General features: G+C 45.2%; 11 protein-coding genes and 1 long non-coding RNA gene across 16 annotated transcripts in view; 6 read left to right on the top strand and 6 right to left on the bottom strand.

Annotated features, from left to right (window-relative positions):
- Positions 1-4,492, top strand: part of LOC137886434 (Kv channel-interacting protein 4-like) — a 5,486-nt gene extending 994 nt beyond the window's left edge. Inside the window, exons 3-11 of the mRNA XM_068728880.1 lie at positions 1,740-1,770; positions 2,104-2,202; positions 2,319-2,443; positions 2,555-2,624; positions 2,931-3,001; positions 3,147-3,254; positions 3,477-3,581; positions 3,882-3,944; positions 4,041-4,492. Of these exons, the coding sequence (XP_068584981.1) occupies positions 1,740-1,770; positions 2,104-2,202; positions 2,319-2,443; positions 2,555-2,624; positions 2,931-3,001; positions 3,147-3,254; positions 3,477-3,581; positions 3,882-3,944; positions 4,041-4,088 (720 nt within the window). The 3' untranslated portion in view covers positions 4,089-4,492. The remainder of the gene's footprint in view (positions 1-1,739; positions 1,771-2,103; positions 2,203-2,318; positions 2,444-2,554; positions 2,625-2,930; positions 3,002-3,146; positions 3,255-3,476; positions 3,582-3,881; positions 3,945-4,040) is intronic.
- Positions 4,493-5,351: 859 nt separating this feature from the next.
- jupa (junction plakoglobin a) lies at positions 5,352-20,463 on the bottom strand. The gene is made up of 16 exons (XM_068729043.1): positions 20,289-20,463; positions 11,774-11,823; positions 11,224-11,388; positions 10,872-11,119; positions 10,519-10,757; positions 10,050-10,251; positions 9,576-9,720; positions 9,211-9,314; positions 8,766-9,104; positions 8,374-8,526; positions 8,126-8,245; positions 7,892-8,042; positions 7,183-7,304; positions 7,036-7,075; positions 6,616-6,754; positions 5,352-6,415 (listed from the first exon to the last, which is right to left on the bottom strand). Exons 2-16 carry the CDS (start codon positions 11,784-11,786, stop codon positions 6,409-6,411), a joined length of 2,187 nt encoding a protein of 728 aa, XP_068585144.1. The 5' UTR covers positions 11,787-11,823; positions 20,289-20,463; the 3' UTR covers positions 5,352-6,408.
- Positions 20,464-24,221: 3,758 nt separating this feature from the next.
- On the top strand, positions 24,222-30,892 carry LOC137886546 (uncharacterized). The gene is made up of 3 exons (XR_011104981.1): positions 24,222-24,414; positions 26,045-26,176; positions 30,751-30,892. It is a non-coding gene; the product is annotated as an uncharacterized lncRNA (long non-coding RNA).
- Positions 30,893-34,333: 3,441 nt separating this feature from the next.
- On the top strand, positions 34,334-44,896 carry hap1 (huntingtin associated protein 1). 5 transcript variants are annotated; one of them, XM_068729039.1, is made up of 15 exons: positions 34,357-35,114; positions 39,333-39,409; positions 39,615-39,731; positions 39,832-39,926; positions 40,144-40,252; positions 40,347-40,425; positions 40,509-40,639; positions 40,725-40,799; positions 40,975-41,186; positions 41,325-41,543; positions 41,683-42,104; positions 42,200-42,388; positions 42,567-42,669; positions 42,843-42,901; positions 43,383-43,473. In XM_068729039.1, exons 1-14 carry the CDS (start codon positions 34,934-34,936, stop codon positions 42,880-42,882), a joined length of 2,049 nt encoding a protein of 682 aa, XP_068585140.1. In that variant the 5' UTR covers positions 34,357-34,933; the 3' UTR covers positions 42,883-42,901; positions 43,383-43,473. The 5 variants fall into 5 exon arrangements, with proteins under 5 accessions (XP_068585142.1, XP_068585143.1, XP_068585140.1 ...); XM_068729041.1 differs by lacking the exon at positions 42,567-42,669 and having other exon boundaries at positions 34,334-35,114; positions 43,383-43,513; XM_068729037.1 differs by lacking the exon at positions 42,843-42,901 and having other exon boundaries at positions 34,378-35,114; positions 43,383-44,896.
- Positions 44,897-44,953: 57 nt separating this feature from the next.
- LOC137886547 (gastrin/cholecystokinin-like peptide) lies at positions 44,954-45,646 on the bottom strand. The gene is made up of 3 exons (XM_068729044.1): positions 45,602-45,646; positions 45,265-45,510; positions 44,954-45,133 (listed from the first exon to the last, which is right to left on the bottom strand). The coding sequence occupies exons 2-3, from the start codon at positions 45,506-45,508 to the stop codon at positions 45,057-45,059; spliced, it is 321 nt and encodes a 106-aa protein (XP_068585145.1). The 5' UTR covers positions 45,509-45,510; positions 45,602-45,646; the 3' UTR covers positions 44,954-45,056.
- A 2,971-nt stretch (positions 45,647-48,617) lies between these two features.
- Positions 48,618-52,697, top strand: LOC137886505 (keratin, type I cytoskeletal 19-like). The gene is made up of 9 exons (XM_068728987.1): positions 48,618-49,069; positions 49,856-49,981; positions 50,269-50,351; positions 50,555-50,711; positions 50,821-50,982; positions 51,078-51,203; positions 51,710-51,954; positions 52,040-52,080; positions 52,198-52,697. Exons 1-9 carry the CDS (start codon positions 48,710-48,712, stop codon positions 52,302-52,304), a joined length of 1,407 nt encoding a protein of 468 aa, XP_068585088.1. The 5' UTR covers positions 48,618-48,709; the 3' UTR covers positions 52,305-52,697.
- A 4,539-nt stretch (positions 52,698-57,236) lies between these two features.
- Positions 57,237-59,509, top strand: LOC137886506 (keratin, type I cytoskeletal 13-like). The gene is made up of 7 exons (XM_068728988.1): positions 57,237-57,739; positions 57,952-58,034; positions 58,157-58,313; positions 58,438-58,599; positions 58,724-58,849; positions 58,966-59,183; positions 59,300-59,509. Exons 1-7 carry the CDS (start codon positions 57,293-57,295, stop codon positions 59,403-59,405), a joined length of 1,299 nt encoding a protein of 432 aa, XP_068585089.1. The 5' UTR covers positions 57,237-57,292; the 3' UTR covers positions 59,406-59,509.
- Positions 59,510-60,899: 1,390 nt separating this feature from the next.
- krt98 (keratin 98) lies at positions 60,900-64,020 on the bottom strand. The gene is made up of 8 exons (XM_068728989.1): positions 63,588-64,020; positions 63,206-63,288; positions 62,909-63,065; positions 62,236-62,397; positions 61,983-62,108; positions 61,329-61,549; positions 61,168-61,178; positions 60,900-61,048 (listed from the first exon to the last, which is right to left on the bottom strand). Exons 1-8 carry the CDS (start codon positions 63,924-63,926, stop codon positions 60,951-60,953), a joined length of 1,197 nt encoding a protein of 398 aa, XP_068585090.1. The 5' UTR covers positions 63,927-64,020; the 3' UTR covers positions 60,900-60,950.
- Positions 64,021-74,052: 10,032 nt separating this feature from the next.
- On the top strand, positions 74,053-77,192 carry krt94 (keratin 94). The gene is made up of 8 exons (XM_068729065.1): positions 74,053-74,592; positions 74,898-74,980; positions 75,100-75,256; positions 75,345-75,506; positions 75,669-75,794; positions 76,436-76,656; positions 76,783-76,790; positions 76,897-77,192. The coding sequence occupies exons 1-8, from the start codon at positions 74,140-74,142 to the stop codon at positions 76,944-76,946; spliced, it is 1,260 nt and encodes a 419-aa protein (XP_068585166.1). The 5' UTR covers positions 74,053-74,139; the 3' UTR covers positions 76,947-77,192.
- Positions 77,193-82,349: 5,157 nt separating this feature from the next.
- On the bottom strand, positions 82,350-88,849 carry LOC137886563 (stromal membrane-associated protein 1-like). Its single transcript, XM_068729064.1, has 10 exons — positions 88,583-88,849; positions 87,964-88,097; positions 87,298-87,383; positions 87,139-87,214; positions 86,946-87,008; positions 86,763-86,838; positions 85,371-85,498; positions 84,547-84,760; positions 83,528-83,865; positions 82,350-83,033 (listed from the first exon to the last, which is right to left on the bottom strand). Exons 1-10 carry the CDS (start codon positions 88,698-88,700, stop codon positions 82,899-82,901), a joined length of 1,368 nt encoding a protein of 455 aa, XP_068585165.1. The 5' UTR covers positions 88,701-88,849; the 3' UTR covers positions 82,350-82,898.
- Positions 88,850-89,059: 210 nt separating this feature from the next.
- LOC137886495 (centromere protein K-like) lies at positions 89,060-92,659 on the bottom strand. Its single transcript, XM_068728973.1, has 10 exons — positions 92,590-92,659; positions 92,237-92,332; positions 92,058-92,114; positions 91,280-91,343; positions 90,971-91,017; positions 90,794-90,876; positions 90,577-90,675; positions 90,239-90,374; positions 90,099-90,152; positions 89,060-89,729 (listed from the first exon to the last, which is right to left on the bottom strand). The coding sequence occupies exons 1-10, from the start codon at positions 92,590-92,592 to the stop codon at positions 89,574-89,576; spliced, it is 795 nt and encodes a 264-aa protein (XP_068585074.1). The 5' UTR covers positions 92,593-92,659; the 3' UTR covers positions 89,060-89,573.
- A 4,950-nt stretch (positions 92,660-97,609) lies between these two features.
- LOC137886504 (transcription factor LBX1-like) lies at positions 97,610-100,161 on the bottom strand. The gene is made up of 2 exons (XM_068728986.1): positions 99,517-100,161; positions 97,610-98,994 (listed from the first exon to the last, which is right to left on the bottom strand). The coding sequence occupies exons 1-2, from the start codon at positions 99,842-99,844 to the stop codon at positions 98,507-98,509; spliced, it is 816 nt and encodes a 271-aa protein (XP_068585087.1). The 5' UTR covers positions 99,845-100,161; the 3' UTR covers positions 97,610-98,506.
- Between the last annotated feature and the right edge of the window lie 33,161 nt (positions 100,162-133,322).

Genomic DNA, 133,322 nt, shown 5'->3' with positions numbered 1-133,322 from the left:
GGATTATGATCAGCTTAGAGGCTGCTGCTCGGTCAACACTCTGTCCTAAACGTGAACCGGCTGAAGCTGCCGAGTAAACTCAGAAACCGACCGGTGAACGAGAAGTTTAGCTTGAGATCAGTTCATTGTCTTCATGAGCATTTATACGCTCTTTACTATTTCACTTATTCTCTGCTCACAGATGCTCACTTGAAGAAAAATGAACTTTTGATAAGAAAGTTAAAGTCTTTCATTTGTCCATGTAGACGATGAGGTGCAGTTCATCTCCAGGGAAGAGTTCACGGATCTGCTGTTGACATTGATTCACAGGATTAAAGTCAGAACTGAGGAAAGATCTCAGTCTGCTGAGTCAGCGTTATTCATCAGTCCAGCCCTGACACTCAATGATCTGTTGAAAGGCTACTCACTGCTGAACATCAAGCATGTTGCATTTGTTCATATCGTAGCACCATCAAACTCAATCATTGCTACTGGCTCACAGTGAGCGCATGTCTGCATAACGCTTCAGCTTCAGCTTCAGCCTCTCCAGCAGAACGCTCCGCTCTGGTTCTGTTCTGAGTCACATCAAACAGCTGCTCTGAGAAAGCATTTCAATAACTTAGAAAATACATTTAAAAATATCTGCTCTGTTACGTCAAACAACATCAGCTGGAGACAGAAAACAGCAGGAAGTCTTTTGTCGTCAATCTTCCTGCAAAATGAATCATCAGTTTAACACAAACTCATTTCATTCATGGCTTTATCTTCCTCAGGGTTGAATGTGTGACTTTCTCTGTGTTTCAACCTGCGCTGCTGTACGTTTGACTGTCATTCAATCGTTCTGTGTCTGCTCACTTATTGTCGTCACTTTGGGATGATGCTGTGCTTCACGCGCTTCCATTAGCAGATCCAGTCCACAGGTTTCCTCTGTGGACCGCAGTGGGACTGGAGGTGCGTCATCTCTTCTACTGCTCCACCTGTACTCACCTGCAGTGCTCATATCTGCTTCCTGCCTGTTTTTTTCATCCGCTCTCTGACTCTTCAGGCTCTTCGTCGGTTGAGTGTAATCTGTAGTTCAACACTTCCCTCTAGTGGCAGCGAGGACTCACGGAGGTCAGGAGAAGCTGAAGCAGCAGTTGTTCTGTGTGAGCGTCCGTCAGCAGAGTCGCTCTACAGCGTCTCTTTGTCCTTGGCTCAATATAAAGTCCTGTTGACTGACTTAGGACGAGAGAGACTACGAGACGCCTTCAGCAATCGAAAGCAAGAGAGACCTTTGAACAGAACACAGAGGATGTAGGAGCAGACCAAGCTTCAGAGCAGAAGCTTGGATACGTATGACGATTGTGTTTAACTGTGCAGGCGTGTCAACCTTCTGGTGCTCCTCCAGGAGGAGAAGAGGAGGGAGGAGCTGGGACGGGAACAAGGAAGGCATGCAACAATCATCTCAATGAAGATGACTGTAATCCATTAGATCAGATCATTGATTGATTCACATGAAGCTTTGCAGCAAGTCATCAGATGGTACACTTAGAGAGAAGTACTCCGGTTATAAAGAATGAGGAAGGACAACAAACAGTAGAAGAAGACAGCAAAGGCTGGAGCTCAAGGTCATCGTGAGTGCATGTTGACATGTTGAATGTTCTCTATGCAACATTCAAACATTCATATAGCATTAATATAGGAGTGTTGTCTACCTGAGCAGAGAATGAAGTCACTTTTTTGTGTTGTAATCTGACCTTCTCTGTGCTTTGTTGACACAGCCGGGCTCGCCGTGCGTGCCTTTCAGTGCACGTGTGTGCATGTGAGCGTGCATGTGAGCGTGCCCTACTTGCTAGCTAATGGTCTGATAGCCTGCTAGCCTATGTGACTCCTAAGGGTAAAGCCCACCTTCTGGTCCCTCTCAGGTGAACACTGTTAGCTCTCTTAGCGCTGTTAGCGTATTCGTATTTCAGCCTCCAGTCACTCGCTGGATGCTCTCCAGACAGCTTTGATCCAACGGGTCACTCTGGTTCAAGTGATTCAAAGTATCTGCGTTTTGGCCGGTGGTTTATCATCCAACATGGTGTTCCCAATGTGGGCCTCTCTGTCGGCCTCTAATCTCTGCTGTGATTGGTTGTTTTCCAGGTAATCCTCCATCCAAACCCAATAAGAAGACCGTAAAGCAGCGGCTCCTCAAACTTCTCCCCTGCTGTCGCTCTGGCTCCAGCTCTTCAGTCGCTCAAAGCAAGTGTCAGGACACACAGTGCATCTTCACTCAGATCCCCTTCCTGTGTTTGAGTCACAGGGAAAGTGAAACCATGGCGTCACGCTTACATTCCTCTCTGCACCCCTTCATGCAGGTAGTGTAACCGATGACGGCGAACTGTCAGCGGTGCGTTACCGACCGGAGGGACTCGACCGCCTCATGCAGAAGACCAACTTCAGCAAGAAAGAGCTGCAGGTCCTCTACCGGGGATTCAAGAACGTCAGTCAGAGACTCTTATTCTGTGTTTTCAATGACCGTCTGTATGAATATGGAATCTGCGTCTGTGTGTGTTTTTTATGGATAGAAGTTTGTGTTTTTTAACTTCTACAGGAGTGTCCCAGTGGCGTGGTGAACGAAGAGACTTTCAAAAGCATCTACTCCCAGTTCTTCCCTCATGGAGGTCAGTCACATCCTCATCTTCATCGGTGGAGAGTTTGTTTCTTGAAGCTCATTATCTGCGTTCTTCTTAGCTTAGACTGACAATCTGTGGGCTCAACAAAGGGTCAACACAACAACATTATTTTCAGAAATCATTTCAAAGCCTGTATATTACTCTCTGTCTAACAATCTGTCCTTCAGGGATTTCAAAGGATTACAATAGGATGATATAAAAGCACAAGCTTGAAGATGATCTCTGAACATAATTTCACAAACTCACAACCTGTCTGACTCTTCTTTGAGTCGCTTTATCTTCTCTTTCCTCCAGATTCAAGTATGTACGCACACTTCCTCTTTGAAGCCTTTGACGCCCGCAACAACGGCTCGGTCAGCTTCGAGGTGACGTTTCCATCCCTTCACTCTCTGTCCTCTCTGTCTCTAGACGCGTTTCTCTTGCTTTCATCTTTACCTGTCTTCATCCTGCTCCTGATGTCACGATGACTTCCTGTTCTTAGTCTTATGTGTTCTTCTTCTTCTTCTCTAGGACTTTGTTATAAGTCTGTCGATCATCTTGAGAGGCTCCATCACTGATAAACTCAACTGGGCCTTTAATCTGTACGACCTCAACAAAGACGGCTGCATCACCAGAGAGGTACTTTACTCTCTGTCTCTGTCTGTCTCTCTCTCTGTCTGTCTGTCTGTCTGTCTCTGTCTCTCTCTCTGTCTCTCTGTGTCTCTGTGTCTCTCTCTCTGTTTCTCTCTCTCTCTCTCTCTCTCTCTTTCTCTCTCTGTCTGTCTCTGTCTCTCTCTCTGTCATGTCATCAGATCTTGGTGGTGCTTGATTTGATTCTTGTCCTTCCTGCCGTCTGTCCAGGAGATGACGGACATCATGCACTCCATCTACGACATGATGGGGAAGTACACCTACCCCTGCATGAGGGACAACGCTCCCAACGAGCATGTGGACAGCTTCTTCCAGGTAGAACACTCAAAGCCTCAAAGCGATACGCTCCACGTCCCACAACACCGAACTCAGAGTGAGTCAAAGGGTTTGTTCCAAACACTAGATGGGTCCCTGGAGGTATGATGTTTGTTACAGTGTGTACCGTTAGATATCTCACCAGAACTACTCAACTAGATTCGTTCACATTGATCTCATCTCATGTGGAACAAAATGTTTCGTGTGCAATTTTTAATGCAAGTTAATGGACAGTCCTGCTCATTTAGAGGACAGGACACGATCTGTGAAACATCTGTGCTTGTGTGTTCCATTCTCCAGAAAATGGACAAGAACAACGATGGAGTGGTCACCATCGAGGAGTTCTTGGAGACGTGCCAAAAGGTGTTCTGCAACCGTTTCAAATGCACATTTAATGATCGACAGAATAACCTCTTCCACCTGCAGCCTCCTCAGTAACTTGACTTTGTCTCCGTCCAGGATGAAAGCATCATGCAGTCCATGCACATGTTTGACAGCGTGATCTAAAGCGTGGTGGACGCAGACATTAGATGTTTCCTTCCTGTCTGGAGCGGACGGTGTTTCTGACCCGACCACAGAGGAGCAGAGCGCTAACGGCATCGTCCTGAGGATGTCCACCCCGAAACCACCTCTACTCATTTTATTCAGATTGTACAGGGACACGTCAAAAGATGTGCTCCGATGAAGGACGGCTCTACTGAAGGGATGAAGATGGAACCCGAGCAATGATCCTAAAGTAACACGTTATCAACCCGGTCCTCACGGAGCCACCACTCACATTCACTGTATCACTGGGTGTTGTGTCTGCATGATGCGTCTGTTCTGACCGGCCTGATAGGCTTCATTTTACTGCTGATATGTTTTCTATATGGACGTGAGGAAGATGAATAAAACACAGATGCTATGCAAAAGTGAGAATATTACATCCACTAATGGACTTCTTTGTGTTACAGGAGAGAGAGAGAGAGAGAGAGAGAGAGAGAGAGAGAGAGAGAGAGAGAGAGAGAGAGAGAGAGAGAGAGAGAGAGAGAGAGAGAGAGAGAGAGAGAGAGAGAGAGAGAGAGAGACTTTTAGACAAAGTAGAATCAGTGCAGGTGAACCGACCTTCCTCTCAACTTCTGATTTTTAATATTTACACATTCCATTCATCTCCAACAATATATTTCAGTGGAGGAGAAGCTGCATGTTCACCAAGTCGGGCTCCAGTAGAACAGTTTGATTCTTCAGATCAGGAAGGTGGACTGAAGCAGCTGCTTCAGAGACAGGCTGATGTGACCCTGAAGGACACAAACGGTCCAGCAGGTGTCGCTCTTGTGCTTTGAGTCGTTGGGCGATGGAGGCGAGGACTTCCACTCAGGTGAGCGGTGTCCTGAGTTTGAGGTTTTTATCTGAGTGACCGCCACGTTTGGTGAACTGTGTTATAGTGAACAGCTTAGCCGTGTGACATTTATGGACTATAGTTCTGGATTTGTGCGTGTTGAAGACCGTGAACTAATAAATTAAAGGAGTCATTTCACGAGACAGCAGCAGCGGCAGCAGCAGCAGCAGCAGTGCTCCAGTCCGTCTATGCAGTCCCTTAATGCGTGCTGCACTCATTTAAAATAAGTACTTTATGAACTATTATACACTATAAAGACAGAATACAACTGAAGTATGAGGAGTAATGCTGGATGGTAGAATACCAGAGGAACAGCAGATCAGACCCACAACATGTGAACAATGTTATAATAATAATAATAATAATAAATCATTTCAAACACGGACACCATGTTGGGTTTAATATATCCTTTATTTTTATTAAACAAAATTTCAGTAAAAACTCTTATTAAGTAGAAAGACAAATTTCCCCGTCAGTAGTTTGCTCCAGCTGTAGGACCGCCCCCAACTACACATCATCATCACACCTGACTAATGAAGCAGTCTGCTGAAAACAAACCACTGGATCCATGATGTTGATTGCACATACAATCTGTTCTCCAAATGATATTCATAACAAAAGACATCGTCGTTGATATCGTGGTGGTGAATCTTTCTCTGTGAATAACGTAGAAAAAGATGAGCCACAAACAAGCATCGTGTTCACCTGCAGGTGACTACATTGGGGGGGGGGGGGGGGGGGGGGCTACACTGCTCTCTCAGGGGTCTGAGACCTCCATCTATAGTTAGTGCTGCGAGACTCAACTCTTCACCGACTCTCAGCGGTCGTGTCACAGCGGAAGGAAGTCGACAGAATACGTGGCGTCAGAACAACGCGGTGGACAGCAGTGACCTACAGAGGCCTTCAGGAAGAAACGGAGCGGTGAGCCGGTGAGCCGGTGAGCCGAGCACCGAGCACGTCGAGCCTCTGGCAGTGATTTCAACTATTACTCGCATTGTTTTTTTCCTTTTTCTTTATAAAAAAAAAAAAAAAAGACAGAAAGAAAGAAAAGAAAAGGAAGCTACACGATTATCATCACAAAATAAAATCTCTTTGGCATAGAATACCCACCCAAAAGCATAAACACACACACACACTCACACTCACACACACACACATTTGCGCGCATACACACACACACACACACACACACACACACACACACACACACTTTTAAAAGGTTCTCTAACAGAAACCTACAAGCATCGTCAAAGTTATAATCAGCAAAATTATGCTTTAAAACAAAGTTGAGCCCTGTTAAGATTACGAGTCCCGTACTCAGTGATAATTGCATATATTACAGGAGGCTGAGAGCAGAGGGAATAGTCTCTACCGACGCCTTCATTCTCTTCTTTGTCCCAGTACGATCCACGTCAGCTCCACCGCTTCCCTTCCCACATCCACGTCTCCTCAGGGTCTGTATGAAGAGGAGGGGGAGTCAGATTAACGTTACTATGCTGTAGTACAGAAACAACCTGCTCTCTGACTCGAGCTTCTTACTACGAGCGATGAACACAACCGCAACATATTCATATTCAAAGTTCAAACGTTTCACTTTCACTTCACAAGAGTGATGAATATTCATCTCATTAAAAGGTAGTCCATAAGGTGTCTTACAGATATTCATAGGGCGGTCTGTCGTAGGCCATGCTGCCTGGGAAGTCCTCCTGCATCATGACTCCCTCCATGCCGTCCATGGGCATGTCAGCTGCATAGCCTCCCTGCATGGCGTAGCCTGGGAAGCCAGCATCCAGCTCTGCAGGAGGTGACAATGTTTGACTGGTTACACGCTGGACTAACGGATCGCATGACGTTCAGCTTAGTCTTAGCCTAACTCGGCCACTGCTGCCGTCATGACAGTCAAACTAAAGTCAAGCTATACACATTATGATTATAGTAAATGGAATCTGTCGGCCGCAGCGGGGAGTCAACCTGTGAGCAGATCACAGTATTGTAACGCGGCGGTTGCTGCCTGCGGCGGACTGATCCGGTGCTGAGGAATGTGCTGATGTGCACATTTTAGACATAGTTACTCACCATCTGGATAGGGTCCTTCTAGGGGGAGGCTGTTGTGGGCCTGCAGAGTTCAGGAGAGGGCACAGGTCAAACGAAGTCAACGCTTAAAATACAGACGGTGTGTTTATTGGTCCTTAAAGTGTTGTTAAAGATTATATAATCACTCACCAACTCCCAGGAAGTGGGGTCGTTTTTGAACAGAGAGTGCGTCAGCTCCACAGAGACCCGCTTCTTGTAGTCCGAGTTCTTATCCTCGGAGATGCGGAAGAGCACAGCTGCAGCGTACGTAGCTGAGGGGAGGAGGAATCGGGACACATTCAGGCCTTCCTCTCTTTAGAACTATGATAGGTTACAGTGTGGCTGCATCGAACAAGAAACAATTCTGACTCTAATGCACCAGAAGTTACCGGCTTTAAACAAATCAACAGAGAAATCTGGATTTTAGTGCTTAAAACTTTAGGTTTTGTACAGGTTAAGCTAAGCTAACCAGCTACTGGCATTAGCTTCATAGTTATCATAGAAAAGAGAGGCGACACTCTCCTCTTCTAACTCCTGGCAAGAAACTAACAATAGAATAATAGAACAGTAAGATACAATGAGTTCAAATAACAATAAATACCTTGATCAAAACTGTACTTGAAGCTACTTATGCACCATCTTGATTATCTTTCAGTTACAGTTTAAACTCTAATACTGTACCCTCTTTAATAGGTTCTTACTATATGAAAGAGTAAAAGTACACCGTCTCACTAAATGGACATGGTTATGTCGAGGGAAGTACCTGGAAGCTGCACTTACAGTAAGTACAGCACTTCCCACCTATGACTAAAGGCTACATTACGGTAAGCTAACGGCGGCGCATTATCCGGCGTCCTACCGATGCCCTCGTTGTTGGAGTGCAGCAGGTCCATCAGCGGAGCCGACGCTCCCTCGCTGTCGATGAGCTCCGCTGACTGCTTGTCCAGCGCCAGCTCGCACAGGACGCCGGCGGCCACGCGCTTCACGTTGTCCACTGGAGAGTAGAGGAGCTGGAGAGAGACGGAAACTAACGTAAGGACAGGATTCAATCATCAAGTCATGGACGTGAGAGAGCTGCAGCTTCCTCTGCTACCTGAACAAACAGAGGGACGGTCTGCAGGTTGGCGATCTCGGCTCTGTTGGTGGGATCTCTTGCCAGGATGTGCAGAGCCCCCGTGGAGCCCTCCACGATCTCCTCCATCCTCACTCCGTCCTGAAGAGCACGACGAAGAGAAGAAATGTCACGCTGGCACGCAGAAATCCATAAATAATTCACAACTGCTAATTTCCACAATCCTTAAAACCCACAGGTACTTAAAATCGGTAACGGCAAGCACGCACCTGGTACGTCTGCTGGGAGGATGAACCGTGTTTCTGGGCGTCCTGGTGGGCTTTGAGCAGCAGGTTGACCAGACGCGGGATCGCTCCAGCGTCCCTCAGAGGGGCCTGGTTCTCTGGGCACAGGGCCAGGTTGCGGATCAGACCAACCACAGCCTTGAGGCAGAAGAGAGGAAACAGATAATGTCATGATGCTGTTCACTGTTACCTGAAACAAGACTGACAAACAACTTCTGAACCTACGGGCTCAGACAAGGCTCAGAACTACCCTGTGGTTACACATCAGTCTTTGCAAACCAGTGATGAAATGAAGTTAATCATTGAATTCATTTTAAAATCGTATTGAGCCTCATGTGAGCCCATCCCGTCCCCCGTCCCCCGTCCCCCGTCTCTACCTTGATGACGGGCCAGTAGTAGGGTTGGTTGAGCAGCTTGACGATGGCGGGGATGCCGTAGTGTCTCCTCACGGCATTCTGCGCCACCTCAGCCTGCTGGTGGCGCGACGTCAGGTGGCGCAGAGCGCAAACGGCAGGTTCGGTCACGTCCTCCTTCTCGCTGGCGCGCAGTATGGCGTGGATCAGCGCCTCCACGCCGTTGCCCTGGGTCACCAGAGTTTTATTGTGGGCATTGTTGCACGTGAGATTCGACAGGATGCCGGTGGCGCAAGTGAGCATGTTGAGGTCATCCGAACTGAGCAGGCCCACCAGCACCTGCAGGAGGCTGTCCATACCCTCCTGGAACCCGGAAGAGAAAGAGAGAGAGAGATTTCAGAACAGCTCCTCATGAGGAATGAACAGATTTTCGAGAAGAGGAGAAGAAAAAACGAGTTTGGACGCAGACCTGCTTGGTGGCAGCGTCAGACAGGTTCCTGAGAGTCCACAGAGAGTTCTGCATCAGACGCTGGCTGGAGCCCGTCAGGTGTTTACCCAGAGCCTGCATCCCACCTGCAGAGAGAAGTCAGATCACTCAGCATCTCAGTAATGGTGCTGTCAGGTAGCGCCGGGGATGACAAGAAGCCAATAGCCACAGGCTCAGGCCGACACACCTGTAGGACTACCTTACACACACACACACACACACACACACACACACACACACACACACACACACACACACACACACACACACACACACACACACACACACACACACACACACACACACACACACACACACACACACACACACACACACACACAACATACCGGCCTCTACAATGGCGAGTTTGTTGCTGGGGCACACTGAGAGGACTTTGAGCACACGGCTTGTGGTCCACAGCAGCTTCTCATAGCTGTAGGTTCTCATGATGTGAACAAGACCCTCGGGACCCCCGTTGGAAAGGATGATCAGCTGTGAAAGAGACGGACTGTGTGAGGACACAAAGCGCTGATGGCGTGAACATTATTGAACACCATGGATCTCTTTGTGAAGGAGTCCGTTAACGGTTTACAAAGCTGTGACATGTCCCGACAGAACAAGCCCAGTTCATTCTCAATCATTCTACCACTCAACAAACAACCACACCCACGGCCTCACTGCGCCAGCACCTGAACAGCTCTGTTCACACGCCACACCCAAAACACAGCGCATGTAAACACAAGCACGACACTCTCACAGTACAGCACCGGTGTGAAGCGTAGCAGCCATTGAGTTACACGTACTGACGACTGCACACAAACCTTGCTCTCCTGGTTGCCATAAGACAGCAGCTGCAGACAGTCTGTGGTGATGGCCAGGAACTTGGGGTTGCTCTTCTTCAGCAGGGGAACCATCTTCTGCAGGCCGTCAGCCAGACGGACGGCCATCTTAGCTCCTTCCTGGTGCAGCAGCAGGTTGTGGAGCGTGGTGATGGCGTAGAAGAGCACGGACTCCATGGGAGAGCTGTGGGAGAGAAACCGGTTAAGGGCGGATCACAAACTAACGGCACAAACGGCTGCCTTACGTTAACGGAAAATGTCCTCACTGTTAGATTCAAATAGCACTTGAAATGTCCCGAGTGACTCTGAGTCGGATTCGACTCGGGACTTGAAATGACATTGACTAAAAGGTGTTTTATAAGACAGGTACAACAACAAGGATCAAAGTGACAGAAGTGAACAACGTCGTGTCTCTCCTCCTCCTCCTCCTCCTCCTCCTCCTCCATCGTACCTGAGCATGCGGACCAAAGCGGGGATGCCTCCAGACTTGAAGATGGAGAGCAGGCCCTCTCTCTGGTGGGACAGGTTGTGGAGGATGCTGGCCGTGGCGCGCGCCGTCTCCATGTCGCTCGTGTTCTGCATCGCCCGCACCACCGCCGCCACCATCTGAGGGGACTGCATCAGCGCACGCCGCGACGCCTCCTTCTTGGTCAGCTGGTTGACGATCTGCGCTGCCTTGCCGACCACCACCTGATGAGAGAAGAAGAGTTCATCGTGCATATTATAGCATGTTCAACAGTAATACATTCAGGTCAATACAATGATCTCATAAGACCTCATATGACATGATTCTGCGTTCCTCACCTGGTCCTCGTCGTTGAGCAGCTTGGTGAGCTCGGGCACGGCGCGCGTGGCCAGCTCCGCGTCGTCCTGGTAGTTGATCAGGTGGACGATGGCGGTCTTGAGCATCTGGGAGGGCTCCGCCAGCCGCTGGACGTTGGTCATCTGGGACGGGTCCAACTGGGTCGACACGAACGTGGTGGTTGTCTCCAGCGTCTCGGGGAACATGGCGGCCCTCACCCGCTGGGCTCTGGTGGAGTGGGCGTCCAGGTCTACAGAGAGAGGACGACGACGACGACGATGATGTCACACGTAATGAAGGCCAGGCCTACAGTGTTTGCACATTGGCCGGTTGGGCCGGCGCTCGTCGTCTTACCGGGATGTTCCGTTGTGACGGTGGTGGTCCTGGTGTAGTGCTTGGAGGTGAAGTCGCCGTCGTCGTCTCTGACTGTGGTGGCTCCGGACTGGATGCCAGAGTCGGTGCTGTACATCGTCTCCTGCCACTTCTCCACCTTCACCATGCCGCTGTCGATGTCACCCACTGCCACGCACAGAGAGAGGCATTATGGGACGCCACAAACGTGAAGTGGACCAGTGTTTTACCTCTACGCCCCGTGAAAAAAGGAACCCTTTTACAGAAGTAACCTTTAGTTGTTGAACATATGGCAACATAAATACATGAAAACAACTGTAGGAAGTAGGAAAGGTGACGATCATATAAACAGTCTCTGAACTTGAAAATGCAGAAGCTAAAACACACAGAGTAGAACAAGTAGCCTCTTGGCTAACTCTGGTGTATTTACAGTGATGATGTATTAATGTGCACTGTCCCTACCGAATACACAAAAACATAAACATCACTATATTTGTAACGAGAGTAAATAGAATATGATGGTGAAATACATATTGAATTGTGAATGACTTACTTTGCATTGCCATCCTTGCCTCCTGTTATCACACCAACGATGGAGCAAACCTAAAAACACACAAAACAAAGTCAAGATCTCCAACAGGTCTTCTGCTGGGATGATGGCGATAAACTTCACAACGTGAATTCATATTCCAGGGGAGGCGTCCGCTCCCTCCCTCAACACTGCCATACAGTTATTAATATGCAGCCAGAGTACGACGGTCCACAAGATGACCCCCACCCCTCACCCCTGAAAATGACAACGCAGAGCAGCAGCAGAGGCTCATGGGGGGGGGGGGGGGGTAAAGAGACAGCTGTAAGTCAGGAATGCTAGCCCGCACAAGTGACCTTTCACCCTGGGCCTCCGCCCATACCGCCGTGGGAGCAGCCTGCTGCTGACGCATGGCAATCAGAAACCTGCTCGACAGGTTTCACCACTGTGTGTGTGTGTGTGTGTGTGTGTGTGTGTGTGTGTGTGTGTGTGTGTGTGTGTGTGTGTGTGTACACACACTTCTTGTCACACACTACACCTCTTAGAAAACGCCAGCTACTTGACTTTTTCTTATTTCAACCACTAAGAGCTGCTCGCCTTCTGGGTCTCATGGAGATGTTTTTAGTGATCGTCACCTCGTGTTCTATCAGGGCTCCAGATTAACTGAAGCACTACTTGCTACTACTTGTTACTACTTGTTACTACACCTCCTACATTAGGATCAAAATGAACCATCTCATTCACTGAGCTATTCTCAACCCTCACAGCAGACATCTCACTGTACCTCATAGTGAAACACGTTCACGCTGGTTACTGTACTTGTTGGGTTCTACGTCACAGAAATCGCTAACAATAATTCATGAAGATGAAGCCAACATGCATCACTTCCTGTCAAAACAATAATACGTCTCAAATACTAAATTGAATATCCATGAAACGCTGCTAACTGTAACTGTATGCTCTGGCCAGGTTTCTCTTGAACACAATAACCTGATCTCATATTCTAATGTGCAAGACTACAATCCAGTCCATCCTTCAACACTTCCTTATGTTATGAAACCTCTCACTGTCAGACAGATGTTCTCCATCTCTGCAGCTCAGAACACCCACCACACAAACCCTCACTGACAAATCTGCACACGACCGACATGTGAGCGACACAATGGCTGCACTGTTGGTCAGAAGTGTTCTCAGATGTTTGACCGTCACTGACGGGCTTCTCTGCAGGAGTGCTTTAGTGTGTGTGTGTGTGTGTGTGTGTGTGTGTGTGTGTGTGTGTGTGTGTGTGTGTGTGTGTGTGTGTGTGTGTGTGTGTGTGTGTGTGTGTGTGTGTGTGTGTGTGTGTGTGTGTTTTCTTCATTAATCTGTCCTCAGCTCTCTCTCTCTGGTACTTTTTAATGGGCTGGTAGACTCACATGCAAGTCCCCACTTGTTTCTTTCTGCACCTGCATGTGCTCACGGCGCGTTCACCTGAACCTGATGTTCCTGTAAGAAGGTCCCAACACGCCCCCCCCCCCCCACCCCACCGTCACACGGGAGCAGGAGCTCAGCGAGTTTCAGCCGTAGTCGGTCTGGCACAAGATCCTGCAGGACCGGTGCCCTGAGGGCCGTCTGTGCTTGCAGCTACATGCTGCACCGCCTCACGGGACAGAAACTATGCTCACGAATCCCTGCGTATGCAAACGATGTGTTCCTCCCGTTAACTGAAGGTGTGGCCTCTGTGTTTAAACCAGGGCTGCTCAGTCAAGATGGCGACTCCTGACTATCTACCCACTGATCAGTATGGCATGAAATCTGACAGATTTAAAAGTTCTGTCTATAACCAAAGTCTTGGAAAAAACGAATTCAAAAGCATTTGATTGATCAGCTGCTGGAGGCAGAGACACAGCGGACATAAAACAAAGCCTGTTTGGACTTTTCCTTTACAGCGCGTCCCCACATAACTTCCCTGCTCTCTGTAAATCAGGGACCGTGTTTGTGTAGTCTTTGTGTTGCTGGGCGAGGCAGCGGGTTCAGCCAACTGTTGCAATGCTGCGACACGCCCCGCGTATCTCCTAGGTTACCAAAGCCCTGCTCGGGCCCAGTACAGCGGGGGCTTTATCCACCGACCCATCTGACGTTTGAAGCTACGCTCGCTGATAAGTGCGGCTCCCTTCTTGGCTGTTCTCATTAAATCTGTTGACTGTGGGCCAAGCCAAGAGAACCTAAGAGAACCATAGATTTAAAACATGTCGCAAAGCAAAACAACACAACATGAAACTTTTATTTTCTCTATATTACGGCGATGGTAACACCGAGTGTCGAGGCTTATCGGCTGGCCCCTCCCCCGTCCTTCATTGCCGAGTAAAAGCCGTTGGTTGCATTGTGTACTCCTGACTGGACTTTGCTCTCTTCCAGTTAATGAGTGATGCATCCTTTCGCTCTCAGTGTGGTAAGGCACACCATCGTCTGTACCGCCACCCACACCGACAGAACACGGAGGCCATCGCTTCCCGCCATCTTGAGAAGCGACAGCCTCTAGCGGATGACTTCATTTAGGCGTCGTAAAAAACCCGCACGGTTAAAAACAAGCACTGCGTATCAGTGAAGGAGCTGCAGCAGAGCAGCAGAGATGGATGCTGTTCAGCACAGCGATGGTGAAACGCCGGTGTGACATTCCACACCAGCCTAGTGAATCTTGAGCTGAAAACATTGTTCACTCTTCTAAAGTAGTCCAAGCTCCTCAGTGACTCACTCATACATGGCTGAAACTAACAGACATAAAGGGTATGGCTGCTGAGACAATAGATTAATACCCCCCCCCCCCCACACACACACACACACATATTTGACAGGGAGTGTCTCCCCAGCAGTGACAGTGCACCAGGGTGTGGCAGCACAGTGTGTGGGTGAATGAGTGAACTGGGTGAGGCTGAATACACCTTATCGCTAAAGGGGCTAAACTGACACTTTATTCTCGGCTTTAAATCATCGCCTTAATTAAGACGGTATGTGACAAACTCGGTATCAAACCCAAACACATTCCAGTGCTCCAGATTCTTGACTTGGCTGCTAAGCTCCTCTTTGTATCACAGCAGGAATGAATCAGGTCAGGGAAGAGGCCCGGGGGGCTGGAGATGCACTCTGGTCGTATTCCAGAGAGCCTCCTGACGTACACTTCAGAGTTTGCAGTGACTTGTTGTTCGGCCTCGTGTCCGCTTGGCATGCAGCGACGTAAATAACGCGACACCAACATGTGCCGTGTGCTCTTTGGGGCTTTTAATGCGCCTGCTGGAGAAGATGAAGCTCGCCAAATTAGTGTTAAGTCAAAGTTTGACATTTTTGGAAACGCGATTATTCGCCTTCTTGCCAAGAGTTAGGTGAGACACCGCCTCCATGTCTGTCAATTCAGTATGGAACTAGACAAGCAGCCAGCTAGCTTAGCTTAGCTTAGCATAAAGACTTGAAACAGGAGGTAGCCTGGCTCTGTCCCAAGATGACAAGATACAATCACCTCTGTTTTTACACTAAACTAAACGAACACGTCTATCTTCTGTTCATGTTAGTTGCAAAGTCTCCTGGTTGTCAGAACATTGCAGCGTTGTCGTAGAAACCTGCTGCTCTGTGATTCCTAACGAGCTCGCTAATGTCATGTTTAGACTGAAATGCAAATAAAGCAGATTATGTTCCCACACATCTGTAAATCTTGCTGCACCATCTGCACAGATCAACTGTTTGACACACGCACCCTTTCACATGCATGTCCCCTGACATGCGACTCCTCTTCACTACAGCCCATCTCCCAGAAGCCTTTAACACATCACCCTGCACACACACACACACACACACACACACACACACACACACACACACACACACAGTAAATGGCCAGCAGAGCCAGCTGAGCAGACAGTTGACATTGTGCTCTTCTCCACAGAGTCGGGGTTCAGCTGTCCCAATGGGATACAGCTCAACCCCCCCCCCCCCCCCCACCGACCTTCCTGGTCCACGTCCACACACACACACACACACACACACACACACACACACACACACACACACACACACACACACACACACACACACACACACACACACACACACACACACACACACACACACACACACACACACAGTAATGGAGGCAGCCGGGGCTAACGGGATAGTTGTTTGTTATAAATCAATACGAGAGGAAGTGAAGCGGAGCGCAGCTAATGGATTTATTGTGGTGGGGGACAGGAAGTGGTGGTCAACATTGTCTGACTCACCAACTGCTGGGCCGTCTGGACAGAGATGCCAGTTGATGCACTTTCACAACTGTTTCTTCACACTTTTAGACGCAAAACTATGGCGACAAACCCGCTGCGGGCCGCTAACGCGTCAAGTTCAGGGAGAACAGGGCTTCATGCTCACATTTTGGAGCCAGAGCATCTTGTTGATTGACTATCAGGCAGATGATAAAATCCAGACCATAGCAACGCCAGCACCCCAAGAGCCCCGGAGGAAAGAACAGACAATGAGACACTGCTGCCGAGCACTGGAGCAACACACAAACCGACTCTGTCTAAATGCTCACTCCCCTCCTTCTTCTTCAGCTCAACTGGAAACATTCCCAACAACACAGTCAACCACAGTCAGCGTGCCAATGAAGGAAATAAGCAGCAGAATGGATCAGGGCCTTAGATCTGTCAGTCGATTCACTGCAGCCACTGTAATGAGTTGAATTAAGCCGGTGGATGCAGCGCGGTGGCTGGAAACTGCCCGTTCGCTCCCTGTGGGATCTCGCCGTGAATCAAGAGGAAATGTGAGCCATCTCAGAGGAGGTGCCTCAGAGCAGAGCGGGATCAGATTACACAAAGCTGACGAAGGAGGAGGGAATGAGGACAAAAGGGGAGGACCCCTGTGTGACAATAAACCCTCATTTGAAAAGGCCCACAGAGTTCAGCACACTGTGGGAGACAGACAGAATGTCCACAGATCGTCTCCCATAATCATCAAGATATGGATTTCATTTCACCTCCTAGAAAGTTAAATCCAGTATTTGAACACCTGAAGCCCGGCTGCTTTTAGCGCCATGATTCTGTCTTTGGACCGCAGTGAGCAGGATGTGCTCCTCTCCGTGTTGTTTAGTCGGCGGGAGGAAGGAAGAGGATGAACTACGTCTCCGATGCGGCACAGAGAGCCTCTGTGGTACTGTGTTTGAGGCAGAGGGGACAACCGGGTTTCGAGTGTCCCCACTGAGGACACATCAAGACAGCTCTGTGTTCACCGGCTGCATCTAAAGCCTGTTTAAAGGCCTGACGGGGAGGGTTCGCTTTTTTCTTCAACTGCCACGCATCGGTGTGCGGCTGAGCACTGAGGCGATGTGACAGATGATTAATTTTTCAGGGAGATTAGAGGCATGAGGGAGGGGGAGGGGGAGGGGGGGGGGGGGGGGGGCAAAAGTCTAGAGGGACCTTCAAGAATAAAAAGGCTCCGCTGGAACCGGTTCAAGTTCAGTTTGTTCTCTTTTAAGAAAACAAAACAAAAAAGAAAAGAACATCAAATCTGAATATTTTAAGAGTGAAAAATAGCATTATAAAAAATGCAGTGACTTCTTCTGAAAACAGTCCTGGCGTTTGCTTTATTAACCGCCAAAAAGTGAACATTTAAAGGAACAAAGAAGACATGGAGGAGGAGGAGGAACGGCCTGATTGTCTTCAGTTAGTCCAGTGTTAGTCCAGTGTTAGTCCAGTGTTAGTCCAGTGTTAGTCCAGTGTTAGTCCAGTGTTTGTACAGTGTTTGTACAGGCCCAGGGTTGCACAACTTTATCGACACAGGAGAGAAAACTATCAACAACAACAAAAAAAAGAGTTCTGAGCTTTTCACGCAACAGCGATCGACCATATGCACAAATAACTTCCCCGTGAGACGTTGACGTTCTTCATGTTGCACATCCAACAACTTTCTGTGTCGACCACACCCTGGCTGTCATCACATTCCTCAATCTCTCACAGCAGCGTGATTAAGGGACGAGGAGGAGGAGGAGGAGGAGGAGGAGGAGGACACCACAGGACTCATCACAGTCACTATTCTGAGAAGTAGAACTCAGCCAATGCATCCAACTGTGAAAACTTTGTCTTTTGAGTCAGCGCTGCAACCTAGTCTCCTCCCTCCCTGCTCGGATACGCAGTTAGTAACGATCGAAGGTAATGTATTCGTGAAGAGGACAGCAGGGTTCAGCTATTTCCAGCGTGCCGTTGGACTGATGCGTGGACGTGTCTTTGATAGGCGTCGACGTGAAACCTGGCAGACATTCATGCATATATCTCCAGAGTGGGAGGAACAGCCATTAGGCCGTTGACATTTTAAGTAAGGGACATTTTTCTGTCCTTGGTTTTATCCAACCAAGAGCTGTTGGAGGTAAATTATTCATTCCAGTGACGGCGGTGGTTCGGGTTCAGCCGGGCAGTGCCGGCCTTGCTCAGCATTAAACCATTGTGCTCCGCTGGAAGCTTCTGGTTTGATTTCTCATCATGAAATGATTTAATTACCGTATTTACCCTAAACAGATGGACTCAACACTTTAGTCCCTTCTCTGGAAACCCAGTTGCACCTGCCTGGTTCACCTGCATCGGTTAAAAAGAGAAGTTCTTTGGTCAGAGATGAGCGTCACAGTGAAGCGCTGCGGGTCTACGGGGTTCAGCGACGGCGTTGTCTAATGGAGACTTCCCTCTACAGCCTGTGGAAGTCGACCCCGTGGAGGTTTCGATGCGGTCGCGCCACAAAGACCCCTTTCTTAGCCGATGGAAAACTTTATCTCTCTGCCCCCTTTTTCTCCATGGGAACAGTAAAACACAGCGGCGGGGCGCCGTGCAAACAGAGCGGGTCACAAGACGAGAGGCTGAAACCGAGGCCCTGAAAGTACTCAGGACAAACGAGGAGACGAGGCAAGAAGGGGAATCCTTCATGCTAAACAAAGAGGTTAGGAGGTTAGGATGTATGACATATACAGTAATTCCCTTTGCAAAGTGTAGACCTATTTATACACTGGAGGATCTCCTGGCCTCTTGCTCTGCTAATGTAGGACAGTATCAGGGAATTAAGCAAAGGGGGGGGGGGGGGGGATTATCACCGTGCCACCACAGCTGTAGCTGAAATCTACAGTAAGTCGCCGTCGTCCCCCTGTCCCCGTCCCCCCACCCTCTTTCTCCCCCCCCCCCCAGGCCAGACAGGAGCAGCTCTCCAGCCAGGGTGCCGTCTGCTGCGGCGCTGCTTGATGACACAGACGCAGGGCGAGCTCAGTGGAGGCGAGACGGGCAGAACGCAGCACCATGCTGTCCCATCCAGCCCGACACACATTCACCCGTCTACCAACAAGTAGGACGCAAAAAGTCGCTCAGCGCTATTCTGAGTCACCGCAAATGACATAATCGCAGAAGAAGAAAGCTGACAAGACAAAAAGGTCATTTAAAAACCTGCCCTGATTTACTCGCTCACTTCAGTGGAAATGTAATAAGAGGAGTGTGAGCTCTGAGGACAATCGGCGGGACAGAAAAGCTGCCGTCCTGTGAAGTCTGGAGCATGTTCAAACTAAGGTTATGACCTCATGGAAGACTCGGCAACACCTGGAGACATCACCGCTGGCATGAACGGCATTGTGGGAGTGGACGGGCGCTATAGAAACAGCACAACAACACATTTTAGGGAGATGATTTATTAGTCAATGTCACACCCACACATAATTTATAATTATCAGCAAATCTGCTGCTCAACTTCTTGATCATCGGTTAATTAAAAAGATTTCACAAAACTGTGTCGTTGACCTCATCAAACATATTCTGCTGAGGACCAAATAATAAAAACCTGAACACTTGATAAGAGATTGGCTCATTTGAGGCAGCTTCACTTAAATGATTAATCGACTATAGCTGCTATTTAACTTCCTGTGGACAATCGATGAATCGCCTCCGCTCTACTCGGCTTCATAATTAACGAGTTAACCGGAAGATAAACGCGGTGTTGTTATCTGATCGTCTCTGATACACTGAAGCCTCTCACTGTCCACACGAAGCTGTTTTCATGGTTAAAGTCTCGTTCTCGTCACCTGCCCCTCTCCCACGCACACACACACACACACATATATATACACTCGGTCACCACCAATGACACTATTGACAAGTGACGTCAAGTCGGTCGATCGATACCGGGGCCAGAAGTATCGACGTGACTCGTCAGAACGGGCTCTTTGACACTTTGAACGGCAACAATGTATTCAACAAGAAAGGAAACTTTCGGGGCCTGTGGAGCTCGCGCTTCACTCCGAAACAGCAGCTCGAGGCATGCGGAAATGAATTTCAACTACGAGGCTGGATTCACACCCAGGTAAGCAGCGATGAAACATGAACATACATGAACAAACATGAGCATACATGAACATACATGAACATACACGCTGATATTAAACAGAGCAGGACAGAGACCAGTGTGCGCAGAAACACTGAGAAAAAAAAAATAACACGTCGGTGACAAAGACACGGATCAGAGTGGAGAAAGTGAACAAACACTCAGAGAGTCTTACCTGTCGAAACACAACGACGCGTGTTAGATTACTCCAGACAGCGCTGTTCTCTCGTGGAGGAACCGTTCTCTGTTGTTCTCTGTTGTTCTCCTCACTTCACTTCACTTTCTCCGCCGCTGCTGCTGCCGCTGCTGTTGCTGCTGCTGCTGCTGGCCGACTCTCTGAACGAACCCGGAGTAAAAGAAGCGTCACCTCAGCCCAGACTCCGCCTTCCTGCCCCGGACCCCACCCTGCCTCCGCTCCGCGCGCTGCTCCCAGCGGCGCCGCGTCGCTTATTGTCCGTCAAAATAAATGAAGTTTACTTCTTAATAAACTGCCTTTGGCAACATTGATTCATGTTGGTATAATGTAGTGAATAAATACAAAAAGAAGAGCATCTCAAAGGACCATACTAACAGGTTTATCATATTACTACAGGAGTGGAAATATCATTTAACACTTATTGTCATGTCCTAAATGTGTTTATAGGCTAAATGTACATGATTGTACACAATGTGGGCCATTGAAACTCTATAGAAACTCTATAGAAACTCTATAGATACAACGTGAGTGCAGACCTTTGACTAACAGGACCTATATTGTCTAACTACAGTAGAAGAAGAAGTGTAAAGTATAGAACATGTTGAGTGGCTCGAGCAGCTCATATTACTGTTATTATGCTCTTGTTTTCATTCGGTTTTTTGTTACAGACTACAACGACGCCGTGTGCAAGCAGCCGATTCGTGCACCTGTATGACGACGTGACCACACCTTGATTACAACACGAAACCAGACGACAGCGTGAGTCACTGCAGCCGGGAAACCATCCGCCGTCACAGGCTCACGCTGCTTACTGAGAAAGTGATGGTTTGTGTGAATGTGTTCTTCCGCGCCTGAGTTTCTTTGGAAGTGTTTGTGGGGAGAGAAAGGGAGACGTAACACGAGATGTTTATTACATGGACATAGAGCATACTTATTTGTATTTAGCATGTTAAGCTTTTCTGTTACATAGAGTAATTATTATAAATACATTTAATAACTTTACCAGTTGCTTCTGTACAATTGGATTGTAAAATCACAAAAATAATCAGCAGTCCAAAACCTGGAAATATTTAGTTTACTGTTTTGGAAAAGTAAATATCAACATTTGGACACACTGCAGTAAAATGATTCAATACAATGTGTATTAATATGACTGATTTAAATTTCTGTAAATATGATACTAATACTCAAGTAATCAACTAATCTTTATCAGCTCTAAAAGCTTGTGACTGCCTAAAGCATTTGGTGAAAACACGCCTGTGCGAGTCAGAGTATATTCATATTATAAAGACGTGTGAGGAAACCACAATATGTGGGAACTAGTTTTCCGTTGAATGCATATTCAAAGTTTCAGAGAGATTTTAAGCATCAACTTGTCCTTTTGATCTGCAGGAGGCTGAGTGTGAAATGTGCCTGAGCACCACTGTGACCACGTCAGTGCACAGAACAAACACATTCATATTAATAATGTGATTGAGAAACACTACACGCTGCTAAAGATCAGTTTCACTGCTGATTGTGAAGGTGGGGGGGATGAAGTCTCTCCACCTATAGACACTGACGGTGCAGTGACACGCGTCTCGCTCTGTGACACACGCAGACTGGATGATGGACGATGGACGCAGATAGGTCAGGCTGTATAGTATACGTCCTGCCGCCGGGCGTGTTGTCATGGCGCTCTCCTTTGTGGCCATTGTGACGGTCATCATCTGTGCCTCGCAGAATGAAAGGGACAGAGAGAAGGGACAGGGACAGGCAGCAGGGACAGGCCACCGCTGGTTATATAGGCCGTTCTATTTGTCCGGGTGAATGTGTGGACCGACGGCCCTCTCTTTAAAAATAGCTTCAGGCCCAATCGACATTCTTGGGTTATCACGAGCGTCTTGAGGGGCTTCATGCGCATTGGGTCGCTCGTTGATCTGGACGGTGGCGTGACCAGCTTCATGCTCTCAGAGCTGTGACTCGCCCCTCATATGTTGCATGTCTTTGACTTGTTTTGGATTTCTCCGACATCCCTGGACAGGGCAGCAGGGACATGAATGGAGCCATTGTTCTGAACACAGCGGCCTCTTTATTTTTTTAAATCAGCCAGGAGTTAAAAGAGTGAGATCCATGCTGACTCTGCCAAAGACACCTGGCCTTTTGGTTTCAAGCCCTAATTCAATATTAAGCTTTTGATGTGCGTTTATTTTATGATGCAGAAATATTCACTGAGAATAAGTTAGAGGCTGCTTCCTTACACACTCATGAGCTAATGCATAGGAAGCTCTCCTGCTGTTGTCTTTCTGTCTCTGTAATCTGTCACATCAAAGATGTATTTACACACTCACACAGTTTTCTGAGTATCCTGTGGGCGGGCCTGGGTCCGGTGTTGCCCAGCAAACAGACCATGAATCTCTCCAGACGCGTGGATCTGTCTTCTACTGCAGGACACGCCGATATGATGTCCCCGCTTTACAATACTCGCCTGTTCCTCTCTCTCCGGTCCTCTGCGTCTCACCCCGCAGGAAATGGCCCCATTGTCCTCGGGACAGGAAGTGGCCTGGAGCAGACCACTGGCTCGCTGGACTGATGGAGACTCTGGTAAATTATTAATCATGCCTTATGCAGATACTGTAGCGCCGGCTGACCACGGAGGAATGTTTCGGAACAATGGACAGTGGAGCTGCATTTGACCACCTGTACCGGGAGAGCTGCTCTGCTGCTCTGAGTGTAAAGACATGTTAGATGTGTGCAGAAAGGAAGCGAGGACATGAAGCAGCACAGACAACGTGAGTCCAAGAGTCGCAGGATTTGCCAAAACTGGACGCTGAGCTGAGCTTGACAGAAAAGTTTTAATCAGTTGTCAAAACAAACTCCACTCAACGTTCACTTACTCGCTTCTTCTGGAGCTTTTGACCTGATCCCACAGTCTTCAGGAGTCAGAAGAAACACTTCAAGGACTTGTTATCCATGCTGGTTTACAAGATGAGCTATTAGCAAATAATTAGCAAACAAAAAGGTCCTCTGTCAAATGCAGAGAAGCATTTCAGTCTGTGGTAGAGCTGTTTGTTACTCCATGAGACAGATATATCAACCTAACTGTAAATGTGTATTAATGGAGGATTTAATGAAGACACCCACACAAAAAACATATGATTGAGCAGGAGATCTTAGAACCAGATGTTAGTGAGTCTGTTCATTCAGACATTTTACCACTAGAGGTAGACAGAGACCCACACAATCACAACGTGGTCTCAATCCCACTTCCTCGCTCACTCACAGACTTTGATGAGCGTTCCTGCAGAGTCCCTGAGGGTTCAGGGTTCAGGGCTATGGGGGGGGGGGGGGGGGGGGGGGACATTGGGATGGGGCCAAAGACGCCCGGAGACATTTGTTGGGGTCGGATCAGATGTGTGTCAGTGTCTGTGTGTGAACGTCTGAGGGTGCTGCAGCATGTCTGAGCAACATTCTCAGGGTTAAAATAGCTCAGCTATCGGTCACATGTTGGAAGATAAACTAAGAGAGGCGGCTGGAAATAACCACACATGTTCATTCAACGGAATATCAATCAGACAGACGTCCAGCCTGGACAGCTTGTTGGTGGAGGAGGTTGATCCATGTGAGTCTATCATAAACACGTCTATCTGTTGCAGGTATTGCATCTTCTCAATGTTGGCTAATCTTTGTTTACTCATTAGCAGAGCAGCCCTTCCTCTGCGCAGAGTGTCTATGTATTAATACTGCATCACCTGTCACACACCACACTATAAATATAAGCAGCGTGTGAAATACTCTGCATGTCACCAGCTGTTGATAAAGAGCCTTTCTTAATGTCCCCATGAGTCCATCAGCCCACAGAAGAAAGATGAGCAGAACACCTGAACACTAGACCGTCTCTGTGGTCCAGTCCCCCAAAGACAACTCTATTTACCATACATGATTTACCTCCGGCACAATTTAATGCGGTGGTTGGTTTCATAGAAGAACTACATGTCCCATGATGCCTCGCTTTCAAGATGACCAAACGGAACACGGAGCGGACCAGACAGCTGAGTTTCGAGTTCGCTGAGGGAAACTTTAAACACCGACCGCGACCTTGACCGGACACCGGCGAAATGAGCACGTGAGTCGAATCCGTTCCCGTTTCACCTGCTCCTGTGACGTCACAGACCGTTCCATTGTACACCTGTTTGGAGCGAGTTTCTCAAACGGTACTTGGGAACTTTCCATAACGGAGCAGGGAGGGAGGGACTACAGCTGAAATGGTTCTGTTGGCTGTTTTTAACACTGAGGCGTCTTTATGTTTACACGTTTAAATTCATTTGTGACGCTTCGGTCCGACAGGAAGAAGCTGTTTGAAGCTCAGCTACATATCTTTATTTATGACTATTTATCTGTGATATCTGAGAATCAGTGGGCAGCGCTCAGCCCTGTGTGATGTGTGTTTTAAATACAGTTTTTGTTACATTACAGCAATCTGTTAAACACAGTTACTTTTGTCAGTAACAGTTACTTTGATTAGTAACCGTTACTTAGACCGGGAACCGTTACGTAGACCGGTAACCGTTACGTTGACCGGTAACCGTTACTTTGATTAGTAACTATTACTTTGATTAACTGTTTGACTAGCTGTTGATTAGTAACAGTTACTTTTATCAGTAACAGTTACTTTGACCGGTAACAGTTAGTCAGTAAACTTGTTTAGTTTGTTTAGTTTGTTTAGTTATTTGAGCGTAGAGGCGCTTCACTTAAAGAACAGACATCGGCATCGTTGAGGGATTTAAGCTCCTCGCTTTTTTGGCAAAATCTTGTGTGATGTAAGTGAATATTTTGGGCTGTAATAACCCATGATATCATGACCGTATCAGATTACATGATGGATACCAGAGGAGAGGAGTCTCAGACTACAATGCCCTTCTTTGGTCAACATGAAATCCTGAAATAAGACTAAACAATCAGACCAGAACCTATCAACGGTTCAGGTTTTAAAAGAATTTAAATTGCCCTTCATTCAACTTCTAGTTGTTATGTTTTCAGAGCATATGAGGAGAAATAGAGCGTCATAAATAGTCTTTGTTTTGTCACCATACTGTTGTTATCTGAAGCAGTACAGTGTTGTGTATAATCAGTGAGCTTCATGGTGAACAGTACACACCACTGATGTTATCTGAAGGTAAATATGTTCTCATTACTCCCTCAGGATGTAAACTAAACTCGTCATGGAGATTAATCCTGGATAAGGATAAACATTCACGTCTAAGTCCGGTGAACACAGACATCATGATGTATTTTAATGTTACAGTTAAACAGAAGAAACACACATTCATGAAGAGGGTAAGACGTCTTCATGTCTTTGCAGCAGGACAGACTAATTATAGTGAGTAATGAATCACTGTTTACTGTAAATCATTGACCAGGAGTGCTGGGAAACAGACCTGCTGTGATAAAGGCTGAACTATAGGCTCATATCTGGTGTGGTTAGTACAGTAGAAACAGTAGAAATGACTTTAACTGTGAGGAGGTGGGTCCTGCTGACCCGCTGCAGCGGTCCAGTGACACAGTGACACAGCGCCGGCTCACAGAGCTCGGTCTGCCGGTTGTTTCTCAGACTCACACCGTGATGAACCAGCAGGCCTGTTCTCTGTACGTCCCTCCTCCTCCTCCTCCTCCTCCTCCACCTCTCTCTCTCCCCCCCCCCCCCCTTCTGCCCCACCTCCACGCCCCGCCTCACTGCTTCTCCGTCCCTCTGACAGGACACACCCGGGACAGGACAGAAGCCGGCCGGTCCAGCAGCCCAGGAAGCGCTTCGTTTGATGGACGCGCTCTACAAGGAGACAGTACGCACACAGAACCCCGTATGCTCAGCCAACTGCTGCCGGATCGCTGTAAGTCTGCTCCAGCTCTTTGACACGTTCTGTGGCTTGCTGGCATGTTATTAGCATGTAGCTCATGTCATGTGTGTCTGTGGCTCAGTGCGTGTCTTCCTCCACTCGTGTCGACACGTTCACGGTTGAACACGTTGCCCTGGTGCTGTCACTCCACAGCTGACGGTTTGTTTCATTTGATCCGGTACCGGAGGAGTAGAGGAACACGGTGCTGTGAACGGTATGCTGGGTAAATACACATTTTGTTCCCATTAGTAGTTCAGAGTTAATCATCTTGCAGCCCTCCCTCAGAAGAGGGAACATGTGTCTCAAACACACCTGACTGTAACACAGCTGAGCTCCGCTTCAGTCTAGTGTAACCTTCAGCGAGTCAGTGTTGTGTGTCTGTTACACATTCTACTCCGGGGTTTGGCTTCTCTTAACTCAAGTGGTGCTGAGGTCAGATACAAAGTTTACGAGACAACCAGGTGTTCTTTTTTTAAGATAATACACTTATTTGAGGTGGATTCATAAAGGGATCTCGATTTCCCTAAATCGTCTGAGATCATCTGTTGTTTTAGCGACATGATAAAACTGATAAGACTCCTTCAAGTCAAACTCCTCCTCGCCGTCAGACTGAGGACACATCCGGGCTTTTGGTTCTGATGGAAATCTGCAGAATGGACTCATGATGATGTGTTTTTAAGGACATGTCAGTCAGTAATAATCTTTAACTCTGAGTCAGTGTGCTTCTTCCTGCCCACATCTCAAAGTTGTGATCCGGGTCGGATGTGTTGGACCACAGTTGTGCGCGTCCCTCACCTCTCCTGTCCAGTGAACAGAGCAGACTGTCCTTTGGAGAGGGAGTAATTGGTATTTGGGTTTTTGTGACCACTTTCGCTTCATGTGGAGATGCTGTCCAGATTTAGCTCTCCAGTTGTCAGGGTGACATTCTTGCTCACGTTGAGGTCCTCTGTACTCCGGCCTGTTGTCCGCTTCCCATGATCCTTCACTCCCGTTTGTCTGTTTTATGTCTGATAGCGTCTCGCTGTTTAACCGTCTTTCTCATTGGTTCTCATCTGAACACCGAACTCTCTCCTCGGCCTGTAATTACACCATTAATCACATACACACTCATATTATTCTAACCTTTAGAGTTTTCACTGTTTTCTATGATTCTGTAGACTAGATAGTTAATCGATGAATTCAAACGCATGATAAACAGATCAATCAGTATTTAAAGTAATAACTAGTTGCTTCTCTTATTCTAAGCAGTCCTTTCCAGCTCTCTTAGCTGCAAACTTCAATATTTGTTTTGCGTCCGGCATCATTTCCTGTGTTTTGTCACGATGCAGGCTCTGTGTTTGCATTGTGCTGACCTCATACATATGAACAGATGTCATTAATAATACAACAGGTATCACAATATATCTGTGTTGTTTGAAAGTGATCCGTCTGTAAGTGCTGCTGCGTATTACAGTATAAATATTTTAACTCCGTTTCTCAGGTGTTCCCTCGCTCACCTTTATGAACGATATCACAGGGTGAATAGTGAACTTGCCCCTTTGTGAAAACTTGGCGTAGAACGTATGAGTGGTTAATGGTTAGCCAAACAACCCTGGTAATCCACCGCGGTGCAGGAGTCTGCTGCCGCTCACGCTAACGAATGAATGATGTCATTCACGGGGTTGTGACCGTTTCTGTATTTCAATGTTCTTGTAAATCTTATCAGATTTAAATAAAGCAAACTGAAGGTGTTAAAGGATTTTACTACACTGTAAACACAACATTTTATTTCTCAGAAATATTGTGTCTTACCGGTAATTTGGTCAAATAATGCATTGTGTGATGATCACTGCTAAAACAAGGTTTAATAAACATCTAAAGTTTTCAGATCTAGTCAGTTTGACACACAAAGCTCTGAATTCTGCATCTTTTGCCTCGACATTGAAGTAGAATGAAGGATCGCTGTGACGGTCGAGTCTTTGTGTGAGCGTCACAGAGACGTCTCTCTCGTTAAACATCCGTTTGCTCCATAAACGTCTTGTGATGCGTGAGCGAGAGCCAGCGGGCTGCAGGTGTTGTGAACAGCTTGTGGACATGCACCGATGCACGTCCGCTTATCTCTGGACTGTAGCATGCTGATGCACTGTGGGCTCATCTTATCCTCTCTGCTGATTAGGGTCGAATATTTGATCCGCTGTGATGTTTGAAGTCGGGTGACTTAAGAACGTTATGCTAGCTTTGTAATGTCACACGGCATTGTAGGAGGTAGTTCATGTTGAAGCGTGGAGCCTCTTAGCAAAGCCCCGAAAACTGCAACGCTCCACACATGTGAGCGTCCCTCTGGTGTCCTGAAGCCTGGGTGCTGGGTGCATGCTGGAGTTGAGTGAGTTGCTAGTGTGCCGTCCAGTTCCCCCGTGTCTCCTTCAGCCCCTCCGCTGTGGGTGTCCTCTCTCTCCCTCCCCCTCTCCCTCCCGTCTCTCTCTCACCCCTGTGTGCCTCTGCTCATGTTCACTCCCTCCTGGAAGAGCATTGTCAGCACAGAGCAGCAGCGTAGAGCTTCAGACTTAAAGCCGGTAACTAGAGCAACAGCCTTCCCAACAGTTAGTCGTTAGTTAGTCACTCTATTGGGTCTGGTTAACGTTCACTGGTGGCCTTATCCTGTTTGTGAACACAGAGGTCGGTGCACCGATCTTCTCTGCAGCTCCATGATGCTGTGTGTGCATGCTACTCAGCTGACTGTCTTCTCTCTGGCATCCTGCCCAGGGAGAGATGGCTAATAAGCGTGTCCCCTGGAGCTTGGACAGGCTTGTTTTTAGTACATAACTTGTGAAATAAGATATTTTTGCACCCACAGTTTATGTTAAATGAAAGTTGTTTTGCGGTGGGTGTGGTGTAAGCCACACATACTGCACATCCACAGCCAGAAATAATGGGTGATGTGGGTGAGTAGCTGAAGTGTGTGCAGGTGGTGGGACTCCTCCGACGTCCATGAGAGAGAGAGAGAGAGAGAGAGAGAGAGAGAGAGAGAGAGAGAGAGAGACGATTGATGAGGAAGTGTTGGCCACAAACCAAAAGCACTCAGCTGATTGGATGAACTGTGCGGTGGAGAGCAGAGGAGGGGAGGAGACGAGCGAAGGAGAAAGAGAAACGAAGAGCTCCTCGTGGTGGTGGTGGTGGTGGTGGTGCTGGTGCTGGGGGAGTCTATTCAAGTCAAGTGTAATGAGACGGGCGTGTTCAGGTGTGTCACACGGCAGCGTGTCACGTGACACACGCTGGCGCTGTGCTCAGGCCGGTAGCTGTTGCTTTAACTGGGCCTGACCCTCTGCCCTCCAGCCGGCCCGTTCTATTGACTGCAATAACTGAGTCGACGTGTCAAGTGTCCTTTTGTTAGCAGCCTGGATGGAGCATGAAGTCTGAATGAGTGTATTATCTCTATAAAGGTCTGTATGATTCAGTGTATGTTACCGAAATCACTGTCATAAACACACCTCCTCCATACACACACACCATTATTGTACCTAGTATAGGAGGATGAAGCGCTACCCAGCGCCCTGCTGTATGTATGTATGTATGTATATATATGTATATATATATATATATATGTATATATATATATATATATATATATATATATATATATATATATATATATATACGTATATATATATATATACGTATATATATATATATATATATATATATATATATACATATATATATATATATATATATATATATATATATATATATATATATATATATATATATATATATATATACATACACTCATTAGGCTTACTTAGTTAAACCTAATGCCCTCTAATGAAACAGTCCGTCAAAGAATCCTACCTTCATGCAGGATATCGTCATTTTTTACAACATATGAGATTGTTGTTTTTTGTGTGTGTATGTCATCGGGTGATATTTTAAAGTCTTGGCACACACACACACACACACACACACACACACACACACACACACACACACACACACACTGTATTCAACAAGACTCCCTCTAGCTGTAGCTGCTGGCGTTCTGTTCTGTGTGTAGTTCATAGAGCCTCATGCTGTGTGTGTGTGTGTGTGTGTGTGTGTGTGTGTGTGTGTGTGTGTGTGTGTGTGTGTGTGTGTGTGTGAACCTGATCTGTGTGTAGCTTCAGGCAGAGGTAACTCTATCTCTGTGACCCTTACACACGGACAGAGGGACCGGCTCTTTGATCAAACAAAAGGTTTGATGCTGAGAGAGTTCAGAAGAATGAATGAGTCTCAGTTACTCACATGATCAGATGTTATCTAATCTGTTTCATGATGATGAACATATTTAATTATGACGATGCTTTATTCTCTAGTTACTGTTCTATATCACAGATGTATAGTATTTAGTATAATAGAAATAATAGAAAGGTTTAAAAATATAGTGTGACCCACAGATGACCTTATTATGAAGTAACAAGTGTTCTATTAATAACATCAGTGTCTCATATTAAAGACATATCAGCACTCCTTTGATGTTTCTACTCTCTTCCTCTTTGTGTCTCTCTCTCTCTCTCTCTCTCTCTCTCTCTCTCTCTCTATCTTCACCTTCTCAGCCAGTCAGAGCCTGATGTCCTGGAAGCCTGCGTCGTCTCCCTGAGACACCAGGAGGCCTCAGTCCCACAGCGAGACACCCAGCTCCGGGTTCACCCTGAACCCTCCGGCCCCAGTCAAGCTGTCCCACCCCGCCTCCTCTCCCTCCTCCTCCTCTTCTCCTCCTCCCGCTCCTCCTTCTCCTCCCTCCTGGTCCCCACGGGCCCACCTGGCCTCCCATTCAGCTTTCTCCCTCCATGAGGAGGGGCGGGGGGAGGCACCGGGGGGCCTGGATGTGGACCCCCAGCCTCTTCATCTTGATTCAGCCGAAGACCTAAGAGACCTGGGAACACGATGCCACGACGTGTCAACGTTAACAGGTGAGTCACAGAGGAGCAATATCAAGATAAAAACTTCTCTCACTTTGAACAGTGTGATCTTAAATGAACGATGCAGGTTCATAGATGTGTCACTAGAGGGCAGTGTGCCGTCGTAGGTGACGTTTCAGCTGTTAAAGCGCTGCTTCTTCTCTGTGTCTTTGCTTTTCTGTCCTCATTCATGAACCCACACACTCACACATCTGTATTCAAACACCCTCAGACCTCTGTTCAGACCTGCCCGAGTTGGAGATCGTGAGCCTGCTGTCAGAGGGTCGGCCCAGCTACACCCTTCGAGCCGACAGCGTGTTCGGATACGACAATGACGACTGGCTGCACACCCCTCTGCTGTCGCCGGCGGTCGTTTTGGGACTCTCTCACGAGCAGATTGAGGAGACTCTCAAGTACTTCTGTGAGTGCGTCTTTTATGTACACTTTACACACCGTGCAGTGATGATGTCACCAGTGGTAGGCTCCACTTCACAGCCACGACTCTGAACGTCTGTTAGATGACGCTACGCTGCGCTTTCTGTTCTCCATCTCTACAAACTGTGTCCCGTGTCACTGATCTATTCTACTCTCACTCACTGTTCAACCGTTGTCCTCCGGCAAGTCACATGACACGATAACAAACAGGAAGTGAAAAATACCGACGTTACCTTTTTACGTCTGACGAGGAGGAACATGAAATTCGCTGTCTTTAGTTGCTTGTTAACTTGTTTGCTTGATCATATAATGATGTCTTTTTATTCAGAGAATGAACCTGTGTGTGTGTGTGTGTGTGTGTGTGTGTGTGTGTGTGTGTGTGTGTGTGTGTGTTTGAAATGACCTGAGTGTGTGCAGCCTGATCTGCCCTCTCCTCCACACACACACCAAGCTGATTAACCTGCCGTCTCTTGGCTTCCTGAGCAGTTTCCACTGGAGCGCCGTACAGACGGTGAATCCCAGCGGCCAGCAGCCCAGAGAGGCTTTACTTCCGGGTGTGTCGGTGGTCTGGACCGGTGGGTGACGGGACGTTGCTTTTGTACGGCAGCTGTGCTCAGATGGAGAGAGCCTCACTTCAGAACAGTTTGACATTCAAGACGCAAAGCCAGTAAATCAGCGGCTCAGTCAGCGGCACGACGTTCAAACACACGTGAAAGTGTAAATATCTGCCGTGTTTACTCTGCAATGATATCTGAAAAGATGAAGAAACTCTGCGGTGAGGCTTTGTGACTCGTTAATCTACTGTACATCTGATCACTAAACGTCCACCACTGCTTTGACATTTACCTTTTTTTAAATTAGTCAAACATACGACTCACCAGTTTCTCAGGAAAGATCTGCTGGACTGAATGAACTTTACTCCTGATGACCTTTAACGGTGATAGGATCTCACCAGATTGTACGGCTTTGTCCTCCATAACCCTAGATAGGCTGGACCCAGCTGTTGTTCAGGACCGGGACAGACCGGGACAGACTAACCTGCTCCATGGAGCAGCAAGCAGCTTGTGAACACGGTGGAGCATTAGAAGAGGCAGATGGAGACGACTCCAAATGAAGACTAGTGTTCTCTGTGTCTGCTGGATGTGAACTTAGGCAAATGGTTGCTAAATAATGCGTCATATCAACTTTACAAGATGATAGTTAAACACTGTTGTGTTTGCAACTTGTTGCATTGCAAAGGTTTCATGTTCATCTCTTACAGAATTAGATTTTTTTTATGCTTTATCTGAACGACATCTCTACAACTTCAGTGGTTGCTTTAAGGCTCTCCAGCAGATTTGTTTCTCGTCTCACGTAGCGTCCATCCATTATCTTTAACCGCTTATCCTGTTCAGGGTCACCGGGGGGGCTTGAGCCGATCCCAGCTGACACTGAGCGAAAGGACAGGACGGGTCACCGGACTAGCACAGCGCTGACGCATAGAGACAGCCTTTGGACTGTGGGAGGAAGGACGCCGGAGAACCCGGAGAGAACCCACGCTGCCACGGGGAGAACATGCAAACTCCGTCTGGCCCGGGAATCGAACCCGAACCCCTGAGAGGAGATGGTGCTACAACACCGTACAGCCTCACGTAGCATGAAGCACTGTTATAAAAGCTGTTATGATTGTGGTTATGAAGTGATTAAACCACATTTCATTGGAAGAAGCAACCAGAAGCACAAGGAAGCATTTGACTAAATGTTTAACTCACATTACCGACGTGCAAAAACAACTGATCCACTTCAGAAAGGGCGTTGGGGAAATCCCCAGGAATCCAGTGGGACGTGTGGTGCAGCAGAGGGAGGTCACTGGTCTGGTTAAACTATAAACCTGCTGCAGCATGAGTTGCTCCTGCAGTGGAGCATCTCTGATCTTGAATCAGTGTTGTTGTGCAGCGCTGTGGGTCGTTCAGGGTGTTTCCTTGGCCACACCTGTGATATCGGCTCTGTTTGCAGGGACTTGTACCGGTGATGTGGTGCTTGTTGTGTTACAGCTGTGTTACAGCAGTGGGCTGAGCTGAATTCATTTATGAGATTTTATTCTAACTGTTCTTAATTGCCTGTGTTGTGTCAGATCCACGGATCTGTTCTGTTTATAGTTAAGGTTATTCTCTCGATGATCAGGTGATCTGATGTCTGCAGAAGGTCGAATCAAAGCAGATTGTAGGTTTTATTACTGGGAGGTGACTCAAGACCTCGTCAAATATTTGCTTGTTATTATGGGCGAGGTACTTCCTCATAACCCATGTCCCCTCGCAGCATGGTTAGTTGTGTTTCTGTAGCACTGGTCTGTAGAGGGTGGTCCACTTCAACCGTACACGCTTCATTTAGATGTGTCCTGCATGCTGACTTTGACCTGGAGAGAGCCGGTTTGCGGGTTGAAAAATGTATGAGTCGGTTAATATTTGATTGTAGAAACGCTGCTGTGTCTTGGGTAGCAACTGCTGCCGGTGAGCGTGAGCGTAGACCTGGAGTACAGGGACTGTGGATCGTTGGAGAATGAATTGTAAATTCCTATTTTGGATTTTGATTGCTATGAAAATAAAGTGGATACAAGGTGGAAAGTTATCTTTGTGGTTTAACAGCGCTTTACTCAGGATGACATTTATCAAATTATTTATTACTCATAAAAGCGTCAAATCTAATCTCTAAGTATTACACGTATCATAGTTTTATTACAGGGAGAAATACATATTAATATATGATATGTTTCCCTTTAAACCCTGACAGTCTCAGACTCTCTCCCCTCTGTTGCTCCCATCAGACCCCTGTGAAGTGGGTGTGGCTCTGTCTGCACCAGTGTGACGCTGAGCCCTCCGCTCTCACATATGAGTACAGAACAAGAGCAGCCATTGGCGGGGGCGGAACCTACCATCTCCCTCAATTCCAGAGGGGTGGGTGGTCTTCATGCTGCATCCTTTTAAACTGCACCAGCGTCCCCGTCCTGAGTGATTTCCTCCATCATAGTTGAGAACGCTTCTCTTTTTGTGCTCGGACACGGTCAGTGGGAGAGATATCGGCTTTTGTGGCTCGTGGTTTAGATGTGTCTTCCTCCTTCATCCCTCCTCCTCTTCCTCCCCTCTCTTCTTACCCGGTAGTCCAACGTGGCCAGGTGAACGGAGGCAGGCGTGACGACAGATGGCTCTTACAGTCTGAGGGATTATATATTAACGCGGAGCAGCTCAGATTCTCTTGCACACTCAGGTGTACACACACACTCACACAGGCCGACGGCTGTTGTTCCACCAGACACACACGGGCCAGCAGAATGAAGCCGGAGACCCAGTAGAATCAGGAGAAGAAGAAGAAGAAGAAGAAGAAGAAGAAGAAGAAGAAGAAGAAGGACAGTTTTTCTCCGGTCACCATGGAGGTGTGGAGCTCCTCTGCATCCGAGGAGGAGGAGGAAGAGAAGAGCACCTCCAGTCTTCATCTGATGGATGATGAAGTGAAGGAGGAGAAGAAATGCCTCAACAGCAATAACAATAATAATAATAATAACAACAACAACAAGAACAAGGAAAGCCTTTGCCGGGAGGTGACACAAGGTGAGATGAGCGTGATCCATGAGTCCACGTTTAGAAGAGACAGTTAACAAAAACCATATGTGAAGCATGAAGTATAAAGCGTCACGTTAATGATTACTCTGTCCTGCAAATATTGCCGTCTGTGTGTTTTGTTGCACGTTGCCTCTTCAAGGTCTTTGTAATCTAACTGCTTAAATACCTCATAGTGCACTTTGTGTACCGCAGGGTGCAGTGATGTCATTGCATCACGAATGATGAATACCGTTCAACCGAGTGCTGCTGGATTATGAAGCATCTTGTCATAAAACTCCTTTACTTCAACCCGATTGTGCCTCCAGACGTGTCGAGTTGTGTAAATGTATTTAGTTTCCTCATAGTGGTGTGAAGGTCACTGAGTGTGTGTGTGTGTGTGTGTGTGTGTGTGTGTGTGTGTGTGTGTGTGTGTGTGTGTGTGTGTGTGTGTGTGTGTGTGTGTGTGTGTGTGTGTGTACGCTGCAGCAGAGTAATCAAGCCCTGTGTTCATGTCAGCAGTTGTCATTGTGAGTTTGTGTTTTGTTATTTGGAGGTCAGAGACATGGAATGAGGGAATAGTTCTCTAATGTTACGGGTTCTTATTCTCTGACGCGCTTTGAATCACAGAGAGGAATTTAACCTTTTGAAGAAGAATGAAATCGGTGGAGTGAGGTTGAAGAAATGACCTGAATGCTCTGAACTCATCCGTTTCATGTTTTTGAAATGGATGTTTGTGTTTACTGTGAACACAACTGGGCTGGTTGAACATCTTAAGATTGAAGAAGGTGATATTCTGCTTCAACAGAGCAGTTAAAGCCTCCTCTGTTCCTCCTCTGTTCCTCCTCTGTTCCTCTTCTGTTCCTCCTCTGTTCCTCTTCTGTTCCTCCTCTGTTCCTCCTCTGTTACTCCTCTGTTCCTCCTCTGTTCCTCCTCTGTTCCTCCTCTGTTCCTCCTCTGCTCCTCCTCTGTTCCTCCTCTGTTCCTCTTCTGTTCCTCTTCTGTTCCTCCTCTGTTCCTCCTCTGTTCCTCCTCTGTTCCTCCTCTGCTCCTCCTCTGTTCCTCCTCTGTTTCTCCTTTGTTCCGGCCAGTCTTTGTCTAAATGTGGCACCGACACCAATGCTGCGACACGGAAACACACTCAAACTGCCGCATCTCTTTCCTCTCTGTTATGCAGTAGGATGAATACATTTGATATATTTTATATCTGCTTTAGCTGTTTGTTGTTGGACACGTCGTTGTTTTGTCATTTCTATATTGTCGGGATCTTTTAGGCTAAAGTCCAGCTGTAGTTTTTAACCTCTTAGTGATGGATCTGATAATGTTATTTAAAACTCCCATATTCTTTATAGTGAGATTAATGCTACCAATGATAAATACGTAGGACTGTTCACTCTTCAACGTCTCTGAAATGTCCAGACGGATTAACACCAGGAAGCTCTGTGAGACACATTTGAGCTCGGGCCAAATCTCGTCAAGTCTGCACCTTCAGAACAGCAGAGATCAAACATTTGTGGAGCTCATCCAGGCCCGTCTGACCCCCACAACATAACGGACGTCATACGAGTAAGTCTGCAAGCTTCACCCATCAGCTCCAGGGTTAGCAAGCAAGCAGCGTTCAGGTCGGCTGCCTGGGTTTAGCTCCACACAAACCCTGAAACCTCCAGCTGGCACAGCAGCACATCTTACCTGGGTCTGCTCTACGTCGGGTCCGTCGGGTCCGTCGGGTCCGTCGGGTCGAGCTGAAATGTAGCCGATATTTCTGCCGGTGAGACTTTGTGGGTGTAGAGTTTAGGCGCTTGCTGAAGAATGCATTAATTCAAGAGCAAATAAGCCATTAAATGAACTTTACTTTAACATTCTGGAGGAGCACTGATGTGAAATAATGAATGCACTGCAGATATAATTTGAATGACTGTGTAGTGACTGGCTCTTGTTGTGTTCATGTGCTTGTGTGTGTGTCTGTACAGGACAGCGTCTGAAACCCGCTGACAGTCCTGCTGCAGACTTAGCTTGTAGCTCAAGGGTTGCAATCCATTTTAAGTACATTAGGATTTGAGGAAGTTGAACTATTATGGGATTAAGCTTTTGTTAATTTGTAGAATGTATTTTGGTAGTGACATGATTAAGGTAATTGTGCGTAGTTCAGGCTGTAGTTTATTAACGTGAGTCTTTAGTGGACCCCCTGATTCAAAGTCTCTTAGTGAGCAGCATGTTGTCATCAGACACAGACACGTTTTCAGGGATTTGAAGGTGCATGTGAGTCCTGTGCTATTACACCTTTTGATGTAGGTTTTGATTTCATGCATTAAGAGTCCAGCTTTAAAGTTCTTTCTTGACCTCTTGACAGAACAGCAGTGACCTCTCACCTCGAGGTCCATTCAGTAGTTGCTCTGGAGGACCGGTGTTCCCTGCTTGCCTCCAATACTCTCGCTAAGTGTGAAGTCGACCGATGAACAGTTGTCTAAAGAATCGAATGCATCATGTATGCAGACTGACGTCATCTATCCTTATCTATTGTGAGATAACAGCAACTTTGTCAGCAGATGGAGTTTGCCCATTTGTTTTGGAATGGAGAATGTAGACATGTTCATTCTGAGGACTTCTTGTCCACGTTGACTTAAAGATTAGAAATGAATCTATATAGCTATTAATAATTACTGTTGCTCTTCTTTTCTAATGCTCAGTTGTTCAAGTTTCATTCTTCTATTAGAGGTTCAGTGTTGAAGTACGTTGAAGTAAATGAAGAGAGTTTCTGATATGATTTGTCCGTTTGGTCGTCTTTGTTCCATGTTCCATATTCTACTTTTGCCGGTGTGTCTTTGACGCGTGAATGTCTTCTGACGTTTGTCTGATGAGTTCGGATGCTTTCACTGTCACACGTGTGAAACTTGTGTTGGTTTTTGCGTTTCTCTTCGATCTACTCAGTGAGATGTAAAACGACGTCCTCCATCTTACAGTAGGTCACCTCAGACTGCAGACATGAGTTATTGAGTTATGCTGTAGTCGTGGTCGGCGCAGTACTTTAGCCCAGGTCCAGCTTCTCTCCATTAGGCCGATTAGACTCTGACACAGCTACCCAATCCCTGTGTTTCCAGGCCAAATTCAAGGACCGCAATCTAATCACTCTGCTGTCTGGCAACCTGCCGTCTCTTCAGTCCACAAAGTGAGATTACAACGCCGGTTTAGTTTTAGAGGTATCTGCAGCGTCATCCATCCTTAATAAACAGACGAGTCAGATGTTGAATGATGGTGTTCACCTAAAGGAGTTCTGCTTCAAAAGCACTAAACCTTCAGCAGCAGGCAGCGTTACAGAAGAATCAGAAGGACAAACGATGATACGTTGACAGTGTTTGGCTCACAACCAGAACACTAATTACTTCAATTAAGAAGCTTCAAGTGACTGGCTGACCTCACACAGCGCTTCGCCCGTAATGACTCTGCAGTGGACACAAACAAAGCGTTCCTCAGGACGTAGTTTCAGGTCAGCAGTCAGTCGCTGTTATCTCTTCCACGCCGAACGTGTCCCGCTGGTCCCAACACGCCGGCGCTTTCTGCCGATGAGCTATATTGGTATCCAGGGGAACGAGGTCTTTAAAGCGTCTAATCCGGGCTGAAAGGGATCAAGCTAAGAGGATCAGTATCTGGCTGACCGCGTGGAGATGTTGTGGTCTGTAGCTGTGGAGGCTTCAAGAAGAAACAATCGTACTTTGAGGATCGTCGTCAGTCTTTCTGTGTCAGTTACAGGTTCATATTTAATATTAAAAACGTGGGACCAGGGTGTGTTTGTGTGAGCAGCCTCAAAAGTAGCTTGATTCCATAGGAAAAACGCAGACCTGGCAACACTGAAGAACCCCTTGAATGGTACATGGACTGTACTTTAACACCACGTCATCATTCACCCATTCACACACTGATGGGAGGGGCTAAAATTAACTAAAATTCACACACACCTGCGGGAGCAATTTGGGGTTAGGTGTCTCGCCCGAGGACACATCGATGTGGATCGAACCGCCGATCCTCTGATTGAAGGACGACGCCGCTCTACCGCTGATCCACAGTCGCCTAGTATTTTCTATTGTTTAAAAGTGTAACTAGAGGAAGTGATCAGCCAGAATAACTGCTCATAACCTTTATCTCATGATGCATATTCAGCAGGACTTTGTTGTTCCACTGTGTGCTTCCTGCAGCTCTGTCTCTTCATTCATCCCTCTCTCCCTCCTCCCTCAGTGCTGTGTTCAGACCGAGTGGGCCAGGTCACCAAGACATATCATGACATCAAGGCAGTCACCCACCTGCTGGAGGAGGTGAGACACACACAGCAGATGAGCGGGATTATAGAGGATTAAAGTGTTCTGTTTGCCAGTGCGATCAGAAAAAAGTACATTTGGTTAAAAAACACACCTGCAGCTGTGATTGTACAATATCTGCCATATTGTTACAATATATAGATGTACTGTATCTTGCATTATTCCGTAGAATAAGTGCAGACTTTATGCCTTTACTTTGCAGAAAGAGCGGGATCTGGAGTTAGCGGCGCGAATCGGTCAATCCCTCCTGAAGCAGAACCAAGAAATAACCGCCCGCAATGAAATGCTGGACGAACAGCTTGAGATCGCAAAGGAGGAGGTACAAACAAAGCCGACGTCACGAGTGTGTCGCTGAAACGCAGGGTGTGTGTTACGCTGTCTCGTGTATACAGTCGAGTGATGTTCACCTTGTTTTCTAGATCGCTCAACTACGCCACGAGCTCTCGATGCGAGACGACCTCCTTCAGTTCTACGCCAGCACCGAGGAGATCGAGAACGCTGAATCACAATCACCGTGGGTTTACACACACACACACACACACACACACACACACACACACACACACACACACACACACAGAAGACAGAGGTTGAGGAACCACACAGCTGGACATATTTTGATTCATATAGTATTCAAGTATCACTGGTTCTGCAGGCTCAGTTCTTTTTCTCTTGGTGAGATAAACACATGAAGACGTCTAATGCAGACGACGTATCGCTTCTTGTTGTAGAATCAAAAGGAACGAATCGTGCAGTTCACTCAGCAACTTCGTCCACTACGACTTCCTGCAGCAGAAGCTGAAGGGTTTAGAGGACGAGAACCGCAAACTGCGATTAGAGGTATGTCATTTAAACGACAATAATAGGTGGTTTTTTGAATTGCCTGCAGCGTTAACAGTATGACATTTTGACATGGTGTGCTTTGTTTCTGCAGGCCAGTGATCTCACAACGGAGACGACCAACTACGAGGAGCAGGAGCAGGAGCTGATGATGGTGTGTGTGGAAGAGCTCTGTGAGTGGTTCAGTCTTGTTTCAGTACATGACAGTAACCCAGAGACGGTCGGTACTTGTTCTTACCGGACTCGTGTATTTCAGCGTCCGTTAACCGGCGGGTCGTCGACCTGTCAGAGGAGCTGGCGCGGAAGGTGGAGGACACTCTGCGACAGCAGGAGGAGATCAGCTCGCTGCTCGCGCAGATCGTTGACCTGCAGGCCCGTTGCAAAGGGGTGAGAGAACGGTTCCACGTTCTCTACGGATGGACGCTCCACGAGCGTCAAAACTCGTCTAACTGTCTCCTCCCTGTCCCTCCAGATCACCCATGAGAACGAGGAGCTGAACCAACACCTGGGTGTCTCCCGTGAGAGCCAGCTCAAGCTGCAATCAGAGGCAAGACGCTTACAAAAGTAGATTCAGGATCCCTTCACATTTTCCCAGAAACCCCTTCTCTGCGCCGCCACACACACCTGTTTATATGTGTCTTTGTCGGTCTTCAGCTCTGAATGAGACAACGTGTTCTTCTCGTGCTACAGTTTGACAGATATGTCTCCTTTTTGTCGTGCAGCTCAAGGACCTGCGGGACAAGTACTCTCAGTGTGAGGACATGCTCCGCGAGGCCCGAGAGGACATCAAGAACTTGCGTAATAAGAGCCTTCCCAACAGCACGGTGCAGCGCTACACCGCGCTGGCCTCCGTCCTCCCCATGGACTCACTCGCTGCCGAGATAGAGGGCACCTTCCGCAAAGGCCTGGACACCCCGGCCCCCTCCGAGTACAGGTGAGTCTGCGGTTCACTTTGTGTTCTCATGCAGGACTGCTTTAAGAGGTTTCTGCGGACGCTTCGGTGCTTTCTCTTCCCACTGTGACGCTGTTGTAACCCGTTGTAACCCACTCACCCTCCTCTTCCTCTCTGCAGGAACCACCCGTGGCGCGTGTTTGAAACAGTGAAGGTGGTGAACAAGGCCGTGAGGCTGCGGTCTCGGTGCCACTCCCCGGGGCTGCCGGGATCCAGCCCGGTGTCGGCCCACTCCAGTTGCACCAGCACCCCCCGAACCAGCTACTATGGCTCAGACAATGCTAGCCTCACTCTGGAAGACAAGCCCAGCTTCAGCAATGCTCAGAAAGAAGACAGCAGGTGTGTGTTTGAGTGTGCGCTCATGCTGTACGTGCACTATAATCTATTTTTGATCATTTCACATGCATTGTATTTTCTTATAGAAACCTTCTTGATTACAAGTTTAAATGTGAGTTTGTAATGATGAACCCACTCAAAGGTCCAGTATTGAAGCAGCTAAAACAAGCGTCACATCTGTCCACCACAGACTGAGTGGGCCGAAGCGTCTGGGCCAGCCAGGCACACCAGGAGGCCAGGACCTTGAAGCCGCCTTGCGCAGCCTGTCGGCCCGCCAGCAGAACCACTCCTCTGAGCGGCCTTTCTTCGATGTGGAGCGCGAGCGTAAGCTCCACGCCTTGGCGGCGGACTGCGAAGAGGCCGAGGGCTCCAGCGGCTTCCTGACGCCAAATGACAGCCTGGTCTCCAGCCTGGTCTCCAGCCTGGTCTCCAGCCTGGTCTCCAGCCCGGCGGCGTCGACCGGCACCAACTACTCCAACGGCAGCTCACGGCCCTCCTGCGGCTCCTCGGGAGGATCCAGGTCCTACCTGCCCGACCGCCTGCAGATTGTCAAACCTCTGGAAGGTAAAAGTCTCTTCTCAAATAATTCATAGTAATATCTAACCGTATTATTAGTACAACGTTCTTCAACCTCGGCTCCCTCTGGCTCTCGCCGTCAGGCTCGGTGACTCTGCATCAGTGGCAGCAGTTGGCCAAACCGAACCTGGGAGGCATCCTGCATCCGCGCCCGGGCGTCCTGACTAAAGACTTCAGGGAGCTCGAGGTCGACATGCAGCACGTCTACAGTCTGAACGACCTGGAGGAGGACGAGCCGGACCTGTCGCAGCTCTCTGCAGCACATGGCATGGGTAGGACACACTCACGCTGGCTTCATTATTCTCTTCACCTCATTAAATCTCCCATGCTCCCTGCTTTCTCTCCTGCTTTATATTGTTCATATTACTTCAGTTTCCAGCTTCGTTAGCTCTTGTAGTTCCTCATTGAACTGTAGTTTAATGTCCATTTCCTCCCTCCATGACCTCGCAGTCTCTCCACCTGGTCCCAATCTCCCTCAGACCTCTCCCACACATCCCATTTCCACCTGCCAAGTCCTGCACCCCTCCTGTCTCATCCCATCCTTGTCCACTAGGTAAGAACACACATACCGATGACTCTTCTCTGTTGCATGCTGTTTTGTGTTCTTTCTTATTGTTGTGAGCAGGGAACGCCTGGTTCATTAATGCACAACCTTTTTATTGCAGATGTCCTGTCTTCTTCGTGCTTCTTCTCTCCTCTTAATCGTCTGCTCTTTACTCCTCACAGCGGCAGAAAGCGTCTGTCGAGGCTCTTCCTCCAACTCTAAAAGACGCCTTCGGGGCAAAGTAAGAGTCGAGGCTTATGGATCCACTCTGAATACTGGATTTCATTATTAATGACGGAGGCACAGGACCAATGTTTGTTCACCTGAATAACACCAGGGCTAACAATAACAGAGAGGTTTTTGTTTGAGGTTGTAGGATGTTAAACAACAGAAAACATCTGAATGGATCATCATGCTTCTGTCGCCTCCTAACAACACTAACCTGTCTGTACTTATTCTGGGCTTGTTATGTTTTCACCTCTCTTGACCTTTCAAGGTTTTCATCTCGGCAAACCACCGGATCCTGTTTCATCACCGCTGCCGCACTAACATCGTGTTCATCCATCTTACAGCAATGAAATGCAGACACTAACAACAACTCACACTGTTCACATTCTATTGTTTCTTCATTATTTGGGAATGAGCTTGCATGTTTGTGTGAGAAGAAACAGCTTTGTTTTTTATCTATTGTGTTTTTAACCGTTGTGTGTTTCTGTTCGCAGCCTTCGCTCTTTCGGGCGGCCATCTTGTCGGAGCTGTGAGCTCGTGAGCGCTTCATCTCCATCCCGCCAGCGGCCCTCTGGCCAAGGAGGCCGGACCACCGGCACCACCGCACATGTAACCACTTCACCGCTGGGACTCCTGCAGCTGCTGCAAGAGCGCGGCATCTCAGCCTCTCCTCATCCACACCACCACCTGCACCACAACCACAGTAACACACCTTCACCCTCCACGGCAAAAGAGGAACGTGAGGACTCCCCACTGGACAAACAGGGACGAAGGCACTTCAGTTTGAACTTGGTGGAGAAGCTTCAAGGTCTGGGCTTGCACAGAGTGGCGGCCTGGGGGATGACGGAGAAGCAGTCGGTCGTCCTCTGAAAGATGAGGACTGTTCATCGCTTCCTGCTCCATCATCCACCGTAGGGACCTCCTGCTCCATCATGTGATCCCCTCTGTGCAGGTCAGCGCCCACAGCTGTGGTGTCTCGAAAACACGAGCCACAGAATGCACTAGAGCCATACTTTAAGCTGTCGGTAGTGACCAGTAATATTATTTTCAATGAATGTGTGTACAGTAGGCGTGTGTGTGTGTGTGTGACATCTTCATCTCAGGAAAATCAACTGATTATCACCAGTTTCTTTGACTTCTTTTTACACAAAAGAAGAAACATTTTTATATCGTGATTGTAATTTTTCACGTTTTCCCGCCGCTGGTTTAAAAAAAACAAAGAACTCATCATCAGTTTCCAACGTTGAACATCACATATGTGTATATAAATAACAAAGTTGTCTTTTGTAAAATTAAGAAGGACGACATGCAGTAAATGATTGTCATTTGAAACCACAAACTGAACCGCTGCTGTCATCAAATGGACTGAAACACACTCCGTCTTCCTGCTGATTAGCTGCTCCATTGAGATTAGCATGTTGTATATAAGATTGTCAAATATGCAGAGTCAAATACTTAGACGTTGATCAATTAGCGTTGCTCCGACTGAAGTGAAAAGTGTTGATGATGCTGACGTCCTGCAGCCGTCTGCTTCCACGTTGCTCACGTTGTCATGGCAGCTGCACAGGTACAGAGTCACCTGTTGGACATTTCTGAACTTTATCCTGTTTGCCATGCTGCATCAAAAGAAGGTGATTTTTATAAGCAATATGTACATTCACTGCACTGTGTTCACTGAAGATCTGGCTTGTAACAAAATCTGCTGAATTTCACGTCATCATGAATTCTTTTAATTGCCGGGAGGTAAATTAAATCACAATAGTTTCATTCAAAATGAGTTCATGTGGTCAAGAATCCTTATTTAAAGAGGAGTGGTCCTGATTATTTAAACAGCATGTTGCTTTGTGATCAATTGAAGGCATAGGATACTGTGGATTAAAAAGGGAAGAACTCATGAACAGCTTTTAAATCAGCCTCTGTGTCTCTGCTCTGTGTTAGCTCACAGCTGTGTGTGTCGGTGTGTGTTTGAATTGTACCGCCTGTGAATAAAACTCTGCGTCTCCATCCAGCACAGTGTGATGCGTCTCCTGTTTACCTCGCGGTGAAGACAGAGAGGACTATCGTGATAGTTCTGCACAACGCTTTTATTTGTGAAGCTGCAGTGACAGTAGAACATGGACTTCATGTAACGGGTGAACAGAAAGCAGTGACGTCTGGGCTCTCGGGTCTCATTCTGCGTCCCGGCGTCCAAAGTCCACCCAGCCCTGGTAGTCCCGATCCGACATGCACTCGGAGTTCATCATGCCTGTGAACAAACCATTCCTGCGTGAACCACACACGAGGGTTCAGTACACCTGAGCGCCTCGGACCTCTGCCCACTCACTCCATCGTGTCACGACAATCAAGAGAACTTTCACACCCGCAACCGCATCATACCTGAGATCGCTTGCATTATTTGCTTGGTCATAATCTCCCGTTCGTCCTCCGATAGGTGTGCCCGTCTCTCCATCCGTGCTGAGGGAGCCTGGGGCGCCGGCTCCTGTCTGCCCGCCGAGCCTCTCGCCGGCTCCCTGTTGACCAGAAGCCGCTGCAGGAGACGCGTCTCTTCAGGTGTTCCGGCTGCAGACGGTGGCAGCAGAGCAACCAGCAGAGCAAACACCACAATAACCTTCCTCGACATGTCTGAGTCAGAGAAGAAACAAAAAGCAGTTACATTTACTCAAAGTGACAAAATGATTCCATCTACAGGTGGATGAACGGAGTTACCTGTTACCTGTGAAAACGGTGTGAAATATGTGCTCGACAGAATGCAACAAGTGGGACGCGTCTGGTGCTCACCGAGCAGATCGGCTCCTTTTATACCAACTAGTCTGCTGTCGGTGAATACGGCTCGATAACGGCGCTCGCTGATTGATCGGGAGACGGACGCATTGGGAGGATGTGCGTAAAGGAAGCCATTGACCACGACGTCCACAAATCCATTATTATGCTTTTCACTTACCTGGGGAGGCCCGCTTGGCTCTGCAGTAACAATAAAACGAGTCAATGCGTTTACATAAGAAATCCAATATTCTCCAACACAGAGGATCTGATGTTAGCGCGCAGCCACTGAACACAGGGTCCCTGGTGTTCTCCATTGGCTTCTTCTTATATTTCACTTTAAACATCAGCAGTTACTGTTATTCTAACTATTCACACATTGGAACGAAAGATGGACAAATGCATTATCTCCTGTTTCCGTATATAATATGCATATGAATTCATATTATACCCTGTGTGGGCTGTAGACACAGCTTTCATCTGAAGAAGAGCTGGGTGATGAATCTCAAAGTGTTTATGTTTTAATGATCGTTTGGAGGTGATCGTTGCCTTCAGGGTCTCGTTGTGGCCTGGACTTTCCAGATGACGTCACTCTACCCTTTTAGTGAGTCCCTACAGAGCGTGGTTGACACACCGTATAGATTTTCTACAAGTGGCTCAGTTGTCGTGCATTAGTTGCCACTGACAGCATGTATAACACAACATCAACACAGCGTTAGAGTAGGTTCTACCAGGCAGTGAACGCATCACCTGTCAGATGGATTTACTCGCATTGAGTGATTATGTGCTACGTTCTGATTCATAAGCAGAAGTGACGGCAACATAAGTGAAAGCTGAGGATGTGCATACGTGTGTTGATCTGCAGACACAACCTCAGGATGTAAATGTAGCCTTACAGTCAACTAAACTCTGTCAGTTATTGGAACAATGTCTGTGAGCTTTGTTTGACCTCCGTCTTCATCTCTGATAATCTTGAGGTGGAAAGACATCCACCGATCTTATATCTGGTATTTGTGCTCTCGATGCACAGACACACACACACACACACACACACACACACACACACACACACACACACACACACACACACACACACACCCATCACTGCCATCTGATAAACATCCCAGACAGCACACACCGTGGACAGCTTCAGACTCCACGTTATCAGGCTGGGCTGCAGCAGATGCTCATCACTGGTGAAAGGTCACGGTGAGTCCATTACCCAGCGTGTGAACACATTCATGGTTGTGTAACAGTGTCAGTTAGACCACAACTTCTTAATCCTCAGTGCTGCTTTAAGCTGCTGATCTCTCTGGCCTGATTTCTGATTTCAGCTTCGGTCCCGATCAAGTCCCGTAAAGTCCATAATAACATAATATATTAAAAAGAAAGACATCATCATACAGATCATACAGATTCATAATTAAAAGTAACCCGACTAATAACAATTCTATTGACTTCATCTAAGTTTCACATTAAAACAATAAGTTAGCCGTGGGAAGTTTTGGATTGTCTGTATCTGTAATGGAGGAAGTGGTCTTTAAGAATGGACGTTAGTAAAAGTGGTGTGCAAACTGTCAACTGCTGCTTTCCTCTGAAGGGTGTGGTGCAGCAGATTGAGTCACTTTTTATGTTCTTATGTCAATCACTTTAATTATCATGGCATGTTAGATAAGCCTTATGAACAAAGTGCGACAGTATTATGTGTGTGTGTGTGTGTGTGTGTGTGTGTGTGTGTGTGTGTGTGTTTGTGTTTGTGTTTGTGGATTTTGGGCGTTGAGTTCATGCTTGGAAAGATGGAATTCATAACAATCATCCACCTATTATCTTGTTTCTCCACTCCCTTCTTAGGAAGCTTCTTAGGAAAAGAAAGAGAGATGGCTCTGGTCCAGATGGTGCAGAGAGAAGGTGGCTGTTATGAAACATGTTGAGCTCCGCGGGGCTCTTGGTGAAGGTGCTCTTGGTGAAGGGGCTCTTGGTGAAGGTGCTCTTGGTGAAGGGGCTCTTGATGAAGGTGCTCTTGGTGAAGAGGCTCTTGGTGAAGGTGCTCTTGGTGAAGGGGCTCTTGGTGAAGGTGTTCTTGGTGAAGGGGCTCTTGGTGAAGGTGTTCTTGGTGAAGGGGCTCTTGGTGAAGGTGTTCTTGGTGAAGGTGTTCTTGGTGAAGGTGTTCTTGGTGAAGGGGCTCTTGGTGAAGGGGCTCTTGGTGAAGGTGTTCTTGGTGAAGGTGCTCTTGGTGAAGGGGCTCTTGGTGAAGGTGTTCTTGGTGAAGGTGTTCTTGGTGAAGGTGCTCTTGGTGAAGGGGCTCTTGGTGAAGGTGTTCTTGGTGAAGGTGCTCTTGGTGAAGGTGCTCTTGGTGAAGGGGCTCTTGGTGAAGGTGCTCTTGGTGAAGGGGCTCTTGGTGAAGGGGCTCTTGGTGAAGGTGTTCTTGGTGAAGGGGCTCTTGGTGAAGGTGCTCTTGGTGAAGGGGCTCTTGGTGAAGGTGTTCTTGGTGAAGGGGCTCTTGGTGAAGGTGCTCTTGGTGAAGGGGCTCTTGGTGAAGGTGTTCTTGGTGAAGGTGTTCTTGGTGAAGGGGCTCTTGGTGAAGGTGTTCTTGGTGAAGGGGCTCTTGGTGAAGGGGCTCTTGGTGAAGGGGCTCTTGGTGAAGGTGTTCTTGGTGAAGGTGTTCTTGGTGAAGGGGCTCTTGGTGAAGGTGTTCTTGGTGAGCGTGCCCTCGATGAACGTGCCCTCGGTGAATGGGTTTAGTATAACTGACATTGAAAGAGAAAACATTATCTTCATGCCTTGCTGGATATCAGTCTGGTTATTAGTTACACATCTTTTAAGATGCCTAACTTGATTTTCAACCTGTCTATCACATTGTGAAAATGCTAGTGAACACACCTATTAGGGCTAAACATATGATCTGCATACCACACATAGTTGTGGCAGGGGACCAGTCTGTCTCCTTCCCTCAGAGTCCTATAAAAATGTCCACTTGTCTCAGGCAGAGGTACTCCTCAGAGACTCTCCAGCTCATCACCAGGCTCATCACCTCCAGGCGACCTCACCTCCACCTCTCATCATGTCCGGCACTGCCACCCGCCGAAGCAGCAGCTTCAGCTCCCGCAGCTCCCGCAGCTTCAGCTCCCACAGCCTCAGCTCCCGCAGCCTCAGCTCTCGCCGCATCTCCAGCGGCAGCGCTGTCAGCGGGAGCAGAGAGATGCAGCTCGTCGGAGGAGGCCAGACCAAAATCTCCATCGCCGGTCCCTCCTGGAACCGCGCGCCCAGCGTGTACGGGGGCGCGGGAGGTCTCGGGACCCGCGTCTCGGAGTCAGTCTTCTCCTTCGGGTCAGTGACCCCGTACGGCGAGACTGCCGTGATCAACAACGAGAAGCTGACCATGCAGAACCTCAACGACCGCTTGGCCACCTACCTGCAGAAGGTAAGACTTGATGCGGGTTACTGCAATCCCCTTTCATAGATCTGTACTGTGATTATTAATGTTGTTTCTGGTTCACCTGCACGTGCAAATACATTTAATGGGGGTTAATGGACTGACGATGCACAACACATTATGGTCTGTCCAAACACACACACACACACACACACACACACACACACACACACACACACACACACACACACACACACACACACACGCTCTTATGGACAAGTTAGGTACGTCATCATCCTGGACTCTCATGTTGGTGTGAGCTACAGAGACATTTTAATATTATTTTTAGAGCATGCATGATTTTAAAATCATGCTCTGACACTAATGAAGGTTCTTTGACTGATGACATTTTAAGTTGTCTCTTTAATGTGACATTTTGTATGTGTTTTAAGTTATTTGTGTTTTTATTTGGTAAAACTTTTACTTTTAAAAGAGGTTAAAATTCTCAGCGGGATTATTCTGGTTATAAAAAGGTTAAATAAATAAAAGGCTGTGAACTGCGTGTTTCACATTTTAGAAGCAAACTTTATACTTCTTTTATTTGACAGGCAGATTATTAAAAAGCTATAATACATTAAAATGCATCAGTGAGTAATAATACACTAGTGACACGAGCTTTCTTCTGCATAAAAAGTACACGAGAAGTACACTTTATACCTTTGATACTTTAAGTACATTCTGCTGATTATACTTACTTTAATAAGTAAATCATGAAGTAAAGGATTTACTCGTCCTGACGATATGTCACGACGTGTCACGATGTCGTGTGTGCAGACGCGCTCGCTGGAGGCGGCCAACGGAGCGCTGGAGCTGCAGATCAGAGAGTTCTACGAGAAGAGAACTTCTGTCTCCCGAGACTTCACCGGCTACTTCTCCACCATCACTGAACTACGAGCTCAGGTACCGCCTACGTTCTACAGAAACGATGTAGCAAACATCACTGTTCCACAACGCCATGACACACAGCAAGAGCATGAGTGTGGTGTCCAGACACGGATGGATTACCAAAGCAATGTCCGCACATCTTCAGAGACACATACACACTTGTAACTCAAAACCACTGAAACATATATAGTATATATATATATACGGTGTTATGCTTTAGTGTCTACTGTGTCAAAATGACACGTCGTGTTCTGATGTGTATGAATGAAATAGACACACGTTTTCATTTTCTTCCCATTTAGATCATGCAGCAATATTCAGAGAATCAACGAATCATCCTGCAGGTTGACAACGCTCACCTGGCTGCAGACGACTTAAAAATAAAGTAGGTTCACCCTCCACAATAAAATCCACCCTCTAATAAGTTCATTTGTACGTCACATACATTTGAAGAGCGTTTTGTCAGTTTAAGTCTGGAGCTTTTTGAAAAAAGTTAAAGTATTTGATGTATTTGTTTATTCTATGGTTGGTTATTCTCTGGGTAGAGACACTGTATGTGAAACAACGACACGTGGTTTTGTTCTTCAGGTATGAGATGGAGATGAACATGTGTATGATGGCGGAGGCCGACGTGTTGCGTGTCCGAGGGGTCAGGGACGAACTGACGCTCGCCATCAGTGACCTGGAGATGCAGATAGAAGGTCTGAAAGAGGAGCTGGTGTTCATGAAGAACAACCAACAGGAGGTGAGAGCCGCCTGACTTTTAATGAGGACTTGTCATGTGCAACGGCGCCATCTGTTGGTCGACTCACACGCCTGTAGAGGGCCAGGAGGTAAACAGGTCCATGTTGCAGGAGCTGCGTCAGCTGAGGATCCAGCAGACCGGCACGGTTCATGTAGAGGTGGAAAGCGCGAAGTCTGTCGATCTGACTGTGGTCCTGCAGGAGGTGAGGGATCAGTATGAAGCTGTGGTGGTGAAGAACAAGCAGGAGCTCGAGAAATGGTTCCAATCTAAGGTGAGACGCCGGAGCAACATGCCTGAAATGAATGACGATGAAAAGATCATGATGTCATGGGATTTATTATATTTTTTATGTGTGTAAAACAAAAGGTGGAGACTCTCCAGACGCAAATTGTGACATCTTCACAAGAGGTGAAGACATTCTACGCAGAGCTGTCAGAGCTGAAGAGGACCTACCAGAGTTTGGAGATAAGTCATCAAGGCCACTTCACAGAGGTGGGCCATAGCTGACACACTTTCACTGTCACGGTCATCTGATCGCTCTCTGTCCTAAAACAACACTCACTGTCCATATTCACATTGTTTGTATTCCTCCTGTTCATAATGAGCATTTCAAGATCCTCTCCTAACTCTCTTCCAATGTAAGTGACGGAGTGCTGTGCAGAAGCTAATGTGTACCTGAAGCAGTCTGGGTCAGTGGGGATTCAGACTGAAATCAGGTCCAGCTGGAGTAATAGATTACATGTTTAAAGGCTCATCAGACTCCACAACGCTGCACAATGGACCGTAATAGTCACAGACAGGATTTTAACAAACTATTTTATCTTTCGACAGGAGGACAGCGAAGTAAACGGTAGAAATGCTGCGTTCATGTTCTTGGGTAATCGACCAGGAATGTGCGCTTACATGTGTTTGACTGGAAAGTGCTTTCATGAAGTATTGAGTATTAATAGTGCAGATACATCACGACACTGTAGCCATAGTCCCCGTGTGTTCTGCAGTTTCAGTGCCTGAACCAGAACATGGAGGAAGTGAAGGGTCGATTCGGCGCTCAGCTCAGCCAGCTGCAGCTGATCATCAACACGCTGGAGGCCGACCTGCAGCAGCTGAGAGTCTCCATGGAGCAGCAGCAGGCTGAGTACGTCCTGCTGCTGGACATCAAGGTGAGGCTGGAGATGGAGATCGCCGAGTACAGGAGGCTGCTGGACGGAGAGCTGCATGAGAGGGCGCAGTATGAACTAAAGCAGTGAGTGTTTCCTCTCTGTAAAGTCAAAGGCCAACAGATGAATCCATGGAACGTGTTTTGAAATGATGGTCCCCTCTCTGCACAGGGCCGTGGTCATCACCGAGGTTGTGGAAGTGAAAGAGGAAGGTACGAATCCCAGTCGTGAACGAAACCCACTTAGTGATCTCGTAGCGGTGACATCGACTCAGGCCTGTGGTTGACTGTAGTCTCACGATGCATGATGTTTGTTCTCCACCTCTGCAGAGTACAAACCCCACATCGAGAAGAGAACGAAGATCATCGTGGAAAAGATCGTTGACGGAAAGGTGGTCTCCGCCGATGTTGACGTCCAAGTGGAGGACATTCAGTAGCACCTTCGTTCACTTCTGCCGCCGCAAAACCTTTTACTTACTCAGACAATACTCTAATGAATGAGTCACTACAGTCAGCGGTTATTCGTGTTTTTAGGGGATACTTTGCCTTATTTCCTTTTCTTTTTCTTGCAATGATAGAGCAAAGTTGCAGCGAGTGATGAGCTTTCCTTCATAGAAGCTTACTCCGTTGTGAGAAAGCAAAGCTGAAGGTGTGCTTTCCTGATCACTAACATGTGTTTAGACACAGAAACGTTGATTATAGTTTGATTATGGGGCTTTCATTGGCTAACAATCTACTTTTTGTATGATATCCAAATAACAAAGGAGTTGTAAAAGTTTCAGGCCATGTAAAGAAAATGATAAAAAGTCAATCATGTTTTAATGTCCGAGCTCAGGATTGGCGTCTCTTGTATTTTCTCTGCGCAGACAATCGAACATCACAACAATACACCAAAATAAAACCGAATCATTGATTCTAAGTGAACGTGTTTAGGGTGTAGTTCCACTCCTGGCCACCAGGTGTCACCTTTGTCTTTCCCTCTAAAGGTGAAGTCCTTTCTCAACCTTAGTAAATTGCACAATCTTGTTTTTCTGAAGTTGAAACAGATCGTTGCTGCACAAGACACATTTAGAAACGCGATTATTACATCACAATAAATAATATTCCACAAATAGCACGAAATCACGGCACAATATTGATGCCATGTTGTACAATATAGGAACAATAATCATGTATTAATACGAGTTTAACAGAACCCTGCAGAGTAGAAAAGTGCAGATGTGGTTCTGTGAGGTCACGTGACTCACCGAAGGCTTCTTCTTCTGGGTGGAGCTGAATGAAGCAGAGACTTCCACACATCAGTTGCTCACCTGTCAGTGGAGCTAATCTGGTGGTTAAAATGACTCAGGATTAACTAATTCATCCCTTTCACTGCTTTTGTGCTGCATTGTATGGACGCATTAATTGCTTATTGTCAAAGGTATTATTATGTGTAATTAGTGGCACCGGTGTATGATCGCGTTGTTTCTGCAGCTCTGCAAGTTTAGGCAAAGAAAGCTGGATTCAGTTACTGTCTACTGTCTAGACTAAACTAAATCATTAAAAACATAAGCACTCTGAGCCACATAAAACTCCCATCAAACGTACAAACAGAAAGTCCCGTTGAAAATGGAAATCCTGACGATAAATTCCTTCTCCTGTTGTCAAACGTTTAAATATGAAAATAAAAAGTTGTCTTACGGGGGGAGCGTGTTCCCTGCACATCCTTTCTGCTGGTGTACTGACTCCATTCACAGAAATGGGGATACTTCATGATACTTCATGATACTTCATGATACTTCATGATACTTTGTGATACTTCGTGATACTTCATGATACTTCATGATACTTCATGATACTTCATGATACTTCATGATACTTCGTGATACTTCGTGATACTTCATGATACTTCATGATACTTTGTGATACTTCATGATACTTCATGATACTTCATGATACTTCATGATACTTTGTGATACTTTGTGATACTTCATGATACTTCATGATACTTCATGATACTTTGTGATACTTCATGATACTTCATGATACTTCATGATACTTTGTGATACTTTGTGATACTTCATGATACTTCATGATACTTTGTGATACTTTGTGATACTTTGTGATACTTCATGATACTTTGTGATACTTCGTGATACTTCATGATACTTTGTGATACTTCATGATACTTCATGATACTTCGTGATACTTCGTGATACTTCATGATACTTTGTGATACTTTGTGATACTTCGTGATACTTCATGATACTTCATGATACTTCGTAATACTTCATGGTCCTGTGCACCACATGAGGAAGAATTTCCCTCAGCTAAATTAAATTATCTTTAATATGATCAAAAACAAGGAAGTGCCTGATGTTGTGCACACGGGCTCTTTGTTCAGTTTAGTTGACTGACAGCATCACAGAGACAGTAAAAAGTCACTTTTATTTCTATTAAAGTTCTTCTTAGTTCTGAGTGCTGTTGTACATTTCCAGAGCTCTCGTCTGAACATCGGGGGTGTTGCATGAAGTCATGCTGTGAAGGGTGCGGTTGATACTGGCAGCTCATCGCAGGATGCAACAGAAACCAGTCTGCGCCTGAAATAAAGCAAACATAAGAGGAGCATTGTTAAGAGACACACGAGGTGAGTCATCGCGGCGTTCAGATATATCGTTTAATGTTGGCTCATATGTGAGAGTTACACATGCAGGTAGAAGCACTGCAGGCTGTTCCTGATTCCAGCGTAAACAAGCTGCAGGTATTTGAGTCAGAGACAGACTTCGTACTCACACTTGAATGGGTCTTCTGCATTGTGAGAAGTCGTTCCCGTTCACATGGAGAGCGGATGGGGTGTGTGACCTACTAAACGTGTCAAAGAGACTTATTGTTGTGTGTTTTTGGCAGAAGCTCCGCAGGTCGAAGTGCAATAACTCCCACACCTGCATTGTAAAGCAGATTGTCACGTGTTAGATAAGTATAGTCTGCAGTGAGGTTTGAATACGGTTTAATTAATATCTTCTGAAAGTCAGAAAATTCCTTTCAGTGAAAGCAGAAGACACCAGTTTCTCAACCGTAATGCACACCTCATTTGTACTTTGCTTCACACGACAGCCACAGTCACACCTTGCCACACCGCCGCACATACCATCGCCGTTAATCACTCAGCCCACATAAACAGCGAGTCTGTTTCTCACGGAACCTTGTATTACAGTTATTACAGCTCCGTGGAGCAGCGGGTGATCTTCAGATGTCTCTACCTCGAGACCACTGCTGCCTAAAAATGAGTTTTATATGATTTTACTGTTTTCAAATTGTCAATATGTATTCCTGAGTGAGTAAGAAAGAGCAACAATTGCTTATACTGACTGGACATCTAAGTAAAAGGTGGTGAAGTTTCCCTTTAAGGCACAGCAGAGCGTTTTAGCTGAATGCCGTCGTTGGCATGCTAACATCCTCACAGTGACAACGTTAGCAGGCTGATGTTCAGCAGGTAGTGTGTGTTGTTAACCATGTTCATCATGTTAGTTCAGAGAGGCAACATGCTGCTGGTATTTGGTCTTACACCAAAGTAGCAGTGCATGAGATGTCTCTGACAGTGAGTGATGTCTGCTGCCTGAGGAGAAATGTCTGTCTGACGACAACCAGTTACTAATGAAATGTCTTCTATCAGAATCAGAATCAGCTCTGTTGTTCATGTACGCTGAAGGAATTTGACTCTGGTTTTTCGTCGCTCTCTACGTGCATAGTTCATAGTTCATAGTTCATAGTTTATAGTTTATAGTTTATAGTTTATAATTTATAGTTTATAGTTTATAGTTTATAGTTTATAGTTCATAGTTCATAGTTTATAGTTTATAGTTTATAGTTTATAGTTCATAGTTGCAATGTGTGTCAATATTCTTCATTCTCACAACCTTCATCAACCTACAGAATGCAGAGCTGTTGATTGTGTCACTGATCTACAGTAAACTTTACATAAACTAGCTCAACCAGTAGGCTGTAAAGAGAGGCTGTTAAACCACTGCCACACCCGATGTTATTCTATCACAAGGATGTCTGATCGCACACATACAGTATAACAATGTGCACAGACTCTGTCCAGTTGCAGTGTATGATGTGAACGCACATTTCAGCCGTCACTTAGTTCTGGGATTCATATTTAGGAAGTGAGACGGGAACAAATAACGTTCACCACTTTGAATGGCTCCGGTACATTTACTTAAAAATATATATAGAGAAAGAAATAGTGCCGGCATCTGCAAATGTAGCAGTGAAAGCCTTGATGAAGAGCAGAAGTTGGTGTGTCGGTGTGAAAATGCAGTCTCCAGAGATTAAATTATCCTCTCTCATATTCCAGGGTTTAAACTCTCTGAGTTGGACATTATTTATAGCCGTTTAGCAAATGCATGAGATGAGTTTGCAAACCTCAAAATGAAAAGCAGCAGTGAAATGAAGCAGCTGGTTTGTATCACTCCAGGCTGTAGACGTGATTTATTAGGTAGAAGTGAAACAACTCTTGAAGCAAAATGTTCGAAATGAAACATCCAGAATTCATATATTTGTGTAAATGCTTGTAAAGACTTGAATGAAATGCTGTGATGAAATGGAGAGAAGCACACAGAAGAAGAACTTGTTCTTGTTTGGACACGATGAACATGCAGCACAATGCCAAGAAAAATAGTACGGTCAGGTGTTAACTTCCTCCCTGGACGTCATTAAAAACTGCTTCAAACTGGCAACCCTGCAGGCTGTTGATGAGCAAAACATAGACGACTTCATGAAGTTTAAGATTCACTGAAACTATGAATAACAAGAGAAGATAACGCCGATAGAAAAGACAAAGAGGTCTGCAGGTAGAAAGTCAAGTTAAAAACACACCGATCCATTTTACAATGCTTATAATTTTAGTGCTTGTTACCATGGTAACATAACAGGTTTGCCCGGCGGTCTTGCTCAACAATCAAGACACAAAGTGAAGTCATATCACCTGAAAAACTGCCAGATTTGACTGAATAACTAACCGGAGGCTGACAGTTACGTGAGTTTTCTTTGTAGCAGTAAAAGATGAAGGTTCTCCAGGACATCCTGTCTTCATGCTCATCAATGTGGTGCATGAAGGCAGGATGGATGGAACAATGAAGCCATTGTGTGGAAGGTCTGCAGGTAGCTGTGAGGTTTTATTGAATTCATTCAATGTTGTAACAAAAATAGGATTAAGTTTAATCCCTCTTTCTCCTTCTGATAGCCAACCAGACATGAACCTGAAGGGTGTGTGTGACGGGTGGGGCAGAGCAACCATTTCAGGGAACGCTCCTCCCTTCATTCCTGCACCTCCCCTCCCACAGCAGCAGCCTTGTACAGTATAAAAGGGGGATGGAGGGAGAGCTCTGCATCTTAGTCCATCTCGTTCTCTCCCAGGCAGACCTCCTCAGCACTCTTCACAATGTCGAGTTACAGATCATCTAGAACCTCTGGTGGAAGCTTCATTAGAAGCTCTTCACGACAGCCTTCTTATGCCTCCAGCGTGCATGGCGGTGCAGGTGGAACAAAAATCTCTGTTTCCTCTAGTTTTGGCAGTGCAGGTGGTTTTGGCAGTGGAGGTGGTTATGGCAGTGGAAGTGGTTACAGCAGTGGAAGTAGTTATGGCATGGGAGGGGGAGGCGGAGGGGGAGGCTTCGGAGGCATGGACCTCCATGTCGGGGCCAACGAGAAGGCCACCATGCAGAACCTGAACGACCGTCTGTCCTCCTACCTGGAGAAGGTGCGCAGCCTTGAGAACGCCAACGGAGAGTTGGAGATCAAGATCCGCCAGTTCTTGGAGAGCAAGAGCTCCCCCTCCTCTCGTGACTACTCTGCTTACATGGCCACCATTGCAGACCTGCAAGGAAAGGTATGTCACCAGACCTCTGGTTCCTGAGTGAGAAACCAAAGCATGCAACGCTGTAATGTATCATGCAATGCAACTACTGGAGGAATATGTTGAAAATGATGCTTTGGAGGTTGAGTGGAGACTGTTACTATTTAACATAAGTCATGTTATATAATGTTTACAGAGTCTCACAGCACTAATCATGTCAAATTAAATCTTGCTTCATCACGCAGATCCAGAATGCCACCTGTAACAATGGAGGCATCTATCTGTCCATTGACAATGCAAAACTGGCAGCAGACGACTTCAGAACCAAGTAAGTGTCAGATATGAGAGACAGAAAGTGTCTAAAACAAAGTAAACTGAAAATCACTCTGAACCAGTACATGGAAGATGTATTCACTGATCTCAAATGTGTGATCTCCTGCTGCCACACAGGTTTGAGAATGAGCTAGCCATGCGTCAATCAGTAGAGGCAGACATCGCCGGTCTCAAGAGACTGTTGGATGAGCTGACGCTGGCCCGATCAGACCTGGAGATGCAGATAGAAGGCCTCAGGGAGGAGCTGATCTTCCTCAAAAAGAACCACGAGGAGGTGGGTAGCAAATGCTTGACAGCGGTCAATCTGAGTTGGTTTGCATTTGATTTGCCGTCTCGAATGCGTCTCGAAAACACCTCAGCACGCATCCACCTTTCAACAAACTCCTCTCATTTAACAGGAATTGGCAGCCATGGGAAGCCAGATGGGTGGACAGATCAATGTGGAGGTGGACGCAAAACAACAGCCAAACCTGAGCGCCATTATGGAGGAGATGCGAGCGCAATATGAGGGTGAAGCCGACAAGAAGCGAAAAGAGCTTGAAGTCTGGTTTCAAACACAGGTAAGACCAAAACCCTGGTGCTGCTATTAATTGCCTAAGTATCGTCTCATTGACTGTTTAAACGGACACAGATGTAACATATGTATTTATGTATGACGCTGATGTTCTCCAATGTCTACTCCAGTCAGAGATTCTGAACAAAGAGGTGGCAGTCAAGACAGAAACCCTCCAAACATCCAAGTCAGAAATCAATGAGCTCCGTCGCTCACTGCAGGGCCTGGAGATCGAGCTACAGTCCCAACTCAGCATGGTAACAGACAACGATCCGGGGCAAATCTTACACACAGTTTAATGCAACCGCAGTAGTCTTCAGTTGATTCACTCCTTCACTTCTCCATTTCTCTTCTCTTCACCTTCCTCCTCCAGAAAGCGTCCCTGGAAGGCACTTTGGCTGAGACAGAGGGACGGTATTCCATGCAGCTCCAGAGCCTCCAGATGCAGGTGACCAGCCTGGAGGAACAGCTGATGCAGCTGCGCTGTGACATGGAACGACAGGGCCAAGAATACCAAATGCTGCTCGACATCAAGACGCGGCTGGAGATGGAGATCGCAGAATACAGGAGGCTGCTGGACGGAGAGGGCAGGTAATTTGACTGCAAAGAACAATTTAGTCCTTTCATTGTGAACTAATAAGTAACTCTGTAAATTGAAGCAATGTACTGATATTAAATGCAAGAACTGTATTTCTCCTCCTCCACAGCGTCAGCAGTTCAAGCAGTTCAAGGACCTCCTCCAGCAAGGTGACAGTGATAACAGAGGAACTGCGGGATGGAGTGGTGGTGTCCTCCTCTAAGAGCTCAGGCTAATGTGTCTCTCGTCACCTGACGACCACAAGCAACAAATTAATTACTCAAGTACTTCCTTCACAGACATGCAAATGCAATAAAAGGCTGTGGTTTGCTAACTATCATTTGTCTTGTTTGACTCATTTGTGTCTCAATTCCAAATAAAGTCGATAGTGTCACGGTTTTGAGACGAAACAAAGGTCTTGTGAAATTACATATTTCATCTTCAAGAGTTACTTCAGGTATTTGAAAGGTCTAAGATAAGATCATTTTGACCGAGATGTGTGAAAAACGTGTCCAATGAAATCACAATAGCTTGAGGTATAGCAGTGTCGGCCATTTTGTGTCCTGGATCTAAAGGGATGGAGAGATTCGGGCTGTGAATATAAAGGTGAGGCTAATTCTGAGCAAAGAGTATTGATGCCCCTCCCCCTCTCAACAACTTTAAGTTCAGGACTTTAGCCTCAGAAGTCATACCTCACAACAATAGAGTGCTGGGTTTTAATTTAGATTACAGACCGCAATGTACAGTGTAACACTCTGGAGTTATGGTGTAACTACAGCACACACCAATGCATAGGTAGGTCCTGAGGAGCAACATGTGAGTGAAATGGGTCACAATCTGGGATTTTACAAAGGTGTGCTGTAGTTAGACCTATTCTAACTATGAATACTTATACCTATTCTGACTGGACACTATTACAGGAGGTTCAAAATCTACATGTAAATTGACACATGCTGTGGAATAATGGTGTTGTTTACCTTTTAATAATATTGTTGACATGTATCTCTTTAGTTATTTTAATCCATAAAACTGTTGCTGCCATCATAGTTAGATCCATTTATTTAATTTTGAGTTAAATGTAAGGATACTAAACGCTTTAATAAAATAATACTTTTTGTTGATTAACATCAATATAAGAATTGTTGTGTTGAAGTGAGGTCCGGTCATTGTTATGCTTCACACCTACCAGGTGCCTCCAGAGGTGCAGAATGTTGAAGTCACGTTGCTGTGTAGTAAAGCTCATAAAGATTCAATTAAGTGGGTTAACGGGTCAATGAGGTGTGCAAAGTTGTCTGTACGTTTCTACATGATGCTCATAGCGGTTGGATATGCTAACGGCAGCTAGCAGCTAGCATGCTAGCGGAGCGGACACGTGTTAGCTGCTCTAGTCGCTACTGGTGACTCAAAGAATTGGGGAGGAAAACCAGCCCACAGCCCCCCAGGAACTATGTTTAAAATGTTCAGCAGCCAGATTAAGCATTTATGGATCAAAACCAAGTCAACAATCACGGTCATTGAATAGCCCTGTGTCTGCTTGATGGTCATCCTCCAGACATCACAGCCTGATTAATCACCCCGAGGTGATGTACAGCTGCATTGCTTTTCTTGCTGTTACTGTTTTGTACGTCGGTACGCGTTTGTGGATGTGTGTGAGCAGCACTGCAATAATAGAGAGCTGTGATACGGAACCTCAAACATACATACACAACATAAAAACACACACAAGAACGTTGAATTCAACTGCATGATCTTTATTGATCTTTGATCGTCCTTTCAGTTCATCACTCGATCTCATCCACGTCCACATCGATGGTCTTGCTGGTTCCGACCACCTTACCGTCCACGACCGTCTCCACCACTGTGATGACTTTAGTGACGACTGAGGAAAAGAAGAATACAACAGTCAGGAGCAGATCACATGTCTTCAACCCAGTTCAAAGTTCAGCAGCATGTTAATGGTGAAAGAGAAATGACATGCATCAGAACAGAAATGCGTACCTTGTCTTGAGCTGGTGATGGAGAGAAAAAGAAAACATCAGTTTAGAACATGTCTGCTGCATATTGTCATATAATCAAACTGGATCTGGATATCTCGTTTTCTATGTAACCTAACCCCTCCTCCGTCTAGTCGGTGCTTCTCTCTCTTCATCCCGTCTCACCTCTCATCCTCCCCGTCCAGCAGCCTCCTGTACTCTGCGATCTCCATCTCCAGCCGGGTCTTGAGGTCCAGCAGCATGTCGTACTCCTGCTTGTTGCTGGCGATGTTGGCGTGGAGCTGGGACAGCTGAGCCTCCAGGCTTGTGACCATGTTCTGGAGGGCCGAGAGCTGTGCGGCGTAACGCGTCTGGGTCTCTGCCAGGGTGCCTTCCAGAGACGCTTTCTGTTGGGTGAGTAGGCAGTCAGTGATTCAGATTCAGAAATGCTGCTTGATGCTGGTTACAACTTGCTGCAAGGCTTGTTGGCGTGAGTGAGTAACCAGCATGTTGTGGCTCTGTGTTCTTCATAATGACCCGTACCTCCTGTTTCAATGACTGTTCTTACTTGTTTTTAAATCTCCTTTTCTTTTGCCTTATGTTTTGATGCTTTTGATGCTTTTATGTGAAGCACTTTGAATTACCTTGTTGTTGAAATGTGCTAGACAAATAAACTTGCCTTACTGCCTTATTGTTACCAGCTACTGGATAGCTTATAGCTTAGCATTAAGACTGGAGTTGGTGAAACAGCTAGCTTATCTCAGTCCAAAAGTAACACAATCTGCACAACTTTATTGGTAAAGCTCTCAAATTCACGACATATTGTGTTTGTTGACGCACCATGCTCAGATGGGACTGCAGCTCAATCTGGAGCCTCTGGAGGGTGCTCTTCAGGTCCTTGATCTCTGTGCGGGACGTCACCAGAACCTCCGTGTGTGTGATCACGTCCTGCTCCACTGATGCGATCTAGGCACATCAAAAGAAACAGCATTCTTTGTTTTACCCAACAGTTACAGTAGATTACTGCCACATAATCAGGATGGATGACCTCAATGTAACTCTTTAAAGGTCACTGCAGCAGCTGCATGTTCACCTTGGTCTGGTACCACGCCTCCAGTTCCTTGCGATTCTTGCTGATGGCGCTCTCGTAGTGTTCCCTGATCTCTGACATGACGTCGTTCAGGTCTGGAGAGGGAGGAGCGTCCACGGCCACATTGACCTGTCCGCTCATCTGACTCCTCAGCTGAATCAGCTCCTGCAGGGGTCAAAGGTCAGTCAGCTGGTGGAATAACTCAAATGAGGGAATTTGGTTTTTATCATGGCAACAAGAGCATCCAATACATTTTCTTTGTGAGCTGTGTTGCATGCATGTTTTTTGGTTCTTTTATCTAATTGTGAGAGACAAACAGCAGCAATGAGCTCATGGAGGGAGAGAAGAATACGAGGAAGTGTGCAGAGGGAAGAGGGCAGACCTGTTTGTACAAACAATAACCAAATGTGGAATTTCCTTTGTGTTTTCAAAGGTAGCACAAAGGTCATGTGTGCAGAGCTTTGCTTAGACCACAGTGAATAGCTGCTGGAAAGATGGATGATGATGATGAGTTTAATCAATCACCAGTGTAGCAGCACACTCTCAGGTTCTGTACAGACAGAGTGGGTGTTGGCCTGTGTGCAGGAATGTATCAGCGGTGTGGACTGATGGTGAAACTGTCATCAGCAAACCTGGGATTGGTTAAAAACCTGCTCCATGGTCTGTGCACGCTCACCTCTTCGTGGTTCCTCTTGAGCATGATGAGCTCGTCCTTCAGGGCCTCATACTGGCTCTCCAGGTCCATTTTGGCCAGGTTCATTTCGTCCAGCACCCTCTTCAGTCCGGCGATGTCTGCCTCCACGGCCATCCTCATGGCCAGCTCGTTCTCATACCTGAGGAGGGTGTGGAGGGGGGGGGGGAACCGGTCAGATGGGTTTTAGTGGGTAGTTAAGATTAGAAGTTGTCAGTGAGACTTCACTTCACGCGTTGATGTGATGTGGCATTGCAGAGAAGGGAAGGGGAAACCACTCACTTCATTTTGAAATCATCAGCAGCCAGCTTGGCGTTGTCGATGTCCAGGATCGTCTTGGCATTGAGCCTGGAGGCAATACGGATCTGAGGAAAACAGAGAAGCAGGGAAACGAGTCAGAAAGGGTCCAAGCGAGCTCACGTCTCACTCAGATTCACAACAGAACGTTGTTGATATGATGCCACAGTTAAATATCGACATTTAATAAAATCAGACTAGTTTTAAGCTTAATTAAGTGAGATGGCCCACTTCCACACGCTGCTAATGATGCGTTTCCTGGTTCTCTAACTCAAAGGTCAGCTGTCTCATTCAGTACATACTGACACAGAAAGATGAGAAGGGAAGATAACAGAAAAAACACACATGTCTGTCTGCTGCTCCTCACCTTGTCCTTCAGGTCCTCGATGATGGCGAAGTAGCTGGTGTAGTCGTGGCAGATGACCGTCCTGCTCTGGTACCAATTCCTGATCTGCTGGTCCAGGCGGTCGTTCTCCTTCTCCAGGGTGCGCACCTTCTCCAGGTAGGAGGACAGACGGTCGTTCAGGTTCTGCATGGTGGCCTTCTCGTTGGCCCCGACGTGGAGGTCCAGGCCGTCGGACAGGTTGAAGCCTCCGGAGGATGATCCGTAGTTCTGCTGGGATGAGGAGATGCGGGTGCCACGGCCGCCTGCTCCGCCGTAGACGCTCATGGTCCTCTGACCGTAGGATCTGCTGCTGAAAGACATGCTGGGAGAGAGCTGGAGCTGGAGCTGGATCTGGATCTGGATCTGGTTCAGGTAGGATCACTGGAGTTGATCTGCAGTTGAAAGCATCACCTTGGTCTCCTTGGTTATATAGCTGCCTCACGCAGCAAAGTGGGAAGGGCTAGGAGGAGTAGATGAATAGGAAGAATGTGGCTGGTGGGCAACCCCCCTACTCCTCTTTGCATTCTCCTTATCAGCAGGGTGTGGCGATCGGTGGGTAGGGGTTCATCGGCTTCTTTTCAGGTCAAACCTGTGGTTCCACATTTCACCGTTCCTCGAAGAAAAGGGCATTCCTCAAATACTACGTTGTTCCTTTTTGTGGTGTCTTCCAGCCTTCCCTGTCAGGTTGCTTGAAAGCAGGTTGAGCTGCACAGACATCCTTTAAAATGATGTATTCTTAGAGAAGAAAAAGTTATGGTTCACTATCTTGTAAAATATTCACTCATAGCAGTGACAGAAATGACACATGCCAGCGACAATTTCACCTCAGTGAAACTTGGGCCCAAAGGCTGAGGCAGTTCTAGTCAAAGTTATTTTTGTGTCCAAGACTTACAAGAAGCCACTTACATTAGGAGAGAGGAAAGATAAAGGAAAGGTAGCAGGACACACGGTCATGTATCCATATGTGTAACATAAACATATTAATCATACAGTGAAGAAAAACTGAGCCAAGAGTATTCCTCTGGGACTCTTAATGTGCTGAATTACTCACTATTCTCAATTTTGGGGTTTATTTCTTCTGAGTATTTTATTTATTGATGTTTAAGTACAAAGCTTTACAATAAATAATACTGCAAGCCACAGTTCTGTGTGCTTCATATACAGTAAACCAGAACACCAGAACATACTGCACAGTACTTCAGGAATATGATTTTATATGACAAAGTCTTCAACACAACAAGTACATACTGCTTAATTATGTTCATATACAGTTAGTTGTTTTTACTTGCGTTTAGTAATTCAGGATACTTTGGTGCAGCAGACACACACACACACACACACACACACACACACACACACACACAGTCCCATGAACACACACACACACACACACACACACACACACACACACACACACACACACACAGTCCCATGAACACACACACACACACACAGACAATCTCATTTTCCCTCACAGAGACGATAATTAAAAACATTCTAGAGGTTGAAAGTAATTTACTCAGTACGGTACTTAAGAATTTTGAGGTACTTGTGGTTTACTCAAGTATTTCTACTTCTGCTGCCTCATACTTACTCCAGTACATTTTCCGGTGATATTTATGATTCTGATAATGAGTACTTTTACCATTTGTACTTTAAGTGTAGTTTGATGCTGATACTTTTGTACTTTTACTCGGGTAACATTTTGGTTGCAGGACCTTTACTTGTAACAGAGTAATTCACATTTACTGTAGTATTTCTACTTTTAATGAATAGAAAGATCTGAAGAAGACTGAATAAATGTAGTTTTCTTGAGACTCCGGCCTGACAGGTGACTGATGAGATAAACGTGTTTCTCTGGTGAAGCTGTTCTCCACCATCACCGGCCTTCATCACGTCGATCGTCACATTTGGAACAACAACGTGTATCGATGACGACCGAACTAACAAGTGCAGCAGCTCTTTTTATTGGTTTATAATGATCAGCCGACACACAACAGGAGCTCAGACACATGCCAGTCGAACATGAAAATGATCATCTTGATTGTTCTTTTTTTCTGCTTGTCTGTCATCAGCAGAGCTGCCTGACGGCTTCCTGTTGCACATCGTCAGCTCTTCAGTCAGCAGACAGACTGATAAGCAGGGCGAGGCCTGCAAAGGGGACGGCTGAAGGTTTGATTGCAGGTGATGACAGACGCTGTGTCTCCTAAAGCGTCGTACGATGTTGAAGATAGTATTAGAGGCACATTTCACGTCAGCTGGTAAAATGATTAATGTGGGACGACGACGCCCGTTTCAAGTCTTTGACTTTGACTCACATTGAAGACCGAATTGTCCTTATTTAAGGAGCAAAATCAACTATTTGTCATTAAAAGAGTCACATTTGAGAGTGTGATGCTCGTAACGTGATGATGACGCCTCATCTAATAGGTCTTCTTCACGGCAGACATCTTGACTGGTCGTAGCAGGTGTAGTTAATCGGCGATGGCTCCGTTCCACTTCAGCGTCTCGGTCTGACAGCGCGCATGATTCCGTGGATTAATGTTATCGTTCCTGTCGTGACACGTCAAACTGCCTCCTGAGAAATCACACTTACCTTGTAATACTAAGCATTGACGCGTGTCGACAGAGGTTCTTTTCCACCCAAGGCTAAATCTGATTTCATATGAACAACTATTGCATAAATAATGTAATGTTGATTCTTTTGACTTTTAATATGTTTCTAGCAGCCGTGCAGGGTTAACAGGCTTGCTTGCATGCTTCAATGACATCTTAATCCTTTTAAACCTTTTTCCTCCAATCGTTGAAGAAAAGATCTTTTGTTCTTTCTAACAATGGAGACCAGAACACGTTGCTCTGCCTGCTTTTCTGTGCTGCACCGACACCCTAAAGGTAAAACTACACATTCTGTCTTTAAGATGATTGGCGTTGATTAGAGGCAGGTTTAGGTCCTCCATGTGCTCATGCTTGTGCAAAAGTGACCTTGTAGTGAAAGAGTCAGTTGAGATATCAAATGCTATAAGAGAGAGAGAGAGAGAGAGAGAGAGAGAGAGAGAGAGAGAGAGAGAGAGAGAGACAGAGAGAGAGACAGAGACAGAGACAGAGAGACAGAGAGACAGAGACACAGAGAGAGAGAGAGAGACAGAGAGAGACAGAGAGACAGAGACACAGAGAGAGAGAGACAGAGACAGAGACAGAGAGAGAGAGAGAGACAGCGAGAGACAGAGACAGAGAGAGACAGAGAGAGAGACAGAGAGAGACAGAGACAGAGAGAGAGAGAGAGAGAGAGAGAGAGAGAGAGAGAGAGAGACAGAGACAGAGAGACAGAGACAGAGAGAGACAGAGGGAGAGAGACAGAGACAGAGAGAGACAGAGAGAGAGACAGAGACAGAGACAGAGAGAGAGAGAATTTAAAATGAAATAATCACACATTAATCTCAGGACAGAGACGTTGCTCTGATCACTGGAACCGATCCTGAAGCAGCAGCTCACCTCCTCCCATCAGCTGTCCACACCCACTGTGGGCAGAGAGATCAAAGTGGACACAGACTCATGTGATACTAAGAATGTGTTGTCTTTCTCTCTCTGCTCACTCCCATCACTCCAGATTCCTTCACACGGACACGTTGCCGTCATGTGTGTTCATGCATGTGTGACTGTGTGTAACACGGAGAGACGATGTCGACGAGCCTTTGTGTGGGAACGTTCAGTTAAACTTCTTATGACTGACATATGTCCACACTATTACTGCATTCATGACTCGTACGGGAGTCATTGCAAACAACAGTGTTGTGTTCTGAGTCTCATGCACCGTGACGATCTGATGGGAAACATGTTGGTTTCAGCTCTCACTTTTCCAACGTTTCACACCTCCATGTGGTGTGGCGTGGATGATTCCTGCTCTGACTACGTGCTCCATCGCCACAGTACCTAGTTTCTTCCACTAGATGGTGCTCTTGAGCCGTGACTCTCTGCTCCACAGCTCAGACGTCTGTAGTCTCAGGGTGCGGCTCTGTGATACTCTGTGATACTCTGCTTCAGACGGTGAACTGAGAGACGCATCAACCCCCAAACACCTTATGACCTTATCTTTTTCTCTTGTCTGACTGATGAGCTTTTCTGTAAGTTTCATTGTTATATCTTGCAGTTTATTACACCATACTATGATACTTTTCTTATATATGTATATATGTATTTCTTCTAAGTTGATGTCCTATTGGAATGAACCGGGGCAGGTCTGTTGACACAACACACTTGTGTTTACCCAAGCTGTGGTGGTTGAATGAAAGAGTCCATGCACAGCTGATAATTCAATGTGCAGATGAATGTTTAACTTTGTCTGCAGCAACTGGTCCCACATAGATAGGAGGAACACACACACCCACACCCACACACACACACACACACACACACACACACACACACACACACACACACACACACACACACACACACACACACACACACACACACACACACACATCAGCACATATCCCTGCGGATGTTCAGTCAATGATTCAGTCCAGGACCTTTGTCAGAAATGTTGCATGTTGGGATGAGATTGCACACTGCGTGCTGAATCAGTGAGCAGGATTTGGTAATGCCTGTGGAGGGGTGTGGTACCTCAGAGGAGGCTCCAAGGCGCCGCGTTGCTCCATTACAGACTCACATCTGTGACTCCTCACTTAGTTACTAACTCAGCACAGAGCTGTTCTTGCTGCCATTTGTGCCACCTCTATATCTATATATTATATATATATATATATATATATATATATATATATATATATATATATATATCACCTTTATGTTTCTCTGTAAGCAGGACATTTCAAAAGATTCTGAATAGATTTCTACATCAGGCAAGAAAGAACTGATTCACTTTTCAAACAGGGTGAACATGGCTTCTCACTTCAGGTCAAATAACTGGAACTGAGTCACAGAACACAGAGAGCGGTAAACCCTCGAGCATTGGCTCAGGCCAACAGGTCCCAGAGGTCGGTCCTGGTTAACTGCTGCGACAATCTTTCCATATTGTGGTGCAGTGGGCTGCTCAGTGGCTACTGCACAGATACGGCGCTGTTCAAGAAAACAAACACGGCTCTCCAGAGGAAGAATCTATTAGAAGCTATTGATTCATTTTTTTTCTTTTCTTTAATTTTATACCTATGTGTGCAGTGCTGCTTTGAGCTAAATGCTAGCGTCAGCATGCTAACATGCTCACGACAACAACGCAAGCAGGCTGACGTGATGCAGGTATACAACGTTTACCGTACTCATTACCTTAGTTTTTAGTACTTAATACATAGTACAGTTCTGCTGTGTTTGGTCATAAAACAAAGTATTGGGCAGATTTCACCTTTTTCATTTTGTTTCTACTGCTTGAGTGCAGATGTTTAGGGGAAAACAAACGCATTGCAGTTCATTTTAGAGGTGTAACTCAGATTTAGTGCAGAAGAAGCAAACCTGTTTCGTCTGAGCAGTGCAGTTTGTCCAGACCGTGTTGTAATAATCAGCTGAGATCAACAAAACGCTGCACGGGCATAACTCACATTATATTCTATCTACAGCGATAAGAATGTGTCCTGTAGGTGACAATTCAACATGTGGAATCAACAGCTGCATACCTCACAACCTCAACCTCATTGTGCTATAACAAAGAACAAAGGTGCACTAGTTTGTCATGCTGACTTGATGTGATGTGCCAAGTTTTCAAAAAGGAAGTGGAAGATATGGGAACGACAGCCAGCTCTCATTCCCACTGCCATGAAACTGATGCGAGGACACTTTAGTCCTCGCTTAGGTGCAGGAATCCAAACCATCCGGACTTCAAGACAAAAGACGAGATGAGAAGTGACACGTACACTCCGCCATCCTCGTAGTTGCTATGCTGCAAACAAACAGCGGATGATTTTAATGTTGTTTTGAGACTATGGTAACTTAAAGGTGACGTGCTGAAGTTAAAGACGGTCGACTCTCTTTGTCTTTGCATTGAATAGAAACCGTCTCTCTGTTCTTTACGGCTTGAAGAAGGAAACGTAGTTCAGAACATCGTGGATCAAGTCTTTAGAACCTGAGTCTATTTCAAACCTCAGCGCCACAATGACTGAACAGATTTATAATATATAGACACAAGCATTTCTCTTTGACATTTGCTACACACCTTGTTAATACAGTAGAGTGCACTGTAACTGTTACATTACATCATGACATACACATCACACAGGAGTGAACGAGCTGCACCATGAAAGGAAAATGCAGAAGGACTCTGAAGTCTCCCTTTCTAAAGTTCACATTTGATTTTACTGAGGAATCTTATCTTCAGTTTGACTCAATCAGTTTGAGTAAGCAGTGGACTTAAAGAGTAGTGGGTGGAGTAGTATTTATACTGAGTCATACAGTGTATTACTCAAGGACAAGTGGAGACGATCTAAGATTTACACAAAGTTAGAAGAAAGGCTCTGAAGGAGTGATAGGATTCAACGTGGATCAGTGGTTAGACATTAGATCACGAGTGTGTATTTTAGGCCTCTCTGTTACTGGAAGTTGTGCGGGTCCTTTGCTTTGAGTACATATTCAGACTCACAGACTTTGTCCTCTAACCTGCCGAGAACCTAAAGAGTAGTTTAATCTGGGTTTGAGGATCACACGAGAAGCTGCAAACACTCATTACAAGTCTTACTCATTCAGCATAGTAATTACAGTATGATGGTTGCATTGATACTAAAATACAAAGACAAAGTGGTGGAGTTTCCTGTAGGATTGTTGAGGTGATTTCAGTCAACCGTGTGCATGAACCATGACGCTGGTTTTTAGTGCGTGTGGTCTCCAGCCCATGAGGACATGAACTCTTCTGTTTTGCTCATTAGTCTTCGTCCTGCTGTACACAAAGCTGCGTTCCAGAAGACAACCCAACCAGCAAGGTGTTTCCTGTACCTGCCTGTTTGTGCCACGACTGACACTTGTTAAGCTGAAAGAAGGTTTCAGCACAAACAGGTTGCATGGAACAGTTAATTCATTTACTGAGCATGTCGTCGACTACAAACCGTAAACTGTAAACATGTAAACCGTAAACTTTAAACATGTAAACTGTAAACTTTAAACATGTAAACTGTAAACATGTAAACTGTAAACAGGTAAACTGTAAACTGTAAACATGTAAACTGTAAACAGGTAAACTGTAAACATGTAAACTGTAAACAGATAAACTGTAAACATGTAAACTGTAAACTGTAAACATGTAAACTGTAAACATGTAAACATGTAAACTGTAAACAGGTAAACTGTAAACATGTAAACAGTAAACTGTAAACATGTAAACTGTAAACTGTAAACTGTAAACATGTAAACTGTAAACAGGTAAACTGTAAACATGTAAACAGTAAACTGTAAACTGTAAACATGTAAACTGTAAACATGTAAACAGTAAACTGTAAACATGTAAACTGTAAACTGTAAACTGTAAACATGTAAACTGTAAACTGTAAACTGTAAACAGGTAAACTGTAAACATGTAAACAGGTAAACTGTAAACATGTAAACTGTAAACTGTAAACATGTAAACTGTAAACAGGTAAACTGTAAACATGTAAACAGGTAAACTGTAAACATGTAAACTGTAAACAGGTAAACTGTAAACATGTAAACAGGTAAACTGTAAACATGTAAACTGTAAACTGTAAACATGTAAACTGTAAACAGGTAAACTGTAAACATGTAAACTGTAAACTGTAAACTGTAAACAGGTAAACTGTAAACATGTAAACTGTAAACATGTAAACATTGCAGTGTCTCAGTCTTAGCTCTTTCTCCACCAGGAGACAGCTGCAGCACCTCCAGGGTTTTGTGTATCTATCCCCACTGATCTCCTGGTGGGAGTGTTTTGTTCTTGTTCTCAGTGAGGGTCTTAGTTTAAATGAGTCACTTTTCTCTCCGTTTTCATAATGTGGGTGCTGACAGGCCCACTGATATTATACATAACAGTGATTATGGTCTACACAAATACACTTGATGTGACTTGTTTTAGCTCCTATAAGGCAAGAGAAACCTGGAACCCACATATTGAACATCTTGGTCTTTGACCTCATACCCTTTAATAGAATGAAATTCCTCAAACCACAAGAGGCTTCTACCATGATTTATTTCATCTTATAAATTCCTTCCCTTAAAAAAGACATTTGGCAGAGAAAACTATATACAGAAGTCTAAAAGAGTGAGACTAACACGGACAGGAATGAACTGTGATTTGTGTGAGTCAGCCACACACTACCATGCTGGGAGATGATCATATCTCTCTCATGAGTGTTCACTAAATGTGAAGCTACAGAGCCAGTGACCGGTTAGCTTAGCTAAGCTTAGCACAAGGAGCACAATTACATTCAGTTCACAGTAACGACCTGAACTCCAGGGCCTCTACGATGATTTTACTGTTTGGTTGTTTTTATACTAAGTTTTTGTGCGCATAGTGTTGATTAGAACTGAACTTTAGAGGTGTTGGGTGGATTTTCTTTACCTTCTGACAGAGACAGGTTAGCAGCTTTCCTCTGATCCAGTCTTCATGCTACGATCTGCAACACGTGTAAAAACAACATTGTCAAACTGACGGCGTAGAAGTGGTCAGATGCTGTATCTGTGTATCTTAAGTACCTGTGAACTAGATCCCCATTTCTGTAGGTAGATTACAGGGGTTTGGGGACCAAACAGGGACTGAGAGGGACTACCCACCAGAGAACTGTAGACTACATACCTTCAGAGCGTTTGTGTAGGAATGCTGACGTGACGTAAAAACCGCTCAGCGCAGCTTGCACACATCTTAAAACAGCCGTTACAAAAGTACTTTTTGCAATTTTAGTTTGAAGCTGCAGTCGTCTTTGGCTCAGTGAAGGTGCTTTAAGCTTCTGCAGCCTTTATGCAGCTTATGAAGCAGGAGCTCAAACAGGGTTTTTAAAATGGCGGTGCTGCATTGGCTCATGCGTTAGAACAATCTCTGTACACTCATGGATCTTCTTGTGCTGGGAGAGAACCTTGACAGTTCCTACAAAAGGAGGATTCTTAGAACTAAGCTTTTAGAACTATGAAAAAGTTCCTCCAGTCAGAAAGTGGCTTACGTAATGCAGTAATGTATACACACAGTTCAGAAGAAGCATGACTCACTCCTGCCTTTGAGGGGTGAGAGGTGAGCCCTCATCCCTCCAGCTGACACCAGATGGTACGCTACAAGAGCAAGGAAATTAGCCAGAGCCCAACTCTGAGATGAGGAGGACACGCATACACACACACACACACACACACACACACACACACACACACACACACACACACACACACATGCATGCATGCACACTCAGCAAGCCACACTTTTGCCCAAAAACACGAACACAGAAACCTTTGAGGCGCTCTGTCTCATCCCTCACACAGCCCATGACAGAGGCCAAAACAAACAAAATGTACTTTGTGCACACACACACACACACACACACACACACACACACACACACACACACACACACACACACACACACAGGATACAGGACTGAGGGGGGATGTTGTGTGTGATATGGTGAACAATGGAGTCTGACTAATTCCCTTAAATGGGTTAGACTGAAAATATGGAAAACAACTCTGTTTTGTGGTTCAAGGCTACACAATCTTCATGCTGCTGTCAATCACTAACAACTGACGTAACTACAGGCTCATTGTAGCTGGTTGACCTCAATGACATTCAGATCAAAGTAGCAATTAATGAAATATCAAAGTAATCTATCTCTTACAATTCTCTTTTGCATCTAAACGAGAAACTGTTTAAAACATCTAATTGTTCACACAGTAACAGGATGTTGCTATAAATGATTAATTACTGCAAATGATCATATTGCAAACAAGTGATTCCTAAAAGGAATCTAGTATATGTACTTGTTAAAAACACACGACTGTGAGATTAAATGTTTCATTTGGATTACTGTAACCCAGCCTTGTCATCATGGGTCACGCTGGTGAAAGAGATTATTTGCATTCAGCTTATAGAAATGTTGACTCATGGTGGAACACTATTTGCATGGAGATACACATTAGTGTTGAGATCAAGACCAGACGAGGCTGCAGGTATATACTGTATGGAAGCGAATGTCCAACTAATGAACACACACTCAGAGAGGTCCCCACGGACCAACAGAGCGTCACACACTAACGCAGAAACACACACACCGACACACACACCGACACACACCGACACACACCCACACACACACACACACACACATTCCATAACAGTTTCCTCACAGGAGTGGAAAGAAACCGAACCCTGGTCCTTAAAGGAAAACAAATGGAGGTTCTGCCAAGCCCCTGGCTGAACAGTAGAGGAAAAGTCCCTCCTACCCTCTCCACCTCCCTCTTCCCAGCCAGACCCGCCCCTGGTCCAGCACTATATCAAGAGCCTGCCTCCCTTTACCAAACTCCACAGTCCTGCTACAGTCCACAGCTGTATAACGGTCCTCTCTCCTCGTGTTCTCTCTTGACCAGCAGACAGTCAGCCATCATGTATTACAACCACAGCATCAGCGGCGGCCCCCAAATGATCACCAGGCAGAGCCGCAGCTACACATCGAGCGCTGCTCCCCACAAGGCTCACAGCGTGTCGGGATTCAGCTTCAGAGGAAACCCACGTATCTCCTCTTCCAGCGTGCGCACCGTCTCCTCCGGGTATGGCGGCGGCATGGGTGGAGGCATGGGTGGAGGCATGGGTGGAGGCATGGGCGGCGGGTTCGACCTGTCCAACGCACTGGACCAGACCTCCGTGCACCTGAACGAGAAGGCCACCATGCAGAACCTGAATGACCGTCTGGCCAGCTACCTGGACAAGGTCCGTTCTCTGGAGGCGGCCAACTCCAAGCTGGAGGTGCAGATCAGAGAGTACTACGAGCAGAAGGGGCCTGCAGCAGAGAGGGACTACAGCAACTACTGGGCCATCATCAATGACCTGAAGGACAAGGTATGGTGTGTTCCTGCCTCAGCAGCTTAAAATCCAGACAAGGCACATGTTTGCTGTGCTGTTAATGATTATCAAGGTAGGGTTTTAAAAGGGTTATGTGAAGTCAAGAGTGCAGGCAATATGACTCAGTGTTGTAGTTGTGGGACTTCACAAGGTGATGTAGCTGAGGAGCACTGCATGGGACGTTAACTGATGTATTAGTGTGTAATTCATAGCAAACCAGTCTATGCTGCTGCATGTAACTATGAACTATTCATTTGAGACTTTTGAACTTTGACATCTCTCATTGTTCTTCTTCTCCAAAGATTGCCGCCGCCACCATCGGCAATGCCAACATCCTGCTCCAGATTGACAACTCCAAACTGGCTGCTGATGACTTCAGAACCAAGTAAGCAGGAACCTTCACACAACCGAGGCCCCATCTCCATCATGTTAATGTCACACTGAGAGGGCTTCGGGGTTATAGTCGTCTCACATCTTTGTTCTCTGCTCTCATAAACTAATCAGATTCGAGCATGAGCTGATGATGCGCCAGTCGGTTGAGGCCGACATCGCAAACCTGCGACGTCTGCTGGACCAGACCACCCTGACCAAGGCCGACCTGGAGATGCAGATCGAGGGCCTGCAGGATGAGCTGGCCTACCTCAAGAAGAATCACGCAGAGGTGACTCAAGCACTTCCTCTACGATGATCGATGAACAAGAGCCTGCTTCAAATAGATCTTAATGCTTTTCATCCTTCTTGTTGTCTAGGAGCTGGCAGCGATGCGCTCTCAGCTTAGCGGCACAGTCAACGTGGAGGTGGATGCCGCACCCCAGGCAGACCTCAACAAAGCCCTGGACGAGATCCGCGCCCAGTACGAGTCCATCACTGACAAACACCGTCGCGACCAGGAGTCCTGGTTTAATGAGAAGGTGAAAATGCTTTTCCACAAACAGTCATATCCCACACTTTGCAAATGACTGGGTTTACTCCCTCAAAAGTCTAACCTGCAATTAAACATAATGATCTGTGAAACTAAGATGAGTAATCACCAAGACTTCTTCTTCTTCTTCTTCTTCTTCTTCTTGCTCTAGTCGGCAACAATTTCCAAGGAGGTGGCTAGCAGCACAGAGACAATCCAGACGTCCAAGACAGAGATCAGTGACCTGCGGCGCACACTGCAGGGCCTGGAGATTGAGCTGCAGTCTCAGCTCAGCATGGTGAGAAACCCCCACCCCCCCCAACCCCCCCCCTAAAGCATCTGGTCATGTCTCACTGATCTTGCCTTATATGAGCAAAATTCCCAGATTGCTGTCTTGTCAGGGGGAAATGTAGAAACAGACAGTGACAGAGGGTAAAAGAGCAGAAGGGAGAGGAACAGAAAGAGGCTTTATTGAAAGAACGAAGGGAGGGAGAGAAAGATAAGAGGGATGTAGAGCTGTGGAGAAGGGAGGGAAGGGCTCACTCTCTGGAAGACATAAAAGAGCTTGAAGAAAGCCGCAGGAATGCTGAACTGGATGACCCAAAAACCTCGCACTCCCATGGATTATCTGTGCCCAGCTGGAGTAGATCATTTAACACTCCCTGCTAGAAGAGCACACACACTGCTCCTGTGGAACGGTGGAGGAGCTGATAAAAGACACATGCAGTAAAAACCATATGCCTCTGCTAATCATTCCCTCATTAAAGACGGGATAACGCTTCACAAATACAGAAATGTGTTTGTGTCTGTCAGACATGTAATCCAGGGCGTGGCAGACTATATCTCTAGATTGTCACCAGAGATCTACTACAGTAAACTGGTTTGATTGTGTCTCAATTCGTGTGCATGATCTCACCTCCTTAATTCTTCTGTTAACAGAAAGCGGCTCTGGAAAACACACTGGGAGACACGGACGCCCGTTACAGCGCCATGCTCTCCGGCTTCCAGAACACGATCAACATGCTGGAAGCGGAACTCGGCAACGTGCGCTCCAGCATCGAGCAGCAGGGCCAGGACTACAAGATGCTGCTGGACATCAAGACCAGGCTGGAGCAGGAGATCGCCACGTACAGGAGCCTGCTGGAAACAGAGGAGTCCAGGTAGACGCAGTGATACGGGAGCATGGGCTTATGAGGTCATTTAAAACCAAAATGCACGAATTCATGTAGAAAATAATGCTCCGATTCACTCACTATACTTTTCTCTTTCCCTCCAACCCATCCTAGACCTCATGGTGAGTGACGACTGCTTTAACAGGACGTTACATAACAACAGTAGAGTCAGTGTGACTCAAGCTTGAAGCTCTGCCTTCATGAGATGTTTCTCCTTCTTTTTCACAGGAGGCTCAAAGACCACAGTCACAACCACCACTGTGCGCAGTTCCAGCTAGGAGGTCCAACTGGCAGGACAAGCTGTACTCAGAATCCCCCACACACACACACACACACACACACACACACTAATAAAATCTGTTCCACGAGATGAGTGAAACTGTACTGAAAACAACTGAGATATGTTGAAGGTGAAGCCCGTGTTAAAGTCTGCAACAATTGCAATTTTAGAAGAAGTCACTTTGTGTGTGTGTGTGTGTGTGTGTGAGACCTGTCTGAAAAATAAATCTGCCGGTGGATACAAATTGTGTTGTTTCGTGACTTTACTGGTCTTTCAGAAACGGTCGACATCTTTCTCAACAACATCGCTCTGTTAGTGCAGTTGTCATGGCAACAACACTACATTCAGGGGGAGGGTGGGATGCGGAAATCTATGTTACGCAACGGGGGCTGTTGTCAGGAAAGGGGGAACAATGGTTGAGCTCTGGTGTGGAAAGCGTTAGAGAAAGGACCACACGGACACGGTGCAGTTGAGGGAAAAGTGGCGTCCTTGACCAAATACAGTGGAGCCTGGGCTTTGCCCCAGGAGGGCTTTTAAACAGGACACACCCAAATGGTTGACCGACCTTTGCCCTGGAGGCTTTCAGCACAGTGTTACATGGAGTTACCTAGTAACAAGAACACACACTCAGGGTAGAAATACCGAGTGGGAACGCAAACAGTGACGCTGAACAAAGAGAGTCGTTGTGGAAACAGGCGCTATCAGAGCTGCACTTTGGCCTCCTTCATCAACCATGATTGATTGTAAATGACCAATGAGTCGCAACGATAAAATGCATCCTGAAGGGTGCGGCTCCTCGGATGATGGCGACTTCGTACATATGTGTTATGTTTTTATGTTATGTTTAGTGTGAAAGAGAGGCAGGGAGCTGCTCTGTGTGTGTGTGTGTGTGTGTGTGTGTGTGTGTGTGTGTGTGGGGAAGAGAGAGCGAGGCAGAGTATCAGTCAAGCCTCTGCTCTCTGCACAGGTCAGCAGTTACAGCTTCTAAAATTACAGTGAAATCCCGTCAAGAGTTCATGATTCTCAAGCGATAGAGTAATGTTGGTTTTGGAGAAGAGGGAGATTATAGAGAGGATCAGATTGCAAAGTCCACCCCCCTCTGAGCAGCTTCACTCGCCCATGTTTGGACCGGTTCTGTTGCTTCTCCTCCACACTGTTGTGCTGAGAGTTCATGACGAAGCCCCTTCCTGTTACGCTTGTAATTTGACATGCAAATCCTAAGCAGAGATCATAAAGAAGGTGTAACAACGGGCCATTTTCCCCACATAAACGTTAGCGCAGTGGGCCCGTCGAGCGCTAACTGCAAAGCAATAACTAAACATCTGTTTACGAGCAATCTGAAGCCAAACCTCATGAGCTCTTTAATGGTGACGCTCTCTGACATTTTAGATGTTGGATGTTTTAAGTCTTTTTCCTATGTTTAAAATGTGCCGTGATGGTACTTGTTTCAAAGACTCTATTGTCCAAAGGTACTGTGTTGTAAAGACGACAGTGAGGGGAGGACATAGGACTTATTACCTTTTAATCATTGCAGTTGATTTTCTCCAAAAACGCAGCTTAACGTTGATGAAGTTAAGGAGCTGGTTTTGCATTTCCACTTGTATTTAGTTGTTTGTTTTTTGAATGTAAATGATCTGTTCCACTGTCAGTATTATGAATGATTGCTGCACACCACCTCTCCGACATAATTGGAAGGATTTCCTTCAATTTGTTCATGAGCCTGTGGGTGTCATAACGAGCTGTGCTCATAAAGAGGTAGTGATGGATGTGATAAATGAGGAGATTAGGAGATGAGTATCAGTTAGTTTATTATTTACAACATGAATAGACAGACTGTCTGCACGTGGCTGAACAAAGGAATATGATCGGGAGCGGCACCAAGTTTCTGTGTTTTCTCCTCGCCGTGGCCGTCTGCCATCCAAAGCCAGCCTGAGGGGCAGAGAGAGATCAGACAGGAAGAGGAGATGTCAATCCCTTGATGTCTTGAAATACTTGACATAGAGTTCAATCCAGTCCAATTAATGAAAGGTTCAGGATACTTTGGATTCTTTCTGTTCTCTGCTTTCTATTGAGACAACAGGAAGCGCCTGAACCCCTCGCCAGTGAGCACAGGGTGCTTCTGAACACTTTACTCACTTTAGAACTCCTACACAGAAAACAGCAATACTGTATAAATAAAGGAATACTTGTCAGTCCTGTATGCTAAATATGAAGCTACCAGTAGCCACGTTTGGCTTAGCTTAGCACAGAGACTGGTTTGTTTATGAGCTTCAGTTTTTGTGTTTTTTGATTGATTGACTTGAGAATGTAAAGAGTCCAATCAGATATGGTCCCTTGAAGGCGGGCCTGCTGTATTTCAATGTGGACTTTTACCACATTAAGCTTTGATATCAGTGAAATGTTGAGTAAAATATTAGTCATATCTGCAGCGGTTTAACCAGGCGCTGACGCCCGTATCAGCAGGAATGTTGGTGTGGAGAGAAGGAACATTCTTCACTCTATTCTGGAGCAGTGTGAGGTTTGACACATGAGCAGAGAGGAATACCTAACCTCTCCGCTGAAGGCCTGAGACGCGGCGTGGCATCAAACCTTCCTGTGAAAGTCCTCAAGCTGTAGCGAGACGTAGGAACAGTTGAGAGGCGGCGAGTGGAACGAGACCAAACACACTTCAGGAGCGTTCAGCCTCTGCCAAGCATGAGACGGATGGGATTTAGTTTTATTTGACTCCTGCGACTCCATAAAAACACAGCATCGTCACCTATTTTAATAAGAAAGCATGCGGCTTTGAATCGCAAATGCAGGCTGGAGTGAAACAGGCAGGGCCGGTTTGATGAACCACACCCGACATACAAGAGCAGGATTCTGCAGACGGACCGGGGCAGGGCTCATTCTACACACAACGCCGTCCTGAAAGAGGGATTCTACACAAAGACATTCAATTCTGTTGTGACTTTAAAAGCAACTATTTGCTTTTTGAAGCTGTGTGCACTGGAGCATATCCCAGCATGCATTGGGTATCTACATATAACGTGTTTAAGTACGTAAACCCCAGAGAGGAGTACAATGAAAGAACCACTCATGAGAGCTGCTCAGAGGCAGTGAGGCACACTTTCCCTACAAACCTGCTGCTGCTGACTGTAAACACCGAGCGTATGACTCTGATTTTCCAAACTCTGAAAGCTTGTGTGAATGTGCCCAAAAGCCTCTCGATAAAATATATATAAAATATAACAAAGGTGCCTTTAAAAGGCAGTAGTAATTATAAACGTGATGCTCTGTATTCAGCACTTCATAACCAACGTTAGGAAGAGAAACGCTCAACAACAAGCAACAATACAAACGTATAAGTGACTAAACATAATAAGAGCAACTAGAACATACATTTAAACAAATAGGAAAGAAAAATACAATATTTACATATTGGCACTGAACAGTAAGCAGACAGAATATTGAGCTTTAGCTGATTTTGGCTGCAGACTGAAGTGAGCCACTCCCCCTTCTTTTAAAAGATGAAGCGCTGCTGCCACCAAGTGCTGGTTTCCTGTTCATACATGCAGGAGTTACAGAACATTCAGACAGATGACTCTCCTCATCAAACCCATAGAACTAGACATTTACTGCACCTTGTTAAAGTCTCAAATCAGCTCAAATCAGCTCAACCAGAGGCGGACATATTGATTTCAAAGGCGGTAGGAGCACAAATCCTTAAAAATGGTCTTTAGTTTTTTCATATACTTCTACCCAAGGTAGAACAAAACAACAACAAAAATATCTTTTACATCAAAATACAGAAAAAAGTGATGAAGATGAACAATACATTGATTCGCTCCATTGGTGAAAAAGTGCAGAATAAAACCGCTCTAGACTTAATCTCATGTGATGTTTCACCTTTCACTTGGATTCAGTTAAAAGTTGCACTAATAGTGCTCAACTCAACAATATGAATATCAAAACATGTATTTATGATCAAACTAGAGCCTAAAGCTTTTAATACAATGTCTGTCTGACTGTCTGTCTCTATGTCTCCATGTCTGTCTGTCTGTGTCTATGTTTCTCTCTCTGTCTCTCTGTGTCTGTCTCTGTCTCTCTGTCTGTCTGTCTGTGTCTATGTCTCTATGTCTGTCTCTCTGTCTGTGTCTCTCTATGTCTGTCTGTCTGTATCAGTTATCAGTATACACAGATTCTCTGCTGCAGCAGTCCAGCAGGTTATTGACTTTGGACAGCAGGGGGCGTGGTTTCACCGTGTCTGCTCTGCGCATGCTCAGCCTGGATGGGAGGTCAAGGAGGTGGCGCTTGGGAAACACAGGAAGTAAACATGACCACGATGTTTCTCCAGACGTTGAGAAGATTAATGAACGTCTAAGAATGATTTAGCACAGAGCAGCAATGTGTTCTACTGATCCGAATCCACATGTTGTGTACTTGTTGAGTTTAGGAGAGGTGACGCGTGTGTAACGATCTACAGTGCAGTGCTTGAGCTACGACCTTTATTTATATGTTTGATGAATTTGACGGTATGAACACGTTTCCTTCGAATTGCATCCAAACTCGATATTATGCACAAATACTGCATAATGATTGTATTTTCATTCGAACATTACTTGTTTATTAAAGATATTGTCTTCAGTGGAAGTGAAGATTTTCTTTCACCTTTACTTGTAAGTGATTCATTCTGGCTCCAAATGCAAAAATGAACAGGTTTCTATAGCTTTTACACTTTTATTCAAAATATTATTGTAATTATTTTAAACCCTACGGAAGTCAAGATTTCAAGATGTATTTCCTCTGACAGTGTTTTAAGTCGACACTCCAGGTTCAACTAGTAGATGATGTGAATGAGAACCTCAAACACATTGAGTTCAGTTCTCCTGATCGATTACCTAGACTTAGTCTAGTATGTCAAACTTTCGGCAGGCTATCAGCTTGTTTTACATACCATACACTGACTTTTGTCATCATACTATACTATGACTTTTTTCGACATAATATACTTTGGACAAGAAATAATAAAACATCTTTTTTGACATCTGACTTCCTTTTACATACTGTACTATAACTATCCATGAGTTTTTACGACATGCTATACTTTGACTTTTTAAACTTACTATATGACTTTTTCTAGACTTTGTTTAACATACTAAACTATGACTTTGACATTCTATGCTCTGACTTTTCCCTCACACGTCTGACATCCTACTAGGAGTATTTCAGGATCAACAGCAGGGATGAGGAGTCTCTGGTATATTTCTTCCTCGTTGAATGTTCCTCACGTTTCCACTCACATGCACTAACCGACATCGTGAGATTCTGGATCAGAATTTAGGCAAGTATAGACGATAACAGTGGCGGTGTTGCTGCGGGTATATTTCTATATGAATCATAGAAGACGCATCAGAGCCAGTCATTTATTATCACTTTAATTTGAGAGGGGAACCACGAGTACTTTAAAAGGTTATACAGCGCTGTACATTTTGGAGCAGTACTGACAGACTCGATAGTCATATCTTCTCCCGTTAAATACTATTCATTTAAATGTTCTATATTCTTATAATAATACAGTGATACAATAAAAGCTTGTGTAACTGGTCCTGCAGCGTTTCTGATATGTTGATATCATTTTTGTTGGGACTGTTATTTCCTTGTAATTTTTTTTTTTTCCAAAAAAGGAAAATAAAAGTTATGATCAAAAACCATATGACAGGCAGAGACTGCCAGGCTGTAATCCTGTACGACTCCCAATCCACTCACACAATAGAGAGAAAGAGAGACAGAGAGGGAAAAAAAAAAAAAAAAGAGGAGGAGGAGGAGATACAATTTCATGTTCTGAAGGCTGGTCCAAGATGGAGACGGGCATCAGTTCATAGGGAGGCGCAGAGCAGCACAAGATATATTTTTGCACTTTCTGCAACCTCGACTCTTACTCTGCCCGACCACCAAACTGCTCCAAGGCTCACTTCCATAGCTGTGTGCTCAGAGTCTGGCCAGATCCGGCGGCGGCCCATCCACCCATAGCTGACGGAGGCTGACCGAAGGCCATCTGGCCCCCGGCACCGTTCAGAGTCAACCCTGACATCTGCTGATTCACCTGAGGGAGCGAGAGAGAGACCTAGATCAACACGAGAGCATAACGTCACGGATTCAAACCTGTAATGTTGTAATTCTGAACCCAATGTCCTGAAACTAGTCTGTGATCTCTCTAGTTTGAACTCAAGTCAAAGCTCCTCCTGCACAACCTCTTCACTTCCTTTCTGGCCTCTAGAGGTCAGGAATCAATGACTGCTGCTCCGCAGAGCGGCGGCTGGAAGCTCCGTCCACATCCTGTGTAGTAACTTCACTACGCACTGTGTGCATCATCATCATCATCATCATCATCATAGCTGAGTGTGGTCACATGTGAAACTAACCACACCTGACAGACACATATGAACACAAGGCTGTGCAACTTATTAAAAGATTGTGATCTCAATAGTCACCAAAAAAACGATCGTGATTATGATCAAGTAGCCATACATGCACACGAGCCACAGAAGAAGATTGACTGTAGAGCAGCTTTGTTTCAGGAGTAACAGAGCTCCATACCTGACCCATGTTCCACTGGGCCTGCTGCCCAGGCTGGATGGCGTACATGCCCTGAGCCGGCACCATGCCCGCAGGCAACGCGCCGCCCTGCGGTCCCATCATCCTCGGTGCCATGCCCATCACGCCGGCGGCCGGCGCATTCCCCATGAAGCCGTTGGGCATCGTCATCCCGACCATCATGCCCGGACTGGGCCCCATCATGGCCGCCCCGCTCTGAGCCATCATGGCACCCATGACGGTTGTAGGCGGCATGGCCGTGCCCATGCCAGGGAAAGCCTGATAACCGCCGGCGGCCTGGACAGGAAACTGCATCTGGGAGGGGCCCATGAACATGCCAGCTGAGGAGGGAAGGAGCGAAGCAGAGGGAGGAAGTTACGCATACGAATATGTCTTTCAGGCCTGTCCTCTGATATGTGGGGTGTTTTCCAAAACTAGTTTGGCCGTGTGTTTGTCTAAGGAGCCCGTTAGTCAGGACGAGACGTTTCCACAGGACTGTGTTGGGACATACGAGCATGCATGTACTCACACAGATCCCAGCATCACCGTGGTGAGGAAAACCACGGTGATGATCTAGTCTGACACAGTGGACCTCCTCCCCATGGACACAATCAAGACAGCTGCACCCCCAAGTTTTGGAACTAGTTTCCATAACTTGGGGGATGTAAACCGGAAGTCTACTTTTGCCACGAAGGCAATGAGTTGTGAGCGACAACCGGATCCCCATTTTCTTTGCCTATAATAACAGGGTTTATGGGGGGTTGGCTGTCAAACCTCAATATGTTGACGTGTCTGCAGGACAGAGTAAAGTACCGAAAGCTGGAATTAAATGTCGAGTCAGATTTGCATCCTCTCTTGCTTATTATTTGATCAAATAGTTCCTGATTTAAATAAAAGAAATGTCAATATCAGGCAAACTTCTTTTGTTTCGTGATCATAGGAAACACACACAATGCTTTAGGCATCAAGAAACTGAACTCGGGTTGTATTTCACATTATTTCTGAGACATCTGCGTCCTCACCAGCGGGGGCCTGTTGGGACATGCTGTTGGTTCCATACAGGGACAAGATGGAGTCCTTGGACAGCGGCTTCTTGGCCGTGTCTTCAGTTTTAGCGGCGCTACCGGTGTCACCGAACAAGTCCAGGTCTCCCGGCCCCGAGCCCAAGCCCGACCCGGCTCCGTCTGCCGCTGCCCGAGCTTGTGTCGGAGTGCTGGCCGCGGTACTGGAGCTCACCTGACAGAGAGGAAGCGCTTTAGATGACGCTATCGAATAACAGAGACGTGAGTTTAACACATCAGCTGCTCAGTAACAAACCCGTCCTGACAGAACATGTTTCAAATGAGTCAACAAATCATCATCAATAAAAGGCTCCATCATTAAATCAAATTACATTTCATTAACGTTTACGACCTAGCTGCCATACGGCCATCAGCTGGTTGACAGAACGGGTCCGTGTTTTGAAGACCCCGTCCTGCATGACGACCCTCATACTTCAGATGTGGCCTGTTGGTCGACTGCTAGCAGCTTTAACAGCCAGCAGGCTTGGTGCTGATTAAACCCCCCCAGACATAACGGCAAGTCGTTTTACCAGCACTGCTTGTGCTGCGACACCGCAATAACAAAGCGACATCGCAAGGAAGCGTTTCAGTTGCAGCCCTATTGAAATGTTCAGCCCACAGATTGCCTCACCGTCTCTCAGCGTTGCTGTTTCTGTTTCTGTCTGTTGATGCTGGTAGTTATCATTCGACTCTTTATTTACTGCACACTTCATTTCGGTCAGACAACCGTTACCGTCAGGCGTCATTCACAGATGAGTACTAGATCTGGACGAGGGAGTTCTTACCTGAGAAAACTGAGCTGCAGATGAAGATGAAGGGAGAGGGTTGGACACCATGGGGCCGAAGATATCCAGGTCATTGTTCTGGTTTGTGCTCGTGCTACCATTGTTAGTCGATGCCGCTGCCGGTGCGTCTGTGACAGAGAGGTTTAAAAACACAAACTGGTTTAACAGGTCGACATGAAGAGCTCACAGTTCAGAGAACACAGGCGCTGGACTATTTCAACACAACAAGACTCACCGACGACTCCCCAGTGACGGTCTACCTGAATTCACTCCGCAAGAAATTATGAAATGTGTAACTGCTGTGAGAAGGTGTGTAAACAAACAGAGCTTATGTCTGCTCGTGTGAGAACACGCGTCATCTTTCTGTTCCTTTAACGGCAAATTCCTTTAATGGTTATTACCATAAAACAATTGATCAGCTAAACATCCAAAGAGGGCAAAGCTCCTCAGTAGCATGAAGATGTCCTCTTACTTTAAACTGTAAACTTAATTGCTGTAATGAAGTGAAACACCCATATTCAGAGTGCACAAATCAATAACCTGTTGTTCTACCTCGTCATGAGGAACAGCTCATGTTCTAAACATCAATGCAGAAATATCCACTTCTACACAGACAGGCCTGCTGCTGCGAGGGAGCCAGCAACGGACCAATGAGCAAAACGTTTCCATACGGTCGGCATAAATGTGCAGTGAGGTGTTCATGACGTGTCAAAGTGTCCCCATTTAAGGACGGTCCTCCAAAGACAAAAGGTCCAAACATGAACGTAAAAGAAAACAAGAAGAAGTTACAAGTGAGCCGCTGAGTCGGCAGCTTTAACGCTTCCTCTCACAAACAGAAGCGTGCAGTGGTTCACCGCCTCGACAGCAGCTTAAAGGAACAACAGATTTCATTAAAGTCCTCACACAGACACCGATGAGGACGGTTTGTCTGCTTCCTGTCAGCTGAGAGGAACAGGAATGTACAGTGACAGTCACTGCTAGGCCACACAGCAGCCAGACACCAACTGAAAGGGGAACACAGCGTCTTGACATTACGCTCAATCCCACTGATTATTACACCGTGATGACAACACAAGCGACAGACGGAGGCCGTCCTCGTCCCCTTCATTGAGACGGTATACGATCACAGCGCGCTACGCCAAGCAAGAGTTACAGGCACCGCATCACACATACAGTAAGATTAAACACAAACCAGTGCTCTGAAATCACACAGCTCCGCTAGCACCATAAAACCTCCACACTCCCGGCTCAACGACTTTATAGTCATCCGCTCATTTATTGGAATTGGCAATAAAAAGGAAAACAATTACAAGCGGAAAACTTACTTAGCCGGATTCCATAAATATCGTAGACTGAGGCAGCACATTCACGAGACACATCTGAGACACTCACCGAGGCCGAGGAGGTTCACAGAGGGTTCTGAAGTCTTAGCGGGGCTGGTTCTGGGAGCTGGCCTGGACTCTTCGCTCTAACGGTCGTTAAAATAAATGAAATAAGTGAGGAAAACTCCGTACGGGACGAACATGATGCTGAGGAGGACGTCCATACAGCAGCTCTACTGTGAGAGACACTTGCCTTGGTGTAGGAGGACACCTTGCCTCCTCTGTCAGGCTCCCTCTCCTTCTTACCGTCTTTCGGCTAAAAAAACAAACAAACAAAGGACAGCTGATGCCAGCTTGAACAGCGTGTGTGTAAAAGTGTGTACACTACCTTTAAAAGCATGTACAATAGATCCATTTAGTATATTTTTTAAATAGTGGATACATACACTGCTCCCATTGGTCACATTCTTGCTGTAGTATTTCTTCTTCTCATATTTATCCCTGATGAAGAATTCCACAGCTCTTAGGTCAGAGTTAAGTGAAAAGTGAACAGCTTCAGTACAGACAGTGTTGTGTTAGGTGAGCCTGCTGATAGTGAAGGATACTGGTCTGTTTGAGGTCTTCTGAAGCTTTCTGGAAGGTTTGCCTCATAAAGCTGCCTGGCGTTGGTGTTACCCATATCCTGTATACTCTACAGAGGAAAGGACAGACAGAGAGGTTTATAGACATCAGAGGCTGGTAATATAAATGCCTGCTTAAATATTTCAAGGGACACTCAATTCAATTAGCACACGATGATTAGTCTGCTCATCAAGGAGAGCAACACTCAAGCAACAGCTCATGGAAGACATATTTATCAAACGTTTCAGGCACTTTTGCATTAAAAAGTGTGTCCTAGTCATACTCATAACTCGTATGCTTGTGTTATCAGTGATCTTCTGACCAGCCTAGTGACAGACTATCCGTTTACATTATGGGTTGTAGGATCTGGTGCGTTTGAAGCTTGACTCACATAAAGGACTAAAAGTTAAGATACTCTTGCTAGTTTATTGAGAGGACCGCTTCATAATAAGTGTGCAGCTGTGTCACAGGTCTGAGGATTCGAAGAGGAAAGTAGTCGTCAGTAGAGGACAGATGAGCCCGAGTAGAAGGATGCTGAAATCAATCTCCTTACGTCCAATACGACAAAGATTTTTGCAATAATGTCTCGCAAAAACGATTTAAACCGATTTATAAAAAGCACCGTCTTCTGTAGTAGAACCACACAGTACCTGGATTTGTTCTGAAGTCCATTGGTCCAGGTTGACTGACTTGACTCTGGATATGTGAACTCCCAGGTTCCTGTGGATGCCAGCACACCGGATGCACATGAATACTCCCAGATTCCAGGATGCCCATCTTGGACCTGAAAACGCAAAACAACAACCAAAAGCAGCATTGTGATTCGATTACGGAGGGATGTCTGAAGAAGAAAAACATAAAACATGCAGGATCTTGAAGTGACTTTAAGTGGCAGAAGCGAGCTCTGCATTCTTTACCGATGACCTAACGTGAGGACCAGAGTGGAGCTCCTGTGGAGAACCTCCCCCCCCCGGTTGTTCAACACTCGTGGAACCCGACAGAAGAGCTGAACGGCGGCGTTACGGGAGAGGCGGTGTGTGGAGCTCGTGTAGATTTTAGAGAAGTTAGCGTGCTAGTTAGCCACTTTAGTTTAGCTTCAGGGGATGTCAGCTGACTAGCTTGAGCCAGTTACCCACTAGCGAGTTAGCTCAGCTAAGCTAACCGACCCAGATGCTACACAGTCAGAGCGCGCTCGCGACGGATTCGGAGTGGAGATGTGAACTCTGTGAAGTTGAATTTGTTTAAAAGTCGAGAGTGTGAGTGTCGCACCTTTAGCCTCGCAGTCGGCGCAGTACTTGTTGTCTTCCTCTCTCAGCATTTTGGACAGGATGGCCTGGTGCTGCTCGTTGAGTTTCTGGGCCTTCTCTCTCTCCGAGCGGGTCGCCATGGTTACGGCTTAAGTTGGACTCCTTTGATAAAAAAACAACTCTACTTTAAATCAGTCGCGAATCGAATTAAGTGTCTCATAAAAGACACTTAATCGGAGCGATGAACGCCTCAGAGCGAGATGTGAAAACACCCGGAACCGGAATCCCGTCTCCGCCCACAAGACCGCTAACGCTGACGCGGCGGATGCATCTGATTGGACGACAGTTATGACGTCATCTGACGCACAAAGTTGCTCGTGAAGTATGTTGTACATCGTCTGCACTAAAAGTTGCTCCACCGGTGTCACATAAATAATTACATGAACCACGAGGAGACAATCAGAGACCCCTGATGTTTTTTTTAACAAAACTCAACATCTGCAGTTCACAACTTTATTGAACATGAAAATATATACAAACAAAAACAACAAGTCAGCCTTTGGGTACCTGGAGGCTTCAAAAAGGCCCATTATAAGCAACTCAAGCATCTTTAAATGAACTTTATAGTGAAAAACACAAACTTACATTCCTCATTGATGAACAGCTATGGAAATATGTACTTAAGAGAACATTATATGAGTTTACACAAAGTTGAGACTTAAATGTAGGAGTTCTCAGATGTTTTAAAGGACCCATGGTTACTCTGTACAACTGTAAAAACAATACTTGTGAAATTGGGAAAGTCACTCATTTAATAATCACACTTCATTATATCGCTAACCTCACATCTTTCCCAGCAGTTAGTCTTCACATGAGCTCACACACACACACACACACACACACACACACACACACACACACACACACACACACACACACACACACACACACACATCATGATGGCACTATTAGAAACACGAGCAGGTAAGTGGTACTGAAGATGCCCGAGAGCCTCAGCAGAAGGTTTCCAGGCGGATCTTGAAGTGGTTCTCTTGGTGCCTCACTGCAATGCCGTAGCGGAGCAGCATCTCCGTGTACGGTGGCCAGAAGGTGTGGTCCATCGTCACGTAGGGGTCGTGTGGTGTGTTCAGGACCTTGTTCATGAGCAGCTGTGGGGGAACGGAGGGAGATGGATGTTCAGTAAGGGGCGATACAACCTATAGAGTATGCAGGTAGGCCTTTACAAACAGACAGTTCAATAGATGTTTGATTTGTGCTTCTTTCTCCACCTGACAAACACACGAGCAGCACTGAGAGCTGGACCATGACGACCTCACCGTACGTCTTTATTAAGCATCTCTAGACCTCAAACTCAACGGGACGGAGAGAATAAGATGCAACTATTCACTGTCATCGGAAAAAATAAGTTATAGTCTAGTCTTGCTTTATATATTACAGCAATAACCAACAACAAACACACACATACCAGCTCCTTCTCCATCACATACCCATTGATTATGTAGAGCATCAAAACCCACCTCAAGAATTTCATTAAGTGAAATCAAGTCTTCATCTAAGTCCTGGGTGATGTTCTGAAAACACAAACAAGAGATGGTGATCGGCTCTGGTGTAGCAACGGCGCAGGGTTGACATGTTGACACAGAGCAGGCCGCTGCACCTTCTTCTTCCTGTTGGTACTGGATTCATTCTGAGGCAGAGGGACGTGCTTCTCCAGTATGTCGCCCAGAGACTCCATCAACCTCTCCTGGTAGACCTTCAATTTATGGATTTTCGCCTTGGTGTCCTGCAGTATACTGTGGAATGCACATGTCAACACAAACACACACAGAAGTTAGTTCATACAAACAGCGCTCAGAGTTAAACTTATGTACGCTTCAGTGCTCTTGTATGTGTTTGTGCTGGTAAATGAGCATTGTGCCTTCTTTAATAAAGTAAATGTGTTTTGCTGCCCTCTAGTGGCGATACACCTCAACGCTTGAACTCCTGGACGCTCACCTTTGCTCCGATAATTTCCCCTTTTCCGTTTGAAGTCGTTCAACGTGGTCGTTGGCAGCGATCAGCGCCTGCTTCTTCTCCTCCAACCACTTCTGTTCACTAAAATACATCGACGTTCAGAACAACACACTGAGCGAAACAAATGAAACAAGTGTCTTCCATTCACTTCTGAGGAGCATTCATGTGCTCTGAGAAGAGAACTAAAAGATGTACGCACAGCTCTTTAGTTTCTCTCAGTTTGTCTCGCTTTGCTTCATGGCAAGAAACCACCATCTCCAGTTCAGAGCACAGCTTGAGCATCTGTGGGAAACAACGTGGGGAAATGGATCACATGACTAGAAGTGAATTTAAATAGGAAGCATTCTTCAGTGCTACACTTCACACACAGACATACCTCCTCTTTTCCAGCTTGAAGTAAAACTTCTGAATTTGAAATCAGCACTGGATGGAGCACAAACAAATACACAAATACTATGAATACATTTCTGAAATGATAATTTTGCAGACATTAGATACGGGAATGGGAAAGCCTGGAATCACAATTTAAATAAAGTTACAAAGTCTGAAAGGAAATCTTGATTCAAACGGTTTCTTTTTGAAATGCAGAATGAGGTTAACTGTAACTCTGTGGGACTGATGTGTGATATTTTACACTTATATTTCGTTACTGTTCAGCTTCTATCGGTGTGAACAGAGGACTTACATTCTGGCTCCACAGTCAGCCACTGCTTCAGCTCAGCTTCTGTTGCCACCAGTCGATTCACTGCCTGATGGACAATATTCACACATTAAACACAGTTATGAAGGCTATTGATGAGTTATTGAGTTATTTACAGACACCAATATCACACCTGATGAATGTAAAACAAACGAGCCGACAATATTTAGTCAAATATGACGAGGAATATAAATTCAAACATAAACTATGGTTTAGTGTTAGTTGGTACATCTGTGCCAACAGGTGAGGACGAGGTGGTTCAGGTTAGCCTGAGGAGATGCTGTTTGTTTTTCTATGATGTCATACCTTTAGGGACGCACAGCATGTGTGATGCAGCAGAAAACGAGGATGCTGCATTATTCCTAAACGTTTATAACATACGTGTGGTTTGTTATTTCCCTCTTCCCATTGAGAAAAAGCCTCTTCGACAGCTCTCTCATTTTTATGATTTGAGTTGCCAGGTTTGATGAGCTTTCTATGGCTGTGGAAGCCCTTCCCTCCGCTCCATCAGTGTGTTGCCTCATTGATTGTTGATAAGTCAGATATTTATTGGTTATTTTGCTTGTCTCTGTAAAGACCTTTGATGTACGTCATGCGTACAATAAAGGGCTGTATGAACATGACGTTATGAAGATATTATAAGTCATTTAAAGCAACACCGACTTCAGGGTCGTTGTTCCATGTCTTCCATGTCGTCATCGGTAACATTGATACAAAGATTATCTATGAAGTGAAAAGTACAGCAATGAACATTCAGTCTCACCTGCTCCTGAGGATTCTCACAGAACTCTGGTTCACACAGAATGATCTCATTCTGAAGCTGAAGACACACACACACACACACACACACACACACACACACACACACACACACAGTTAGAACCTCCATTGCACATCCACTGGCTAGTTGGAGAAGGACGGCCTGGCTGGACATCAGCTTACCTTCTCCAGCTGAGCGAACTGCTCCTCGCACTGGTCCATCAGCTCGCTCTGCGCAGCCTCAGACAGCTGCGCCTGGCTGCCTAGCTTCACCTCAGCCTGAACACGGAAACATAAATAAATAAAATAGACAAACACAGAGTCGATGTTAAGCTTCTGAATGCTCCGCACAGCACGGACACGTTCGCTCCAGTGCCTGGGTGAGGATTCATGCTAGCTCCCGTTAGCAGGACCCGATGTTCTCGGCAGTTAATGTGAAAACATCTCACTTTACGTTGTACATGTTTACATATTTACATATTTACATGTTTACATGTTTGCGCTACACGAATTAGTCAGAAGAAATCCAGTCTCACCATAATGTGTGATTTCTTTTCGCCGCAACACGGAAACCAACAACAACAACAGACGCTCCTTTTTCAAAATACCGCCAACACTGATGACGTAGCGTCTGCGACAGAAGGGGGGAGTGCTGAGGAGCGTCGACGCTGCGCTGCACTGCGCATGTTCGGCGCGGTCTCCAAAACTGAACTCGCAGATATGCAGATTAGATTATTTTTTTTATTGTAGGTGGCTTAAATAACAAAAGTAAAATAAATATTCAAACAAATTGTAACCTACGTAAATATAACTTTGAGGTACTTTATCTCCATTACAATAATGTGACAGCTAGTTATAGCTAGTTACTAGTTACTAGTTACTTTAAAGCTGAAGATTGTTCATACAAAAGCGTATTCTCATTTAGTTGATGCATTAGTAATAATACTTCAACATTGTAACACAAAGGGGCCATTTAGTATTTGACTTTATATACTTTAATTACATTCTGAAGATAATACTTCTGCACGTTCACTTAATAAAGGGTTAAAATACCAGACTACTGATTAACAGATCAAAACTCAGTCGGTCCTTTTCCACCACTGCTTAACATTAGGTTACACATAGGCTAGAATTTAATATAAATATGCTGCAGTATTGTGACACCAGAGCACTATTATTATCCTGAACATGGTATTACTGGCTCTTGAATACAATATTAATACTGATATTAAGCCTGATATTTAGAAGCAAGTTCTTACCCAAATCAAACTCAATTACCAAGAATGCAACAGATTTTCAGATCAAAGCAAAATTGAATGAATTGTCTTTGGGAGACACAGACATTACCATTTGATTCAGATTTAATCTCCACCATCATCTTATCACATTTCATATTTTGGTTTTGCAGTGATTTGTTTTCCTTTCTTTATAGTAGTCTAATGCCTTCACCGCTTGTAGTTTATATACATTACATTTCTTCTCATTATTGTATATTAAATATTACACAATCTGTACGTTTTATTTTTAGAGAGAGAGAAATAGGAACATCAGTACTACTTAGCAGTATTTATTTTTCTGTAAATACACATTTTATTTAGATATACTTTTCAAAATGCACACAAACACACACACCTACACACACACACACACACACACACGCACACGCACACGCACACGCACACACGCACGCACACACGCACCATGGCTGGTTAACTGCTCAGTGGAGTACACTGTCCTGTGAACACCAGCAGGTGTCTCTCTATTTCTGTCTCCTCGGCGGCCGTTTGACTCTCGTCATCGTCTCGTTGTCTGTTTGTACCTGTGGTTTATTCCTCTATATTGTTCAGAGGTTGTTTTTTTGCTCTATGCCACTAATACATTAAAATCATTGCTTTTATCTTGTAACTTTTCCACCTGAGCTCATATTTATAAAATGTTTGTCTTTATTTTATTCTACATCTACACCCATATTTATCTGTAATATGTTCTATTATAAATTGTATTCATGTGCTGCTAATGATGTTTATTTTGTCTATGCAACTTCTCTTTAATTTCTTGATTTGCATCATTGATAAATAAATATGAAGCTCTTCATGTTGATGCAGTTTTGACCAAAGGACGAAGTGTTTATCATGCAAAACACATTTCAAGAGAAACACGTTAATATCAAAGAACAGAAAGCTGGAGAGCTTAATGCATAAACACATTCTCTTTTTTATCATTCTGTAACATCTATCGTCCCTCAAACTATGACTGTGAGGCAGGTCAACGAGGTGCCGTCTGTGAAATGCTTTGCTTATTTCATTTCATCTTTATTTTTACATAATTGAGAGTTAAAATATGTCCAGAACACATCAGATAATCTGCATCTCTGTCTGTCTCTTTCTCTTTATTCATAAGACAAACAGACCTGAAGGTTTGCTGTGGTTGTAATGATATCAGAGCATTTGTTGTAGAGAAGCTGGATGAACAGAACAGCAGCAGTAATAGTTTGTATATATTTACTGATTATTTCCCCGCTATATGTTTTCAAGCTACATCCCCAAAGATCACATAGCCTGGATTATTTGAATGATCAACTAGAATTTGATTAATATGCAAATTTCCAAACAAACTGTTCCATTTGAGCCTTCAGCGCAGCCTAATTAATCAACAGTTAAAGGAAATTAATACATACATCAATTCTGTCAGGAACATGCTTAGTTCAATCGCCCGTAAAATTGAAGTTTGAAGTATTAACTGGCTCCACAGGAAGGCTATGATTAAAACTCTGCAATTCAGGCAATCCAGCCAAATATAAAGCCATTTACAGATCTTCTTTTTAATACTTATTTAATAGTAATAATAATAACCAAAAGCATAACAATACTTGGTTATGGTTGTTTATAACCCTTTTCTGCTATTTTTGAGAAGACAAACTGGAAACATGAAACTAATTAATGCATTTAAACGCTTCTCTTTACTGCTGTCACTCGACCAGCGTCTCAAATATTAATTCACACTTTGCACCTGAGACTCTTTTCCACAAGGTGCAAATAATAATAAAGTAGAGAGAGAGCGAGAGAGAGAGAGAGAGAGAGAGAGCGAGAGAGAGAGAGAAAAGAGAGAGAGAGAGAGAGAGAGAGAGAGAGAGAGACTGTGTTAAAGAAGGGGAGGGGAGGAGATGGAGAGAGAGAGAGAGAGAGAGAGAGAGAGAGAGAGAGAGAGAGAGAGAGAGAGAGAGAGAGGGAGAGAGAGAGAGAGAGAGAGAGAGAGAGAGAGAGAGGGCTGTTCTATTGTTTCAGTAGGGACTCATGCATCAAACTTCAATTTTCCGGACGATTGAAGTAGTGATTTTTTCCATCTTGAAGTGAAATACTGAAATACACTTAAGACCTCCAGATTAATTACCACGAAGTGGTCCCACAGACTGTAGTATTACTTATCGCAGGGCCTCCTGACAAGCCCTCATAAAATAAGCAAGTGAAATCCATAAACTTAGCCTGCCTTAACACTCTCTCCCTTCATAAATATGCTTGATTCAGAATAGTCTGACACACACACACACACACACACACACACACACACACACACACACACACACACACACACACACACACACACACACACACACACACACACACACACAGGGTTGTAATATACACCTCAAAACAAAGGATTGTTTTTTAGAAATAACTTTTAAATTGACATGTTTGCAAGTCAATTTACAAAATAATCTAATTTAATGAAATGTTTCTTTCCTTTGATGAACTAAACATGAATACATATGAATTAAAGGCAAACACTCGACCCCCTGTTTAGCATTAATAAGGATAAACTTAACATGGTAAATGGTTTGTAACACACTATAATGCAGTATTAATGCATGCAGATATTTAAAATGTTTATTGATGGGCAGTATTCGTTAACAACTCCAGCTTCTCTTTTGAAAGCAGATTTTACATTATTACAGCTGTGTTTTATTATGTTGTCAATATTTATCTGTGTATTCAGCGTCCTTCATTGTTGGAGTCCACGTGGAGGTTTAGCTGTTGACAAACACATTAATAAGCGCTTATATCTGCCTGCAATTACATTATAATGTGTTATAAACAATTTAAAAAATACTACTTAAAAATGCTAAATAGGGGGATTAAAGCAAAGCGTTTCTGAATTATACATTTTTATAGGACTAATTTGTCTACAGAGAATTGACAATAGCTTTAGCCATATAAGTGCTTTAAGTCTATAAACGTATTCAGGTTGTCCTGAAATAAAAGTAGAAAAAATAAAATAAAGAAAACGCCAGCACGATAAAAGAAGAAGACAGGCCTACTTACTTATCATTCCTGTGAACAAAGTGAGTTAAACGGGAGCTACAGTCTCTCTGCCTCACATCATGTTTTCAGCTTCATTAAACTCCTTAAAGACAAAAGAAATAAAGAAGCAGAAGGAGAAAGAAGAGATGAGAAGAAAGCAAACAAAGGAGCGCCTAACCAGACTTTGGCATAAATGTCACAGTCTCAACTCTTTATGGCTCCCTACTTAACATTAAAAACACTTCCAACAAAATCCATTTCTTGTTTAGAAAACGTTCTTGGACAGAAGTCAAACATATTATTCCAGAGCTAAAAAGCGGAGAAAGACAAGCGGCGCACAGAAAAGGGGCAGTTTCATTGTAATTCATTGACTTGTTCAAAACGCCAGGCAAAGAAAAGGGCTAGACATTAATAGCTGCAGATGCCCTCGTGAAGGGAGCCTCTATGTAGGCATTATGGCCTTTGTTCGCACCCAGTTAAACTGTTTAAAAGGAGGGTTAACTCAATCCATCAAATTGTCTAAAATTGTGAGGAAATTTCAAAAACCATATGGCCTCCAAACGTTTGCGTCCTTTTTGTGCGGTGGGACACACTTGTCTCAGTATTGCTGCCTGCGGGGGACCGGCCCTGCTCCTTTGTGGCTCGTCCCATCAGGGAACGCTGCTCATTTGTCCCCACTTTTCATGCTTTACGCTCAAAATTACGGCCCAGTCCCACAGAACAAAAAAGCTCTATAAAAGCCTGGAGAAACTGGCCCAAAACTTTGTGTTTTTGTGGCATCCGCGTCTTTTTCCCCCCCCCGGCACCAGATTTGTGTTTCTCACATAAATTTTTGCAACGAATGGAGAAACACGTCTGAGGGTCAAGAAGCCACGATACGCATTTAGCACGTGAAAGGAGATGTGAGATTCCGGGCCACAAAATGTTTAGAGCATCCTAGTAGAAAGGAACACAAAGGGGCAGAATAGTTCAGTATAATAACTCTGAACAGGCCGCTTTGATGGGCGAACACGCCCACATTTTGGCAGGGAGAGCGTGTTTCTTAAATGTCTTTTTTTTGTCCTCACTATAGAAAAAAAAATCCAGACTATTATATCCATAATAAAAAAAAAACCTCAATATTAATTCAAGAATTACAACATAAAAGATATATTCAGAAAAGCCATTTTATTCCCATAGTATAGCCTATATACATTACAGTCTGTGCATTGGTTTTTCAAATAATGTCCTGAGAAAGGCACTTACAGGTGTACAAAACATAACAAATTTATAACTGTAAATCTATTGTATCCAAACAATAAATCTAAAAAGTAGCCTATAGCTCGTCAAAATCACCGCAATATTATTTTTTGTTTCTCGCCGTCGCGTGAGCATTCCCATAACACGTATAACTGTGAATGTCCAAGTTTGCCTTTCCGATTATCATCGTCATCATCATCATCATCATCATCATCATCATCATGCACTGCAGCATCGGGACGCCAAATAAGAAGTGAAGTCGAGGGGGTCCAGTGAGATGAAGAGGAGCAGCAGGAGGAGAGGAGCCGGCAGTGAAGAGATGACTCAACGGCGACGTGGCTCACAGAAAAAACACGAAAACAATTAAATAAAAAATAAAAAAATAAAATAAAGGGAAAATAAATAGATAATGACCACAAATCAAATCATGCATTTACATGCAAAAATATGACAAACTAGAGCACTTTCATTGTGGTGTGTGAGGGTATAGGCCTTATAGCAAAAGCGATAGAACAGGTGTGTGTGTGTGTGTGTGTGTGTGTGTGTGTGTGTGTGTGTGTGTGTGTGTGTGTGTGCGCGTGTGTGCGTGTGTGTGTGTGTGTGTGTGTGTGTGTGTGTGTGTTGGCCTATAGTGTAAAAAAATAATAAGTTACTCATGTCATTATAGACCATATTGCTTTGATTGCAAGAAGTAACAGTTTTCTAATGGATACATTGTAAAATACCACTGCATATTTCTTGTTCTGGGGTCATGCTTCACTATGAATAGGTCTATCTGTCGATATAAAAGTCATTACATTTTGGTACATGTTCTGAGATATGGTATACAATATAAGCAGTAAGTTACAAGTCCTCGGTGGGGTTTTTTTCTATCGTCTTTTTGTGTTTCTCGACCTTCGAGCCCCACGCTGCGCCATCAGTCGTCCACATCAATCTCCACGTCCTCGTCCTCTGAGCACTCTTTACTAGTTGTGTGGTCTGAGAACGGGGACAGCGGCGAGTTCCGCAGTTTCTGAACGAGCTCGAGCTCCTGCTGGCCGCCCCGCTTGGGGGAATCGGCTCGCGGGTGGCCCAGCGTGCCGTTGGCGCATTTTTCCAGGTCCGCCAGCTTGGCGAGCTTCTCCAAGGGGACCTGGCCGACGGCCTTGGCCGACTCCACGTCGGCCTTCATCTCCTCCAGGTCCCGTTTTAGCTTGGCCCTCCGGTTCTGAAACCACGTGATGACCTGCGCGTTCGTCAGGCCCAGCTGCTGCGCGATCTGGTCCCGGTCGGCCGGGGACAGGTACTTCTGGTACAAGAAGCGCTTCTCCAGCTCGTAGATTTGGTGATTGGTGAACGCCGTCCGAGACTTCCGACGCTTCTTCGGAGTGCTCCTCTGACCGAACAGAGTCATGCCGTCCCGGCCTGTGAGGGAGAGACAGAGGCCGAGTGAGAATCAGTGAATCCTTCAGGTGCAGGGCTTCATCCGCACCGCTGCAGTGTGCGCGTAAAAGTGACCTTAACGCAGAAATAGCAATGAACGTGGTCCTGTATATGAAACAGTAAAGCCTTTGGCTCTCATGGGAACGGGTTATTACAAGAATATTACACAGACACCACTGGGACACGTTTAGCACCAGACACGCGAGACCCTTATTATTAAAGAAAAGCGGTGGCGATTTATATCGTGCAGCCATGCCCAGAACATGAACGCGCCTTTGTTCGATCACACATTTCATAAGAAAAATATGCATTCGTGAAAATATTTGCTCCGGCTATTAAACAAGCACATTTAACGAATGAATGGCATGACAGCGTTCCAAATACAAGGTGTTACCAAACGGTGGTTCTGTCTGGTGCAGGCCATTGAATAGTGAGGAAAAAAACAGAGAAACGCCCACAATTAAAAGGGTGAATTTGAACTGTGTTTTTCGGATGGAGATTTACCTTCCGCAGCCTGTAACACGCTAACTTCCAGCCCCTTGAAGGTCTTGCTGGCCAGCTCCTCTAGCGCGCAGAGCGGGGAGGTCTGGTTGAGGAGAGCCCGGCTGGACAGGGGGATGCTGGACGGACGGTGCTTCTCAGAGGACGAAATTAGATGAGCTGTTCCGCAAATTGTATAACTTCGTTTCACAGACGGTTTGTTGAGGATATCCTCGATGCTGAAGGGGGTCAGCGGCTTGTTGGAGTTGGCAGGAGGCGGCAAGTGGTCCAGCGGACTTCGCCTCCTGTTCTCCACTGCATCACATTTGGCCACTTCTTTGGATGTCATCATTGGTTGTGCGCAGAGTTTGTAAAGGACTTCGTTGAAATATTTGTCGGTTAAAAACGAACGATGCTGTCGAGGAAAAAAGTCACATAACAGTTTGGGAGGTAGAAAAAAAATAAACCCCAAAACACTGAGGAGAGAATGAAGAAAAGAAAATCTTATTCCAAAACAGGACGTCTGTAGAGCGTCGATCCTCGGGAGCAGCAAGTCCGCAGGAGTGAGATGCCTCCCTGAAAATGGCGAGGTCCAAAGAGTTGACGATTACTAACAAGTTATCATTGATTGGTAGGTAATCAATTATCTCCAGTGGCACTTTCGCCCTCTTCCCTTTCACTCTTTGACTATGTTGCAGTCCAGTGCGGGGCTTTTTGCGACTGGGGGTGTCCCATTAATTAGGACGCATGGCTGGAAGGAGGAGGAGCCCGGCGGAATTATTATAATGCTTTGTGCTCTTATCATCTTTGGTCTAATTTAGTCGTGTGGCGACATACCAGAATAGGTTTATGGGGTAAATGAGAGGAAGCAGAGGGAGAGGGAGAGCGAGGAAGATGAGGGGACAGATGACGATGCGACGCGTTTTTAAACCATTTTATGCGTAAAACTTAGTTTTTAGTTCAGGGGGAGTTTCTCGGCTTTTACTTTGAGTCATCCCGATGCTGCCAAAAGACGAGTCGACTCAGGCGTTAGCTTAGCTGCAGATAGTCAGAAGGATTTCTTCCCTCGACCCAAAGCGTGGATGATCCTTTGTTTTGTAAAGGTAATGTAGAGCCGGGCCATAGATCAGCTCTGATGATACCTCCTCTGGGGCCGGAGAGAAGGAGCAGCATGCATCCCTCTCAGCAACGCCACAATCCAGGCCGTAACTCAGGCGAAAGGGCTCGTTTTATATCATCCGAGAAATATTTCACCTCCTCTCACGTGTCCCCGCGTCCTCCAGGTTTGACACGATGACTTTATTTTAGTGCTGCTCTGGAGAATGAGCGACACGCTATTTGCATAAGAAAACTAATTTACGCAGCAGGACAAAATATATGATTTTATTTGATCTCATCAAAGCTAAAATAATTTAAATCAGAAGAAGGAAAAAGGTCGTTTTTCATTTCAGTTTTAGTCTCAACTTTATATGTTGATGAAACATTTACTGCAGACAAATAACTGAAGGCAAGTCTGTACTCCGAGCAATTTATTATTATTATTATTGTTATTATTATTATTAATAATTTTAATCTCTATTATGTATCTCGTCTATGCGGTCATTGTGATATATCATATTTATTTACCTGTTCAGGATGTTAATATTGTAATGTTTAGCTTCACGTAAAAAAAATAATTAAATACCAGCAGAGAGATGATACAGGATGAATGCATGGTCGCATTTTAATATTTATCAGGTTATTTATATGTTTATATTATGTATTATTTTATTAAAACATTATATATATTTATATATATATATATATATATATATAATATATATATATATATATATATATATATATATATATATAATCAGACACGTCTTGTTCATTGGTGTCACTTAGCTTAAAGCATTTAGCCGGGCTATTATGACATTATGACATTATTATGACATTATTATGACATTATGCACACGGTTCCGTTAGAGACGTTTTATTTTGCTGCAATTAAACTTTCTGTCATATTTCTGTTAAAACAGCAGAAATTATTTCGACCATATTTTAATTTATTTAGAAGGAGATCTTTGGCTGTCTTCTGAAGTTATGTGTCCAGTTGAACTTTATCAGACTATGAAGGCAGTTTATAAATAATATATATATATATATATATATATATATATATATATATATATATATATATATATATATATATATATATGTATATATTTATATGTATATATTTATATATATATATATATATATATATATATATATATATATATATATTGCTGCTGGAGGGCAGTGAGATCTGGCTTCAGAGGAAACTCTTCTTCTAAATGTTCTTTTGATCTCGTTTCTCTAACATTTGCCAGAAGTTTATTAAAGGTTCCCAATTATTCTCACAAAACCATTTAAAAGTTTTTAAATATAAATAGAAAAATATAACAAAAATAAAAAATATACAGCTGACCAAATGAAGGATCCAGATTAAAACTTACATGCATGCATTTGAACTGGAGTTTAAATAATGCATAAAGTAGAAGTTAATAGAGCAAAATAAATTTACTGGATGAAAAACCCTCTATTGTAGAGGTAATATGTTTAACACACACACACACACACACACACACACACACACACACACACACACACACACACACACACACACACACACACACACACACACAAGCATTAAACATACAACAACAAATGAAGGCTTATTGACATCATAATATCATATTGCACTTTGCCATTCATTTGAATTATTCAAACTATTAAAGGCGTTGAAAGGCTCACAGGTTGTTCCACTGTGGGAGCAAACGATGTCAAATTAAAAGAGATTTCACATTAAAATGAGTGCGTCTCCAGCCGGCTGAGCCGGGCTGGTCCTGGTGCTGGGTCCTGGTGCTGGGTCCTGGTGCTGGGTCCTGGTGCTGGGTCCTGTTTATTAAAGACAGATTTGTGTTGTGGTGTGTCACCATCTCTGGGTCTGGCTTGCCAAGGTCAACGACACGGCCTGCCTCTCCGCTGTCCTTTAGACACAGAACTTAATCTCTTAAGCTACTAGACTGTGCAGGGGACGGTGCACCCCACCCCACCCCACCCCACCCCACCGACTGTCCGGAAGACGACTCTGCCTCGCGCACTATTCGCTCGTGCACTAACGCCTCCTGGTGCGTCGTTTGTCTGCGCTGGAAGGTGTGGTGGACGTCTTTGATGGATGGATTTGTAATAAACCCCCTCAAAAAGCTCTAGTTATCATAACCCAGTCGTGTTATTGTTGAATATTTTCACAGCACATCCTGTAATCTGCCACTTAAATGTATTTACAGAACTCAAGCCCCCTTTTTATTCCCAAGCAGGTGTTGATTTAGGCCTTCCTCACTGCGGTCTGGTGGCTCAAAGCGCCACCCCGCGATACGTGCCGGTGACCTCATGCGGGAGGAGACGCAGCATTCACTGCGGGCTCAGACTGCGATTAGACAGCTGCAGGGGAAACTATCCACATTGTAGCCATTTTATGAGACCCCAAAGATGGGTGTCATGTCTTCCCTCTCCCGAAGGCCCGTCTGTTATCTCACATGACACCCGATATAGAACCAGAGAGGGAGGGGGGGGGGGGGGGGGTGGTTCCGATGTTTCTCTCGGTTAAAACACGTACTGTATAAATCACATGTCATTACCAGAGGTCAGTGGATGAGGAACACAACTGGTTGGTTTCATCGCGAGGGCCGGTCTGGCTGGAGGAGAGAGGATTTATCTAGCGGAGGGATCTCTGGAGAGGCGGCCATATTTTATGTGACTGGAGATGTAATAACAGGCCTCTTACGAACCCCTGACGGCCCGGATTCTCCCGCCTCGCGGTGCTGCAGAACCAGATTTTAATTTTTAGTCGAGACCATAATTACCTGGTTTGGAATACAGTGATGACGAAATAACGTCTCCCAGCAACACACATACTTCACAGAGACTACGTCACTTTTGAAAGAACACATTTTTTCATCTTGAAAATTAAAAGTTTAATTCATAATCACTAATAAGCAACTGAACACACTCGGTATTGTTTTTTTTTTGCTGCTATAACCTCGTTTGGTCTGACCAGCAGCTAATAGTGGCTAATGCTAGGTGGACAGGTTTTTAGTGACGTCATTTAATCAGTGTGCTGATTATATATATATTATCTTCTCTTCGTGTGCTACAACATTTTAAAATGTATTATCAGAACATACACAGTGGCCGCTGCTTCGCTTGCTTTATTAGAGGTAACATGTAGCGCTTAGCTTCATTTAGCATAAACATAAGATGCTCAGTTTAAAGAGTCAATATATCGCCTTAATGCAAAAAAGTCCTGCATTAGAAATACCCTCAAATAAAAGAGTGTGTGTTAGTATAGAATTAGCACTGCAGTCAAATAGAAGACGCCTTTTCATCTTACAGCCAGGTGAGGTAGAGAGAGTTTCAACTGATTTTTTTGGTTATTTCTTCTATAAAAATGATTCATATTTTATAATCTAATCATTTGTTCAATTTATAGAGTCTTAATCTGTAAAGCATCAACTACAGCCGTCAAATAAATAAATATAGGGGAGTAATAAGTACAAGTTCAGTGTCTCAACATTAATCTTAAGAATACTAATCTTAAGCGTACGCATCTTAAGAATACTAATCTTAAGCGTATTAATCTTAAGAATACTAATCTTAAGAATACTAATTTTAAGAATACTCATCTTAAGCGTACTCATTTTAAGAATACTAATCTTAAGCGTATTAATCTTAAGAATACTAATCTTAAGAATACTCATTTTAAGAATACTAATCTTAAGAATACTAATCTTAAGAATACTAATCTTAAGAATACTAATCTTAAGCGTACTAATCTTAAGAATACTAATCTTAAGAATACTAATCTTAAACGTATTAATCTTAAGCGTATTAATCCTAAGAATACTAAACTTAAGAATACTAATCTTAAGAATACTAATCTTAAGCGTACTACTTAATTTGGTGAACCAGCCCTTTAAACATGAACGCTCACCTCCTCGCTGCCTCTCTCTCCATCTCAAAGATATTGTTGTGTTTTGATTGTTAAAAACTTGACTCACTGCACGATGCTTCAAACAACCTGCAGACACAAACACAGAGAATCCTTCAGACCGAGTCAAACACAACAGTCAGGAAACGAACGTGTCGTGACGTGAAGAGCAGAACCAGGTGCGCCTCCTCCCAAGAAACACAAGGAGAGCAGGAGTGACCCCATGGGGAGTGTGTAATGCAAAGTTACTCTCTCTGTAAAGGAACCTCTTCATGGCTCTCTGGCTGCAGTAATACACATTTTCCTCACTGCTATAGAAGCCATAAAGAACCGCTCACTCAATAAATAGTTTGACACCGGCGTAATGTCTGAGAGGGTGCCAGCATTGTGTTTCTCCTCGTGGTGACGATAAAAGCCGAAGCTGGACGCCCTGAGACCTGCTCCCCGAGTCTCACCTGGTGGAGCAGTTGCTCCTCTCACGCTCCTCTGCCAGGAACAGACTGGCTGATCGTACTGCTGTGGTTTGGGGCCTGTACACTTGTTGTTGGCGCAGCCTGAACATAAGCAATTCCTAATTTACAGAAAGCACACTTTGAAACGACACATATGTGGCCGTCGGATGTCATTTTGACCGTTAACCGAACCGGCCTCGCCTCTCGTCCTCTCCTCCTCTCCTCCTCTCCTCCTCTCCTCCTCTCATCCTCCCAATCTGTTCAGGAGTCCCGTCCACATGCTCTCTCTCTCTCTCTCTCTCTCTCTCTCTCCCTCTCTCTGTGTTCATCGGCTGCTGATGAATCCCTCCTCTGCTCTATGAACGTCACAGCGCTGCACTAGATAGTGCTTCATTTCAATGTTCCTCCTTTTCTCATCTGCACCTCACAATAAAACACAGTAAGCAGTGATGCTGAGGGATCGTGTTATTCAGGGTGGCCGGCGTAGGAGAAAAAAAAAATATTATTCACCGCTTTTGGTAATAAAAACTGCCAGAGGAGAACTGGGGAGAGTTATGACGGCAATCCTTAAGTTTTTCATTTGTGGAGGCAGTTTTTATATTTTACATTTCTTTTTTGATGCAAAGACGATGAAGAGACCTCGAGGTGAAAAACAACAGAAAATCACATTCATCATCACATTCAGATGTGTGAACAGCATCTCCATCGATTACTCGCACGTCAAATTATGGATCAAAGTGGATTTTATTACTGATTACTTACTGTTCATCTTCAACGTTTATAACCGGAGACCCATCCGGGATCTCTACTCTTACAGCTCTAATCATTCATCAATGTGCGCCGGTATGTCTACAGTCTGCTTTCTCTGCAGCTTGTATAATTCAAGCATGTACTTAAAATAAGATCAGACCACCAGGCCACTCTAATTACATGAAGTGGGTTTGGGTTGTGCTAATTCAATGCCCATAGGGGCTTTTTCCAATATGGCCGCATGGGAACAAATGCTGACAGGTCAGCTGTTCTCTCTGTGAGGAGAGGAATGTCTCCCGTTCGCCTCCTCGCTCCCTTTGCTTCATTCTCTCCATCCTTTTGTCAATTATTTTTCCTGCCTTTTCTTTTCCTTCTCTCACTCTTCTTTCTGTCAGGTCTCCCCTCCCAACACACACACACACACACACACACACACACACACACACACACACACACACACACACACACACACATTGTCTTTGAGAGATGGCCTCTGTCTTTCAATTAGCCTGCAATGGCCCTCTTACAAGGCTGGCGTCTGGCGAGTTAGGCCCGCAGCAGATGCTGCTGTGGATTGGCCGTTCATCTGCAGCCTGCAGACTGTATTGAATAGTCATTAGGGTGGAGCTGACTATTCATGACAGAAGAAGTGGCTTTGTGTGGGAGGGGACGCTACGACGTCAGGTTATCTTTATTCTCTTGTTCTCTGTGGGTTCAAGTGTTCGAAGTGGGCGGCTCTGATTAGCAGGATAAACAGATAACGCGTGGTGACACTGCTTTGACAGTTGTCTCAAGTGTTTTGATTGTGACGCTGTTATGGTTTGTTGAATCGTGTTGCTCAGAGATGGAGAGCAGGAAGCAGGGACGGAGAAACAAGGAGTCAGCCTCAGAGAGCCCCCCGGTGGGCCGCAGAGCCACGAGCCAGCCTGCTGCATTTGTGTATGATTTGTCGACTCCCAGTGGGTCCGTTCATGGAGCACCTGGCAACCCTGCACAGAGGAATATGGTGGCTGCCACGACCATACCCCGACACACACACAACCATATGCCCCCATTGTCATTCCAATGAGCTCGGACAACATTCACTTTCCCCTCCTTTCAGCCAACGCTATCAATACAAACCCCATGTGGAGGGGCCCGGGTCAAGAGGAAGACTCACTACAAAGTGGCCGCTGACACACAGAGAGGCACAAGCACACACACACACACACACATGCATGCATTTACACACACACACACACACACACACACACACACACCCTGCTGCCTCCCTCTGCTCCTCCTCTCCTGAACCCCCGTAGGCTGGACTGAGGAAATGTGAATTAGCTTCATCAATGCAGAGGTTAACATTGCGCAAAGACGATGTTGACCCCTCGTTGTATTCTTGGTTTGATGTCTTTCTTTGGGCCAAATGCTTATGAATAAAAATGGCAAGGGGAGAGCTTGACAAAGGGATTTGTCTGACTAATGCCAAGGGAAAACCCCTCAGGGAGAGCCTGGTTAAGCCCAACACCACCGAATCCCCCCCCCCCCCCCCCTGCATTATGATCAATCATGGAGCGGCTCACACGGCGCTGTTATTGTTTTTGCCATAATTGTGTCAGAATAGCTTTCATTTGTCTCTAATGAAAAGTGTCTGCATTCATCATGACGATGCAGTGACAGCATAAATATCACAGGAGGCAACATATAGCGCCTTCTTCAACATGTACCGTCTGAAATGTGCCAGGAACATATGTGCCGCCTGCGTGTGCTCCAGTGATAATAAATCATTTAATTTCACTTCAATGTGTGAGGATTTAATGCGTTAGTTCATCCGAATTACAAAACAACATATTCTCTCACGTATAGCTGGTGGCATCTGTCCACGCACAGAGTTTGGGTTTTATTTTTCCAGGTTTTGAGAACATTAAATGTTCATTTATTAAACAAAAACCACTCTGTTACTCTGGAGACGACTTCTTTGGTTGAAAGTAGTTTTGATTAAAGTTGTTCACGTTGAGAGCTCTAGATTATCCAGAACAACTGAGAAACAGTTTAGACACACGTGTGAAATGTAATTTTAAAACGCTTTAAGCAGAAGAAATTCTACACTTTCATTTTGTTGGTGTGGAGGCAGAAAAGAAAGAGAAATTTAAAAACCTGAACGAATAAAAGTATCGTCATGGTGAGGTTCCCCTACAAATAAACAAGAATATACGATTGTCTTCTTATAATTTGGTTGAGCGATTAAATAATTAAGGGCAAATATACTAATAATCTTCCTAATTAGAAAAAAACACAAATGAAATTACAGCTTAATTCACAATTTGCAATGACAGATTCAACCGAATCAGCACTTAATTTTACAACCAATTTAAAAAGGCTTTGATGGCGTCCTCAATAAAAGCGTTGATGGTAATAACCATCGGTAAGAACATAAACAACAGAAAAGCTGCGGGCAAGAAGGGCGAGGCGGGTTCTCAACCTCTGACCCTGATATAATTGAAAAGCATGTCGGCGTTGGTTGGTTACACAAGAATCCAAAGTGGTTTGTTTTAGAGTGACACTAAAATATAACAAAAAAAAGAGGTGAGCGAGAGCTTCTTTCATAATCAGAAATCCCATTTCCTGACTTTCTGAGCGTGTGACTGACGATGCAGGTGCTCATCTGTGTGTGAGGCAAACAAATTAAAGAGCGCACACTCCCACGCACTCACACATTATCTGCTCCACAGGGCCTGGGCTTGTCTTTATGAGTTTATTAAAAGCGTCTTGTTTCGTATCAGCCTCTCCCAGCAAACATACCCGATATATATCACACCGCTATTGTGGGTAATTAAGTCAAAAAAACTTGGTGTTGTATGGTGTGCCCGTTGTGCATAAGCAAAATTGACCATTTTAATTGCGAAGGAAATATTTGCTTGCACTTTATCTAGCGTGAAAGATAGTATCACTCAGATAGTATCACTCTTCTTAATACTGAAGGAGGAGGACCCGGAGAAGATAGCTCGGGCATCCGTTATGCTAACAGTCCACTTTAAAAATGAATGGTAATGAGACACAACAGCTCTTTACTTTGCTTTAATGCTGCAAGTAGCAAGCATGACCCCCCCCACCCCACCCCCCTCCTGCAAACACCCCCGCTGCTGCACAACGCTTTTTAAATCTTCAGACTTGTTACTCTGCAAAATACAACATTGCATTAAAAATGTAAGAGGTGCGAGTCGATCCCAGATGAATTCACCTCGTGCTGATTATCCTGCTAATCAGTGCAGCACAGCATCTGCTTTCTACTGCCGCTGCCTGCCACGCAGCCTTTATTACTATTAGTATTATGGAGGGAGAAGCACGTCCTCGTCTATCAATCATGATTATGAATCTCACACGCCGTCTCTTCCTCTCTTTCGTCTCCTCTTCTGTTTTTCCCAATAAGCGGCTTCTCTCTCTCTCTCTCTCTCTCTCTCTCTCTCTCTCTCTCTCTCTCTCTCTCTCTCTCTCTTCCTCCCCAGCAGAGGAGTGTGGCCTGAAGGAAGAGGGCCGCCGTTCATCCAGATCTGTGCCTGTTCCTGCCGTTTAAACCCGAGCAGCCTCGACTAATGCCCCTGCCTCACTCCTCCGCCGCGCTGCTGCTTTATAGGCTTTGTTCGAGGCAGCTCTTTCATTTCCCCCTCTCTTCACCTCTTTCATATTCTCTCCCTCTCTCTCTCTCTCCTCACCGTGATCTCTTTGTTTCTGTCCTCTCGTCACCTACGTCCACCTCTTTCTTCCCCATCTTTTACCTCTCACATTCCTCCTTTTCGCTTTCTCCATTTCCTTCTCCTCCTCCTGTAAAAGAAAGGGGGAAGGGGGGATGGAGGGGTGGTGGGGGGGCTTAGACGAGAAGTCAGTGGCGTTGAGCCGAGGAGGACACACTCCACTTAGATAAATATCCCCATCGCTCTGAGCAGAGCCAGGGAGATTTATTCATCCGCCGAGCTGGCAGAAAATTGACTTGTTTCATGGGGGCAGGCTAGTGACGCATCGCCATGAGAGGCAAAGAGACAGGAGGGAGGGAGGGAGGGAGGGAGGGAGGGAAGGAGAGATAAAGAATGATAAAGAGAGAGGGCACACAGAGAGGGAGAGAGAAAGGAGGGAAAGGAGCACAGCGGAGAGAAAAGAGGGGAGGGGGGGGGGGGAAGGGAAGAAAGAGTGAAGCGATTTAGGGAGTGGGGAGGGAGAAAAACGATAAAGAGAGATGAGAGAGAGTGATGTCCCTCCCCTTGTACCAGAGGATAAAGCCAGTGGGGTGGTGAAACAGTGATGAGGGAAAGGGTACAGCTGACATTTATATAAGAGGATATTGATGAAGCAGAGACAATAGCAGACTCAATCCACTCCTCCTCTTCCTCTTCTGCCTCCTTTCTCTTGTTTACTACTTTTCACTCTTCCTCTCCTTGTCTCCTCTCCGCTGTCTCCCTCAACTCTCTCTCTGTCTCTGGACTGACAGAGCGCCGTTATTGGCCACTACATCCTCATTGAGAGAGAAGGGCCACAACCTTGGGTGACTTAAGACTACAGCCACCAATGCATCACAGTGATAATCTCTTATTTTCTCACTCCCACCACGCACACACACACGCACACACACACACACACACACACACACACACACACACACACACACACACACACACACACACTAGAGCCGGCATGCAGCAGCATTGTCTCCCAACAGAAAAACTACAGCGTTCCTGTGTTTCATATCGCCTCCATGCTAACACAGCAAATAGCAAGGAGACGAATGCTGCCTCCCCTCGGCTTCTCTGAAGAGCTGGAGTGAATGGAGGTGTGTGTGTGTGTGTGTGTGTGTGTGTGCTTACTCTGTATGTGTGCTTGTGTGTGTCTGTAAGTGCGTATGTGTTCTGGGAGCGATGGGGCGTGGAGGATTTCTGCTTGTATCAGCACCTGGGCTGCACTGAGAGAGAGGTATACAGGGGAGAAAGATGGGGGAACTGGGAATCTGTTTGTGTGTGTGTGTGTGTGTGTGTGAGTATGAGCGAGAGAGCGAGAGAGAGAGAGAGAGAGAGAGAGAGAGAGAGAGAGAGAATGGGGGTGGCTAACAGGGAGCAGAGTATAATTTAGTCGCACCAAAGCTCAAGGCTCATGTCAACCTTGGATAGGGACCCAGGATGATAATTTGAATTGGGAATTAAGTCACCAATCAATGGTTATACTTATGCTGAATCAGTGGTTTATTAAGGGAAGAGAACTCAATCATCGTATTGTGTGTGTGTGTGTGTGTGTGTGTGTGTGTGTGTGCGCATGCGTGGGTATACAGCGACGCAAGTGTGAGAATTTACACGCTTCTTTTCTGTGTGAACCGGTGCAGATTGTTTTGTTTTAGTCCTCACACAGGGAGACCTTCACCAGCACAGGCCAACCTGCTTCCACCCCAACAGATCCTTTTATCGCCTCCATCCACAACACAAACCACCTCTGATAAAATGTTCCACACGTCTTCTGACCACGCTTACAAGAAATAACTCCCACAGAGCTGAACTGGACCTGAACCGCTCCACTTGTGGCTTTTATCACTAACCTTATTACATGTTTTAATATCAGCACCATTATATGAATGAGTTTTTCCTAACTTATTAGGGATATCTGCAGTATATTTGTCCATTCTGATGCCTGGAACGTTCCAAACCGTCTCCATAAAGAATCTCCGTTCAGCTCGTGAGGTTAGCTGTTCAGAACCTACGTTGCCTCAACACTTTCTGTTCTCGCCACCAACCGGGGGACTCGCCATCGATCCAACGGCCCTTTATTGGAAAAACACCAATAGTCAGAATAATGTCCTATTGGACCAGAAGCCCATTAGTCTGACAGCCTCTACCCCCCAAACAAAGGCCCATTGTTACAGAAATACACTCTCTCCCTGCAACTAAACATTCAGTTTTGTCGCTGCAGCGGATCCTTAACGAGAAACACAGAAATAGCTGAACTGATTGGGTTATATTTAAACGCCTGCAGAGGCTTTGCAGCCATGTTGCCAGCGGTCTGTTGGCTCTTGACGATGTCACAGACGTTAACGGTTTTCCCATGTAGCTGCTTGTAATTACCGTCTGATATGACGTGAGCCAGCAGCAAACTATTAACGTTGAATATACTGTTAATAGAGAACACTGGAATTTGAGAAGTTTGTGTGAAAACTGTGCTTTCACTGTTCACTGTCGGTGTTAACTGTTAAGCTGACAACAACTGCTTTCCCTCGAGACAAAGTCAGCTACAAACTCAACTACGACTGATGTTTGAAACTAGTTTTGGGTTCTTTAAATCAGGAGGAAGACGACACATCTGGTTCTATATTTGAAGCCGGCGTTACACATGTGATAGTTGTGGATAACTGATGCTGTAAGGAAACCTTTTAGTCAGTATAAACAACATATTCAGGTTTGATAACCTGCAATACTCCACTTTGATCTAACATGGCACAATTGTAAAACACCCCCAAACAACCAGCGCACACACACACACACACACACACACACACACACACACACACACACACACCAGCTTCAAATGACCTCAGGTTTCCTTGAGGGATTGTAAGGTGCGTGTGTAATTTCCACATATGAGCGTGTTTGTACCTCCGGACTCCGAGCAAATGTGAGTGGCAGCCGCGCTGGAGAGGCACCGTGACCTTCTCTCTCTGGACTGTAACTCAATCAGAGCTCAAGGCGTGACACCGTAACCCCGCATGGCAGGAAGAGGCCCGGCTGCACCGCTCTGCTAATGCCTTCGCTAATGTCCGTGACCGCAGCGCGCTCATATCCCCCCGGAAAACAAAGCCGCTCCGCTGCCGGTTCCTCACCAAGGAGAGATAAGCCTGCTTTTTGTGAATCACCGCAAAATGTGTGTTCAGGACGATGGGTTCACAGGTCAACTCTTCTCAGGTTACAGGTTCATTAAAGGAATTAATGATGCTCCTGTGGCAGCTAGATTAAGAGCGTATCTGCTTTCCTTCCAAGCATGCTCTCCAAAAAAAAGTCCTTTGCAAACAATGTGTATTAACTACGCTTACTTTAAATGGCCTGCAATGGACAACAGCCACTTTAAAGACCGTGAGCCGGGGTGTTTTTCTCACAGGCTATTAGGTGGCATTAGTCTAGTCGGTAACACTTGTAGATGTTTAGATAAGGGAAGCTAGCTAACCGGATTATGTGGAGTTCATCAGTGACTCGAAGAGGTGGAGGCCGGCTGTGTTTCATCAGCTGCTGAGAGGAACCACACAGCTAGTGTTGCTGTGCTCACTGACACCTGCATGCTCACTGAGTGTGTGTGTGTGTGTGTGTGTGTGTGTGTGTGTGTGTGTGTGCGTGTGTGTGTATGTGCGTGTGTTATCTGGCTGTTGTGTTGTGAATGTTTCATGTTTTCAAGGCAAAAAAAAATACATGAAATAATGTTTTCTACCTTTGAGTAAAGCAACTAATTAGATATGTTAATAATTATTAATATTCATAATCCCTTATTAATAATAATGACAGTACTCGCTGCTCATTTTGTTGATGGTAAGAAAGAGACAGAACATCACCGGGCTTATCATTTAATCACTCAATAACTGCAGACCTGATGGGCCATAGAGGGAGAACAGCCTTTATAAACAGCCTTTATAAACCCTTTATAAACAGCCTTTATAAACCCTTTATAAACCCTTTATAAACCCTTTATAAACAGCCTTTATAAACAGCCTTTATAAACAGCCTTTATAAACAGCCTTTATAAACAGCCTTTATAAACCCTTTATAAACCCTTTATAAACCCTTTATAAACAGCCTTTATAAACCCTTTATAAACCCTTTATAAACAGCCTTTATAAACCCTTTATAAACAGCCTTTATAAACCCTTTATAAACCCTTTATAAACCCTTTATAAACAGCCTTTATAAACAGCCTTTATAAACAGCCTTTATAAACCCTTTATAAACAGCCTTTATAAACAGCCTTTATAAACAGCCTTTATAAACAGCCTTTATAAACCCTTTATAAACCCTTTGTAAACCCTTTATAAACAGCCTTTATAAACCCTTTATAAACCCTTTATAAACAGCCTTTATAAACCCTTTATAAACCCTTTATAAACCCTTTATAAACCCTTTATAAACAGCCTTTATAAACAGCCTTTATAAACCCTTTATAAACCCTTTATAAACCCTTTATAAACCCTTTATAAACAGCCTTTATAAACCCTTTATAAACCCTTTATAAACAGCCTTTATAAACAGCCTTTATAAACAGCCTTTATAAACAGCCTTTATAAACAGCCTTTATAAACCCTTTATAAACCCTTTATAAACCCTTTATAAACCCTTTATAAACAGCCTTTATAAACCCTTTATAAACAGCCTTTATAAACAGCCTTTATAAACCCTTTATAAACAGCCTTTATAAACCCTTTATTCACTGTATAATAAGCCATCAAGTTCAGTTAATACATCTTAGCTTCCTTTAAGGTGCCTCAATCGAAGGCGCTGCCGTGACATCATTGTATCAGTGCATTATTTTCAGTTCATTTAATTATTAACGGTAAAACAGAGAGATTTAAGAGATTATCGTCAGCAGACAGAACCGATCAGCAGAAGTCCTGGGTCAAGTAGAAACCTCATCCTACGCCTGCTGTAGTTCTGCATGAGTATTCTTGCGTGTGAAAATAGATAATCGGGCCTTTATGTCCGTACATGTTGAGGAACAGGTGCAGCTCCTTCTCATCGAGTCAGAAAGCGTGAGAGGGGAGGAGGTCTCGACCCGGCTCGTAAACTCTGAGCTGCCATGGATATAAAAAAAAGTCAGAACTTCACGTTTGGAGGCGATGGAGAAGTCTGGCGTGCTTGTGTGTCGGCATGCGCGTTCGGCCTCCGGGTGCTATTTCAGTCCGCAGGCGGTTTGTTGGTGGATGCACACGCAGAGTTGTGAATCGGATTACACGCAGCAGAACGGACTAAATGCATGCAGGGAAACGTGAAGTTGTGCAGGCATGCACCAGCGCACCAACACACAACTCCACAGGGACGCTTTCCCTGAAACTCTCTGTTTATTATCTGGCTGCTGCCGGGTAAAGGACTCGGTCGCAGGTCAGGGGTCACGGCGGTAGGATTTCATGGTTAAAAGGAGACAAAGAGAATACCAAATCAACACGCTGAACAAACAGAGAGGGACACCTCCTGTACGTTCTTTCTCTCAGCGAAAAACAACCAGAGAAGAAGTGCATTCAGCACAAAAGTAGAAATGTGAATATTATTTACTGTCCTTATTGTCCCGTCCCTGATCTCCCCCAGATTTGCATGTCTTTGAGCTCTCCATTTGTCTTTGCTGGTAAACACAATTTAATATTAGAATAAATTACAAATGGAAGACTGATGCCAGGGATAAATTCTTCTTGCGGGAAGTTCAGACTCCGCCAACGTTAATGTCCCTCGCCGCCGTTGGAGGCATAAATCTCTTTTTCCCTCTTTTTGCCTTGAATCATATAGGGATATTGAATTACTCCCCTGCTCCGTAAAGATAGAGGCATTGTGCATTACATTGACTGATCAGCTGTCAGCAGCAGTTTAACTTAGAGACATTCAAAGAGTAATACACCAGTTGAGGATAAACTAACCCCAGTCCCCTTAGAGTAAGCTATGGCGCTGTCACCGTGAAAAATACGACGGGGGCATTTCATATAACATGCAGCATCTGGCGTCAGAAAATAAAGGAAAATACCTGTGAACAATGCTTGGTTTATGGCTGTTTTCATTCGGGGCGACAGTTTTACCCTTGAACATCAGGGAAAGCTGGGATCACAGCTCGACGAGAGGCTGTTCTACACGCGTCACTGTAGTCTTTTGACTCCGGAGGACGGATCCTATCATTTATTAATTAAAAAACTTGAGTTATAATTGCGAAACAATGTTTTTTATTTCCCCATCAATGCTTATTATTGTATTTTGTCCTCCTTACAACAGCTCCGGTGGTGATATCCTGAGCTCATGTGCGTGCAAACCTTCATAACTCCTGTGATGGATCAGTCTTTTTACCTCTTTACCATATTTATGAGAGCAGCTAAAGGGCCTTTTCACGCTACAATCTGGGAACAACCATTAACGCTTGGAGTTGGACCAATGGGAGCGAGCCATCTCTCACTCGTCGTGGTTGGCACGAGAGCGGGGCCGATCCATCACGGCAGGTTTGGCGACAGTGCGACTCGTTGTGCCGTACGCCCCTGTGCTTCAGGGTGGTCTGTCCAATTCAACATCTGCATGAGAGACTCTGGCGGAGCAGCTGTGTGTGTGTGTGTGTGTGTGTGTGTGTGTGTGTGTGTGTGTGTGTGTGTCCTGGTTGTTTTTATGTTAAAGTGCTGCATTGTTTCTGTCTGGCCTCTGAATGGGTAGAGACAATATTACGCCGTTAATAAAGCATTGCTTAGATTAACGCAGGCGGCAGGGAGGAGGGAGGACGGCGAGCGGAGACGGATGTCTTGTTTTTCTAGAATCTTTCAATTTATGATGTTGAAAATCAATATTTACTCTGAGAGCAGAAGCTGGCTGACTGCAAGGCGTGTGTGAACGCACTTCAAGGGTTCTTGACTGAGTTTCTGGGCTGTTCACACATCCGGCAATGACCGGCGTTCACATTTGGAACAAGTTACGTAACAATGAGCTTGTGTTAACAAAAACAAATTCAGATTTTCCCAAATTAAGGAAAAACGATCTGCTAAAACAGGTGTGAATATTCAAAATAAGTCCATTTGCACATACAGGGCACCAATCTTGCAGAAAAATGTGCAAATAAAGACAATAAAAGGATATGAAATGAGTTATTAAGCAGAGTTGCCGGGTGCTGTGCGATTCACAGAGACGGCTTATCTTTTGAATATTGCTGCAAAGGATTAATTCGGTATCTTTAAATCCGAGGCTCTGCATGACAAAGAGACGCTTAAAGGTAAGGCCGTAAAAATGTGATATAGCAAAGGACTGCCACTGACTGAGAGGCTGAGGGAGGACATAAACAAGACGGATGCCCGTCCCCTTTAATATAACATAAAGACGGAGCTGGAGAAAATAAAACACCCCGTTGTAATGAAATGCATTTACTGCAGCACAGGCTCGAAATCAGGCAGAAGTGAGCACAAACGTCAAAAGAGCTCTCCTGTTGAGCAGAGCGGCAGGATGAAGAGGCCTGATATCTAATCCATTTCCTGTGAAACCGGCGGTGTTGAGCACATCAAAGAGAGTTAAAGGGGATTCAGAGGGAGCTGCTGGAGTGGCGAGGCGGTGAAATATGGCACATTTGGTTTCTTCTCTCCCCCGGCACCGGGCCTTTGGAATAATTAGAGCCTAATTCTGTCTAATTAACGGACTCAATTACTCCTGAAGAAAGCTCATCAAAAAGATGGCGGGAAAGCAGGGAAGAGAATGGTAGCGTTTTTTCTTTAATTAATGAACTGAGTTGAATAACGGCCATGGAATTAAACATTTCCCCCAATGTGTATGAATTGCAAATTGGAGCATCGTCTTCTTTTTTCTTCCCCGAGACGGGAGCCCAGGGGCTAACGCTGCTGTCAAGTAGCTCTCTAAAAAGTCAAAGCGCCGATGCAGCACTAACAAATTACTTAAGATTACCATCTTTAGCACATGCGGAGGTCCTAACGAATAGCGATGAATTAATATGCCGTCTGTGTTCCGACGCTCCCATTGGCTGTGAGTTTCACCGATCCTAAAAGAGCCAATAAAGCCGGCACCGGCGTGAACTTTATGGAACACTTCTCTTCCTGTACAATTGGTTGTCTGTCGATTGCATATTTCACATCCTTGAGACGTTGATATAAGTCTTGTTAAATTACTCAGCTGAGATGGAGCTGTGCATACACGAGTGTTTTCAGGGGTTGAAAACTTTTTATGTGCTATCAGGGCTGCGTGTAAGTGTGTGTGTGTGTGTGTGTGTGTGTGCGTGCAAAGTGCTGTGCTGTGCTCAGCAGCTTTAAAGGCCCAAGGGTCGGCTAAGCTAACTCACTGCCTCAGCACTCTTTAGCTCAGCTCCTCAACACATTCGCTGAGGCGCTAGGAAACAAACTTAAAGGCCCGATATTATCGCCCATATGTAGACGAGGATAGCAACACAACGGCACGGGAGACATTTGTTGTTATCCTCGGTGTAACCGCTGTTTTTCTGCAAGCTGACAGATCTTCTGCTACTCAAAAGGGACGTGAACATCTCGCTCCAACGCATAACACTGAACATGGAGATTCTGTTGTAATGTTCGAGCTGCGCTTTTGAGGCTATATATTAGGCAACATTTTAACGTGTGCATCCCAGCTGGTGCAAAGTTTCCAGTTTGAGGAAACTAAACTCGCTAAACCCAGTTTGAGTCTTGGACCTCCAAAAAGTGTTCAATCTGCACGAGGCAGAGAGAAAAATCACCCCCAAAAAAAATAATCTCAAATTAAAATTCAGCATCATTGGTGATAAACGCCTCCAGGCCAGAATCAGCCATGCAGCTGGTAGTTAACTGATTATAGAGCATTTCCTGCCGTTGTGCTTTTGTGCCATTAAAGGCTCTTGTGCCATAAGTGGATAAGTTATATCAGAACAGTAGAACATACAGTCTAGTTAATGAGTCACTAGCGCTGACGTTTGTGTCAGTGGGATTCATCAAGAAGAGTAAATATGAAGATTTGTTGGCCTGTTTGAATTCCATTTAAAAAGCCTTTAAGAGGAGATCTCAACAAAATACAGAATGTTTCTATCTTTAGTCAGGGTGAACGTTTTTCATCACAGAGGCTTTGTGCTCCATGAGCTGATGCAAAGATTCACATCCAGATGAAGCTTTTACTGCAAAGAAATGTGAAGAATTTTGGAAAGACTTTGAAGATAGAAGCAAACTTAAGTATTTACATTCAGCTCCATCACAGAGTGATCGTCTCTTTACATTTTCCCATACATACATACATATATATATATATATATATATAAATATATATATACACATATATATATATATATATATATATATATACACACATATATATATATATATATATATATATAGCTAATTCATCTTCATGTCACTTTTAAACCAAAATTCTCCAATAATCACATTTTTTAAATGAATGTGTGACACTTTAGAAGTTAAGAGTAATTTTAAATATATAATATAATGATTCATAAGTGAGACAGACACACTAATAAAACTAATAAAACATTGTGTATTATTATTATTCTCTTTAATAATATGATTTCAGTATTGTATGTAGAATAATCACGTAGCTTATAATATAATAATATTAACTATAATATAACGCCTTATATTATGTTAAAACAAATCTTAATATCAATTAACACCGACTCCAAATAATAATTATGGTAATAATAATTATTATAATAATGATTATAATAATAATATTGATAGGTTATACAATTTAATTTAAAAAAAAAATGCTTTTGAATGATAACTTGAATAAAAATGTTTTTACTTCATTGATTAAAATACAAAACTCATAAAAAATAACATTAATGAAATACGCAGAAACCCAAAAAATGACATTTGTTTAGACAAATAGATTTCTCACCCTTCAGTAACGAATGATTAGTCAATAGTTATTTATTGAGTCTCTGCTCATGGAGCGTCTTTGGCTTTTGGACTGTTGGTGTTTGAAGGACTCTGCAGAGTTGTGAAGGTCATTTCTCACAAATGTACTTCACAGACTAAACGACAACTTTATAAATAAAACAATAACAATAATCTGAAAAGTGTTGTTGGCTGCAGCCCTGTTCGCCCTCTGAAGCCTCAGGACCGGTTGTTCTTCTGTGCGGACCTCAGGGTCTGAACGGGTCTGAACGGGTCTGAACGGGTCCTCAAGTCCTCCAGACAAAAAGACAATCTGTGGGTCGTGTTGCCCAGACGCCACACAAAGACAGAGAGAGAGAGAGAGAAACAAACACTATTAAACTTCTGAGAGGCATTTTCGGGAGCTTTCTTCATTTGGTGTTAGATGTGCCATGACATGCCTTGTTTACATTTGGAATTGGGAGAAAGGACTTTCAGATCATCCAATTAAAGTCGTACCCCTCCAGAGACCCGGTGCCCTTCCTCCGCTCAGCTTATTGGGCAGCACCCACTGAGAAAAAGCATTTGACTGCATTAACAGTAAATGAGGCCAACGTTTCCTTCGCTTTGTTCATTAAAGCGCCATCCTGAAGATGATAAAATTGACAACAGTCAGCAGCATGTATTTCCAAATTTGCGCTCTTAATTTGACATTTTTCATATTTTGGGAGATCGCTGGTGGTAATTGAATACATTTATAAAAACAAAAACAGATATTGTTACGGTTCGACTAGCAATATAAAAAAGATGTACGATCGCCTGCTATTTCAGCACTGTCTCCAATGATCATCGTTTAGGAGCACCTACTGTGTTTTTAATATCCTGTAAATCTAATTAAGAAGCAATACTGTGGTTTTGGGGTTGTGCGCAAACAAGTATTGGCCCACGATGCCATTGTGAATGTAGAAATTGAAATTAGAAATAAAGTAAAAACAAAGAAATCCGAGCCCTCGTAATTGTTTATGTCGAGACGTTAAAATCAATAACGAGGGCGTTTATTCCTTTAATCACTTGCTACTCACTTTGTGTGAATTGTGGGGCTCATATCTCTGAACGTCCCCGGTGTTGTTCTTCTAAAGAGTTAGCAGGTAGAGCGTTATGGAGTCAGATCGAGCATTCCTCAACCTCAACACATTAAAAACACTCGAGAGAAAAAAAAGAACAATACAGATGGCTGGGGCATCCCATCTGTTAAAGAAATGGTGCAATCTCAATCCTGAGGGTTGTTTCACTTTTAGACTGAATAGCATGTGGCAGGACATAAACAGTATCCCAGCTTATAAAAGGCTTCGCTGGTTTTACCATTTGTAATTAGCAAAAAATAGACACCAGTGATCCGCCTTCTTGTAATAGCCTACAAGAAGTCATTAGTTCATCACATTAGTTTGTAAAGTTCAAAGATAATTCTGGACGACGGAGAGATTCAAACATACGACTGATAATGAGGCTCAGAGAGCTCGGCGCTCATGAGGAGCTCAAAAGCTCCTCGTTTGGGAAAAGAATCCAAACTTTTTTCACTTTCTCCTCCAAAGACACACCGAGAAGCTCACAGATGCACATGACACACACACACACACACACACACACACACACACACACACACACACACACACACACAAAGGGGCAGGTTCCACTGGGGGGCATCCATCTTATGGTAAGCACAGCTGAACCATTAACCTCATTAGTATAATGGTCACACATGAGTGGAATGCAGCTCCATGCTTCATGATGGCAAATTGATGCTGATACACTCCTAATGTTGCTTTGATAAATATAGGCAAGAACAGGGAAGTCGCACAACACTGGTATACATCAGTGGTAATGAAAAGAAGCAGTCAGACATTGAAGCGTCTCCTGGAGGAAAGGATCAAAGCGGCTTGAGCTGACGAGGAGACGTTTGACTTCATGAATTCAGTGAGTGTTTGACTGCTGCTAAAGCAAGAACAGAACTCACTAAACTTATAAACCGGCTACACAATGCAAACACACACACACACACACACACACACACACACACAGAGAATGACCCTTAAGTCCCTTGAGCCCATAGAGATTCTTCGCTGCGTTCGTAGCCTTTCGGTGCCAACTTTGCTCCTGCATCTCGAGTCGGACTGAAGAAAGACAGTCAGTGTGTCCACGGCGCGCTGCGCAGGCCGTCTGCCGTGACGGGGAGCCCGTGGCTCAGGCTGCGCCCCGGTGTCCTGAAGGCACCCTGTTAAAAATGTCACTGCAGGGAAGGAAATGGCCGCCCCGGGGCACCGCGGCCCCCGTCTCTCCACGGAGATGGAGCACAAATTGCATCCTGGCAGTCACGATGGCTCTCCAAATGTTAGATTTCAGTATCATTTCCTCCGCCCAGTGGCCTCGGAGAAAATAAATAAAGAATATGTTTATAAATATAAATACATTCAGAGTCGGCAAAACGTGTCCGATAGGGCAGTAAATGATAACGCGGCGGGGAGCCGTGTGGAATGTGTGTTTATCCCTTTGGAAGGCAATGACCTCTATCCCTCCTGACATTTCCCCACCGCCCATCCCCAGTCAACACCAATAGGGGTAGAGTGTATGTGTGTGTGTCTTACTACTTTACAAGAAGCTAACACAACATGCCCCCGAGAGGTACCCTTTTCAGCCCGAGCCATAAAAATCACCAGCTTCAGCAGCCTTTGGAATCATTCAGGATGAAACATCGGCAGTTCGGTATTAAGTGTTTTTGATAAATCACTTTTATGAGAAATGCTTGGAAAACAAACCGGGGATAAACTGCGGTGGGCAACGGCGAGTGAACTGAAGGAGAAAAATATCTCCACCGCATTTGGATAGACATGTTCATTAGTCTTGCTTACTAACATATGGCACGGGGATGAAACAGAGCTGCTCGTCCAATGAAAAGTGTAGCTTAAAGATGCTAAAGCGCTCACATCGTATAGGAATCCACCGCAGACAGAACAAGGAGAGAAGAGTGTGAGGTGATAATATGAGGGGGGGGGGGGGGGGGGGGGTAGGTACAGGAAGTTGTTGCACCACTCCTCCTGTTTGGCCTTTTGCCAAGGCTCCAGTTTGGGTTGGATCCCTGAAGCATTAGCATCACACATTCAAGCTGTTCCAACAGCCTGAGCGCTAACGGGCTAATGGGCTAATGGCTAATGGAAAGACTGCATCATGGGCGCCGGCTCCGTCTCACCAAACCCGCACGATAATAATACAGACGCACGACAACATGGCGACAAAAACTGTGCTATCATTAATGAATCTGTGGGAATACCAGAATTAGACGTGTAAACCTGCTTTGCTCACATCTGCCCGGCTAATTTTAATTACGCCAGAAAAAGAACATTGAAATGTGGCTCAGTTGATTAATTTACTTGTTTACAGTCCCCAGTTTACTTTGTTATTGCCTCACTACCTGAACAACGTGTAAACCTGCCTCAGACGTGTGGCGGTGAAAGAGAAACTAGCTGCTCTACAGCTTTAATGCTACTTTGCATAAACAAGTAATGCATTGGTTATGCAGCGCATTTAGGTTTTGAGATGCAATACCTTGTCCCACTTTCCAACAAGACACCTTTATAAAGTAAACGGTGACTTAATGCTTTGTTAATGGTCTATAAATCATTTACTAACACTTTGAAGACCAGTTATAAGCCGTCGAGAGCGTCAACTTTTGGGTTGCCAGGTTTGTGAGGAAGTACCTTCTGCAGACAAGATCATTTGACCACTTATTTCTGGAGACGATGTGGACTAAAGCCCAGTCGCTAACAACTCATTAACATTTTAACTGCAGGCTTAATGGCTTGTTTAGAAAGTCAGAAACCCATTTTATAATATATTCATTAATAAGTTACTAACATTTATAATTGCATTAATACCAAATAGAAAGATAAACACAACCCGATGATACGTTTCACAGCACAACACAATCTATGAAGCATTAACACTGAATTAATGTCAATGTTTTAAAATAAATAGATTTCTACCCATGAGCCCTGAAGGATGCCGTCACTCTGTGTCATTTTATTTTGCATTCGGGGGAAAGACACCTGAACGGTGTTAACACCACTGATGGCAACTTCTCCAACAAATGTAATGATCTGTAATCTATGATCTCTATTAAGCTGCATGTCTGTATGTCACTGCAAACACACGACCTCAAAGTGATTCATCAAACCGCTTTAACCTCATTTTGCCTCATTAATGTTTCATTTATTTAATGGCGGCCATGTATTCGGGAAACATATGTGATTATAAAATAAAGAAAAGAAACGGCACGTCTCTTACAACTTCATTTTGTCATTAATGCACTCGTTGACGTCTTCAGTGGTGGATGTGGACGGCTCTGTGCTAACTGAGTGTACTGGTTAAGTTGTCAGTGGTGTAAAGTACTGCTACCTAGTGGTGTGAGGGACCATTACACTGCAGACAGAAGTACTTTCTCCCACAGACGACCAGAGTCACCAACGCATCAGCACATATCTATCTGTGTTGAAATACAAAACGAGACGCAGAGAGAGCAGAGAGTTCAGGTTCTCTCTCTCTCTGCGTCTCCTTAGTTTAACTGAACTCATCCTTCAGCTCTTCTGTTTCTCTATCTTCTTGTAAATGAACACAAAGCAGTAAAAACGCTGACGCTGGCGCTTTCTTCCCTCCGACTCTTCATGTTAACATCTCAGACAGACGAGGGACAGAATGAACTTGACAAATGTGTGTTAAAGCCTCTGATAACTTAAAAAATAATAAAGTATTTATGACCTAATCACAGCTCAAGACATCTTCAGGTTCTACTGGTCCAGCGGCCCGCAGACCACTCAAACGTCCCAACAAATGACATCATCCTCTGATTTGAATGCTGAAGTCTAATTGGTGCACAGAAACACCAGGCTGGCTTCAAACCAGTGAGACGAGCAAAGACAACAAACAAATGCAGATTCACCTGCTGGTCACTGAATAGTATAGAGTATGTAAATAATGTGGATTGCATCTTATGGCTTTGGGACATCTCAACCCAATTTAACCCCAATTTTTTGACCAAAGTGTCCCGGCTTCTTCAGACTGTGACAACAAGGATCACATGCAGGAAACACCTTGATAGCGATCTGCCTCAGACTGTACATCAGGAGGGGGCGTGTCCAATCAACGCATGGAGAATGAAGAAGAAGTCATCAGCTCGGATGAAAGTAGCTTGAAGATCATCTCTGTGAGGTTTTCTCTGTTGCCAGAATCACACAAAGGTCTTTTCTGTTTTCCTGACCACTATATTCTGCATCACTTCATGTCGTTTTCTGATTTGTTGATTTGTAGATTTGGTTCCTATCAGGAGCCACTTTGTGAGATTTTCGACGCTGACTGTCTTAACAAGTTCTGGACCGACGAGCAAAGATTTGAATGCATTGTTGTCAACGCTCGTCTCAGAATCAGAATCCTTTCAGAAGGACGCTGGTCATACCTCCACTAGACTTCAGAGACTTTTCGCGACACGTCACCGGTAACCCGTCTGTATTTTCTATCACTTTACGACTGTCACAAACACGGGAAGCTCCTGTAAATCCTTGTAAAGTGTCGTCGGCTTTGTTTAGATGAAACATCTGGGACTGGAGCTCGATCCACAGACAGTCACTCCAGCTCTGTAATGAAACGCTGGAGCCAGATTCCTTCTTTGGCAGTTTCCCTGTGAGGTAAATGACATCCTGGTTAGTTCTACCAGCTCATGGTTATAATGGGCCCTTTTTATAATAACTGTCAGAACTCTTAAAACGACTGCTTCTGATACAAACTCTCACCGCTTCCTCCATCTCTGATACCCACACGTCACCCACCACACCCCCACCCGCAGTGACATCTCCATTGTCCCCCTCCTTTCCTGTCCCTGTCCCCCCCCCACCCCCCCCGCTCTCGAACTGAAGTGTGGCGGGAATGAGTGATGAGCCAGTGTTTGGGTTAACGACAGGGACGGGGTGTTAAACCTGAAGTGTTTAATTAACCCCACAATGGGCCTGCCTGTCAGCCCGTGCCCATTCCCTCTTGATGGAGACTTCAGCTCACCCACCACACACACACACACACACACACACACACACATATATGCATGCACACACACAATCAGAGACAAGTGCGCACACTCATACAAATTCACAGGAACACACTCAGGCACATAGGCCCTTGGAGACACATGTAATAGCAGGTGCACACACACACACACACACACACACACACACACACACACACACACACACACACACATAGAAACGCACACGCCAGCCCAGGAGGGGAGAGGACGAGGGGAGGGGAGTAAAGTGATAATGCTCCGCCACAAACGCAAGATTGCTTTTTTTTTTTTCCTCCCTCTCCTTCTCTAAAGTCCATTTTCTGGGTCACTGCATTGCATTCATTACTGTCTTTGAAGACATTGGGCTGGGAAGGAATAATGCTTCCCTTTCACTCGCGCTGAGAGAGAGCGGAGAGTTGTGAGCACCGGAGTCGGGGCCAGAGGCCCGGGAGGGAGGAGAGGAGGGCGGGGACGCGGTAATATGTGACATCTTTATCTGGTTTTAATTTCAGTCATAAATATTGAATGCTTTATTTGCTCATCTGCAGCTGCCTCCACTCAGTCAGTGTTTGTGTCTCTTGTCTCTTTCCTTTTTTCCCCCTGCTCTGCCAGCACACGCCATGTTTCTTATGTTGTAGCTCGAGGCCAAAGCAATAGGATTAGGTAACGATTTTTCCATTTTCAAATGAACTCCAAAATGGACTTTAGCCGATTGAAACACTAAAAATCCAGCCGGTGGATCCCCTCCAGATTGAATGAATATGAATAAAGCATGATTTAAAATACTCTCGTCTCAGATGTACATCCACAGACGGGGAGGAGAAGAGGCCATCGGCCGCTCTCTGCGAGCGTGACACTGACATAGCGAGCGTTATGGGAGTCATCTCGTCCCCTGGGTGAATCAATAGGTGCCGTATGACAGCGGCTCACCCATCAAGTGGTGCGATGACTGGAGGGTGCTGCTGGAAATTTGCTTAAAGCCTACACCAATTAACTTCAACATGACAGATTCAGGCAGCCAATGAGTGAGCGCTTTGCATTCTGCCGCCCGCCCGACTCTGTGGGTACAGAAGGGAAACCTCAGCTGTTAGACGGATGGTGGGCTGCTTTTGTGTGTCTTCCTGCATGCACACAAGCGTCAACCCCGGGACGTTTGCGTGTGCATGCTAAGGCGAAGTGTGTGTGTGTGTGTGTGTGTGTGTGTGTGTGTGTGTGTGTGTGTGTGTGTGTGTGTGTGGGAGGGGAGGACGTGGCGGCGGTTGTGGTGGGGGGAGTAAATCTGCAGTGATTCAGGCCCTGCTCTCGCTCCTTAATGATGATGTCAATCTGTGGAAATGCACGCACACATTGGAGCTGTCAGGGCCTCATCAATCAGAGAGGGGTTTGTCAAAGGAGCCCAGGCCCAGATTAACGAGGCGGGGACAATGACGGCGGCCCATTTGCATAGAAAATTACCCTCATCTTTAGGAAAGTGATAGCGCCGAGGAACAGAGGCTGACAATGGGGATGTTAGCGGCCGTTGTTGCAGCGGTTATTGAGGGAACAAAGCGCTTTGATCTCTGTTTCTTGTATTAAACTTGACTGCAGGAGCGAAACCAGAAGATTTGATGCGACGTGTTTCATGAAATGTACCCTTCAACACCAACTTCTTCCTACATTCCAGCCGTGATAAATGGATTTAATAGCAAACAATGAAGCAAATAAACAGAGGTGTTTTTGCACTTTCCACCGCCGACACATTCAAACCTCCCCACAGAACACCGCCCCCCCCCCCCCCCTTCCTGTCCATTTCCTTTCCTGCCCAAATGAGACAGTGATGAATCAAGTGGGTTTTAGCTCCGTTTTTATGAACTCCTCCAAGAATACGAGCCGAGTCCATCTTTAGCTTCAGCTCCAGCGAGTGCTCCTCCCTCCCAGCCCGCTCCATTGTCAGGCGGAGGAGACAATGGTTAAAGCCACATATTAACTCGGCCTGTTGTTCGCAGCCATTCTGCTTCGCTGCCATCTGGCTGAATTGGCTGCTCTCTCTCTCTCTCTCTCTCTCTCTCACTGACAGACAGGACAGTAAGGGTCAGGTCACCTGCAGGGACAGGCCAGAGTACATTAAGGCGTAATGGTGGAGCTCCAGTGTGTGTGTGTATTCATGTGTGTGTGTGTGTGTGTGTGAAAGAGGGAGTCAAAAGGAGAATTGTTTCTGCTGCTCGTCTAGAGAGTGTGTGGTGTGGGAACTGGGATTCAAAGACAGGAACAGTTTTAGAGAGTGTGTGTGTGTGTGTGTGTGTGTGTGTCTGTGTGTGTGTGTACACATGCACGCATTTACACTTGCACCTGTGACAGAAAGGAAAGTGACTGTGTGCACTTTGTGTCATTGTGTTTGTCCTTTCACCACCACAAGAGAAAGTGTGTGTGTTGCTGTGTGTGTGTGTGTGTGTGTGTGTGTGTGTGTGTGTGTGTGTGTGTGTGTGAGGTGGCAGGGGGCCTTCCTCACTGAGCGAGAGCAGGACAGTTAAGGTGTCACCCACATGATGGAGAGGGTCCTCCTTCACAGGAGGCCAGCAGCTGCCAGGTTTTCAGCAGCTTGTGCCGAGGACTCCACATAAGTTAGTGGTCAGAGGTTCGGGTAGCGCGTGATGAAAAGGCCCAAAAGCAGGAGATTTACAGCGGAGGGCTGAGGTCGGAGGTCACGGCGAGGAAGGTCAGGAGGTGCAACTTTCTCTCTCTCTCTCTCGCAGACACACACACACACACACACACACACACACACACACACTTCACAGCACTCATGAAAGCTAATGTGACACAATGCTGTACTGTGACCTTAAAGGGTCAGTTCATTTACAGCTGTAGTTCTATTTGAGCACATTAACATGTTTTGGGGATAATGGGGACTATCTTTAATGGAAAGAAGTTCAATTGTTCACAGTGAGGTCTGTGGATTATCCAGCGAACTGTTTACTCAACCCATGAATTTTTAATGGTACGAGCGCCACAGATGCAGTTCCTTTCAGCTCTGTTACTGGGGTGGAGGAAGAAGTCCAGTCAAATAAAACCAAAACTATCTGCCGGGCCGTAGCCTTAATATTCAGGTCTGACTACCAGGCCCATCGCAAAGACCACATTTCTAAAAATATGTGATATTTAAATGTTGAAACACTTGAATCCTGAAATCCCTCCAGAGATCAGGAGGTGCTGAGATTACGTGGAAAACATCTGTTTCTGGTGGAAAAATCCTGAATCAATGTGTATTATTTTGTTGTCCTAAATGTGGTAAAATGTAAATATGCTTCTTAGCTGTAGGATAAAAATATTCCATAGGTTCTCCAAACACAGCCCTCCGCGTCCTCGACTGCTGTCTGCATGACTAAACAGAAGAAAGGAGATTTGTTTTCTATAATTTGGTTAAAGCGACAACGACGTTCACACACAGTGTGTCGCATTTACAAGTTAACCAACGAGGGACCTCTCTGCAGCTTTCACTTCATTCTTAAAAATAAATTTTATACATTTTTTAAAGTCAAATAAGAATCAAAAGTGAATCTTTGAAACCCTTTTACTAGATTTCAAGGATGACCTTTAAATCCACTGATAGAAAAGTAGTCCCACAAACTGTATTTAAGGCCAGTAAATAAATAAAGAGCCTCATTAATCACCACTAGATCAGAGCAGACACTTTAACGCCCTGACAGTCGACTTGGCATCCCCTCTTATTACACTGTCATGGACCAATAAACACCCGTGCCAGCGCCACTCCGCCAATCGAACACCTGGCATTCTGCAGGTCGTTAGGGGGGACGGCGAATCAGATCCCTCCGCTCAAGCAGGGGAGGGGAGTCGGCTCCGTGCCCGGACCCTCCTAATTTCACCAATGGGAATGCAGCACTCCTTGTAATCCAATTAAAGGAGCGTAAGCGGTTTGTTAGACACTGTGTGTTAATGTAAGCACTATCCAATATACTCTGGGCTGGTAACAGCATGACTGGGGATACACTTTGGTCCACGGAACACAGGAGCAGTATACAGCTGAAGGGGCTGCTGTGGTAATATCAGGACACCGTCTGAAACCAGGCTTGTGAACACAGCGGGGGGGGGGGGGGGGGGGGGGGGGCTATCGCTCTCAGAATGATAACACTGCTGACCTTTGGTTGTTCTCCTTCTTCAGGCATGATGACGGAGAATGAAACGTCTACACAGTCACTGAACCTACACCAGGCCTGTGACAGGATGGTGAATATGTCTGCAGTGTTTTCCTGAGAATGCAGATGCACACTGCGTGGGATGGTTCCTTAATTGCACGCTCTCATTGCTATTCAGCCCCGCTCCTCGTGTAAATGAACAGTCGTGCATCTTAATTGCATTTTCTAAGCAGCATTTAATAACTGTAGGTTTGTACCATTTGCGGTCGCCGCAGATGTAAGGACAAGTGTTTTCTCACACTGGCACCTCCCATTTCCTCCGATCCAGCAGCTGCACGAGAGCGCGCCGCATCTGACACGGAGGAACTTAATCATATCTTCCTCAGACGCAACGAATTGAACTTAATTAGATGCTACATCACCTCGGTGAGGGGCTGCATGGCAAATGTTATTAAGAAAAAGCAGTGTGTTTCTCCAACGCTCGCTGATTCCTTTACATCTTGGCGTCTGTGGGAGAAAACCCCGCCGAGGCGTATTCTCCAGCCCCTGTAACTAATGACGCCGTTGCCCAGATCTGACAGTGAGCTGTGTCTGTATATTGTGCTTAATATCATAATAATAATGAGAGCAAATTAGAACAATCAATTTCCATGGCCTGTTGTTGATTGGAGGAGGAGGTGGAAGTGACAGGGGGTGATCCATCATCCTCGGCCAGTCACATTAAGGAGAGCGCCGTGGAGCAGGTGGGCTGGGCTGGAGGCCAGCCGCAGCCAATGGGAACGGGCGGGAAGGGGGGGAGGGAGATCCATTACACCCAAATCAAGTGCTAATGTAGCTGTGAAGTGGGTAAAGGAGCAGAGGAGGAAGGAGAGGAGAGGAGAGAGAGAGGATGACGCTGAGACTTATGAGTGCTTCAAGTGGGCTCTTGAGTGTGTGTGTGTGTGTGTGTGTGTGTGTGTGTGTGTGTGTGTGTGTGTGTTTTGCCAAAGGGTTTGTCCATTTACCTGCTAGTGTGTCCCTGCCTCCTTCAGCCAACCCCTGGTGCTTCACAATGAGTCCAGGGAAGCATCGCCACGACGCTAAACCAAAGCGAACATAGAAATACAGCCTCATCCTAACCAAAGTCACGCAGTCATCGTGAACTGCAGCTCGAGTCCCACAAGGGGTCACTAGAATCTCACCTCCCTACGATCCTCCAGAGCTCTTCATCCCTCAAACGAAGCAGCAGCATCACAGGATCATGTGCCAGTCTCAACGACGCACAATAAATGCACGTGATAACGAAAACGCTCCATCCTCTGCGATTGACTGGCTGGCGGTGAGGTCACAAGGAGCACGAGGAGACGATGATGATAGGCCGTGGTCACGATGGTGGAGATAATGAACGTGGCGGCGGAGGCTCTGCTGACGACGGTCGCTCAACACTTCACGGTTTTTAAATGTACAAACTGTGACCTCGCACACACTCTCACAGACGCACACTCTCATTTCGCCAAACACACTTTCATCACACACACCAAGAAGCACAGCCATCGCTCAACAGTTAACGTCAGACTCCTGCTGGAGGTACTCGACTGCAGCCAAAAGTCCTCAATTAAAAGAAATAAATAAAGAATTCAGGAAAAAAGCAACATTAAGTACATTTTCGCCTTTTATCAGCTTTATCAGAGTCTTTCTCTCTGATCCTATTCCTGCCAAACGATGGCATGGGGCGAGTATATTAGATTTCGTCAGCAGCCATCAATCATGGCCGCACTTAACACGATCAGCTCCCCAGTTTATTCAGAGCGAACAATGGGGGACAGGCACGTCCCGCCTGCAACTGAGTAAATGAGGAATTTAAATACTGCACAAGAGACTACGGCGGCTCGGAGGGGGCTGACTGATTAAAGGCCACAATATCTGCTTTTCTAGGCAGATGATCTGTCAACGGGATGCAGGAGGAGCTTTATTGAAATAATGGCCGGCTAATGTGAGGTTATTCTGGAGCGCACACACACACACACACACACGAGTGCTTGTGAGAGTACTCACCGTGGCAACGTGTCGCTGCAGCGCGCACAAGATTGACTCACAAAAACGCACACGGAATCATTTTCACACACATGCACACCCCATGTTTCCTAGCGCAGCATCCCCACACTGTCTGCCATTGATGGGTAATTTATCAAATGACATCTCACTCACTGGTGAGAGGAAATTAAATCATGTAGATCCAGATCCTGATTGCGATCATGAGACGTCCCCCTTGTAAAGCGTCTCAGCGAGACGTTCTTTTCACAGCTCTGCCCACGTCGAAAGTCTCTCTCTGGTTCTTCATCTAATCGTCGTGTTGATGAGCAGATACACAATCAGATCCTGAGGACGACAACAGAGGGACGGAAAGGTCAACGCTTTAGATCGCTGAACAGAAGCGGCCGCCATCAGTGAAGGACCGAACGATGACGTCAACAACAAGAGAAGCAAAGTTAGTGGAGGTTCTTCACCTGTAGCTCCTGGATGCAACAACAGGACATGTTGAGAGCTGCACACGAGCACTGCTGTTCAAACCGCATGTGTCTGTCTTTTAGTGCATATACTGCAGCAGTCCTCACAAAGTACGTACTGCATGCAGCATGCATTCAAGTGGGACATACTGCTTTATCGTAAGATTGCTCCTCAAACGTTGGTCCTCCTGCTCACATACTACCAGCAGTGCAGAGGATTGTGGGTCAGAAGAGCTGGCTTGCATACTTACCATGGAGGCATGTTTTGGCAAACTGCATTTGAGTTGACTTACTATGTATTGAGACACACTACATCTTTGTTCAGGCATATATTCATTGGTAGTATGGCTTTTGGAAGCAGCAGGTGTCCCTCGTAGTGATGACCCTCCAGAGAAACATCATCTTCATCTGCTGCTGTTCTAACCCGAGTTCCACTCAAAGTAGTTCAGCATCGTTCAGCTTATTGTTTCGTTTTCACGGCCCAAAGCGTTACTGCTTAGCTTCAGAGCTAACAGGAGCGTTCAGCAGCCAAAGAGTCGGGGACTCTCAGGAGTCGGTGAAGACCAAATCAGAGCTTTAAATAAAGAGTGAATTCTGCAGGAAGACACGAGCGCGACTCCAGATGAATGCTAATGTTGCTTCATGTCTGCCAGATGTGTAAACTGTTAGCTAACAGGCTCAAACAAGAACCAGAAGACATTAACATATCAGGTCAGTTGTAAAACATTTTTTAAGCAGTTCATCAGTAGGAACGTCTAATTATTTTTGGCACAATTAAATAACAATATAAACATTGATGTTAACCTTTCAAAATAGTTTTTAATTTCTCAGTATACACAGTATATTAATGAATGTGGCTGATTTGTGCAAAAAAAATGGCCGTAAACCAAAATGTAATATTATGCTATATTACAGCATTAATATCTGTAATAAATGCTTTAAGGCTCAATCAATGCAGTGAAGAAGTGCTCTTTATGTTGTAATGAAATATTGGTCAAATAATTAAATAAAAAAAGGTAAAAAAGAAACAGAAACAGTGATGAGATGTCCAGGTGTTTAAGCTTCACAACACAAAAGCCAAATACATTTATTATAATTCATTTTGACGGTATGAGACTATAGGAACAATGTGATTAAAATGAGATAAATAAAATAAAGCAGTTACATTTTTAAAAAACGATTCTTTCCAATGTTAACCTCAGACTGTCTGGTTGACTTGACGCCTGTCTGAGGTCATAGTTTGTGAACTGAGATGTTTCTACTCTCCAGTGTCCAGCTTCACATGATAAACTGATGTCATGATGTCATGACGAGTGGACCAGCAGGTCTCTCCTCCGTGTCCGTTC

The sequence above is a fragment of the Cebidichthys violaceus genome, unplaced genomic scaffold (genome assembly GCF_023349555.1).
Source record: "Cebidichthys violaceus isolate CVI_PGR_0920_01 unplaced genomic scaffold, fCebVio1.0.p SCAF_44, whole genome shotgun sequence".
NCBI lineage: Eukaryota > Metazoa > Chordata > Actinopteri > Perciformes > Stichaeidae > Cebidichthys > Cebidichthys violaceus.
Note: the sequence above shows the minus strand (reverse complement) of the source record. Positions and strands in the feature narration are given on the sequence as shown.

Excerpts from the sequence above, each read along its gene's own strand:
- jupa (XM_068729043.1), bottom strand. Across the intron at positions 9,721-10,049 it reads ATGGCAACCAGGAGAGCAAG|CTGATCATCCTTTCCAACGG; the intron begins GTTTGTGTGCAG and ends TCTCTTTCACAG. Across the intron at positions 8,043-8,125 it reads CCGTCCCTCTGTTTGTTCAG|CTCCTCTACTCTCCAGTGGA; the intron begins GTAGCAGAGGAA and ends GTCTCTCTCCAG.
- hap1 (XM_068729037.1), top strand. The coding sequence starts at position 34,934 with ATGGAGGTGTGGAGCTCCTCTGCATCCGAGGAGGAGGAGGAAGAGAAG. Across the intron at positions 35,115-39,332 it reads TTGCCGGGAGGTGACACAAG|TGCTGTGTTCAGACCGAGTG; the intron begins GTGAGATGAGCG and ends CTCCTCCCTCAG. Across the intron at positions 39,927-40,143 it reads AACGCTGAATCACAATCACC|AATCAAAAGGAACGAATCGT; the intron begins GTGGGTTTACAC and ends TTCTTGTTGTAG.
- LOC137886547 (XM_068729044.1), bottom strand. The coding sequence starts at position 45,508 with ATGTCGAGGAAGGTTATTGTGGTGTTTGCTCTGCTGGTTGCTCTGCTG. Across the intron at positions 45,134-45,264 it reads AATAATGCAAGCGATCTCAG|GCATGATGAACTCCGAGTGC; the intron begins GTATGATGCGGT and ends GTTTGTTCACAG.
- LOC137886505 (XM_068728987.1), top strand. The coding sequence starts at position 48,710 with ATGTCCGGCACTGCCACCCGCCGAAGCAGCAGCTTCAGCTCCCGCAGC. Across the intron at positions 50,712-50,820 it reads TGAAGAACAACCAACAGGAG|GAGCTGCGTCAGCTGAGGAT; the intron begins GTGAGAGCCGCC and ends TCCATGTTGCAG. Across the intron at positions 50,983-51,077 it reads AGAAATGGTTCCAATCTAAG|GTGGAGACTCTCCAGACGCA; the intron begins GTGAGACGCCGG and ends GTAAAACAAAAG.
- LOC137886506 (XM_068728988.1), top strand. The coding sequence starts at position 57,293 with ATGTCGAGTTACAGATCATCTAGAACCTCTGGTGGAAGCTTCATTAGA. Across the intron at positions 58,035-58,156 it reads GCAGACGACTTCAGAACCAA|GTTTGAGAATGAGCTAGCCA; the intron begins GTAAGTGTCAGA and ends GCTGCCACACAG. Across the intron at positions 58,600-58,723 it reads AAGTCTGGTTTCAAACACAG|TCAGAGATTCTGAACAAAGA; the intron begins GTAAGACCAAAA and ends TGTCTACTCCAG.
- krt98 (XM_068728989.1), bottom strand. The coding sequence starts at position 63,926 with ATGTCTTTCAGCAGCAGATCCTACGGTCAGAGGACCATGAGCGTCTAC. Across the intron at positions 62,109-62,235 it reads AGGCGTGGTACCAGACCAAG|ATCGCATCAGTGGAGCAGGA; the intron begins GTGAACATGCAG and ends TGATGTGCCTAG. Across the intron at positions 61,550-61,982 it reads TGCAGTCCCATCTGAGCATG|AAAGCGTCTCTGGAAGGCAC; the intron begins GTGCGTCAACAA and ends CTCACCCAACAG.
- krt94 (XM_068729065.1), top strand. The coding sequence starts at position 74,140 with ATGTATTACAACCACAGCATCAGCGGCGGCCCCCAAATGATCACCAGG. Across the intron at positions 74,593-74,897 it reads TCAATGACCTGAAGGACAAG|ATTGCCGCCGCCACCATCGG; the intron begins GTATGGTGTGTT and ends TCTTCTCCAAAG. Across the intron at positions 75,507-75,668 it reads AGTCCTGGTTTAATGAGAAG|TCGGCAACAATTTCCAAGGA; the intron begins GTGAAAATGCTT and ends TTCTTGCTCTAG.
- LOC137886563 (XM_068729064.1), bottom strand. The coding sequence starts at position 88,700 with ATGGCGACCCGCTCGGAGAGAGAGAAGGCCCAGAAACTCAACGAGCAG. Across the intron at positions 86,839-86,945 it reads AGGTGTCCTCCTACACCAAG|AGCGAAGAGTCCAGGCCAGC; the intron begins GCAAGTGTCTCT and ends AACGACCGTTAG. Across the intron at positions 85,499-86,762 it reads TGTGAACCTCCTCGGCCTCG|ACGCACCGGCAGCGGCATCG; the intron begins GTGAGTGTCTCA and ends TCTCTGTCACAG.
- LOC137886495 (XM_068728973.1), bottom strand. Across the intron at positions 91,018-91,279 it reads GCTGACTGTGGAGCCAGAAT|TGCTGATTTCAAATTCAGAA; the intron begins GTAAGTCCTCTG and ends TGCTCCATCCAG. Across the intron at positions 90,375-90,576 it reads GGGAAATTATCGGAGCAAAG|TATACTGCAGGACACCAAGG; the intron begins GTGAGCGTCCAG and ends TGCATTCCACAG.
- LOC137886504 (XM_068728986.1), bottom strand. The coding sequence starts at position 99,844 with ATGATGACATCCAAAGAAGTGGCCAAATGTGATGCAGTGGAGAACAGG. Across the intron at positions 98,995-99,516 it reads CGTGTTACAGGCTGCGGAAG|GCCGGGACGGCATGACTCTG; the intron begins GTAAATCTCCAT and ends TCTCCCTCACAG.